We start from the raw sequence: 143,071 nt of genomic DNA on the forward strand, positions 1-143,071 counted from the left end.
CCGACAGGAACTTGAACAGAGTCTCATGGACGTATGGAACAGGGTTCCTGCTAATGACATTAGCCGATTGACGATGTCAATGAGTGAGTGAGTTAATATTTAACGTCACATCGTGTGGAAAACGACACACGTAAAAGCCAGGTTACCGAGACTATCTGTTTTGTCACGACATGTCACGGCATGTCTGTTTAATGTGGGAGAAAAACCCGCAGTACTGTTAGATCTTAGGCCAGAGATGTTTACCACTATGTCCACATACGATGCTGACAAACCACGTCTGGCATTGCTTCACTGCCAGGATTGTCAGTACAGTTTGGTTCTGAGAACGAATTATTGCATCACAACGTGACTGTTTGCGAAAGCATTGTTTATTATTGAACATTCTTAAGGGGAAATACTTCCGTTTAATGTTTTTATGGACAAGGTGTAAGGCATCAAAGAAAACACGTCATGCAAAATGCAGTTGTATTGATGCTATGGACGAAAACCAAACCTTTGCTAGCAGACTTCATCATCTCTCCATATTTGACGATTTGCTATCAGCGATCAGTTTCGTCTACATTTTAGGAATCCATAGATTCATGCGATAATACATATGCAAATTTAAGTTAAGTCTGCACTGAATAAGTAAATGTTGAACGTTTCGTATTACCTATATTGACCACTTTACATCATTAAGGACCATGCACCAAAGAGTAATGTCAACAATACCTTATCCAATTGACTATTTAGCACATTATTATCGTGCATTGTGCAGATCACAATCACTGAACGCATGCTGCGAGCCTGTATAGCTTGAACGCATAAATATGACAATGTAGGTTTACGTTACACATGGCCATGATTAGATATGTGTTTAGAGAAGGAAGTTGCTGAGGCGGCTAGTTAATGGAGTTTTGTAGGCATTCCTCCTGACTCGATGTTGTCTGATACTCGATGACCTGAGTTGATCGTTGTGTCTCCGTGACTTACAGTACTAATGACATCTATTATTGTCAGAAAGGGAGCCTGGTACTTGTAAGGGGCTTTATGATCACATCATTGATTCTATGACATGCTGCATCACTTCATCGCTACAGTGACAGACTGAAGTCAGAAGGGAGTTTTCAGTGATAGTTACAGGATAGTAGAGACATTCGTATTTTCTAAACACATGCAAATCACTCACCGATATGTATATTCTTCATACTCTAGGACTACTGACGTTATTGACACAGTCTGTCACGTCGGATATCTATGAAGACGCCCAAAGTTTACATGTCTCTCTTCTAGAAAAGTACAACCCACTGATCCTCCCCATCCGAAATCTCTCACAACCTGTGAATGTTGGAGTTAAATTAAACGTGGACAGGATCAAGTCGGTGGATGTCGTCCAGGGGCTTCTAACTATAGATCTGTATATAACATTCCAATGGTATGATGCAATTGTACAGTGGAATCGTGTCGAACATGGGAATATTACGTCCTTGAGAGGTTACACAACACCAAATGTTTTCCCATAGACTTCTATAGTAGCCTTATATTTTTTTAAAATAATCCAGGCTATCAACAGCCATTCCATGTGCACATGGGTACACTCTGGCCTTTAAACTACCATAAAAACACACTATCTGGCCAACTTGTCCGGCTCGTTTTGCGAGCACAGGAAGCGGAACACATCAACCCCAGATCCGCACCAAATGTCACCTACTGGAAAATATCTGTACACACAATAAGCATAAGTCATGGTGATGAAAATCACAGCACTGAATACTTAAAATTGTGGTCAGTTTTAATTACTGGTTGGATATGCTTTTAAAAAACATAAACATCTTACACTATTTCATCCAATCACAGCTGTCACATGTCTTTATCTCTTCATTTGTTTACATACGCATCTCGCTCAGTGAGCAAGCGATTCTCATTTAGTGTAGTATAACCTGTAGGAAAATTTAGAAACATTTGCCCTAGGCAAATCTGTGACTTATGTACTGTATATACATGCAACTTCTCAGAAAAATATAAAACTGCATGAAGCTTCAATACTTTTTCCTGTCCAACATATCTATATGGCACAAGAATATATGGATTTGCTGCACTGACAGAGCTGTAAGAGTTATATCATGTCTATTTCACCAAAGCTATACAAAATGCACTTCTGCATTAATAGAGAAAGTTTTTAAATCATACATATACCATGGGAGTTTACTCTTATTTCACAAAAAAGGGGGGCCATGGGTTAATTCCATGCATGACTGGGACTGCCTTGATCATATCAATCCAAACTATATTTTGAACGACAAAAATCATTGAATTCAGGCCAGAAATTGGACAGGTTTAACATTAAGCAGCTTTAACATCCTGACATATGTAAGGCTGGATGATGAACTTTGCCAGAATGTAATAAGTGAGGGGTTGGATTATGCCTAGCAGTCTGAAACACTGACCACAGTACCCTGCCGCCTGTTAGTCGATCAAGGCAAATGACCCTTTCAACAGATGAAATCACTTTTAGACCACAGCATGATAAGAACTTACACTTGAATCTATTGATTCATCAAGCTAAGACTTTGAAATACTTCCAGAAATTCAAAACTATTGACTGTGTATTGTTTTGAGGCTGTTACACTTGCCAACTTCATGTATAAGCCAGTTCAGAGGGAACAAAGTGAAAAAATCCACATAACTTTGGAAATTTATTGGTTACCCTGCCCTAAACTGAATATTTTTAATTACAATTAACAGTATTTGACAATATCAGCTAAAAACAGAGCTTCTCTGCAGTAATTTATGGGTTACTGGGTTAGAGAAAGACACAATGTATTTGGGTAAACAGGGGAGATAATTTTAAGATATCGAACACTCTCATGTCAATAAAATGTGAATTCAGACCCATAATATTACATTCCACAAGGGTCAGTTGTTATTATTTACATCTAAGCAGCTTCTGGGATTGATGCACAGCCCTTATTTCATGTCTGGGAAGCTGAAATACTACACACTGAGGCATTAAGGGGACACTGTCAGAAATTTCTAATGTATGAGGATGACCGAGTGATGGAATTTGGTAGTGAGACATTTTGGTGCCTTAACTGGACTGGGACACTTAAATGTACTATATGTACCTACATGTCCAAGTACTGCAACTTCTACAAGGCGGTGAAGCATATCGAAGCAAAGGGAGTATGCTTGATTAGACACTGCTAACAACAGACTTCGGCCGGCATGTCGAAATACCACATTGGATGTGAAGGCTTCTTTTTCTGCTGTATTTGTGAAGATACACCTCCCCATTCACCAACAGGCATTCTACAAGCTGAAAATAGTGTTGAGATTACATTAAATGTCAAATCATAAAATCTATAACAGCAATGAGACAGTTGTTAATAAAACAGAAATTCATTTTGAAAGTCCTATGGGTGAAAAAAGGGGTATATTTTTAAAAAAGGAAAAGAAAATTAGGTCGTTGCATATTCAAAAGGGGACAGGCAGAAAGAATTGATCATATGCTACACTGTTTGCATTTAAAACAAGGGTTTGTGACATGTTCTGCTGTCAGCAGTGAACAAATTTCATGATATTCTTATCATTTGACTTCAAATTGACCCTCAGGAGATTAACTTAGACACTCACATTGTTGTGGCAGTGGTGATTTTAACCTAATTTGTTGTCAAATTCATCAGTTCCAACAAATTTAGAAGCCAGGGAACCACTACTTGATGGTAAGACTCACCGTGAGGGTCTTTTCCCACTGTTCGACCACAAAACGAAGCAACGTTCATATTCTGGACACTAAAACAATCTATTCCACTCAAAACAGCCCTATCTTTACTCCCAGTACCTTTAAATTTGCCTCTACATTAATGCTAACATGTTTCCATGGTGAAATAAACACAGGAAATCATGTAAAGTATGAATTACTGAAAAGTGCTCGAACCCTACAGGTTACACAACACCAAATGTTTTCCCATAGACTTCTATAGTAGCCTTATATTTTTTTTTAAAATAATCCAGGCTATCAACAGCCATTCCATGTGCACATGGGTACACTCTGGCCTTTAAACTACCATAAAAACACACTATCTGGCCAACTTGTCCGGCTCGTTTTGCGAGCACAGGAAGCGGAACACATCAACCCCAGATCCGCACCAAATGTCACCTACTGGAAAATATCTGTACACACAATAAGCATAAGTCATGGTGATGAAAATCACAGCACTGAATACTTAAAATTGTGGTCAGTTTTAATTACTGGTTGGATATGCTTTTAAAAAACATAAACATCTTACACTATTTCATCCAATCACAGCTGTCACATGTCTTTATCTCTTCATTTGTTTACATACGCATCTCGCTCAGTGAGCAAGCGATTCTCATTTAGTGTAGTATAACCTGTAGGACAATTTAGAAACATTTGCCCTAGGCAAATCTGTGACTTATGTACTGTATATACATGCAACTTCTCAGAAAAATATAAAACTGCATGAAGCTTCAATACTTTTCCTGTCCAACATATCTATATGGCACAAGAATATATGGATTTGCTGCACTGACAGAGCTGTAAGAGTTATATCATGTCTATTTCACCAAAGCTATACAAAATGCACTTCTGCATTAATAGAGAAAGTTTTTAAATCATACATATACCATGGGAGTTTACTCTTATTTCACAAAAAGGGGGACATGGGTTAATTCCATGCATGACTGGGACTGCCTTGATCACATCAATCCAAACTATATTTTGAACGACAAAAATCATTGAATTCAGGCCAGAAATTGGACAGGTTTAACATTAAGCAGCTTTAACATCCTGACATATGTAAGGCTGGATGATGAACTTTGCCAGAATGTAATAAGTGAGGGGTTGGATTATGCCTAGCAGTCTGAAACACTGACCACAGTACCCTGCCGCCTGTTAGTCGATCAAGGCAAATGACCCTTTCAACAGATGAAATCACTTTTAGACCACAGCATGATAAGAACTTACACTTGAATCTATTGATTCATCAAGCTAAGACTTTGAAATACTTCCAGAAATTCAAAACTATTGACTGTGTATTGTTTTGAGGCTGTTACACTTGCCAACTTCATGTATAAGCCAGTTCAGAGGGAACAAAGTGAAAAAATCCACATAACTTTGGAAATTTATTGGTTACCCTGCCCTAAACTGAATATTTTTAATTACAATTAACAGTATTTGACAATATCAGCTAAAACAGAGCTTCTCTGCAGTAATTGATGGGTTACTGGGTTAGAGAAAGACACAATGTATTTGGGTAAACAGGGGAGATAATTTTAAGATATCGAACACTCTTATGTCAATAAAATGTGAATTCAGACCCATAATATTACATTCCACAAGGGTCAGTTGTTATTATTTACATCTAAGCAGCTTCTGGGATTGATGCACAGCCCTTATTTCATGTCTGGGAAGCTGAAATACTACACACTGAGGCATTAAGGGGACACTGTCAGAAATTTCTAATGTATGAGGATGACCGAGTGATGGAATTTGGTAGTGAGACATTTTGGTGCCTTAACTGGACTGGGACACTTAAATGTACTATATGTACCTACATGTCCAAGTACTGCAACTTCTACAAGGCGGTGAAGCATATCGAAGCAAAGGGAGTATGCTTGATTAGACACTGCCAACAACAGACTTCGGCCGGCATGTCGAAATACCACATTGGATGTGAAGGCTTCTTTTTCTGCTGTATTTGTGAAGATACACCTCCCCATTCACCAACAGGCATTCTACAAGCTGAAAATAGTGTTGAGATTACATTAAATGTCAAATCATAAAATCTATAACAGCAATGAGACAGTTGTTAATAAAACAGAAATTCATTTTGAAAGTCCTATGGGTGAAAAAAGGGGTATATTTTTAAAAAGGAAAGAGAAAATTAGGTCGTTGCATATTCAAAAGGGGACAGGCAGAAAGAATTGATCATATGCTACACTGTTTGCATTTAAAACAAGGGTTTGTGACATGTTCTGCTGTCAGCAGTGAACAAATTTCATGATATTCTTATCATTTGACTTCAAATTGACCCTCAGGAGATTAACTTAGACACTCACATTGTTGTGGCAGTGGTGATTTTAACCTAATTTGTTGTCAAATTCATCAGTTCCAACAAATTTAGAAGCCAGGGAACCACTACTTGATGGTAAGACTCACCGTGAGGGTCTTTTCCCACTGTTCGACCACAAAACGAAGCAACGTTCATATTCTGGACACTAAAACAATCTATTCCACTCAAAACAGCCCTATCTTTACTCCCAGTACCTTTAAATTTGCCTCTACATTAATGCTAACATGTTTCCATGGTGAAATAAACACAGGAAATCATGTAAAGTATGAATTACTGAAAAGTGCTCGAACCCTACAGGTTACACAACACCAAATGTTTTCCCATAGACTTCTATAGTAGCCTTATATTTTTTTTTAAAATAATCCAGGCTATCAACAGCCATTCCATGTGCACATGGGTACACTCTGGCCTTTAAACTACCATAAAAACACACTATCTGGCCAACTTGTCCGGCTCGTTTTGCGAGCACAGGAAGCGGAACACATCAACCCCAGATCCGCACCAAATGTCACCTACTGGAAAATATCTGTACACACAATAAGCATAAGTCATGGTGATGAAAATCACAGCACTGAATACTTAAAATTGTGGTCAGTTTTAATTACTGGTTGGATATGCTTTTAAAAAACATAAACATCTTACACTATTTCATCCAATCACAGCTGTCACATGTCTTTATCTCTTCATTTGTTTACATACGCATCTCGCTCAGTGAGCAAGCGATTCTCATTTAGTGTAGTATAACCACCAAGCGGAATATACACCAACACAAACAACTGTTTCCAGTGATATAGCCATAAGAAGCAAGTGTGAAATAGTCAGCTGTAATGTGTTTGGTAACTTTCGTGCCTGTAGGTCATAATATTTACACCACTGTTACGTTGTACTATTTGTATCGTTAATATACGAAAATCAACGTTGTTCTCCAGCATACTGAGAAAAACATTTTCAAGTAAGTAATCACTGAATTTCATTTTTATATGCTGGAGTTAAATGTAACTATTTGAATGATATTAAGTGTACGGACTATTGCTTCCTCTTCCCATGAAGATGCGGGGTAGAATTGGTCTTCAGCAATCCATGCCTTTTGCACAAGGCGACGAACGGGATCAGGTTTTTCAGGGTTACTGACTTGGCTGGTGCACTTTATCTTGTTTCAATTCAGTAGATCATGCTCATAATGTCACGCGTTTAATTACAGCTAGAACGTTGCTGAGCACGGCGTTAAACAAACAAACAAGCAAGCAAGCAAACAACGTGATTCCACATAGTATATATATTTTTCTCGGATCTACATTTTCCCATCTGTGAGAAATCATTCTTAGCGGCGTAAATGTTATATAATGGGTGTTTTGTCGGAAAATGCTAATAGGACATGAACGCTGTTGCCCACAACATTTAAGGTGATTCCTTGACAAAATGATATATGACTTGATGAAGCAAATATTTCGTTTGTTAGAACTATTCATGACTTCCTCTGTGTTGACTACAAAGATATGTCCACCTCTTGTCTCTCCTCTAGTGGCACTGCCAGACTTCTTGCAACTCGCCAGTGCTGTACTCTGCAAGCTTCTTATGTTCACAAACGTGTTATTCCACCTGCTGCTGCCATCAGCCGTCGATACTTTTGCAACATCTATGTTACACCAGTAATTACTCCACATTCATTTACAACTGTTTATATCTAATGCCTAATGCCACTCTGCTCTTCAAAATGGACAAAATCAATGTCACTTGCATTATATGTCATCTGAAATGTGTTAGCTACATTTGAGGTTTAATAGTCTGGAGAATAATTTGCACTACACAAAGCTGCCAGGCGGTGGTTATTCCAAACGTAATTGTCCTTTTAGCCAATAAGTTAGTGAAACCACTAAACCACAGACATTCATCTAATACTTGTTTCCTCTGATATGTATTTAAGCCATTGCGTTGCCTTTTATGATTGTAAACCTAATCGTCCGTTTCAGTATACTATCATTGCTAATTGATGTTCTGTGGATATTTACCGATTTCTCAGTTTAGTTTTGCACTTATTATTTCAAAGGAAACTAACATAAAAATTACATTCACAATGTTTACCTGTTTACCCATTTATGTCATGTTTGAAGTTACTTAATGGACTTTTGTAGACATTTCGATTGCCCGGTGATATCTGTATATCTGCTCATAATGTGCACAAATATGCCTCCACGACTTTGCATAAGATTAACATGCGCTGCTGTCAGTGAGACTAGCCTAATTATCATGTTATTGCTCGCGCCTCCTCCGACATCTTGTATTTAAATCACTGTGTGATACAGATTCAGGAACAAGACAAGGGGATTTTCGTTATACTGGGATTACATATTGAGTCCCAATGAAGATATTTGTTGACAAGTATAAATCCTTCAGCAGTATGTGTCTCCATAGGGCCATCTTACTGGCGTTCTTAATGCCATGGGTCTTGTCAAATATCTACAGGGATACTGGAAGGCTACACAGTTCACTTCTACAACAGTACAACCCAATGGTCTTACCTGTCCATAACATGTCAAGCCCAATAAATGTTTGGGTAACGTTTCGCCCGAACAGACTCAAGAAGGTGGATGTTGTCAATCAAATTTTAACTACAGACTGGTGGATAAAATTCCAATGGTATGATTCAGAAATGAAATGGAATCCTGTCGAACATGGGAACATTACGTCCTTGAGATTTGAAAGGAAGACGATTTGGACTCCGAATATTGTCATTCAGGACACTCTCGTTCATGTTCCCTATCTTGGCTCTAATGAACAGCATGTTATGATTACCAACAAAGGACTTGCAGAGATTTACGTTGAGGCCAGCCCACAAACACCTTGCAAGATGCGTGTTACAGCATTTCCCTTTGACCAACATGTATGCAAGGTGACTGTTGCCTCTGATACCTACAACATCCACGAACTACTAGTGCATTTTGTAAATAGTGAATACAATTTTGCACATGAAAATTGTGAATGGAATATCGAATCTATTCATTTACACAAGGAACCTGAGCTGACAGACACTCATAATAGGCATTTTCAAAGTTTGTCGATTTCATTGAGGAGACGACCTCTCTACTACGTGGTGACTCTTCTTCTGCCCATACTGGTCATTTCCACAATCAACCCCTTTGTGTTCCTGGTCAAGCCGGAAACAGGAGAGAAACTGTCCTTCTCGGTCACCATCTTCCTCTCGTTCACAGTTTTCATCACACTTCTTAGCGGTATGCTACCCCAGACCTCCAACAGCATCTCGGTTATCTCCCTTTACGTTTGTTGCCAACTCAACTACAGGTTACACAACACCAAATGTTTTCCCATAGACTTCTATAGTAGCCTTATATTTTTTTAAAAATAATCCAGGCTATCAACAGCCATTCCATGTGCACATGGGTACACTCTGGCCTTTAAACTACCATAAAAACACACTATCTGGCCAACTTGTCCGGCTCGTTTTGCGAGCACAGGAAGCGGAACACATCAACCCCAGATCCGCACCAAATGTCACCTACTGGAAAATATCTGTACACACAATAAGCATAAGTCATGGTGATGGAAATCACAGCACTGAATACTTAAAATTGTGGTCAGTTTTAATTACTGGTTGGATATGCTTTTGAAAAACATAAACATCTTACACTATTTCATCCAATCACAGCTGTCACATGTCTTTATCTCTTCATTTGTTTACATACGCATCTCGCTCAGTGAGCAAGCGATTCTCATTTAGTGTAGTATAACCCTGAGAGGCCTGTATGTTCTCCTCTGTATCGCGATTCAGCGCATCAATCTCATGACGGAACATAACAGATTAACGCGATCTGTGTTCAAAATGGGACGAAAGAAGTCTGTTAGTCCATATGACAACGCCTCCAACGATACTGATGCCGTAGATGTTCCTATCACTGTGGTGAGCAGTAAGTTAGACAAAATCTGCTTTGTGATGTCGGTGAGCTTGAGCCTCATTCTCACCCTTGTTACCATGTTTTACATTTCATGTCGTGATTAAGAACAAGGATGTATAACTGCTTGTTTTATTGTGGGATTAACCTCTCCTTCAATGGTTTCATATGACTGGATCATTTTCAAACAATGAAGAGGTCATCTCATCTCTGTGCTTGGAGAGTGTATATGATTGCATACACAAACTAAATCTTGGGATTTGTCCTCTGAAGCAAGCAGCTTCATAGGGAGAATCCTTTCAGTGAATCGTACTGACGGAAAGAAATAACTTCTATACTTATTTGGTGAAAAATGTCGCTTTTTCGCCCCGGGACGATTTGCTGTTTGTGTATTAGAGTTTTGCTTTGTTCTGTAAAGGTGAATATGCCCTATGAACAGGATCATACATAACCCTGTCCCTGAACATAACGCTTGACAGTGCTATATATCTACGAAAACAACCCCAGTCAAATTTTCTCCATTTTCCTCTTGCATGTCAACTCAACTTATAACGTTATGGTGTTCATTTTAAAGCATCGGTCACATGTCAAATACACCAAGCGGAATATACACCAACACAAACAACTGTTTCCAGTGATATAGCCATAAGAAGCAAGTGTGAAATAGTCAGCTGTAATGTGTTTGGTAACTTTCGTGCCTGTAGGTCATAATATTTACACCACTGTTACGTTGTACTATTTGTATCGTTAATATACGAAAATCAACGTTGTTCTCCAGCATACTGAGAAAAACATTTTCAAGTAAGTAATCACTGAATTTCATTTTTATATGCTGGAGTTAAATGTAACTATTTGAATGATATTAAGTGTACGGACTATTGCTTCCTCTTCCCATGAAGATGCGGGGTAGAATTGGTCTTCAGCAATCCATGCCTTTTGCACAAGGCGACGAACGGGATCAGGTTTTTCAGGGTTACTGACTTGGCTGGTGCACTTTATCTTGTTTCAATTCAGTAGATCATGCTCAAAATGTCACGCGTTTAATTACAGCTAGAACGTTGCTGAGCGCGGCGTTAAACAAGCAAGCAAGCAAGCAAACAAACAACGTGATTCCACATAGTATATATATTTTCTCGGATCTACATTTTCCCATATGTGAGAAATCATATTTAGCGGCGTTAATGTTATATAATGGGTATTTTGTCGGAAAATGCTAATAGGACATGAACGCTGTTGCCCACAACATTTAAGGTGATTCCTTGACAAAATGATATATGACTTGATGAAGCAAATATTTCGTTTGTTAGAACTATTCATGACTTCCTCTGTGTTGACTACAAAGATATGTCCACCTCTTGTCTCTCCTCTAGTGGCACTGCCAGCCTTCTTGCAACTCGCCAGTGCTGTACTCTGCAAGCCTCTTATGTTCATAAACGTTTTATTCCACCTGCTGCTGCCATCAGCCGTCGATACTTTTGCAACGTCTATGTTACACCAGTAATTACCCCACATTCATTTACAACTTTTTATATATAATGCCTAATGCCACTCTGCTCTTCAAAATGGACAAAATCAATGTCACTTGCATTATATGTCATCGCTACATTTGAGGTTTAATAGTCTGGAGAATAATTTGCACTACCCAAAGCTGCCAGGCGGTGGTTACTCCAAACGTAATTTGTCCTTTTAGCCAATAAGTTAGTGAAACCAGTAAACCACAGACATTCATCTATTACTTGTTTCCTCTGATATGTATTTAAGCCATTGCGTTGCCTGTTATGATTGTAGACCTAATCGTCCTTTTCAGTATACTATCATTGCTAATTGATGTTCTGTGGATATTTACTGATTTCTCAGTTTAGTTTTGCACTTACTGATTTCAAAGGAAACAAACATAAAAGTTACATTCACGATGTTTACCTGTTTATCGATTTAAGTCATGTTTGAAGTTACTTAATGGACTTTTGTAGACATTTCGATTGATACTGTGATATCTGTATATCTGCACAAATATGCCTCCACGACTTTGCGTAAGATTAACATGCGCTTCAGTCAGTGAGACTAGCCTATTTATCATGTTATTGCTCGCGCCTCCTCCGACATCTTGTATTTAAATCACTGTGTGATACAGATTCAGGAACGAGACAAGGGGATTTTCGTTATACTGGGATTACATATTAAGTCGCAATGAAAATTTTCAGCAGTATGTGTCTCCATAGGGCCATCTTACTGGCGTTCTTAATGCCGTTGGTCTTGTCAAATATCTACAGGGATACTGGAAGGCTACACAGTTCACTTCTACAACAGTACAACCCAATGGTCTTACCTGTCCATAACATGTCAAGCCCAATAAATGTTTGGGTAACGTTTCGCCCGAACAGACTCAAGAAGGTGGATGTTGTCAATCAAATTTTAACTACAGACTGGTGGATAAAATTCCAATGGTATGATTCAGAAATGAAATGGAATCCTGTCGAACATGGGAACATTACGTCCTTGAGATTTGAAAGGAAGACGATTTGGACTCTGAATATTGTCATTCAGGACACTCTCGTTCATGTTCCCTATCTTGGCTCTAATGAACAGCATGTTATGATTACCAACAAAGGACTTGCAGAGATTTACGTTGAGGCCAGCCCACAAACACCTTGCAAGATGCGTGTTACAGCATTTCCCTTTGACCAACATGTATGCAAGGTGACTGTTGCCTCTGATACCTACAACATCCACGAACTACTAGTGCATTTTGTAAATAGTGAATACAATTTTGCACATGAAAATTGTGAATGGAATATCGAATCTATTCATTTACTCGAGGAACCTGAGCTGACAGACACTCATAATAGGCATTTTCAAAGTTTGTCGATTTCATTGAGGAGACGACCTCTCTACTACGTGGTGACTCTTCTTCTACCCATACTGGTCATTTCCACAATCAACCCCTTTGTGTTCCTGGTCAAGTCGGAAACAGGAGAGAAACTGTCCTTCTCGGTCACCATCTTCCTCTCTTTCACAGTTTTCATCACACTTCTTAGCGGTATGCTACCCCAGACCTCCAGCAGCATCTCGGTTATCTCCCTTTACGTTTGTTGCCAACTCATGCTGAGCGGTCTGTATGTTCTCCTCTGTATCGCGATTCAGCACATCAGTCTCATGACGGAACATAACAGATTAACGCGATCCGTATTCAAAATGGGACGAAAGAAGGTTGCCAGTCTCTGTGAAAATGCCTCCAACGATACTGATGCCGTAGATGTTCCTCTCACTGAGGTGAGCAGTAAATTGGACAAAATTTGTTTTGTGACGTCACTCAGTCTCAGCCTCGTTCTCACCCTTGTTACATTGATTGATATTACTTCATGAATTTATTCAAATTATATATCACAGTTGATTGACCTATTGTACTACACTTATATCTGCGCAAAATCAAAAGTTCTTCTTTATATGAGTTCGATGATGTGATACTGTGAACCAGTTGTATTTTGTTAAGGTTCTGCTACACCAAACCAGAATCACTTGCTCTCTGAGCTTCAGGCCAGGGAAAGACATGTCACATCTGTGATTGGTTGAAATTGCGTTATATTTCCATGGGTTTTTTTAATGTGCATCCATCAAGTAATCAACACTGACCAAGTAATTTAATATATAGTGATGTTTTTTGAAACACTATGACATATGCTGAATGTGTGTACTTAATGACTACTTTCTTCTTTTTACTGTTTCCCTTGATTTTTTTGTATTTCTCTAGTCTCACAGTTAGTTTTATAATGTTTAGAAAATTGACAAAATGTTGTGTTTCTTTTATCGGAAACTTGTTACAACAGAATGCAAATAAGTCCCTACATGTACGTCTGTACCGCTTCTGGCATCCTCGTCTTTACCATTAGGTCAACGATGCTATATCCTGTCTGTTGACGGATGAAGTTCTAAACAAGCATTATCTTACATTCATGTAAAATACTTAAATTTCATTGGTCAATGACGCTTTAACAAGTTACCAAGTCACCCCTCCCAGGAGGGTGACAACTGGAAAAAAATATTACCCGCTGCCACGGTACCCGCCAAAGACTCCGCCGAGAAGCTGTATCGCTAACAATCATATGACGTCATAATGTGACGCATGCAATGCCCGGAGTTCGAAAGCCGTTCGATTAGTTTTTTTTAATTTAATACGTACAGATATATTTTACCGACTTTCACTGCTATATTTAAACTGTTTTAGACATTGAATCGTTTGCATACTCAACTTAAACATAAAAAAACCCATTTTTATTGCAGTTTTAAGCTTGTCGGAATATGTTTCACTGATTTTAAAATTCCAGTCGAGAGGCAGACGCCATTTTGTTTACAAGTCATATAGTAGGGGGATCTTCAAATTAAAATAAAATTATATTTTGGCGGTATTTTGGCGATATTTAACATGGCGGTAAGATAAACACCCCTCGCCTACCAGCTCGGGTAACACTGCTACAAAGAGGCGTACATCAAACCGTATTACCCTCGAGAGAAGCATACAACTTATAATATTCTCTTTTTACTTAGCAACCAGTCAAGCTTGGAATCCTTATCCTTAATGTACATAGGTCAATATCTGTATGTCATCTATGCCAATTGTCTATGTGCTACTTCATGTCCTGTCTGCCTGATATATTGCCTGAACATGTTGTTACTATTAATCTGCTGCTTAACGCAACATACTATGTAAACAGACCTCTCATCGCTTGATTGTAGTCACTCCACTTTGATAACTGTGCAGAATCTACATGGAAACGTTGCTGCAATAAACTATATAGTGGTATCCATATAGTTGTATGTTTTCTTATCTACTAATATGGGCACACGGGTGGCGCGATATTCAAAGGCACCAGTATTCGCTTTGCACAGTTGTGTCCCTTTAGAAGGTCAGTAACCTGTGATTGTAGGTGCCCGGTTTCCCAGATTTATGTTTCGAGGTTTGCCAGAGCCATACACGTGCTCGTGAGTTTCACCGAATTGGTAGGATATTCCTTCGGACTTCCCTCCCACAGAATGTTTGTTCTGACATGACGTGATTTAACTTAAGCCCATCTCACTCTTTCGCAACTTTTTACAATAAGCATATTGAAAACAATCAATAAAGTCCTTCTAAATCACACAAAGTAATAATAATTATTTCCACATGTACTGTGTGTTCTGTTTTGTCTATAAATACATTCTTAAATCCTAAAGACAATATAATGAGCTTCTGCAATCATCAAATGCAAGCATCTTAAAACATTTATCAGCATATATATAGATCACTGAGACGTCTTCATGATAACGTACTTTCTCACTCTATAATTCTCAATGTGTAACCTGGGCCTATGGCTTATATTACTTTTCTGAAATAAACCACCATTTCGTGTGCTTGTGCTTGGAATAGCTTGGGAACAGAGAGCAAGTAAAGCTGTCGCAGAACTGGTGTTATATGCTGCGTCTTTGGGCACTTTGTGATTATCCTGGCAGCTGTATTCTGGATCATCTAAATGCGTTGAAGCTGTGAAGATGTGATGCCGTACAGGTGGGAGTTAGCATAATCGATGTGGGAGATGACAAGGGCTTGAACAAGCATTTTAATGAAACGCCGTTATCTGCCAATTTGATGGAGCTGATGATGGGACGTCTGACATACATGGGTGATTTGGCATCTCATGTCCATGGCAGAATCAAGGTTGAATCCAAGAGTCTTCACTATGGCAAATAGAGTTACTTCCACATGTCCAATCTTCACTGAAAGGCCTGGTAGTGAAGTCTGCAAATGCTTGTTTCAGTACTATACTGTTTCCTATGTGTTGACTGAAATTCCTCCATAAGGCTGTTGCTCTCAAGATGGTTTCTAATTCGACATGTGACTGTCTTCTCCAGGACCTTTGACTAAAACGGGTTTGACAAAAAAAAAGTTTGAAACGGGTCTGTAGTTGCAAGTAATCTCAGGTTCCGAACAGGGCTTCTTAATGAGTGGTCGGGTTTGTGCTGTTTTAAACTCATTTGGTACCTGATGCGTGTGGAGCGAAGTATTGAAAAGAGTTACAAGCACAGGCAATAACTGTTCTAGAAATGTCTTGAGAATCCAAGAGGGCAAAAGGTCTAAATCACAGGACTTTGATGGACTCTTGGTAATAAATTGTCGGACCTCAGTCTCCGATGTTGGAGTGAAGTTTCAAGAGGAATACCAGCGAAATGTCTGCAGTAGTTAACAGTTACAGTTTTTTGTGACTCCTTCATTCAGCTCTGATGTTCTCACATTTCGCCGAGAAGAAATCTGAGAAACGTGTAGCTAGGCTGACATTATCAGTATGTGTATGGAAAATAACACATTCTTCCTTCTGAGGAGGCTGTTCACGTCTTTGAATAGTCCTTTAGCATCGTTGCTGCGTTCTTTAATACGTTCTTGGATGTGAGATATTCTCGCATTTACCAGCAAAACGTTGTGTCTGTCTCTTGCAGAGTTGCACCTGGCGATCTACCTCCAGCTTTGACTTGTGTCACCTTTCTCAGCTTTCCTTTTGGTTTCCTTTGGGAGACGTATTTCGTCAGTGTACCAGTTTGTACCAGGGCGGATGTTGATGACTCTTTTTAAAACAGGCGCATGTTTGTTGATCACATCAGAAAGGGTTGAGTTCAGAATATGAACCTGGTTATTGACGTTCACTGTGGCCTTGATTTTTCATCCAAATCATGTTCTTTGGGGTCCTTTTCAAAAACTCCGAAATTGATTTGTTTAGTTTTCCAATACTGGATAGGTTTCTGTGCAAGTGATGCTCTCTAAAGATTTAGCACAATGGTCTAAGATCATATTTTTTTCAACTGTCAAGGATTTTACAACTGATTCACTGACTCGTAAAATTACGAGATCAAGTGTATGTCCGCTTCTGTGAGTAGTTTCATGAACATGTTATTGCAAGTTAAGATTATCCAAAAGTTCACAAAACGATTTGGCTTCAGACGACTGTGTAGTATCAATATAGATATTGAAGTCACCAAGAAGTAAAAGGTCATGTGCAAAAGAAAGCATATTTTCAGCTAGTTGTGAAAATTCATTTTGAAAGATTGTGAAAGTTGCAGGTGTTCGAGGGTCAGGGTTTCAAGCCACTAGTTATAGTGTAAGTGATTGTTTTTCCATGGAACTGTATTTTGTCAAGTTATGAACACGAACGTTATGCATTCTGTTATGGCCAATGGCATCACCTCCGCCATTCCGGTAAGGTCTGTTGACATTTACAATGCCATAGTTAGATGGTACCATGTCTTTTATAACACTGTTATCCTTGTCAGGAGGTGGATAGTATTTAGGTCATGTAACATTTATGTATAATGTTGGAGAAAAACCCGCAGTAATGTTAGGTCAGAGATGTTTCCCACTAAGTCCACATACGATGCGACCGCCTCCTCGGTGTAGTGGTTAGAGCGTCCGCCCGGAGAGCGGAAGGTCGCGGGTTTGATCCCCGACCGCCTCATACCAAAAGACGTTAAAATATGGTACTTGTTGGTCCCTGCCTGGCGCTCGGCATTAATGGGTACAACAAGGACTGGTCGGCTCGGAGTCAGTATAATGTGTCTGAGTGGGGTATTCATGCTTCACTGAGACATGGTATCGCAGTGGGCTTGCACTATAAAACCAGCTTAAGTCTGGGCTAGTACAAGCAGCCGCACATACACATACACACGCATGCACGTCGTCATATGAGCGAAATATTCTCAAGCACGACGTTAAACACAATTTCACCTCACCTCACCACATACGATGCAGACAAACCATGTATTTTCATTTTCACTGCCAGGATTTCCAATACATCTCCTTTCTGAAAACGAATTATTGCATCACACTGTGGCTGTTTGTGAAAGCAATGATTATTTTTGATCGATTGATAAAGGGAAATGCTTCAGTTTAATCTTTTAATGTACAATGCTTACGGCATCTAGCAAAATACACCATACAGAAGACAGTTGTATTGATCTTATGGATGAAAAACAAAGCTTTGCCGGCAGATGTCATCATCTTTCCATATTTGATGATTTGCAATCAACGCTCAGATTCCTCTCCTTTATGGAATCCATCAAGGCTGTCGATAATGCATATGCAAATTAAAGTTAAGCCTGAACTGAATAAGTAAATATTGAATATATCGTATTGCTTGTATACCACTTTACGCCATTACGAGAAACATGCAGTAAAGAGTAATGCCAACAATATGTTGTCCAATGGACTATTTAACACATTAGTAACATGTATTGTGCAGACCAGTTCTTAATGCAGGGATACAAGAACATCTTAAAAGTATGGGAATATTACGACCTTGTGATTTGGGGTCAACTTCGATGCCCAATATTGCCATTCATGAACCTCGATCTTGTTTTTAAGATATTGACGGTTATGAAAAACATGATTGTTATCAAAGGAAGAAGATGGTTTGGTCTTAGGCAGAAGAAGTCCAACTTTCCAACTCTCGGTAGCAGGACCGAATATGTTGGAGCTTCATGGTAGTTACAGATGCTTTACAGACGTGAAACAAGTGATCGCTGTTTCTAAAACAAACTCATAAACATTATTGCATTATTGCTTCCAAGCTGGTGTGTCAGCAACTTTGACTTAATGAAGCCGTAATTATAATTGCTGATTTGGACTGAAGGTTCAAGAGTTTGGTAACGTCATCAGTGACGTTCTAGGTGGTTCTGAGTGCGTGACAACATATACGACAGAGACGTCATTCCTAATTCCATAATTAACTCATGGATTGGAACGAACACCGGAAAAGGAGGATCCATTCCTTCTTCTTGAAGACACTCACTCAAACCAAGATGACTGATAATGTTAATTTGCAAGACCAGGAACAGAAGTGGAAACCTACAACTATAAAGGAACTATCATGATTTCTGGGTATGGTTCGATTTTACAGAAAATGTGTCAGAATTTCTTATATGTGGTATGAAGCTTTCCATTTTCAAATTGAATTGTACTAATTTGTTTCCAATAACACAAAGCAATACCAGATGCGCTGGTGCATGTCTTTGCAGGAATTTGATTTATACATTAAACATATTAAAGGCAACTTCTTTATTTTAACAACAGCTACGTTTCGGTATAGGTTCTTATACCGTTTTCAAGCATATGGGGAAATGATGATGATGATGATTTAGGGTTTTACGTCGGCTTTGGCTGTAGCCAATGTCGCATATGGGGTAATGAAGGTGTACACCAGTTTATATACAAGATAAGATAATGTGATAACAATAACAAAGGTGGGGAAAACAAAGCATCAAAGAAAGTTACATGATGAGCTACAATGACATGATGAGCTGAAGATAACAAAATGAGATGAATGGGATTACCATGACAATTAGTGAATGTAAGTTAATTAGGCAGAAGCAAGGGTGGTGGGGGATTAATTAGTGAGAAACCAGTGGTGAGGAATGTGATTATGAAGGTTGATGAGAAGCCAGAGTGGGTTGAGTGGATAATTAGGTGGCTGTAAGCTGATGGGATGTAATAGCCTTGATCTCTATTAATAGAGGGATTAAAACGGCGTATTTGTAATGCTTCGGCCAATTATCGCTGAGTGTAATCATGTTTGTTGTTTGTAAGTGTTTTGACAGTGTCCCAGTTGATGTTGTATTGAGGAAATTTGGTGATGTGTTCCGAAATGGCTGATTTGGTGTCTGCTTTGTTTGTGGATGTCTTATGTTCTTTGGTGAAACATCCAGACCACTCAATATACGCATCAATGTAGTGACTGCCACAGTCGCAGCTGATGTTGTAGACCACACCTTTAGGCTGTTTTTGTTTTGTAGTGTGTTTCCTACCGTTTGCCTTAATGATAGTTTGGAGAGGTGTGGCCGTGGAGAAGTATGTGTCTATGTCTGCTTGCTGTCTAAGTAAGCGACTGATGTGATGTGAAGTTTTGCCGTTGTAGGGTAGTGAGATGCGAATGGGAGCGGAGTCGGGCTTGCTAGTGGTGGGTTTGGGTGCTGGGTTGAGGGTGGAGTTAATGACACGGTCAACAAGTTTAGTGGGATAGTTGTTAAGTTGGGTGAAGACATGCCGGAGGTGTTTAAGTTCAGGTTGAGGGGTGACAGAGGGTAGGTTGAGTGCTCGGCGGGTAAGAGTGGAGATAATGCCGGTTTTAGTTCTGACAGAGTGGTTAGAGTCAAAGTGGATGTACTGGTCAGTGTGCGTGGGTTTGCGGTAGACAGAGGTTTGGATAGTGTTGTCAGTGGTGCGAGTGACTAGGACATCCAGGAAGGGAAGTTGTGAGTTGGTTTCAGTTTCAATGGTGAATTGGATACGAGGGTGCTGTTGGTTAAGGTGCTGGAGGAGGGCAGTGGGGTCGTTATTTTTAGGGAGGATAACAAAGGTGTCATCAACCTTCCTGAACCAGCAGGTTGGTTTGATTAGTGAACTGCTGAGAGCATGCTGTTCAAAGGAGGTCATGTAGATTTCAGAGAGGATGGGGGAGAGAGGGGAGCCCATGGGTAAACCATGGCTTTGCTCATAGAGGTCATCACCCCAGGTAAAGTAGGTGGAGGTGATGGAGTTAGAAATGAGCTGAATGATGGAGTCAGTGGAGAGGTTAGTGTCAAGAGGGGTCTCTAGGTGGTCAATGCGGTGGCAGGGGATGTGCAGGGTTTCATCATTTTATTTTCTCTGACTTAAATACTTTTCTGTGAGTAAACAATGCATTAACACATCCTAGTAATGAGACCTTTTGAAAAATCTTTGACAACTGAACCAGCTCGTACGCGTTCTTTGCTTCCCTTCACCTCCTGATCTGCCACGCTGTTATTCAAGGTATATTGAACATGATGGTTAAAACCTGTTATAGAATCTGTAAAGAAACCATATTCCTTCATTAACATATTTCTGGAACGCATGATTCATGGTGTGAAAGCATGAATATTACATTGTAGGTTTGCTTTACACATGGACATGATTAGATAAGGTTATCTGTTCAGGTAAGTGAGTTTGTGTGAGGCTAGTTAATGGACTTTTGTGGACATTCTGCCTCACTTGATGTTTGTCTGACACTCCATGACCCAATGTTGATTGGTGTGTTCAGTGTGTCTCCGTGACTTACAGTACAATGCCATCCATTATTGTCAGAATGGGAAACTGGTACTTGTAAGGGGCTTTATGATCACATCATTGATTCTATGACATGCTGCATCACTTCATCGTTACAGTGACAGACTGAAGTCAGAAGGGAGTTTTCAGTGATAGTTACAGGATAGGAGAGACATTCGTATTTTCTCAACACATTCAAATCACCCAAGGATATGTATATTCCTCATACTGTCCTACTACTGGCATTATTGACACAGTCTGTGACGTCGGATATCTATGAAGACGCCCAAAGTTTACATATCTCTCTTCTAGAAAAGTACAACCCACTGATCCTCCCCATCCGAAATCTCTCACAACCTGTGAATGTTGGAGTTAAATTAAACGTGGACAGGGTCAAGTTGGTGGATGTCGTCCAGGAGCTTCTAACCATAGGTTTGTGGATATCATTCGAATGGAATGATGCAATTATACAATGGAATCCTGCCCAATATGGGAACATTACGTCCTTGAGATTTGAAAGGAAGACGATTTGGACTCCAAATATTGTCATTCAGGAAACTCTTGATCATGTTTCGTATCTTGGTTCTAACGAAGAGCATGTTGTGATAACACACCAGGGACGAGCAGCTATCTACCTTGCGACACTTGCACGAATACCTTGCAAAATGCGAGTTACTGCGTTTCCCTTTGACCAACACGAATGCAAACTGATATTTGCCTCTGATACCTACACAATGGATGAATTGTATATGTATTCTTTTAAAAAGACAACTTTTTTGTTCGACCTTACAATGGCGAATGGGATATCATATCTAGTGATTTGCACAACGAACCTGAAGAGGCAGGTGAACCACACTCTAAAAGTTTGTCCATTTCACTGAGGAGACGACCTCTCTATTATGTGGTGACTCTTCTTCTGCCCATACTGGTCATTTCCACAATCAACCCCTTTGTGTTCCTGGTCAAGTCGGAAACGGGAGAGAAACTGTCCTTCTCGGTCACCATCTTCCTCTCTTTCACAGTTTTCATCACGCTTCTTAGTGGTATGCTACCCCAGACCTCCAACAGCATCTCGGTTATCTCCCTTTACGTTTGTTGCCAACTCAACCTGAGCGGTCTGTATGTTCTCCTCTGTATCGCGATTCAGCACATCAGTCTCATGACGGAACATAACAGATTAACGCGATCCGTGATCAATATTGGTTGTGAAAAACATCTGAATCAACATGACAGCGATGGCAACGTCTCCAACGTTGCCGATGCCACAGATGCCCCTCTCAGTGTGGTGAGCAGTAAATTGGATAAAATCTGTTTTGTGATGTCTTTGAGCTTGAGCCTCATTATCACCATTGTTACAATGTTTTACATTTCATGTTTTGGTTGAAAACAATTCATATTAGCTTGACTTATTTATGGGATAATTTCCACACTACAATCTCTCCTTCAACGGTTTCATATGACTCTATCATTTTCCAACACAGGAAGTGGAACATCTCATGTATTAACTATGTTTATCGAGTGTGGTTTTCTTTTAGTCAGTTTGTTACAATAACGTTTTGTTCATTTCCCAATCGGACCAGTAGAGACTTGGAAATGATAACATCTTATTTTCTTGTTATATGCACAATGCTTGGTTCTTGTCTAACAATTCTCACCAGTGGTTGTTCTTGCTGCGAGCTCGTGTGTGCCCCAAGCACACTGTTATTGATGTTAGTTTTCAAAATATCTGTAATATCATTTCAACAAAAGTACTGGTTAATTCTATTGTTTCCAACTTATCATTGTCAAGCACACTGATATCACTGTTTGTTTACATAATATCAGTAATATCATTTTAACAAATCCTCACTGAAGTACACAAGTTAATTCTATTGTTTCTCAACTTATCATTGTCAAGCAGACTGATATTACTGTTAGTTTTCAAAATATCTGTAATATCATTTTAACAATACACAAGTTAATTCTATTGTTTCCAACTTATCGTTGTCAATACGTATACCGTGGATGATCGACAACGCTCTTGACGTTCAAAAGAACGCTCTTAACGTTCAAAAGAACGCTCTTAACGTCCAAAAACTCCATCAAAGGACAGGTCAGTCAGATCGATGACATTAAGAAAGTGTATGTATTGTAAAGGTACGGGACCGGTTGCATCCAGCAACTCGTGTACGAGTACATACCCATGCGTCTGCAGAGATGGCATTTGCACGCACAACGTCCACGTTAAATACACGTCATTTGAATGAGGGTCGTCAGTGATGACGGGAACGTCTAGATGAAATTCGATAAGTTGGAATTATGTCATGTTCCCTGACGAATGGACGATCCCTCTTAACTTATATGACCGAAGATCTGTCCATATATATTATATGTACTCAGTACAATTTTGACATGATTAAAATGTGAGTCTTGCAGATGAATGGCCGAGGGCTGGATGTCCTTGACCCCACTGAAACGCTGATCGCCGGTTCTAACGATGCATGAATTTACACTGACATACCCTGACAATACTGGTGTGGTTTGATGCGCAACCCGTTTCACCCACCGCATTTACTCTCGTTGATTTCGTAAAACAATAATATTAAGTGTACAATGTCAAAAAGCCTGTCGAATCCTGAATTAAGTTACATTTGTGACGTCATTCCACTGTCTGCTCGCTCCATTCTTTTTAAGAATTGAGCGATGTGTACCAGTTTCAAATTTGGAACTTCATTTTAGTTTTGATAACAGAAATATTACCAATACTTTGAATGTAATTTATGTAGGGTATTATATCCTCGTAACTCTCCATTTCTTAAAAATAATGGAGCCGAGGCCCCGGAGGAGCGTTACTCGGACATTACCCTCTACGTAAACGTTAAAATATATGTATGTCCATTCATATGATTGCATACACAGACTAAGTAGTGTTTTTTGTGATATGGTCTTGTAAAAGCACCACGTAGATAAGGGGAAAGTGTGTTTGAATTTTTATAAAAGTCAGATATTACAGACTCGCACTGTTGTCGTAACTGGGATTTGGGTGTCAGTAAACCCTATAACCAGTTACCTATTAAGATGGCCGTTGTCAGGGATGACGTAAGCTCAAGTTACACACTCGCTTGGTCCATGGGGATGTTAAGTCTAGGAGTGAGAGGTCAGACGACTGTAACTCCTCAGTAAACACATTTCATTCATGTGCTGGCACTCTGGCATACAATGAATAACTCAACACCAGGTTTTATACTCACATAGATTTACTCGATCCCTCTCCTCATTACCAGGTGCGTGATCTGGACAGGATGGGGCAAGCTCTTCACCAGATATGGATATTGATCGCGATGCGAACGTTCTGCTGACTTTGTAACCCGCACCTTGTATAACAGATGCCTTGTTTAACCTTATAACACTGTTTACACATCGAATCCACCGGAACAGTCTCTGTTGACATTACTCTTTGGTGTTCTGTTCTCTCCATCAAATACATCTGCTCATTAAGTCCACTCGAAAAGAGCTATATTTACTTGTTTAATATTTGGTTAATTTGCAGACATGCATAAGAATTATCGATTGTTATTGATTTCATAATGGATGATGAAGTGATGCAGATGTCAAGGCATCACAGTCGAAAACATGGATTCGACGTATAACACAAAGGTTAGAGAGCCAAGTATATAGTTGTGACATTTCCGTCCATTAGTTCAAGAAGACTTTATTTATCATTATGTCTGAAGCGTGTTCACAATATGATATCAGTTGACTAACGTTTACCATTAATGATGAAGACATTTGTATGGTTTTTTTCAAACAAAACAGTATGCAATAATGTGTCTTCTGAAGAGAAGTGTATCAGTAACTTCATTGTGTCCGATTGCCACATGAAGTCAAACTTTCAGTTACCAACTTGTACTGATTGTTTCCCACTTACTGTCAGTATTTCACAAATAGGAACTTCGTGCTGTTTGTTTCCCACATACTGTCAGTATTTCACAAATAGGAACTTCATGCTGTTTGTTTCCCACATACAGTCAGTATTTCACAAATAGGAACTTCATGCTGTTTGTTTGCCACATACTGTCAGTATTGCACAAATAGGAACTTCATGTCGTTTGTTTGCCACATACTGTCAGTATTTCACAAATAGGAACTTCATGCTGTTTGTTTCCCACATACTGTCAGTATTGCACAAATAGGAACTTCATGCTGTTTGTTTCCCACATACTGTCAGTATTGCACAAATAGGAACTTCATGTCGTTTGTTTCCCACATACAGTCAGTATTTCACAAATAGGAACTTCATGTCGTTTGTTTCCCACATACAGTCAGTATTTCACAAATAGGAACTTCATGCTGTTTGTTTCCCACATACTGTCAGTATTTCACAAATAGGAACTTCATGCTGTTTGTTTCCCACATACTGTCAGTATTTCACAAATAGGAACTTCATGCTGTTTGTTTCCCACATACTGTCAGTATTGCACAAATAGGAACTCATGTCGTTTGTTTGCCACAAATATTGCACAAATAGGAACTTCATGCTGTTTGTTTCCCACATACAGTCAGTATTTCACAAATAGGAACTTCATGTCGTTTGTTTGCCACATACTGTCAGTATTGCACAAATAGGAACTTCATGTCGTTTGTTTGCCACATACAGTCAGTATTTCACAAATAGGAACTTCATGCTGTTTGTTTGCCATGTCAGTATTGTTTGTTTGCCACATACTGTCAGTATTGCACAAATAGGAACTTCATGTCGTTTGTTTCCCACATACTGTCAGTATTGGAACAAATAGGAACTTCATGTCGTTTGTTTGCCACATACTGTCAGTATTGCACAAATAGGAACTTCATGCGTTTGTTTGCCACATACTGTATTGTTTCATGTCGTTTGTTTGCCACATACTGTCAGTATTGCACAGTATTCATGTCGTTTGTTTTTGCCACATACTGTCAGTATTGCACAAATAGGAACTTCATGCTGTTTGTTTCCCACATACTGTCAGTATTTCACAAATAGGAACTTCATGTCGTTTGTTTGCCACATACTGTCAGTATTGCACAAATAGGAACTTCATGTCGTTTGTTTGCCACATACTGTCAATATTTCACAAATAGGAACTTCATGTCGTTTGTTTGCCACATACTGTCAGTATTTCACAAATAGGAACTTCATGTCGTTTGTTTCCCACATACAGTCAGTATTTCACAAATAGGAACTTCATGCTGTTTGTTTCCCACATACTTTCAGTATTTCACAAATAGGAACTTCATGTCGTTTGTTTCCCACATACTGTCAGTATTTCACAAATAGGAACTTCATGCTGTTTGTTTCCCACATACTGTCAGTATTGCACAAATAGGAATTTCATGCTGTTTGTTTCCCACATACTGTCAGTATTTCACAAATAGGAACTTCATGCTGTTTGTTTCCCACATACAGTCAGTATTTCACAAATAGGAACTTCATGCTGTTTGTTTCCCACATACAGTCAGTATTTCACAAATAGGAACTTCATGCTGTTTGTTTCCCACATACTGTCAGTATTTCACAAATAGGAACTTCATGCTGTTTGTTTCCCACATACTGTCAGTATTTCACAAATAGGAACTTCATGTCGTTTGTTTGCCACATACTGTCAGTATTTCACAAATAGGAACTTCATGTCGTTTGTTTGCCACATACAGTCAGTATTTCACAAATAGGAACTTCATGTCGTTTGTTTGCCAACATACTGTCAGTATTTCACAAATAGGAACTTCATGTCGTTTGTTTGCCACATACAGTCAGTATTTCACAAATAGGAACTTCATGTTCATGTCGTTTGTTTGCCACATACTGTCAGTATTTCACAAATAGGAACTTCATGTCGTTTGTTTGCCACATACTGTCAGTATTGCACAAATAGGAACTTCATGTCGTTTGTTTGCCACATACTGTCAGTATTGCACAAATAGGAACTTCATGTCGTTTGTTTGCCACATACTGTCAGTATTTCACAAATAGGAACTTCATGTCGTTTGTTTGCCACATACTGTCAGTATTGCACAAATAGGAACTTCATGTCGTTTGTTTCCCACATACTGTCAATATTTCACAAATAGGAAGTTCATGTCGTTTGTTTGCCACATACTGTCAGTATTGCACAAATAGGAACTTCATGCTGTTTGTTTCCCACATACAGTCAGTATTGCACAAATAGGAACTTCATGCTGTTTGTTTCCCACATACTTTCAATATTTCACAAATAGGAACTTCATGCTGTTTGTTTCCCACATACTGTCAGTATTGCACAAATAGGAACTTCATGCTGTTTGTTTCCCACATACTGTCAGTATTTCACAAATAGGAACTTCATGCTGTTTGTTTCCCACATACTGTCAGTATTGCACAAATAGGAACTTCATGTCGTTTGTTTCCCACATACTGTCAGTATTGCACAAATAGGAACTTCATGCTGTTTGTTTGCCACATACTGTCAGTATTTCACAAATAGGAACTTCATGCTGTTTGTTTCCCACATACAGTCAGTATTTCACAAATAGGAACTTCATGCAGTTTGTTTCCCACATACTGTCAGTATTTCACAAAATAGGAACTTTATGCTCGTTTGTTTGCCACATACTGTCAGTATTTCACAAATAGGAACTTCATGTCGTTTGTTTGCCACATACTGTCAGTATTGCACAAATAGGAACTTCATGTCGTTTGTTTGCCACATACTGTCAGTATTTCACAAATAGGAACTTCATGTCGTTTGTTTCCCACATACTGTCAGTATTTCACAAATAGGAACTTCATGTCGTTTGTTTTTCCCCACATACTGTCAGTATTTCACAAATAGGAACTTCATGTCGTTTGTTTTCCACATACTGTCAGTATTGCACAAATAGGAAGTTCATGTCGTTTGTTTGCCACATACTGTCAGTATTGCACAAATAGGAACTTCATGTCGTTTGTTTGCCACATACTGTCAGTATTGCACAAATAGGAACTTCATGTCGTTTGTTTGCCACATACTGTCAGTATTGCACAAATAGGAACTTCATGCTGTTTGTTTGCCACATACTGTCAGTATTGCACAAATAGGAACTTCATGTCGTTTGTTTGCCACATACTGTCAGTATTGCACAAATAGGAAGTTCATGTCGTTTGTTTGCCACATACTGTCAGTATTTCACAAATAGGAACTTCATGTCGTTTGTTTCCACATACTGTCAGTATTTCACAAATAGGAACTTCATGCTGTTTGTTTCCCACATACTGTCAGTATTGCACAAATAGGAACTTCATGCTGTTTGTTTCCCACATACTGTCAGTATTGCACAAATAGGAACTTCATGTCGTTTGTTTGCCACATACTGTCAGTATTTCACAAATAGGAACTTCATGTCGTTTGTTTCCCACATACTGTCAGTATTTCACAAATAGGAACTTCATGTCGTTTGTTTCCCACATACTGTCAGTATTTCACAAATAGGAACTTCATGTCGTTTGTTTCCCACATACTGTCAATATTTCACAAATAGGAACTTCATAGCGTTTGTTTGCCACTTACTTACTGTCAGTATTTCACAATTAGCAACTTCATAGCATTTGATTGCCAAATGCAGTCAGACTTTCAATTAGCAACTTCATAGCGCTTGTTTGCCATATATAGTCAGTATTTCAGCTAGCAACTTCATAGCGACTGTTTGACACAGCTAACAGCTTCGTGGAAGCAACCCGACAAAGTTTCATGAAGTCATTGTTCCATAGTTTCAGTTTTCACAGAATCACAGCTTCTACATCTAACGACATGACAGCACACGGTCGGGCGTCTCAATGTAATCGTGTGAGCCTGGAGTTATGTCCCTTTGACTGTCCAGCACAAGAGGCAGTTCCTTAGCCTTCATCAGCTTGATCATGAATACTATGGCCAGAGCTGTTGCTTTTAAATGATCACCACCTGAAACAATATCAATTCAATTTTTGTAACAACACATCTATTTTTACAAGCTGTTATATGTTACAATAGTAGAGTAATCTTGCAATGTTCATGTCAAACCGCTTACGCATATTTCAATTTTTGTCTTGAAGTATATTCATCAGTGCCATACCTCAGTACGTGTATTACTTGGTTCAGGCGTTATCTTGTCAATGACAGATCTGTAATTGGTTACTGTGTTTATCGTTAAAACATCTTAAAAGCCAATTTTTAGCATGTTCTTGAACTATCAGCGCGGTGTTGGGGCGGTGGGGTAGTCTAGTGGTTAAAGTGGTCGCTCGTCACGCTGAAGACCCGGGTTCGATTCCCCACATGGGTACAATGTGTGAAGCACATTTCTGGTGTCCCCCGCCGTGATGTTGCTGAATTATTGCTGAAAGTAGCGTTAAACTAAATTCACTCACCCACTGCAGTGTTGAGAATATAGGCCTGTAGATATTCCATATCGGTTCCCCTTCTCTTGACAGAAGCTCATAGTGTACAGATAACATTACCAGATGACATCATCACATGTCACTTGATTGACGTACGTTCGTCATGGAGCACGAGGCGTTGGCAATGTCGCTATAGGGTACGATATTTGTTGGGTTTAGGCAGCACGTACACAAGGTTTGTGAAGTGTCAGTCACAATCAAAACTCAGTTCAAAATATTTGCATGTTTTAATGATCTCCAAACACCGGTGTACTTTCTTTTGTACGTCAGTATATAAATTCAGAAATGACCCGTCACATCATCGGTACTTCAGGGTTTTGTATACACACTAATCCTCCAATACATGAAGGAATGGACATAATATAAAGTTTATACATAACCAAGAAGTATTGACGATGCCCACTATATCACTTCAAACGTTACCTGGCTTTTCTTCTACAGGATGCCCTTGTCTTTCTCCCCGATTATCCAGCGTCTCTGAGGCAGCCAGGCGGTTAGCAAACAATATAGCAAGAGTGACAGCCTTGAAATGACAAGAACCTGAAACAACAGGGGAACAAGTGTATGCCAGCGCGTTGGCGTGTTGTGCATCTGTTGAAGCTTGAAAGGGTAGCGTGACCCAGGGCTCTGTTCAAGAAAGGGATCATATCGCTAGGATGATCATAAGTCTCACAATTCAAGACAGACCTGGCGCTACGATCGCTTTGTGGAACGGAACCCAGATCACTGGTTTTTACAACCTGATTACAAGCGTTCAGCTGATCCTAGCACGGCTAAGGGCTACATCTCTTCATTTCAGGTACCATTTGGGACATTATAATATACATTTTGCTCAACGCCGCATTCAGCAATTTCCCAAGTGAATGACGACGGTCTGCATAAAAACAATCGATGCAATTTGGATACGATGACAACTCACGGAGCCTGACCACGTCTTACGTTAAGCAAGTGCTGCTGAAGACCAGTTCTTTTTATTTACAAGTGGATTTAATGTAAAGTTGACAGCGATCGTGATGTCCAACAATGGATTTTAAGAAAGCAGGATCCCAGGCATATTTCATGTACTCACAACAATCATTTTAAGAACATCCAGTTAATTAATGTTCACCTTGGGGCAGTAACTATTCACCATTTTTCACTAGATTTAATTTCCAAAACAACACCACTGTTTTCCTGAAGGACCAGGTCGACCCCCTAATACAGGCTGTGTTGACTAAACCGCCAGGCAAAACAAATTCTACCATAACTACGTGAAATACTCGAATTTGATTGGACAATCAAGAAAATTAGACACCATCAATCCTGGTTTGAAAATGCGTCTGATTTCATGACCGCTTCACTGCGCACGTATACGACACTGTCGCACTACTTCAGTTTGGCCACCAACGCGTTCGGCTTCAAATGAAATTTAGAGACTATCAATTTGATCTATCATTCATCTAATTTCCAAACACAGTACGTTTATCTCCTAAATATTCACCATGGTGAATTGTGGATGAAATGAACGAACAAGAAATAGGTATGCGTTTTGGACCTTTACTTCGCAGTGTGTCGGTGATTGTTTTCAGCTCAGTAATTTGTCGATAACATCTGCAATGTTTAGGTCAAATCCAGTTTTAAGTGAATATTTTCTTTCCTATAGTTTCATACAGTACGATGTCAGGAGAAAGTGTGTTATCGGCTTGCTAAAATGCCCTGGTCTGTTAAGGAGTAAAGGTTGGCACCCTCTGAAGCAGCGACAGGCAGTCGAGCATGTCAGAGCGTGTGTTCTAAGCCCGTTTTCATGCAGTGCATGGAAGCACCGTTGTACCTCTTTCGGTAAAACTAAAAGGAAAATAATTAAAAATCATGTGTGTTTAACGCATGTCAGCTTCATGTTACAGCAGACCCACTACGAACATGAGCATCGATCGGTAATTTGGACATAATGACAAGCATCAACCATGTCAGACACCTGACCACCCGTTCCCACTGGTCGCTTCTTAGTTCAACCGGATCTTCACGGGGTTAACAAGAATGTATCTCTTCAAGGAGACAATTGAAAGCGAAAATAAACGCTTAACGCAGATACTGGGTCTTAGGTATTCTTTGAAGCAACAGCACAGCAAACAGACATAATGTATGTGTCAAGATCTGGTTCTTTGTGTGTGTTTCGGCGGGAGAACGGGGTGCGTGATCAGGGAGTTAAAAAGCGCGACGGTTTGGGTGAGAGGGAGATACCCAGCGAATGTCGTGGTGAAAGCTTCAGACGTGTATTTCAGTGATGTTGGTGGTGGAAATGCGTGAGTGTATTTTTGTATTGCATTTTGAATATTATTTCTTTGGAAGTGTGTGAATTAATTGAATATTGAGTGTTTTGTATTGCACTTCGAATGGCATTTTGTGAAAAATGTGAGTTTACTATTTGAATAAGAAATGTAGTATTGGGTGATAATTTGACGGGTTGTGTTATACATTTGAATATTTGTGGGATAGTTGTACGGGTATTAAATTATATTAAGAGGTAAAAATAATAGTGTTATTGATGGTATAATGGGCAATTGAACTGGTCGTGTTGAAATGGCATAATATAAAACCCTAGGACATATTAGTAAATACAAGTGGTTTGTATTTAAGCATCCAGGATATGGTGTTACTGAGAGCCTGTCCATGAAGACCTATGGTTTGTCAACGATGGACTGTTGAACTTGATATTCTCTAAGAGGGTGATGTGCTGTGACCAGAGGGCAAGCGTGAAGATCACCAGGAGAAATTGCCAATGTTGGAGTAGTAGCCATTGTAGGCTGACGAGTCGGACAGTGGAACTACGGAGGACGGCTAACAACGCCAGTGACCTGGGATGGTGTATGTGAACTGTGGGTTCGTACAGACAGAGGTCAGGAATGGATGCCAAACACGGACACTGCTATTCTGTTGCCATATTAACCATCAATTACTTGTTATCTTGTTGCCATAGTAACATACAGTTGTATCACTATAGATTGTACCCGATATCAGTTATGATCGTATGACTGTGCCGATGTGGCGGTGTTGTGATTAGTGATGGAGGGACTGTGTGCAGGTTAAGTGTGCATCATGGTTTGAGTATACTAGGATGAAGAAGGCAAAGCTGGGGTAACTGCGCGTGAGTTACATGTGAGACACACGTGGTACTGCATATGTCAATGTTTTGTATAGAATGAATGTGTATGATAGCGTGTTTTGTCATGTATAGTTGGGGGATTGGGTTAATACATTTGTGTAACCAAATCTTTTTGTTCTGTTTGTGACAGTATGTCAAGACGTGTGCAGTGAAATTATCACTGAAAAATACTGACGCAATTTGTTTACATCGACAAGCTACTTAGGTGGGTATGAAGCTACATTTTCATGGGTAAAAATCCACGATGATTCATGATGTGTCTGTAAACCTACCTTTTTGCTGATTCAAGAGTTCTGCGGGACTCTCCATCCTCTCAGGGGAATCTAGACTACACCAATTCGACAATGCTTCTGACAAATCTTCAGGAAGGGTTCCGTCAATGTGCTCCCCTACTTCCGTGTTCGTTTTCCGTGATTTCGTGTTCCAATCAGGTTGTGTTTGGCTGATTTCCAATGCGGCAACCCTCTGTTCTAGTCCATCTAAATGGCTCCTCAGCTCATCCAGATGATGATGCAGTTGCCGTTGACTGTCTTGCTGGTGACTTCTCCAGGCTTCCTGTTGTTCATCTGAAGCCATGACATTCGCCAGTATTGAAGAGATTCTGTTCACAAGGGCATCCATCATGGCCGCTATACGTTTCTGGTTTTGTAGAATATGTTTAACCAGCTCAGTAATGTCACCGTACTGTGCCTTGTCCATTGTATGTCAGTGTTTGAATCCCTTCTCGTAAGATATCTGAAAGAAAAAGCCATGTACAACTTTCGTAAATGTATATTATTTGTCCTGAATCCAGGATATATTTCATATGAAACGCCTCATGCCTGACTGTGCTACGTTCCGAGATCTGTGTGAAGGAAAACGAAGCCTAAAGACTCCTAGGACAATGCACCGGGTTGGGTTAGTTCTAGTGTAGAAATGATTAAATAAGATACACGGTTATAGTTTCGACAATGTAGTTTCGACATTATAATTGTGCAGACAATCACACGTTGTTGACAATATTACTTTGCAGACAATCATAAAGTTCTGTGTGGCTGTTTCCTAATACACTGAAATTCTGGACCAAACAAACTGAAAAACCTTTGTATCAGCGCCCAAAGTACAGTCCGAAATTTAACGTGTGGGGTTGCATATCTGTGTTATGGGCAGCCCATCTGTGTATTTGAAGGGAATATGAACAGTGAGCAGTGCACAGATATTCTCGAGGGACATTTACTTCCATCTGCTCACGTGTTCTATGGATTTTTTGGATTTTCCAGCAGGACGACCCAAAACATCGTTCAAAGCATTCACAGGCCTGGTTTCGGACCCAAAATATGACATTATTAGATTGGCCAAGCTATAGCCCTGACCTAAATCCAATAGAAAATGTTTGGGGACTTATGAAGGAAAGTGTCAATAAGAGAAATCTGACAAATATTGCTGAAATGAAAGAAGGTGGTCCGATATTGGGACGGCATGGACCACGACTTTCTAACTTCTTTGATTTGACAAAATACTAACTGTTCACCTGTCTTTGAATCTGGAGTAATGTTCTGCTAATATTCACATTTAATACGTGAGTAATGATTGAAAAAAATTAAAAAGTTACAATCTTTAAATTCTCAATTTCTGGTTGTACTGTATTGAACTATTAAATGGTAACCATATAGAAGTTTACACAATGTTTCAGAGTAGACAATATCAAAAGTAAGTATTGCAGTGACAACATATCGTGCCATCAATGTTACTTAATTATTGTTTTATTTTGGTTTGTTTCTGTGGGAATGATTACGATAGCTGACACTGTAGATGTAGACGGTGCTGATATGCATTAATAAAGTAGGTGTATGCACCTGTGACACGTCGATCAATTTGTGCGTGCATGATTCAGTGTTGACGTAACAGCATAATGGCGTCGAATATTGACTCGTCACATGATCGCTCTAGTTCAAATAGCGACGAAACACTACATTGTACATGTAAATCTTTTATCTCAAAGGTACGTGTCGGGAAGTATTTTGACACCACAAAATCTGCTTAACCGTGTGACACTTTATCGAAATAAACTCTCTCTCTTGCTAAAGGTGCATGCATTAAAACGTAACACCCAATCGACTGAAAATGATATTGCCCTATTAAATCCTTTCAGGTTTACATGGGATCGTGAGGCAACCTTGTTTGTTTACTCGAAATATTCAAGCTACAGCGCTGCTCTATAAATAACCGTTTGACATTGTGAGCCGCTATCTGCGCAATTGCAATACGAATTCATGCATGAAGCAGATCACCTACCTGACCACCCGACCCCATTAGTAGCACCTTACAAACGGGCAACTAAAGACCAATTCTATACCTTTTCACAGTGGATGATGTTCATAAATCCACTGCCATGGACTTTGGCAACTACCTGAATATGTCAGTAGGCGTCGAACAAGCAGAATGTTCAGGGGCATGGCAACATATGCATACTATACAGGTATCACACCTACAGTTATACAATGACCGGTCAACATACCTTTGTCTGGTATACTAGCGTGGAGTAGGACGTCACCCAGATCAGTTCAAAGTCAATAAATCGCATGGAGCTGCGGTCTGGTATCACAACGTGTTGCCTTGACCGACATTACTCTATTGCACCCAACCGTGAAGTGAGTTAATAACCACGTATCATTTCTAACAATAAATATGCGTGCAGGCCTAGCTATATATAACTACCATGCCATATGTAGAAGACTTTGTGAACAAAGTGCATGATAATGTTGTGTAGGTTTGATAGTGTTCACTGGTGTTTATATTTAGGCAGTGTTATGAGTGCGTGAGTATGGTTTTACGCCGCAATTAGCAATATTCCAGCAATATCACGGCGGGGAGCACCAGAAATGGGATTCACAAATTGTATGCATGTAGGGTATCGAACCCGGGTCTTCGGCGTGACGAGCGAACGCTTTAACCATCAGACTACCCCACCGCCCACGGCGGTGTTATGAGAACAGTGCGCTGCATGTGCAAATTAGCAATGTTTTTCATGGGTTTTTTTATGAGGAATTATATCACCCGTATGAGTGTGGGTTGAGCCTGGAACAGAACGAGACTTTCATCTCGATTAAAAACGTTTCATGTTGTGACATTTAAATCGCCTTTTTACCTCACAAACATGCCACAACCCGTGGTTCACTATCGACAGCTGAACGGCTGAAGCGGTGTGGCAACAAGCACAGGTCGTTTGACAAATATGATATTAAGAAGGCCTCACGTAGTTCGTGTTGCAGGGTCGCACAGACGGCTGTTGCCCACATGCTGGATCTCAAAGATAACGCATTGTAATTCTGTGTATCTCTCTCTCTGTACATCTCTCTCTGTGTCTCTCTCTCTCTCTCTCTCTCTCTCTCTCTCTGCGTGTCTCTCTCTCTGTGTATCTCTCTCTCTCTCTCTTTCTGTGTCTCCTCTCTCTCTCATCTCTCTCTCTCTCTCTCTCTCTGTATCTCTCTCTGTATCTCTCTCTCTCTGTGCATCTCTCTCTCTGTATCTCTCTCTGTGTATCTCTCTCTGCATCTCTCTCTGCATCTCTCTGTATCTCTGTCTCTGTGTATCTCTCTGTGTATCTCTCTGTATCTCTCTCTGTATATCTCTCTCTCTGTGTATCTCTCTCTGTGTATCTCTCTCTGTGTATCTCTCTCTCTATCTCTCTCTGTGTATCTCTCTGTGTATCTCTCTCTGTGTATCTCTCTCTCTCTGTATCTCTCTCTCTGTGTATCTCTCTGTATCCTCTGTATCCTCTCTGTGTATCTCCTCTCTGTATCTCTCCTCCCGCATCTCTGTGCATCTCTCCTGTGTATCTCTCTGTGTATCCTCCTCCCTCTGTGTATCTCTCTCTGTGCATCTCCCCTGTGTATCTCTCTGTGTATCTCCTCTGTGTATCTCTCCCTCCTCTGTATCTCCCTCTGTGTATCTCCTGTGCTGTGCATCGCCGATCCCCAGATCCTCCTCCTCCAGACCTCCCTCCCCATCCCCTCCAGATCCCCCAGATCCCTCCAGACCCCCCCCAGATCCTCCCCAGACCCCCTGACCCTCCTCGATCCCTCCAGACCCCTCCCATCCTCCAGGATCCTCCTCCTGATCCCCACCCAGGACCCAGGATCCCTCCCATCCTCTCCTCCAGACCTCATCCTCTCCCCTGATCCCTCCCTCCCCTCCAGATCCCCCTCCCCCAGGCATCCTCCAGACATCCTCCCCAGATCCCTTCCCTCTCCAGATCCTCCAGGATCCTCCCCAGAGACCCTCCAGACCCCTCCCCAGATCCCCCAGATCCCCTCCAGGTGATCCCCTCCAGATCCTCCAGGATCCTCCCCAGATCCCCTCCCCTCCCCCAGATCCCCCCTCCCTGTGATCCCTCCAGGGGATCCTCTCCAGGATCCTCCCCCCAGACCCTCCCCAGGCATCCCCCCCAGGATCCCCCTCCATCCTCCAGCATCCTCCAGATCCCCTCCCTCCAGGATCCTCCAGATCCTCCCTCCCCCAGGATCCTCCAGGATCCCTCCTCCTCCCCAGATGACCCCACCCCAGGAATCCCCTCCCAGATCCCCAGATCCTCCCGGATCCCCAGTCCATCCCCAGATCCCTCCAGATCCTCCCTCCCAGATCCCCTCCACCAGATCCCCTGATCCTCCCAGATCCTCCAGACCCTCCTCCCCAGATCCTCCAGATCCTCTCCCCTCCCCAGATCCTCTCCAGGGGATCCCCTCCTCCTCCCCAGACCTCCAGGATCCTCCTCCAGATCCTCCATCCTCCCTCCAGATCTCTGCGGATCCTCTCCAGATCCTCCAGATCCTCCAGATCCTCCAGGATCCTCCATGATCCTCCCAGATCCTCCAGATCCTCTCCAGGATCCTCCCCAGATCCTCCCAGATCCTCCTCCAGATCCTCCTCCAGATCCTCCTCGGATCCTCCCAGATCCCGATCCCAGATCCTCCAGGATCCTCACCCTCCAGGATCCTCCCTCCTCCAGCATCCTCACAGATCCTCCAGATCCTCCTCCCGTGATCCTCCAGACCCTCCAGATCCTCCCTCCCAGATCCTCCAGGATCCCCAGATCCTCCCCAGATCCCCTGACCCTCCCCGATCCATCCAGATCCTCCCCCTCCAGATCCCCGATCCTCCCCAGATCCTCCTCCAGATCCAGACCTCTCCTCCAGGATCCCCAGATCCTCCAGATCCTCCAGATCCTCTCCAGATCCTCCGGATCCTCCAGATCCTCCCCTCAGACTCCGTCCGATCCTCTGATCCTCCAGATCCTCCTGACTCCTCTCGATCCTGAAATCCTGCCTTTATCCAGACCTTCTCTTGATCTCTTCTCTGATCTCTTCTGAATCACCTAACGTGATCAAAATTAAATTTTATGTCCTGACGGACGGGAACTTCAACGTTAATCCGACGGAACTCAACGTTTGATTGATGATTTCGACGGAACTCGACGTTTAACTTTAAGTTCCTAACTCTTTCTTGAAATTTGCTTCGGATGCATTCCCATCTCATTCCCATGAGATAGGACACATTCTGAAATTTTATATTTAAATACATGAATAATTTTATATGGAAGATATATTGTTTTAAATGATTCAAGTATTTGTTTAATCAATCACTTGAAAGGTTCATTTCACTGCTGTAACTTGCCATGTGAACATATGAACAGCATCAATACAAAATGTGACGAAAAATGTAAACAATTTATATTTTCAACTAAAGGAATGGAAGTTTTCTTAAACATTTTCAAAGAAAATCCTCAATTGCAAGTTGATTATTCAATTAGACAATGAATTAGGATGAATTAGACGATGCTTTACTGTCATATATTATTTGCTATGGTCATGATGAAAATGCTGCATTTGGTAATTAAATTACCAGAGATGATTGAATACAACCTTGTATTCTTAAAAGAAAACTTGCGGTTTTGCCCATCAACATTCATTCTTGACATCAAATTGTTTGACATTGTCCTGCAAAACAATGGAAGATTGTTGTTATTCTGTCAGATTTAGTTTTCTTTAGAGATTCTCGGAAACGATTATTTCAAATTAAATAGGAGTTGTACTGATGTAGCAATTTTGCTAACAGGAGTCATAAATTGTAACAAAAGCCATTTACATTAAAAGATAAGAAAACAAAATAGTTATGACCTATAATATCTGTGACGTCATAACTATGCTTCTCTGAACCATGAACAATAAAATAATGAGATTAAACTCTTCACTGCCAGAAATAATCTATCATACCCTGAATAATAAGACACTGAATAACATCTCTTACAACTCCAATCTACACTCAAAAAGACTTAAATGTACTCGTAAACAAACATCGCTGGCACACGCAAATTCTTGGAAACAGTGTATCTCTGACTCTCAATTCCAAGAAATGGAAGTCCTACTCTATTTGACCAAAGGGGTGACAGGTGGCCAAAACATATTGAAATGTGAAATGTTAGAAACTTGTTACCTTAGCATTGCTCCTTTTATGTGATCCACAAAATTGATGCCACCCAGTCTTCGAAGATGAGATTTCTGCAAATTCCATTAAAATTAAATCTTATTTCATAATTAAATGTTCCTTACTTAATTACTTCTTTTGTATGTAACATTTTAACCTTTAAGAGACATGAATCATCACATCCCTTCCAAACAAGTGTAAGAATGAAAGTCTGTGAGTGCAGTTTTGTTAATTGTCCCATCAAAGAATCATTAGTGAAGTTACACATTTTGTAAATAAATAAAAGTTCAAATAAATTATATGCAATTTCATCCTTAACAAAGACTTGCACAAGACATTTTGATGTGCATTTTCGTTGCATGATCTGAGAAAGATTTCCTTTCGCCATTCTCCACCCCCCACCCCCCAAATAATATGCATATGTTGACAGGGTTCAGAGCGTGCTCAATGCATAATTTACTGATAGACTTATTCAAACGAACAAATGTTCATAATAATGTGATGCAATATAAAATGTTGATAAATTCTATTTGATTTTGTATAGCTGCCCTTAGGGACCGTTCATAATGTATTGCTTGAGGGTGATGATGATTTTTATGAAGAAGCATGTACAATGTGAATTACCCTTTCCCTCCCCCCCTCCCCCCGTAAAGTGTATGTACGAAATAAGTGACGCCCCACCCTGCATGTCATGTACAATATCTATGACGCCCTCTCCCTTCCCATACTTTCTAAGCATCATATTAAACATAGTGCGTGTGTACAAAATGCTGACCCCTTAGCTCCCTGAACAAAATGGGTGACAACCCTCCCCCTTACAATCATCACCCCACCCGCAGCCATATAATTATGAATTGTCCCTTATATTGATGTACTTCATTGATTATTTGAAAATGTATATTTGCAAAATTCAAATCAGGTGATGGGTACGAAAGGAAATCTTATTCGATTATATAATAAAATGCCAAATATATGCATGCAAATATATCGAAAAATAACAAAACAAGTTCATGGAAAACACGGGCTTCCACTAAATTTTGAGAAACATGTACGTGACAAACCGGTACCCTTGTGAGATAAAACATGACCCCTAATTCGGAGTTTCTTGCTACATTGACCTGCTAGATTTAAACAACATTCCTACGTTTTCATTATACACTAGGACATACTTACCAAATAAACACCAGCATGCCGTGAAGATGTTGAAAATAGAACGATATTGCGTTGAACTTCGCCAAAGAAAACTGACAACGATCAGCTGCCTTTGCGCGCGCGATAATTGTGCGCATGTCCGGATATGGCCAAACGAGGCGATCTGGCATGTGTTTGAAAGCAAATTGTCGGGAATTATACAATTTTGACAGTTTTGTGGAAAAATATCAAATGTAATGCAATTCGGGTAACTGATGACTTTATACCTAAAATCATTGATGTTTTCATTTTCAATTGCGATTTACGTAATATTTCCGTCCGTTGATCGATGCACAATCAAACAATATATAAGATGATATGTGTCACTAGCTCGATCTTGATCTTTTATGAAATTAATGTTCCGAAATGATAGTTGCTAAGTTGGATACCTATTACCAATATGAATTATGTATCAAATTTGCCAAGGAAACAATTAGTTGACATTTTGTTGGTTCCTTACGTTGAAACAACGTTGACAACTAAACGAATCTCGACTAACTTTCTTTGGTCGCATGATAAACGTTGAATCAACGTTTATGAAAGGTTGATCAACCAAACAACCAAAATTCAACGTTGATTCAACGTTGATTCAACGTTGTGTGCCCGCTGGGCTCTCTCTGTGTATCTCTCTCTCTCTGTATCTCTCTCTCTCTCTGTATCTCTCTGTGTGTATCTCTCTCTCTGTGTATCTCTCTCTCTGTGTATCTCTCTCTCTCTGTATCTCTCTCTCTCTGTATCTCTCTCTCTCTCTATCTCTCTCTCTCTGTATCTCTCTCTCTGTGTATCTCTCTCTCTGTATCTCTCAATCTATCTTCTAAATACTTATTTTAAACTCATCATTGCCCATCAAAAATTTAAATTTTAAATTACTTATGAATGCCATTATATATGGAAGTTATCATCTATCTCAACCATGGTCTAGGTGGTTGTACCACCTGACTAACTTGGACACTTATCTGCGAGTCCATGATCCTAGGTGATTGTACCACCTGACTAACTTGGACACTTATCTGCGAGTCCATGACCCTCCTTACCCGCATGGTTTCACATTTACAGCATTTTCCCAAGACAAATGAATTTTATGAATAATTAAAATTTACCAGGCGTGGAAAGTCATCTTCCCACATTTGTATATTTCACAAATAAGATATATTATCACAAATAAGATATATTATCACAAATAAGATATATTATATAAAGAGACCATCGGAAAATAATCTGGATGTTTTATTTTTGTATTTTTAAGTGTTCATAAATGTGGGGTTTTTTTAAGTGTTAATAAATGTGGTATCGGGAATTGTCGTTCAGAATAAATTTTCCTGACAGGATCAACACTTTGCTGTTTTCTTTTGTTTTATTGTGTAGTCTATGTATTATCAATTATTTTCGATATCTTTAAAACACAGTTCTGATGACAGAAAGGTCAGTTATTGGCCTTGACCTTGGTATTGATTGAGTAATGAGTGAGTTTAGTTTTACACCGCACTCAACAATATTCCTGCTATGTGGCGGCGGTCTGTAAATAATCAAGTTTGGACCAGACAATCCAGTGATCAACAGCATGAGCATCGATCTGCGCAATTGGGAACCGCTGACATGTGTGAACAAAGGGCGAGCTTGACCACCCGATCTCGTTAGTCGCCTCTTGCGATAAGCATGGGTTACTGAAGGTTCATTCTAACCCGGACCTTCACGGGTACAGTGGTATTGTGCTGACTGAGATGAGAACTAACGACTCGTGCACAGTGAGCAAATACAAATGAGTCACATGCCTTACAAATGGGACATTGTCAGAATGTTGTCCTGACAGTACTGTCCTGTGACCTTTCCTTGAACAATAAGAGTTGGATTCGCTCGATCATAGTGATGGCAAGTATCACCAACAGTACTGTCCTGTGACCCTTTCTTGAACAATATGGAATGGGATTCGCTAAGTCGTAGTGATGGCACCTATCACCAACAGTACTGTCCTGTGACCCTTTCTTGAACAATATGGAATGGGATTCGCTAAGTCGTAGTGATGGCAAGTATCACCAACAGTACTGTCCTGTGATCCTTTCTTGAACAATAGGAATGGGATTCGCTCAGTCGCAGTGATACCAACTAGCACCAAAACCAAACCACCTCTAAATTAGGAATGACGGTCCCTGCAACGTTGTCAGACACGGCAACGCCAATTAAAAAAGTGCAAAGATAATCTGGAATCACCTGAAAACATGACAAGTGGCCAGCGAAGATTCACCCAGTTTCGACTTGTGTACACCAATGATATCTGTGCCGAACATGTTGATTTGAAAACTTCGGCACAACACGTGTCTGCCCAGGATCGAGATAAGCAGCATGTCGACGATTTCTAATAGCCCTGACCCGTAACCCGTACTCTGTTAACCTGAGAAAAGTAGGCCAGCAAACTGATTCGCTGTTTGAGTTCGATTTCTTAAAAGACTGCTTTCAGATCGATCAAACCTGTAGGCTGTACTCTTGTGGAAATGGTACGACTCAAAGGAGTTCGATCAATACCGAAGAGGAACTACTAAAAGCACCAATGAATGCCTGACATAACCTTTAAAGAAACAGAAACATTTTCATTAACACTTTGTTTTCTTCAGTTGGCACATTGATCTAAAGGAATTGGTTGGTGGATGTGTAGGTAAAAACTTCAGTGCATAACTGACATAACAATACCTACATAAGTGCAAAGTGAATGAAAAATGTTTCTCTTACGGATCAATAATATCATAAGAGCTTTAAGTGTCCCAATGCAGATACATGCATGTTTAATTGATTAATTACTGGTACATTCGTCAAAAGTGAGTGAGTGAGTTTAGTTTTATGCCGCTATATCCCAGCAATAGCACGTCGGAGAACACCAGAAATAGGTTTTACATGTTGTACCCATGTGGGGAATCGAACCCAGGTCTTCGTCGTGATGAGCGAACGCTACCATTAGGCTACAAACAAACAAATGGTGGAAGTGGAATGTTGTTCAAAGGGTATTGAATGTTGTTTGTTTAGGTAGAATACCCCATCGTTACAAATTCACAGAAAACAGTTGGTCCCGATAAGCACAGTGAAAGTTCGGTGTACAGATCACATTTAAAATATACAGAAAATTGTCTGGTTATAACCAGACGTAATTGATATAATAAAAATACTTCTTAACTACGTTCACATAACAAGAAGACATTAACAAATTGCCATTAAACAGTTTGGGATGAATAACACATTTCTTTGGTATATATCGCGTAAGGTGTCAATGTAGAAATGGTACTCTTCCTCAAAAACATTAGCTAATTACAGTTCAGGCAAATATTTCCATGCCATGTGTCACGCAACTCGCCTGACAGTGTTATATGTCATATGCATTCATTCTTAGCGGGAAATGAGCTTTAATAAATTGTTGTGTCAACCATCGCGTTGTGTATTTGCATTTTATCTGGATCACGGTAGTTGGCCCCGTGACACATGAAATAGTTTAACACCGTCCCGTGTCCATTTTGCCAGATTGTGCCAAATGGGAATCTGAGACGAATCTGTGCAAATATGTCGCTATGATAATGTCTTCCAAAGCAATTTAACAATTAGAAGTAATCTAAAAGAGAAACATATTTGTGTTTTATTTTGTGATGACGAGAAGTGCCACGTCTTTCAAAAGCACATTCAAGTGTCATAACAAATTTGAAATATACTTTCTAAGATCCTTTACATACTTAAAAGAAAGACGACATAATAGCCTTTTGTTTGGAGGCCCAGTAAATATTACCTTGACTTGCACTTTGAATCAATTATATATTGTGACACTTGAGGCTGTCTGTTATCTGGCATTGCCAATAAATCAAACCAGCTACAGCTGCTAATATCTAAAGGAGGAAGCGACCACATTTGCTTATGGCAACATAATTTCGTGTGGATTTCTTCTGCTAACTGATTAAAAAGCATGGAAAATAAATAGGAGCTGATTACACAACCTTGGCTAACACCATTGCTACATTGAACCAAGTCAAACAATAGTAAGGTGTTGCGAACAACATGATTCTTGTGTAATGTACTTATCACTTTATTCAATGTCCATCTGTTCAACACGTCCATTCCATTTCCAATTCTAATTCTTATTCATATTTAATTCCAGTTGCCTTTTACAGTAGATTAACTGAAAATAGTAGAACAAAATAAGTTTTAGAAAATGACAAAGCCATAAACATTGAGCAAATAGCTGTACTGCCACTTGCCAAACTCATTCAAGAGGCAAAATCACATGGCCTACAAAACATTGTTATATGCTCCTAAGCACATTTGAAATACAATAAAACATTAAAAGCATAAACCCTTCTACAAAAGCACTGGGAAAATGCTAACCAATGCCAAGAAAACATGTATTCAAATAATTTTGACCAACGTACAACTTGCCATTAAAATTACAAAATAAACCAAAATTCCTGGACATAAATTACCATGACTTACATGGAAAGATAGATGAAAAACTTACTTTCACAAATTACAATTCATGAAATATGAAAAATACAATAATTATGCTCACCACTACTTTTGACATTCTCGTGGTTGTTGTTGACAGTGCTACCACATGGCCTCAAGTGGCATGCCCTGGGGCAGTTAACTCTCTTTTTTAGGATTATTGAAAATGTGGCAAAGGTATTAAGAGTAACATTGCACTTGGTTAAATAAAAAAAACTAGACATTTAACAGAAATTGATTTTGAAAAATACAGTTTTAGGAAAATAAGTGTTTTGACAGTAACATAAGGATTACATACTATATTTTACTCGAGAACGGAAATATATAGGCTGCACACATTTCCACATTTTGGATGAAACACCCTGTCTCTATATTCCACAATTGTGTTCTATCTTACTAATAATGTTCTGGATAAAATCCATATAGTTGTCCTTGTTGCTCAAAATTCTTCTAAATAGCAAATTGCAGTATAAACATATTATCACTGGTTGTGTATTCACTGCGAAAGCCTGTCTGCAAGTCTTACTTTTTCGGTATGGACCTGACAAAGACGTTAGATGATTATTCAGAATTGGAAGATACATCGCGCTGAACATACAATAGTATTCCCTAAAATTATGATGAAAATTCCCATCCCATTTCTTAAGGAGTGGTAGAATAATGCCCTCTGCTCACTTATCTGGAAACTATCCTCAAATATTATGAAAGAGAAGCACAACAGAGGTATCGAAAGTTCAGATGCAGTTTTACAGAATTGGTTTGTTGCGTTTTATTGTGTATTTTACAAAATGCCGCTGACAGCAATAATTTCAGCCCTATCAAACGAAAAATGTGTCTAAAAGTCAACTTTGAAAAAAATATCATATTTTGAAAAGTCTCTCAAGCATCTAAATGGGCGATCTTTTTTAATTTATCTTCTCTTCACTAATCCGCTTGGAGCGCTGATCCGGACGGTCCAACCTTAAACTGACAGCGCATGTCTTATGCGCGATGAGAGCTGTTCTGATTACTAAACACTTAGAGACAGTTAACCAGTACAGCCTTCACCATCACCGTTAACGTTCACGCTGGTGCATATGGACAGTGTATCTTTTTCCTTGACCGATAATATATCAAGTGTTATGTCCTGAAATATTTGTTCCGTGATTTCATGATACACCGGGGATAGCCATGACTGCTTATATTGCATTAATGAATCGCAAAATGGCCATTCGAAGCTAGGCGATAGCGGTGGAATCAGCTGATCGTTTTCAGGTCATATTTTGTCATTTTGTTGACGTTTTGCAATCGGTAATTCAAATCTGGCACTAGATGTCTGGATATCACAGTTTTAAGCCTGCAGTGTATTTTTGCATGTGTACTCAAATCTATATCGTATTACGCGATAAGGCCACATTCATATAATTCAGTACGGTCGGAGCTGATATTGTGCGCGAAATGTGAAAACATTGTTGTCCAACATGTGAATTTCGTCGTGAATTTTATCTGATATTTTTGTATGATGGTGCGTGTGTACTTTAATATTACATTACACATGACTTGATTCAGTCATTGTACATAAGTATTATCTATCAGTTTTTTTCAGACCGTTGAATGAAAATCAGAATATAAAGCTACAGCTAGATAGTATATAGTCTGTCACGTGAAATATGTTATCAACATAATGTTACTAAAACAAGAAGATACATAGGTCATTCTATACACACATAATTCTGTCATACACATCCTCTTGGGTGGTTAGAATGATCCGTTGTTTGTTGAGACAAACCTCTGTATATGAGTACTTATGTTTAGAGGTTGAATGGTGTTAAAGTTTTGTAAGAAATTAACATATATAATGACTCACAGCACTGACTGATGGGCACATTTTATAAGGGCTAAATCTTTTATTTCAAACTATGATGACTGGTACTTATGCTGCAACCGACTAATTGGATAATAGGTGTATGGTACATTAAGTATGCGTCAGAAACAGTGTCAGAATTTAAAAACAAAATGAAATATGTGAAGAACTGCTGATGAAAACTTACTATTCATATTTATAATTAAAGGTTACATTCTACACAGAATTTCTTCAAATGTCAGGGATGTGTAATAATCACAAACTTGCGATAAAGGTCTTCCAGGGGATACAAGTCCGTTGGTTGGAGGTGTATCTCTGATTCTTTTTACATTGAGTTCGGTGGTAGTATGAGAACTATTTGCTAAATTTGAATGCGGCAATAGTTGAAGAATTGCCGTTGGAAATAACATAAGGGCTGATATATAAAGTGAGTTTACATTATTTCATTGATGCTATGACACCCGAGACTTACACTGTCTCGTGTTCTGTTGTAGGAAATGCCGTAACAATATACCGATTTTTCATGGCGTGACATTTAAAGAGGCTCTATTAAAAGTTTGTAGCATAATTATTTCACATAGTTCCCTGATGTTTAATGATATATCAACTGTCTAAAATTGAGAAAAAAGGATTCTCACAATAAGAAAAAAATTTTATGGTCTGGGTACTGTAGGAGGGTCATTTTCTGTCATTCTGTCACCAGCTTGAAAAGAAAATGGCAAACTGCTTCGTTTTTGGTTTTTTCATCAGCACCAACATTAAAAAAATGTGGATGGCCTAAAGTTGATGGCTCGTATCACATCCACGTGTTTTATTGTATTGTTTTAGGTGTGGTGAGATGTACAGGGTTTACGTTCAAGATTATTGCACGTCGGTGTTTGTGTATTTGTTGTTGTAAGTGTTTGTGACTAATTAATGCCGGCTTGCAATGCCAACCCACAAATATGCCAGTTAGATTCCCCGTTGAAACACAGTCTACTTTCTCCGATCCGTCCTACCCGTCTCATTTATACCCAACCCCAGACAAGTAGTGAGTGAGTGAGTATGGTTTTACGCCGCTGTTAGCAATATTCCAGCAACATCACGGCGGGGGACACCAGAAATGGACTTCACACATTGACTCATGTGGGGATTCGAACCCGCCAGACAAATAACAACTTTTCACGTATGACGTTTTAACTTTTGTATGGCGCGGCCTTTGAAACGAATCCCTGACCTTTCCACGAAACGTGTCGGTCTGTGGTCGTGGATTCACCCAGTGTGTGTAGAAACAGGGTTATTCGTTTTTAATTGTTCTCGGCGCGGGCTCTATAAAGTTTTTAGTATGTGCAGTTGAACAACCATCTGAAATATATAGAAGAACATCGCAATGCAGCAAGCTACGGATGTAACAGAAATAACCCAAATCTAAAAATCTGGTACCAATTCATCAGGTGATGAAATGGACATAGCATATATTCAGTAGTAAACCGATATAATGGAATTATATACATTGCATTACTTGGGTTGAAAGCTGTGTTGAAATAGATTGAAATGAAGCGGTGGATCAATAATCTGTTCACTGATCTGGTCTTCTTGCAGCCGGAGAGTGATGCTTGCGTGCGTGCGTGCGTGTGTGTGAGAGATAGGGCTGGGACGGGTAGGAATAAATGGAATCGAGTACCCGCATGTGCTTACCCGAATCGGAATCGAGTACCCGGAAATGTAAGGAATACAGCTCTTCTGTCAACTGTCTGAATAATCAATCACGGGTTGACAGAGATTATTATAGAAACTTGAAAGGATGGCAATAAGACATTAAAACAGATCTTAGGCTATTTAATTTACGTCTATTTAACCAATATAAAGAGTATCAGCATTACGTACATTCCTCGTTTAAACACAGAACTTTTCGTTCCCGCCGCTCATGCGTAGATAAATTACAGTCATTAATAATAACCTTCATTAATCGGACAATACCAATGATGTAACTGTGTGTTACGTCAATTATGAAAAAGACAAGATATTATCTGCCCTTGTCATTACAGAGTTCTCTCCTTTTCCGGGTACTCGATTCCTAGAAATAGGACTCGATTCCAGGTGTACCCGACCCGGATTCGAGTACCCGAGTACCCGTCCCAGCCCTAGTGAGAAAGGATGTAACCGATAATATAGGAAACAAATCATAAATTCATGAGCTAAAGAAAGTATACACTCGTGCATGATTGTGGCTGGAACTAAACCAAGTCTGGCGACTTTCTTCAGCCATAACGGTTTGATAACAGTTACTGTCATAACATGTCAAGTCTCAACAGGAAACTGGCAGAATGACAAAACAGAATGACGCAGGTGATTAACATTTGTCCGCATGGGGGTTGATGTTCCAAGGACTTCAATGGGTGCGAATTTGCCCTTTGAACGAACGCTAGTCCAGACCGCAAAAAAAAAACCCAGATCGGCACAGGCTCACCTTTTTTCAACCGAAGGCTTTCTGTATCACTGCATCGAGTTCATGAGCAGTGCATCATTCGCTTGGATGAAGTCGGTTGGCCTGAAAAGTGAAACAGGAGGCTCCCTGCTTGCTGCTCAGGACAGGTCGTCCAAGTGTGATGTAAATTAGTATAATGTAAATATAAATGTAGATTATGTAATGAACACTGTCCCACACCCCAGCGCCCGGCCTGTGTTGGCACAAACGTGGTTTCTTAAGCGATATGATCAACCTGCGTGTTTTGCCTGAGATGTCTAGTGAGGGTACTGCCCTGATGATATAAAGGGCGTTCTGGAAAATGGGTCTTACAATTCAATAATAAATAAAATAGTTTGAAGTTTACCGCTTCATGCGTATCAGGGCCATCGTTTTTAATAATCCATTTATCATTTATATATCATTCCTTTTCATTCCGGGTGATTTACTTGATTATGGAAAAACATAACAAGTGTGCGGTCCTGGACTACGCTTGCATCTCAAGGACAAGGCTGTTCGACTTCCCATATCTCCTCGGTGCGTTCGGTTTGGTACCTCCCAATCTGTTGACACTCAGAATACAGAAAGCTACCGAGTTAGAAAGTCTTCACATTGACATTGGGGATGGATCCAATAGGCAGAGCTTCCTTGTAGAACACCCTCTCTCGCATCGTAGCCTAGCAACCCTGACTGTGCCAGGATCACCCGAGCCCGCTTTGCTGTTTATATTTCCATCTGTAAATTATATTGCTAACATTGATGATGATGATGATGATGATGGTGATGATGATGATGATGGTGGCGATGATGATGATGATGATGTTGGTGGTAGTGGTGGTGGTGATGATGATGATGATCGTGATGATGATGATGATGATGATGATGATGATGATGATGATGATGATGATGATGATGTACACCAGATCATGCATCAGCTTTAACACAAGTATTAATCCTGTCAGTACATCAGTATTCACTCTCAAATCCCAGATGAGTATTTGATTTCGCTTCCTCTTGTGGATTACTGAAACACACCACTGGGTATCGTCAGTGTATCCGATAAAGACTCTCTTCATTGGTACTTTCAACTGACTGACTGACTGAGTTTGGTTTTACGCCGCTTTTAGCAATATTCCAGCAATATCACGGCGGGGGACACCACAAATGGGCTTCACTCATTGTACCCATGTGGGGATTCGAACCCGGGTCTTCGGCGTGACGAGCCAACGCTTTAACTACTAGACTACCCCACCGCCTCCTGGTACTTTCAAGCCAAAATACCGAGATGTTAGTGTTTCAAATTGTTTATTCAAAAATACATATCAAAGGGACAACAACGCTTCACCATGTGGATATCGTGTCATAACTGGCTAACACTCAACCAACCCGTGATGTCTATAAAGCGAGGTTCTATGCTATCCATGTTGTAGTACAGAAATACCGACTGCCTTCGTTGTAAAGGTGAGTGAGTGAGATGGGTTTTACTCCGCTTTCAGCAATATTCCAGCAATAACAACGCGGGGTACACCAGAAATGGGTTTCAAACATTGTACACATGTGGGAATCGAACCCGGACCTTATGCCCGATGAACGAACGCTTTAACCACTATGCTTCCCACCGCCCCTGTCAACATGCATGTTGGTTCACTTATATAGGTTTCACGTTTAACGTGAGTGAGTATGTGTTTACGCCGATTTTAGCAATATTCCAGCAATATCACCAGAAATGGGCTTCACACATACATTGTACCCATTTGGGGAATCGAACCCGAGACTTCGGCGTGACGAACCAACGCTTTAAAAAATCAGGCTACCCCACCGCCCCACATCATGTTAAAAGTACAATCAGAAGCCGATATTCTCGACGGAGCCAACAACCACCCAATCTTGAAGTGAATATATATTAATTCAGGTGGGACCAAAGCTCATTTCATAGATGTCACTGATTCCTGTATATCTCGGCTAGAATATGACTGTCATCATTAATATCAGGTCTAACATATACTCATGCCAATAATGGTTAACATATACCATCCCAATAATGGTTGTCACCCCCTCCCAACCCCAACCCCCTCACCTCACAGCCCCACCCCACATCCCCTCTCCAATTAAAAACATTGAAGGGGGTGACAACCATTATTGGCATGAGTATATATAAGGTCCCTGTTCCACACACTGGCCGTGGTAAAGCCCTATAGTTATTGTGTTCACTTTTTCTGTCGGAAGTCTGGGTTTGAATCCCATTTCTGATGACTCATGTTTCAAGAGTAACTCCCATAGTAAACTCAGATTTATGACAGCCATACCTCTAAGATCACTTTCTGAACTGGAACCTTAGCTTCATTCGTAAAAACATTACAACCTTTCAATAATGTTTTTTTAAATCACAGTATAAAAATGTGTTTTGCCGCTGTAGCAGGATACGCTGACCTTTCCGAGAACAATTGGTGTCATCATAATTTCAAAAACATCCATCGTATGGCATGATGTCAGTCACTGGATTGTGTGGCCCAGAATTGATTATTTACAAACAAATACATATCCATGATATAGTGAGAATTGTACAATTGACACTGCTTTCAGCAGAGATTTCTTGTTTGCACTCCGGATCTTAGATTTACACCTTCATAAAAGGAAAATATATAGAAGTTCTTCATCTGAGCGACACATTCTGAATATAAGTGCTTTCACTCACGCATTAACACAGTTTTCGAAAGGATAGTGGACCTTGACACAATTGAAACAAATATCACAATTTCTGTAAAACACACTGAGTCAGCATATCAAGCATGGTTTCCAAAGTTGTAACTATATAAAAATATAATTTACATATCGACTATGATATGTACCAGTATTCAAGTAATGCACATTACACAGTGTGTGATGCAATTAAGTGGGATGCAGCTAAGAAAGATATACTGGATTCAACATGGAAACACTAACAATGTAGATGTACTGGAATCAAGACGGATGCAGCAAACAAGGTAGATGTATTGGAATCAAGAATGATGCAGCTAACAAGGCAGATATATTGGAATCAAGACGAATGCAGCTAACTAAGGTAGATGTATTGGAATCAAGACGGATGCAGCTAACAATGTAGACGTATTGGAATCAAGACGGATGCAGCTAACAAGGTAGATATATTGGAATCAAGACGGATGCAGCTAACATGGTAGATATATTGGAATCAAGACGAATGCAGCTAACAATGTAGATGTACTGGAATCAAGACGGATGCAGCAAACAAGGTAGATGTATTGGAATCAAGAATGATGCAGCTAACAAGGCAGATATATTGGAATCAAGACGAATGCAGCTAACAAGGTAGATGTATTGGAATCAAGACGGATGCAGCTAACAATGTAGACGTATTGGAATCAAGACGGATGCAGCTAACAAGGTAGATGTATTGGAATCAAGACGGATGCAGTTAACAATGTTGATGTATTGGAATCAAGAATGATGGAGCTAACAATGTTGATGTATTGGAATCAAGACGGATGCAGCTAACAATGTTGATGTACTGGAATCAAGACGGATGCAGCTAACAAGGTAGATATATTGGAATCAAGACGGATGCCGCTAACAAGGTAGATATATTGGAATCAAGACGGATGCAGCAAACAATGTAGATATATTGAAATCAAGACGGATGCAGCTAACAAGGTAGATATGAATTGGAATCAATATGAATCTAACTAAGACAGAATATATACTCCCCAACAAAGGTTTAGACTCACTACTGTAAATGTAGCGACTTACTTCAGTCAACTGTTCTGAACTAGATTTTGTACAATAATCCTTACAATTTACAGGTACTGTTTATACATGAGCTGATGTATTGTAAAACAAATTAGTGACGTTGAAATGTTAATTGTCATGATGAAACTCGGTGAAAAATGGCGATTTTTTATCAAACTTTACACCAAATGCAGCTGTTCACATGCACGATATCTACACAATGCTTTTCAGCAATGTGGTGCATGATCCTCGTGCAATTAATCTGCACAAGGTTTGCAGATGTTTCCCCCAAGTTAGTGGAGAAATTCATCTTCGTTGTAACCATATGTACATACATAACTTATAGTGATTGATTTAAGCGAGTCTAAACTCTTGATGGGTAGTATATGTTGGTTTCACGACAAATGAGCTGACAAAGTTGACATATTGGATTGACGAAAAAAGCGCTGTCAAGGTGAACATGTGAGAATGAAGACAAACGCAGCGAACGAAAGAAGATATACTGTCGTTCTGTACGAACAGATAAATGCCGTTAAAAACGCAAATGTCATGAAGTCAAGAACACATATCTCATATTTTATATGGGAACATGTTTTACGCTAAAGTGACTACACAGATAAGGGCTTGCATGCCAGTGGTCAGTGATATTTATCACAGGAGAATGGGGATCTGTATTCTTGGTTCGTGGTTTTACAGACTAATATCATGGCAAAACTGTTAAGCATTTCCCATTAGTCAAGTGAATCTCACAATATTGTATTGATTTCTTTTGTAGTTTTTTTCTTTGTCGTGTAGCTGTTTTTAACCATGTCAACTGCATATTGTGGTAAGAAATGTTTGTATATTGATCACGGCGTATGTCAAGCAAGTAGGAAATTATTCAGTTGTCTGCAAATAGCGCTATTGTGGCACCGCATTGTCTGAATTATGCATAATCGTGTAGTCTGATCGATAGGCCTTACAAAATCATTGAAACATAAAAGCTGCATACGAATTCAACAAGACTGCGACAGAGACACAAAGTAACGGATGTCAAGAGTAAACTGGAGATTTCAGTTTCTCTAGGATAAGTACATATTGTCCACGGGACAGATTACACTCGATGCGAGCAGGATTTGTTTGGTGTTACGGCAACGAAAGTACACAACCTATACACAGTCACCATTTTTTGTCACAAATCTCTACAAGCCTTTGTCTAAAATACATCATAAAACGTTCAAAAAATATCAAGGTGTTAACAAATAAATATCACTTCAATGTTTCAGCGGCAAGAGTAAGTGAGGCCTACTCCGCTATCAGCAACAGCCTTACAATATCACAGCGGGGAAATGGACATAAGCATCAATGTTTGCAGAAATTCTCCCTCAGACAACCACTTGTCAGAATGGTCATATTTACACATTATCAGGTTTCTATCTTATGCATGACAGCAGATGAACAGCTGTTTCTTCTGTCGACGTCCCATGTATACTGAAAAATGTTGTACCATGTCATGATAAATCGTTCGTCTGCCATCCAGTTTCGTTGTACATGCTAAGGGCGAATAGAGTCGCCGGATGAAGTTTTTACTTGAGGAGTACATAAAGAGCCGTATTAGGCAAATCATTGCGCAGGTTTGCCCAGTCGCTTCTGAAACGGTTGTCTTGGAAACAGTTGCCGTCGGGTATTCCACGGCAAGCTTTATTCCCCTGTATCCAAAGGATGAACGATAGGAAAGACCATGTCAGCCAGTTGTCACAGAAAACGTACCAGGGCTTTTGTCCACTTGCCGTCCACTGCAGGATGTACAGAAATGTTAGACATCATCAGCATTGTAGTAAAACGTAATTCAGAAAATTTGAAAGGCAACTACATCATCTATTCAAATCCATACCGACTATATGGCTGGATTATCAAAAGACAGTTTAACAGATATGTCTATGTGCATATTTTGTTTATCGGCATTTCCATAACCGTTAAAAATCTTTTCGAATATATTGTTCCGGATATGTCAAATGCGAATGGGCTATAAGCGACATATTCATTGTCCGTTTTGCGATACTGAATATGTTGTTGGTTGGTTGGTGTGTTATTTAACGCCGCCCTCAGCAGTATTCCAGCAATATGCGTCGGTCTGTAAATGATCGAGTTTGGACCAGACAATCCAGTGATCAACATCGTGAGCATCGATCTACGCAATCGGGATACGATGACGTGTGTCAACCAAGTCAGCGAGCCTGACCAACCGATCCCGTTAGTCGCCTCTTACGACAAGCATGACTTACAGTCCGTTTGAGTCAGAAACGGACCGATGAATTGCAAATTTTATCATTGTACAAAATTGCCACATAAATATAAATAGTACACATGTTGATCATTTACTAATACCCAACAGCTTTCTTATATTTGAAAATTTTCCGGACTCCACCAAAAAAGTTGTTTAAGAAACTATCATCATTGAAAACGCAAAAGCTGTTATCTGTCGCGGCGGGGTGAAACCGCAGAAACGGAACAGCCACTATCTCGTCGTGCACGGGATACACATGCCTGATGAAAAATGAAGTTGAATGCTGACGTGAAACAGTTGATGATTAAAGTATACGATTTTGGTGGAGTCCGGAATATTTTCAAACATAAGAAAGCTGTTGGGTATTAGTAAATGATAAACATGTGTACTATTTATATTTATGTGGCAATTTTGTACAATGATAAAATTTGCAATTGCAATCCCTGAATATGTCACGTAAGCATGTGTTTATGAATCGCGGTCAAACATGGTGCTTGTGAAATGGCTGGCGTGTTCTGAGCCACTGGAGGAGGCGACGAAACGGATTGGGTGGTCAAGCTTACTGACTAGGTTGACACGTGTCATCGTATCGCAGTAGCGTAGATCGATGCTCATGCTGTTGATCACTGGGTTGTTGATTATCTGTAGACCGTCGCGCCGACATATATCTGGAATATGGCTAAGTGCAGCGTTTAACAATGTTAAAGTTGTTAATCCGTTCAGAACTGTTCTCATGTAAATATTAACTGATAACGAATTTACAGATTTTCGAAAAATGGGTGTAGACGTCCTCAAAAGTACTTGTTCGGAAAATGGGATTTCAGGATTTACTCGTTCCATAAAAACAAGGTTTTACACTCAAAACGTATCGTTAATGCAAATTCCATCTTCTAAACGGAGAGCAGAAGGTTGGTGGTTAGATCCACAAGACATCAAATCGGCTCCAAGGGGATAGAACAAGGACTAGCCCATCCATGTGTCTGAATGGCATATTGGGATAAAGTCAATAGATGTGTACATTAACGTCAACACTCGCCACTTCTACAACTTTCCGACCCGCGATCGTCCGGGTTAGAATACTGATCTTCAGTAACCCATGCTTGTCGTAAGAGGCGACTAACGGGATCGGGTGGTCAGGCTCGCTGGCTTGGTTGACACATGTCATCGGTTCCAAATTGCACAGATCGATGCTCATGCTGTTGATCACTGGATTGTCTGGTCCAGACTCGATTATTTACAGACCGCCGCCATATAGCTAGAATATTGCTGATTGCGGCGTCAACTAAACTCACTCACTCACTCCACATCTTTCCAACGCGCTGCAGTAACAACTGCGAAATAGTCCACAGAACATGACGTATTCAGTCTGTGTCAAGGTGAGGTGAGGTGAATTGGGGTTAACTTAAGAATATTTCGCTCATATGACAACGTGCATGCGTGTGTATGTGTGGCTACCTGTACTAGCCAAGACTTTAGCTGGTTTTATAGAGCCAGCTCATGACACATTATACTGACTCAGAGCCCACCAGTCCTTGTTGTACCCATTAATGCCGAGCGTCAGGCAGGGGCCAACAAGTACCATATTTTAACATCTTTTGGTATGAACCGTCCGGAGATCGAACCCGCACCGCGGAGTCTGTGTCAAGACGATGCAGAGTAGAGATAACAGCAAATGGTGGTCAAATCAGCTTCTGATCAGAACGCTCCTCTCTTGACTGTACTGTTTTTTGATAGGACAGTCACTAAAGTCTTAATGTATACAGAACATATCCTAGTAGCAATCAAATTAAATGAAGTTTGCACATTAAACTGAACACAGTAATGTTTAAATTGTTAGTCTATTTGTTTGGTATATATTATGTCTTTTTTTAGAACGTTCCTCCAAACGAATCGAGATTCGAGTCAATGCTATTTCTCCAATGTAACTTAGCCTTTCATATCTATATTTGATACAGGTCATTTGAATTCTACACATAGATCTTCAATGAATCCTAAAAACTATCAAGAAGATATTGATTTTTTTAAATAATATATTGGTGACATTAAAACCAAAATAAGATATGAAAGTACAGGTAGGGAAATAATTCAGGTTTAATGCAAAAAGTACACTGAGATTCATGCTGAACTACAATCCCCTACACTGTACGATGTGAAGATTATATGTATATGATTCATTGATTGATTGATTGAGTTTAGCTTTACGCCGCACTCAGCAATCTACAGCTATATGGCGACGGTCTGTAAATAATCGAGTCTGGACCAGACAATCCAGGGATCAACAGCATGAACATCGATTACGCAATTGGGATATGATGATATGTGTCAACGAGCCTGACCACCCGATCCCGTTAGTCGCCTCTTACAAGCATGGGTTACTGAAGATCAATTCTAACCCGGATCTTCACGGGTTCGTCGTACGAGAAGACCAGAAACATCCAATAGAGAAGCTTGTAATCTTATAAGGATGTAGGTAAGATAAAATGGAACGGTTGTCAGTTCTTGTGCATGGAATAGTGAAGCTTGTAATCTCATGGGGATTCCGGGCCAAACCAAATGAACTGGATGGTCAGTTTATGTGCATCGGTTGATTGCGTGTCATCCCGACAGCATAGATCGTTGCTCATAATATGAGAACATGAACCCCCGTCACCCAACCCTGCACATGCTATTTTAGAAGGCATTTAAGTGATGTCTGTCCACACGAGGACGTAGATGAAAGCAGCATAAACCTTTACATAATCAGAAGATATCTAGTAACTAGCATGGCTGTGTTTATGAATCATAATCAAACGGTGATGGTAGCAGGTGTTCGCAAATAGGTGAGCATGTCCTGTCCCGCAGTGAGCACGCGTCACAAACACATGCAAAGGCTGATCAATTATTCAACTGAAAACATACGTGAAACACCGCGAAACACATGCAAAGACTGATCCAGTGTTCACCTGAAAACATGCGTGAACACTTCACGAACACATGCAAAGGCTGATCAATTATTCAACTGAAAACATACGGGAACACCGCGAAAGACGTGCAAAGACAGATCCAGTGTTCATCTGAAACCATGCGTGAACACTTCACTAACACATGCAAAGGTAGATGCATTGTTCTCCTGAAAACATACGTGAACATACGGTAAAAGTTGAAATAGAGAATTGGATCAGACTTCAAAGTATCGGTTTGTATACGACCCCTCAAAACTTACTCAATAGTTCCGATTCTGCGGTTTCGTTGTAATCATTTTTATCTTAGCCTTTGTTGACAAAGAGTTGGGATCCATTGGATTGGACGTATACTGGTGTATCACAGGGACGTTTGCCATCCACCCTATCTTCTTTAGAGGAGTGTTTTGAATCCCCCTCTGCCGTTGCTGTCGTTCCTCGTTTCGAGACTGAAAATTGTTGAAATTGGCTGCAATGATAGCAATAGGCATTGACAACACTACCAAACCGCATATAGCACAGAAAGTCCCTATAGTGCGTCCGATAGCTGACAACGGGTAAAAGTCACCGTATCCAACTGTTGTCATGGTAACGATAGCCCACCATATTGAAACGGGGATGTCGTGGAAGGAGTTGCTGTGAATCTCCACGACGTAGATGACGCAGCCGTAGATGGTGGCAGTCAAGAAGAACGACATCACCATCAGAACCAGTTCGTTAAGACTTGCCTTGATTGCAAGCACGATAACGTTCAGAGACGAATAACGCTGTGACAGGCGAAAGAACCGGAGTATTCTGAGAACAAGAAGAAGTTTCAGTGTCCCGTACGTCCAGTAAGTGTAACCCTCCCCATCCAAAAGTTCATCCCCCATCGTCATCTCCATAACAAAAGCAGCCCATGCTACCAGAACAAGGATGAAATTGATGACGTTCGTGAAGCTCTTGTAGAACCTTCCTTTGTCGGGGACACAGATGAGATATAGGAGAATCTCAATAGTGAAGACTACCACACAGGCCACGTCCAACCAGTACAGCTCGGGGCGCATGTTTGTCTCGTGGTACATGCGGATCTTGGGGTTGGTGATGTTGCGCATGTTGGGGCTGATGTCGGTCCTGGCGACACGGAATGTTGGATGTGACTGGGCGCAGAACAGGCTTACTGAGATGAACACCAGGAACATGTAGAAGGTGCTCCAGATCTGGAACAGACAAAAAATGAGTGTACATAAGCAGCAATCTGTTTAGACAGAAAGATCTCGTCATGTTTTGTTTGTTTATTGTTTGACGCCACACACAGCAATACCCCACCTACATAACAGGTGTGTAAATAAGTGTTGATGATCATCGAAAAAAATTGGTTAGCGTCATTAATGAAATCTGTTAATGCACAAAAAAATAAGGGAACACATGTAGTTCTTTTGGGGTGTTTTGGGCAAATTTTCACTTCTTTAAAGAATGACTAGTATGTCAGGAACATAAATTTCTTGGAGTCTTTAAGATAAATTCAATCATGACTTGAAACGAGCTTGTAATGCTTATGAAATGTAACAGACAAAACCAACCTTGTGAAAAATATTGTTAATGAAAACAAGTGTTCCAGAATTGTTTGTGTTCGATTATGAGAAAACATGATCGATTGCTTGTTCGTTTAGTCACTGCGACCAATCTTCGATTATTTCAATCAATCGGACCACCACTAGTGTAAATAATCGAGTCTAGACGATCCGGGGATCAACATCATAAGCATCTCTCTACGTAATTGAAATGCAATGACATGTGTCATGTTGAGGAATATTCCAACAGCTTTACATTTCACAACATTTGAGGTACATTCGAGTGTGCTCTTTTGATCAGGAGCGTCATGCTAGTCTTGCTCAGAGGTTGTTTGACCAAGGTCACAACATCCAATACCTCAGTGACGCTTTCAAGTCGTTTTATTGTAGACACGTGGTGGAAATTTCAAACTTTGATGCATCAGTGACAAAAATGATGTCCGATGCAATTCCCTATTTTGACTTTTGGTGAGCACATGCGTTTATGACAGATGTCAGCGGTGGGGAAGGATACGCTCACCTTTTCGCGAACACCTGGTATCATCACTATTTCATAGTGATTCATTAACACATGCTCTGTTATCGTATCGCATGGTGACAATCACCCGATTTGTTTACAAACAACATCATTCAGCTGAAATACTGCTGAAACAAATATCTGCTCATGATATAGTCACAATTGTACAATCAACTCTGCTTTTGTCAGATATTTCTTATGAATGTGGGAAGTGTTTTGTCGCTTCTATTTCTATCAACCAAGTCAGCGAGTCTGGCCACACGATCCTGTAGGTTGCCTCTTACGACAAGCATGGGTTGCTGAAAACCAATTCTAACCCTGGTCTTCGTGGGTTCATAACGTGTAAAAGGTTTCTTTTGGAAAATATCTAATGAACTCCAAGGAACTGCGGATTTTGTGCCAATCGTGAATGCATGTCGTTAAAACCGAGAGTTGTAACAGTGACCAACTGAATCCCCTTCCAGAAAGTCGTCCAATAATTTTGTCAAAATCAGTCATGTAGTCATCGTTAAAGGAGTACATAATTTAGTGTTCATCAAATTGGATGTTTTGTCACATATAAATTTTAAATAGTTTGGATAGATATTCAATGTCTGGTAGCTTTGACCTATACCTATATGTCATTCAAAAGCATAAAACATGTAACGAACGAGAAAACCTTTTAAAAAATCGACAGACCTATATTCCCACACAAGCCCAAGTCGTCGTCGTGCATCCATACACTACTTGTACATGCATTATACATCTCCTCCCTCTGCCCCACCTAATACAACACATACATATCCATCTGAATATATCTACGCCAAACCTCGTGTGCGATATTGATACCTATATTTATGGCTTTCATATGATTTAACCCCATTTATTACATGAAAATATCTAGGACCGGATCGACAAACAAGGTAGCACCTCTATATTGTCATTACTGACTGGGACCGCCTCCGTGGTGTAGTGGTAAGAGCGTCCGCTCGGAGAGCGGAAGGTCGCGGGTTCGATCCCCGACCACGTCATACCAAAAGACGTTAAAATATGGTACTTGTTGGTCCCTGCCTGGCGCTAGGCATTACTGGATACAACAAGGACTGGTCGGCTCGGAGTCAGTATAATGTGTCTGAGACGGGTATTCATGCTTCACTGCGGCATGGTATCTCAGTGGGCTAGCACTATAAAACCAGCTTCAGTCTGGGCTAGTACAAGCAGCCGCACATACACATACACACGCATGCACGTCGTCATATGAACGAAATATTCTCAAGTACGACGTAAAACCCAATTTCACCTCACCTCACCTCATTACTGACTGAGAATAACGTCGGGGACAACACGCAGCCCTGCTATACACCACCATGAACATAAAGTTCATTATTGAAATGGCCGTTTACAGAAACTCTTGACTGTTTGGCTTATTGATGTACCATGGCACAAAGATGAGTGTTTGATCAAAAGTTCCGTTTCGCCAATGTAGCAAACAGGTTTGGATAGCTTAGCCTATCAATCGCATACATTTGTTGATCATGGAGTACACTTTATAAACATATTCCTCTTTTTCTAGAAGCCCTTGTGAAAGGCGAGGGCTAGTGGAACCCTAGTGGAACAAATCTATTTCCCAGGCGATCTGCTTGTACTTAGAAACATCGTAATCTCTGTACATGTGTCAGTAATCGTAATTCAAAATTGAACTGGGTTATCTTTCCATCGATCACTTGATTGTCTAGCTTGCTGACAGGACAACGTCGCATGGCAGGAATACTACGTACTTTCCCGTTTATGCCTACCCGTTTCGCAAATACCTGGTGTCATCACTGATACTGAGTGATCTATTCTTATAATACACACAGCTGCTTATCTATTTACACCAAACAGAATTGCTTTTGGGAATAGTTTAGACTGGGCATTCTTTTAAATTTAAATCGTTCGATGGGCGCTCTAGAAGTTGCTGAATCAATACCAACATGTCGCGCTATACGATAAACACAAAAATGCAATATCCATATACTTGTAACCTGTGTTATGCGCACGTTTTGGTATTAAACTTCTGTTAAGTAATGTGTGTAAATGTCTGCTTTTGTTGTATAGCTAAGATGCTGTACTTTGCCTAAATATTTAATCATAATAACCCCAGCTAAAAGGTTCAATACTGACGGCTATGAAAACAAATCGTCGGTGTTGATGGGTGTCCTTTTAAAGCAATAGTTTTTTATATCATTAATGTGCCTGTGTATGTCCCTTGGGTGTCTCATAAGAAATGTCATGTATTACATTATATATAATTTAGTTACCCAGTTGACTGATAAAATGTGTCTCTTCTTCTGATGACTATGGAATAACATTTAATCTTACTTAAAATACACAGTTGGGTGGTTTGGGACAAAATGAATACCTCAGCAATTTATTAACGGTATATGACCTTTTAACATCAGCGCCTTCGTGTTTGTTCCTTCTTCCCGTTCACTCATGCAGCACCAGAACGTTGCAAGCTACTGGTGCGGAATTGCGTTTGGAGTCATGGAAAAACGCAGATCAGAATTATAAACACTGACTGATGTCAATGTGGAAATGGCCTCTGAAACCAGTAGGGCAAGACATCCTTGCTCTTTTCGAGAACACCTGGCGTCATCATTGTTTTTCAGTGATCTATTCAAACATTTTTCACTGACAATTTTGTCGTTAGACGGAAAGAAATCTGTTTCTTAGCATAGTATTTGTTATTACAAACTTGCCGACATGCTAGGTACAACTAAATATATTTATATGCATAAACAGAATGTCAGCGCAGAAGGAATTATGTGACACGGCAGATTTATAATTATAATATAATATAATATAATATAATATAAGATAATATAATATAAGATAAGATAAGACAAGACAACACAACACAACACAACACAACAGATAACATAACATAACATAACATAACACAACAGATAAGATAACATAACATATAAGATAAGATACGATAAGATAAGATAAGACAACACAACACAACACAACAGATAAGATAAGATAACATAACATAACATAACACAACAGATAAGATAACATAACATATAAGATAAGATACGATAAGATAAGATAAGACAACACAACACAACAGATAAGATAACATAACATCATGTCATATATCATATTAGTTCATTTATATAGCGCATATTTACATGCATAATGCTACTCAAAGCGCAAAGTGTACTGCAGTGAGCCAGTTAGCTCTGTAATGACTGATAATCAGAACCAGAAGATCAGTACATATCACCCCAATCCTGAAAGATCTCCACTGGCTCAAAATTGAGGACAGAATCAAGTTTAAAGTGCTGACCCTGACATTCCGTGCTATCCACCGCGATGCTCCTCCGTACATTTCTGAACTCATCCAAGAATATAAACCTGAGAGAACTCTACGTTCTTGTAACCAGTGTCTCTTGAAGCTTCCGTCAGCTCGTACATCACTTGGCGAGAGAAGTTTCGAAATCTCAGCCCCCCAGTTATGGAACTCCCTCCCACTTGAAATAAGAAGTGCCCCTGAGTTTGAATCATTCAAATCACTACTGAAAACACATTTGTTTAAAGTCTGCTGCTGTTAGACTGTGTATTCCCAGGACAGTTCATTGCTCACAAGCGCTTTTGAGCAATTGATTATACTGGAAACAAGCGCTATACAAGTGTATATTTATTATATTATTATTATTATTAATAATGTTAATATGTATATGGGGACGGTTGTAATTGAAATGATGGTATTTCAGGTTTTCTTGCTCTCAGAGGAAACTTCCCGGTGTACTTAGTTCATTACCAGTTGAGCGTTTTGTGGAAGAAACAAACAAGCCATTTTTATGTGTTTTCTAGAAGAGCCTTGACGACATTGTCGTTGATGTCAATGAGTCAAGACTGACTGATTGAGTTTGGTTTTACGCCGCTTTTAGCAATATTCCAGCAACATCACGGCGGGGAACACCAGAAATGGGCTTCCCACATTGTACCCATGTGGGGATTCGAACCCGGGTCTTCGGCGTGACCAGCCAACGCTTTAACCACTAGGCTACCCCACCGCCCAATGAGTCAAGAAGTGCCTTAGTCCCCTGCATACTGACGTATAATCAGCTGGTACTTCATGCATGCCCTGTAGTTGTAAACCCAATGATTGCTGTTTGCACAGTCTATGAATATTGTACACTGTATTTGATTTGTGCGTGCTCTGGAGGAATCCACGGATGTCCCTAGAAACTTGTAGCTTGCAATGTTCCCTATTCCGCTACTGAACATCATTGAAAACGCACCAGTCTAAAATTGTCCATATTTTCATCAAGATGGATTTCAGCATGACAATGATCAATGAATATAACTAACATGAAGTCGAAGGGCATGTCCAGTTGAAAAAATGCTTTAGAAACAAATTCCTGTCCACAGTATGACTCTTAATTCAGACAGACCTTTGGGTGGTGGGAGTGTCATGGTCTGGGGTGAATAAATTACATTCACAGGACTGCCTTCATGTCTGTCAAGGGAGAGTTAATGCCCTTTATTACCGTAAGCAGATTCTTCAGAATCACATCGTATCTGTCTTCAATCACCACCGAGAGGTCCATACTTTTCAACAAGACACGCACGGGCACACACAACAAGACTCTCATGCAGTATCTGGCCCAGCAACACATCCAGGTTATTCATTGGCCAGCACAGTCGCCAGATGTATCCCCCATGGACCACTTGTGGGACGAAATTGGTCAAAGTCTTTCGCGGAAGGACTGAAGTCCTAGAAATACTCAGGAGTCAAACTACAAACACGGTCACCCATCCGAGGACTCCCGCACCCAACGTTGCTTAACTTCACCTGATTTGTGACCTGCACTCTATGCACAGGACCACATACCACTATATAGATTTATAGATATATATATATATATAGACTTCTGGGAAGAATCAACGTTAAGGCGTCACATTATCAAGAAAAGCGAAGCTTGTCATTCATAAACGTGGTGTGTTATAATTTAGCCGGATTTGTTGTAATTGTACAGTGTTGTGTCTCAGGATTGCACGTTTGCAAAAAGGTATAACCCATTTCTCTCTTTTATATTTTCCTAGACGGTAGCTTGGATCTGTTGCTGAGTTCTATACATAAGCGAAATTTCATTAAATGTCCCCTTTCGCAATGAACTTTGGTATGTTATTTTACTGTTCTTTTCGGAGGATTACAGTTTTGCAGAAAACTGTGAACAAGTTAATAGGTTTGGATATTCGCATTGTAGATTCTGTGAATTATGTTTTACTGTGTTTTGTCGGAGGATTACAATTTTGCTCAAAGTTAATAGGTTTAGATATTCGCATTGTAGATTCTGTGAATTATGTTTTACTGTGCTTTGTCGGAGGATTACAATTTTGCACAAAACTGTGAACAAGTTATAGGTTTAGATATTCGCATTGTAGATTATGTGAATTATGTTTTACTGTGTTTTGTCGGAGGATTACAATTTTGCACAAAACTATGAACAAGTTATAGGTTTAGATATTCGCACTGTACATTCTGTGAATGCTCTCTATCATCTGGATCTGTAATCTGTGCCATACGATGGAGTATATATCTTTGAACAGCAGCAGCATGATGAACTGTCAGGGCAAATACAGTATACCCTTGCCAAATGGTTAAGGCGGAAACTTACAATTGTCAGTAGTCTGAAAACAGTAGCCGAACTTCTTCAAACGTAAGGTTCAACACATGACAATGATACCCGTAAATACACCACTACTGAGTAATCTTCCCGTGAAGATACGGGTCAGAACTGATCTTCAATAACCCATGCTTGTCGTGAGAGGCGACTAACGGTATTGGGTGGTCAGACTCATGTGGTCATCGTGTCATCGTGTCACAACTGCTTAGATCGATGCTCATGATGTTGATCACTATTGTCTGGTCCAAACTCGATTATTTACAGATTGCCTCCCATTTGCTGGAATATTGCAGAGTGCGGCGTTAAACAACAAACAAACACTTAGTAACCATTCATGGTTTGTTTCATTATCAACCATCAAACATGAGTTTTTGCCGACAAAGTTTACCGAAAAACATCTTACACTGAAATTACAGGCAATTCATTGCATTTCATTTAGCGCATAACTGAAGGCGGTTGTTACAGGAATTCAACTTTGTTCGCATTCAGTTCCAAGTTTATTTCAGGTGTATAACAAGAGCACGAACAAGCAAATGGTAAATCCATTTTCGTGGATAGAAAACATATTGTCAAAGATGTAAATTATTAAACATCAAAATGTGATCAAAGTTACAAAGTAACCAGGTTTACGTAGAATTGCTGATATGTTTGGTATGCATACAAACCGTTAACACAAAATGACTTTGTGTGTATTTGAATGAACAAAAGACCAGATTTGTTACGCAGGAATCCATAATTGTTCAAAAGGAATTGGATGCCATGCCACATCATGCCGTGCGTACATTAGCATAAAGAACATCGACATCTAATCGCTTTTCTCTTTTTCTCTTTTGAATGTTTATTCAAATTATGTTTATTGTTCGTATCGCCCTATTGTACATTTATTGTACATGATGGGTTTATATGGTTCTAAAGATGCTCATTGGAACGGGAACGCAGCATTTATTATCTTTTACTTTCCAACATGGTGGTACCCGTGAAGATTAAGGTCAGAACTGGTAAGATAACTTGTCGTAACGGGGTCGGTGGTCAGGCTTGCTGACTTGGTTGACAGCTATATGGCGGCGGTCTGTAAATAATCGAGTCTGGACCAGACAATCCAGTGATCAACAGCATGAGCATCGATCTGCGCAATCGGGAACCGATGACATGTGTCAACCAAGTCAGCGAGCCTGACCACCCGATCCCGTTAGTCGCCTCTTCTGACAAGCATAGTCGCCTTTTGTGGCAAGCATGGGTTGCTGAAGACCTATTCTACCCCGGATCTTCACGGGTACAGTTCCAATATGAACTGTTCACATTGCTTGCCGAATATTCCTCTTTGTACTTAAGTACAATAAGTAATTTTGGTATAACGGCTCTGATTAATATTCCAGTTATAACATAGGGTAAATGAACAAAGTTTCAGCAATAGTTTTCACCTTACATGCGATTGGAAATTGTTAATATCACAGACTAACCGACCGCGTTCCTCTGTATTAAACCAGTCAGTGGCCATAAGTGATAACTCCGCTGAGTGCAGCGTTAAATGAAAACAACCACAAGTGATAACCAGTAGGGGTGACTATTTAGGGGGAAACAACTATTGCGACAGCGATAATCTATTGCAGCATACTATTGCGACCAACCATCGAAATACTATTGCAATAGGGCTTTTTGTCTCCTTGAATTGTCTCATTTGAAGTCATTTCAACATGAATGTATAGTTTATATGAACTATAAACAAGTTGAAGGAGTTTCAGTCTCTTTTGATAATTGTCAAGAAACCTGAAACCCGGATCAAGTAAACAGTCATGGTTGTTTAAAAGGTAACAGGGGCGGATAACTCAACATCAAAGTGAACGAGTCTGGTACTTCCTGTATTTTGCGCTGCGCTTTTATCACTGGAAGTCAATTACTAAACGATGCATCGATAGTTTTTCATTTCTACCATCCATTAATTGCTATTGGAGACTCAACAATTGCAAACCATCGACAGTTCGATGCATCGTTACAGACCATTAGACATAATCCAAGACCAGTATCTCTTGGGTCAGAAAGAGTTCATCTAACAGATCCAAAGTGTGATACATTTATCTGCATTTATGGCTATGTTTATATTAGTGTATAATGTTCACTATATAACGTCAATTACTTTCTGGCACTGCCTTCATTTTCCAATGTTAATACAGGTACACGTACATCTTTACGTCTCAGTTTCGCCGGGAAGGTGCCCAAAGTGAGGTACGTCGTAGATGTTTCACCACTTTAGTGAGTGAGTGAGTTTAGTTTTACACCGCTTTTAGTAATGTTCCAGCAATATCACGGCGGGGACACCAGAAATGGGCTTCACACATTGCACCCATGTGGGAACCGAACCCGGGTCTTCGGCGTGATGAGTGAACGCTTTCACCACTTGACTACAACACCGCCCCACCACTTTAGCGAACACCGAGCACTGGTATGGCGCTCAGAAAGAAAAATTGATCGGAACTCCCGATGACATGATTCGGACATGCCCAAGGGACACAACTCTGCACAGAGACCAACATGAACATGAAGCTCCTGACTGTTTGTCATGGTAACTTTTGAGAACACGTAACTAAACACCGTGTCAATGACGTCACTAAAACTAAGAGTACCATGGGTGAAGTTTACCACTGATGGCGGATTATAATGCTCTTGACAACTAAAATCTTGTCAGTCCACAATCTACAAATCTGAAATCCAAGCAAATTCTAAAATGTGTAATGTTATGAGAGTGTGGGTTGGGTGGTGTGTGTGTGTGTGTGTGTGTGTGTGTGTTTGTGGGGGGAGGGAAGGGGTTTGTAAGTTGTAATATCACATTGATTAACTGATAGTTATTATCTTTTGAAGATATCGCTTTGGAGTTACCTGCTCTTGGCTGGCTTGTTAATTTGTTTGACTTCCGGCTCATTTAGTTTGCTTTTCGTGGTGTCTTGTGTTTTCGATGGCATTCTATAACGTTCTGATAGGATAATGATGTAGCCTAGCTTTGCTAGAGTGCTCGAGAACTTTGTACGAGCTATATAAAGAATGATTGTTGAGTTGTGTGACGAGACTAGCGCGTTTGAGGACTTTAAAAGACCGTTTCAAGACCGATCGTGCTTGTCTCTTCAACTGTTGTCATTGTCAACGACCTTCAATCAGTATATCTGTTCTCAGTGTGAATGTCAAAACTCTGGTGAGTTAATATTTTAGATTTATTACCCAGTATTTCAGATTTGTGACTCAAATGCACTGTACTAGAAATCTGTACTGCCATTCATTGTAACCTTGTTCATGGTTTATTCATTATACAGTCGAGTCTTGTCTGTGTTCTGTTTTGCTGGTTCAAAGGGGACTCTCAAACCTTTTGTCACGGCAAATTATCAGCCGTAACAATATATACGTGCATACGAAATTTCAAAGTTGAATCAGTGGTACGTGATACTGCCATTATTTGTCAAATATTTTTCCACACGAAACCTGTCTAAGGGACCAGGCTATAGTGATTTAGCGAGCCGGGATTGAGTCCACCTGTGACCGAGTGTAAAAGCCTTGGAGTCACCTTTGTGTGCAGACTCTTTCAGTGTTGTCACAACCCCTAGTGTACAGTTCTCAACCCTGTGCACGTAAAAGAACCCACGAATCCGTCTGTATATGACCAGATGGTGGCCACATGAATATGTGCAAACACCTAGTTGTATGTACAGCAAGGTGCAGTAAACTTGGACAAAGTACTGTGACTATGGGTCCCAGTCCACCCAGCGGTGAGTGGGTACCTCGTAAGGATGGGAAAGCCGCAATAACTCGGTGCGCCTTGTGGTTGCAAGAGTTGTAAGTTCCCCAGGGAGTTGAGATTGATAATAAGATGTGCCGTCAGATTGACATCCAATGATCGAGGGAAAGTATACCAGCACCTTGAGCATGTCCTAGTGCGTGGATAAGTGCGCTATATAAATATCCTATAACAATAGCAAATACTGCGTGAGTCTGCCAATGGCGATTTGATGGGCTGTGTCCTGATCCTCGTGCAGGGCCTGCCCAAGTTCCGCTGGTCAGTGACCTATGACGTTGACTATGACAGAATCCCTGTCATGTCCCAAACATTTTATAGACACATTCTTTAAATAGGAAAGACCTGGGGTTTGTGGACAATGCATTCTATGGGTCTCTGCTTTAATTTGTGCTCGGGCCTTATCTTTCTGAAACACAAAACATGGGCGCGAACACCTTGCAAACGGGACCACAAATGGTGTGACCCTTTCTTGCACAATATGGAGACGGGTTTGCCTAGTCATACTGCAACTTAATAATACACAGTTCCTACACAGACAATGAAATAAGATAAGTATATCTCAACATCAGTATCAAAACAAAGGGCCGGTATTAGTCATCGTCGAACCACGTCCAAACTCCTTTAGTAGTGCTGTTTTAGGTTTTGTAGACAGTAACGTTGTTGCATATATGTTTGTGGTTAACACTTATCTTTGTTCTACTATTTGATAGTAACATATATATTTCATGATCACCTACTTCTCCAGAAGATCATTATTATGATATTAAAATATTGATGCCCTTATAAGTAGACATCATATGCAAATTACTCACTCTAAATGTCACAAGTCCCTTTAATGTTTTTAGACCTGAAGGTCTGCCAAAAGAAGACAAACAAATCGGTAGTGATAATTTCTAAGAAATATACATTTACATTTTTTATAAACGTCACCTCGGACATAAACTCATCACAAAGGGATTTGGTCATAGTACGTCTGTGGGTATCATCAATGGCGTCACCTACATCTAGTTGCCATGGTAATAGAAGCGACAAAATCATTTCCATAGTCAAATGATCTGAAAATATAACCCAACATTGTCATGAAGATAATTGTAATTGTCTGTGTACAGCGAAACGTTTCTTCTCATTGATATAGGTGAGTGGGTGAGTATGGTTTTACGCCGCTTTTAGCATTATATTTCAGCATTATCACGTCGGAGGGTACCAGAAAATGGCTTCACACATTGTACCCACGTGGGGAATCGAACCCGGGTCTTCGGAGTGACGAGAGAACGCTTTAACCACTAGGCCACCCAACCGCCCATTGATATAGGTAACTCGTATTTTTATTACTGTATGTTTTGCACCCGCTGCTCAGCCTTGTATTCGTTGTACTGTACATGTAACCCCAGAGTACAAAAGTCATTTTGATTTTAGTCAATCACTTCTTTACTTAAGGACAATGAGTAAAATTTCATCGTAATTCCCAGTACACATATTTCGATCGAAACCTCAAACTGACATCACGGTACAAAATCGATTTACATTGAATACAATTCCTTTTTGATAACGCTACCGAAGTCAACGTCTTGTATGATGAGTGCAAGTACCAAATAATATACTTTCTCAAAGGGCATTTTCCATTTCTTGATTAGCTTGCATCTTTAATTAGCTGCACGTAAAGTTAGAGGTTAGAAAAATGGAAAACACTCACCTAGCCTTCAAGAATTTATATCCCACGATAATTAACTCGATATGGTTGAGTTGCGATTTGAGAAACATTGTGTTATCGGCACAAATGAATTTTCGATCTTCTTTAAAATAAATATCCATGCAGTCAACTGGAAACCTCCCAAGTGTTGGACAAGTACTAATGCTTTTAGGTCTTCACAAGAGACTACTTACAGCAGGGGCGGATACAGCTTTTTGAGAAAGGGGGGGTGCACACTATTGAGAAAAGGGAGGGTGCACACTTAATTTTCACCAGAGTTTCAATGGTCATTTAATAAACTTTCAGGACAAAAGGAGGGGTGCGTACCCCTGCACCCCCCCCCCCTCTCTGGATCCGCCTATGTACAGTAGATACTCTCTGCATCTTTGCTGATCTATCGGACATCACGATAAATGTCTACTCCTTGTCCTTCCCTATAGAAATGATTTATCAAAGACAAAGTCTACTTCCATTAATGTTTCGTACACTGGGACTTGATTTATCGGTCATTCATAGCTAATCTTAAAGAGTGTTACTTTGGAACGAAGAGGAAGTGTTTATCCCAATTAAAGATAAATTGCAAAGGTGAAGCATTGTCTTGATTTATCGGTCATTCATAGCTAAGCTTAAAGAGTGTTACTTTGTAAAGAAAAGGAAGTGTTTATCCCAATTAAAGATAAATTGCAAAGGTGAAGCATAGACTTGATTTATCGGTCATTCATAGCTAAGCTAAAAGAGCGTTACTTTGGAACGAAGAGGAAGTGTTTATCCCAAATAAAGCTAAATTGCAAAGGTGAAGCATAGTCTTGATTTATCGGTTATTCATAGCTAAGCTTAAAGAGTGTTACTTTGGAAAGAAGAGGAAGTGTTTATTCCAATTGAAGCTAAATTGCAAAGGTGAAGCATAGTCTTGATTTATCGGTCATTCATAGCTAAGCTTAAAGAGTGTTACTTTGTAAAGAAAAGGAAGTGTTTATTCCAATTAAAGCTAAATTGCAAAGGTGAAGCATAGTCTTGATTTATCGGTCATTCATAGCTAAGCTTAAAGAGTGTTACTTTGTAAAGAAAAGGAAGTGTTTATTCCAATTAAAGCTCAATTGCAAAGGTGAAGCATAGTCTTGATTTATCGGTCATTGCAAAGGTGAAGCATATGTGACCGTTTCGCCGACGCTTGCGTTCCCCAGGTGGACAGATTCGGCCGGGGAAGTGTTATCATGTGGGGAGCGATCACCTGTCGTAGGAGAAGTGATTTGGTGATGATCCAGGGCAACCTGACAGCTCAACGGTACTGTGACGAAATCCTACGCCCACACCTCCTTCCAATCATTGATCGCCAGATGTTTCAATAGGACAATGCCAGGCCCCACACAGCACGTCACACTAGAGACTTCCTCCAGAACCACAACATCAATGTGCTGCCCTGACCCTCAAGATCACCGGACTTAAACCCGATCGAACATCTGTGGGATGCCCTGGACAGACGGGTGCGACGCTGTAACCCTCAGCCCCAGACACTTCAGCAGCTCGCACAGGCACTACAGGCAGAGTGGGCTGCGATTTGGCAACACGAGATTCTGAGACTTATTCGTTCGATGCCGAGGCGATGCCGTGCAGTTCTGGATGCCCACGGTGGTCACACGAGGTATTGACTTCAGCGCCACCACACGTCTCCATGTGACACTCAAACTGACTTTCCTCGAGTTGGTGCCAAAAACGGATAAGTCTGCATTCCCAGTGTGCAACTTCGCTACATTTCATTGACTCATTAAGCCTACAAGATGTTTCAAAATAAACATAAAAATACAGTTGAAATTCCTATATGCGTTTCTTTTTGGCGAGAGTATACATTTTTCACAAATATCGCAATTAGTGAAAAAAACATTTCTTCTAATCTTCTGATTTTACAACTCCATGTGTCACGATCCGGTGATCGGGCTCACAGATACGGTCATCATAAACCTGTTATAGATCGATGCTCATGATGTCGATCACTACCAACGGATCGCCGAGAGTGACGTCAAACAACATAGTTTGTTTGGGGCGCGGAATCAAAATGTCTGACATAGAGCAGCGGGAATGTGACCTACTAATACAATTTTATGAGATGGTGCTCTACTTTGTGTGGATTATTTATTTCTTTTACCAGGTAACAGGGACAAACCTTTTAATCACTTCAAGAAATCTTTCTGCAAGTATTGTTCTACGTTTTATAACACAACGGATGCAGTAAATATTCTTTATCTAACGACTTCCTGTCACCTGGTCACATTGTATTGTCCAAAGGCGACCCAGTTATCGACCAACTCCATCTTCATTTGAAGATTAAACAATCAATGCGCAAATATGTGGCTATGTCACGTTTACGACAATCAGGTCTTTACGATAACCATAGCATTAATCGCTATACAGAAAGAACAACATCGAAACAATTATGCCAGATAACACACAGGATAACACAAATTCGAAAACGGAGTGAGTGAGTGAGTTTAGCTTCACGCCGCACTCAGCAATATTCCTGCTATATGGCGGCGGTCTGTAAATAATCCAGTCTGGACAAGACAATCCAGTGATCAACAGCATGAGCTTCGATCTGCGCAATTGGGAACCGATGACATGTGTCAACCAAGCCAGCGAGCCTGACCACCGGATCCCGTTAGTCGCCTCTTACGTTAGGTTAGGTTCATTCTAACCAGGACCTTCACGAGTTAATTCGAAAACGGGCCTTCAAATGCGCCGTTTCCATAAAGACAGACTTTCATTTTTAAATTATTACGCCATAAATAAGTAACAAATAATCAATTGGAGTCGTTCTCACAACAAACAAGATACGCTGTGTGTGTTGAATCCCATGAGAAACTACCGTTACAATGTACACATATATTTTAACAGAAAACACAGCGTGCAAAGAGTACACTTGTTGTACCGTTATGCCATACCACGCAATGCGCAAAATTCCTCTGAGGAAATTCCTTGTATACCGTGGAACGGCAATTTGAGTTCTCGGGATACTTTAACTCTCATGAGCTTCTGACGTTACATGAATTCTTGCCAAACAGCATTACAATCATTCGGTACTGGTACATGTATTTATCTATTATGCATGGAATTCGAGTAGTCACATTGTCGTGTGAACGTAAACAGGCAAAAAGTATCATAACTCACCAAGCGTGGCACTGCGATAATACCTAGAAATAGTTATACACATTTTCAAACACCAATAATTATCTAACCTAAGAAGCAATAACGATGAGGCTGCTTTTCTGGAAATTTAAAGAAATCTTTTATTGTTGCTTTGGGAATTAGTCCTATGTTTTATGATTAGTCAGTTGCGTCTCCTGGCTTTACTCAAATATCAAGCTGACAGGCTGTTCAAAAGTCATTGTTCAAGGCAGCCTTAACATTAAAAACACATACCAGGGAAAGTGATGCAACGTTAGTCGCGGAGAGTGTTTGTTGATTCATTTGTTTGGTTGTTGCACTAAACAATATTCCAGCTATATGGCGGCGGTCTGAAAATACTCGAGCCTGGACCAGACAATCCAATGATTAACAGCATGAACATCGATATACTTAATTGGTATACGATGACATGTGTCAACCAAGTCAGGGAGTCTTACCACCCGACCCCATTAGTCGGCTCTTACGACAAGCACGGGTTACTGAAGACCATTTCCAACCCGGTTCTTCACGGGTGCGCCTGAGAGTTTCTAGGCAAACATCATTTTCGGTTCCGTATCACGGATCAGTTTTCTGCATTATAAACAAAAGCAGGGAAGCACTTAACTCTATTGACTATCGATTGATTCTTATTATATACAAACAGTATTTGTTAATAATAGACAAGAACGCTTCAAATTTACAGCTACACCACAGAGTAATCGCAAAACACGTGTTCAGTTCCGCGTGAAGCGGGAAACTCACCTCGCTCTTATCAAGCCTGTTCATGATAAACGTGTTTAATACTGTTTGGCATTGAATGGTTCAGTACAGAGAACTCACAAAATTACAATGGCGAGTTAGAAGTTTAAAATGTCCTAATTCAAGTTCAACTGGCAGCTTGGCAAATTGGCCATAGCAATAATCAATCATTTTAAAATACTGGCACTTCACTAACAAATCGGTTTAATTGAAACAGACAAAACAATAATGGAACATAATCGCCCATTTAGAAAATAAAAACATGACGTTATGTTCAGATTACCAAGATTAAAATAACAGGCTGTAGATTCATCAATGACATGCAATTATGATATAACACAAGGGACAACATTTTCGATCGTATGTGGAGGGTGATTAATTCATTTCGAATCATGGTGTGAATAGAGTAATGTTTCTGTGGTTCGTTTTTGTTTCAGTAACACCACATAGCTTAATAATAACACAGTGTTGGATCTTGCAATAACACTGGGTTGGATCTTGTAATAACACTGGGTTGGATCTTGTAATAACACTGGGTTGGATCTTGTAATAACACAGGGTTGGATCTTGTAATAACACAGAGTTGGATCTTGTAATGGATCTTGTAATAACACAGGGTTGGATCTTGTAATAACACAGGGTTGGATCTTGTAATAACACAGGGTTGGATCTTGTAATAACACAGGGTTGGATCTTGTAATAACACAGTTGGAATCTTGTAATAACACTGGGTTGAATCTTGTAATAACACAGGGTTGGATCTTGTAATAACACTGGGTTGGATCTTGTAATAACACTGGGTTGGATCTTGTAATAACACAGGGTTGGATCTTGTAATAACACTATTTGAGCCCAAGAGCACAGCTTTGAAAACATGGAAATATGATCTGGGCAAATCTGGCATTGCACGAAATTCGTGAAATTGCATGTTAAACATAAGTATCTTTGAAAGAATAGTGAATTTTGCAATTCTATATCATGAAACTGTTTTCATGAATCACTATCAAACAGACATTCTCTTCCCACATAGGTTACTTGTCAAATCTTCCTACGAACATATGGCAAGTAACCTCTGTGGGAAGAGAATGTCAAACAGATGACACTATGTATTTGAGAAAAGGTAACCGTATCCTGCTCAACCAGTGGTACAAACACATGCATAGGCAAGTCAATTTTAAGATTGTCGCACCGAGAGAGAATTATAACTTATAAAACTCAACTTACATGTATATTTAGGAAAGTGAAGCGACAATACAGTTCTATTTTATACCATCGATTGGTTATGACATTTTCAATTGAAAATCAAATAAATTATATAACAAACGTAAAGTTTAAGTCTTTTTAACGCCAGGGTTTATAATCCACTACTATATATTCTCTATTCCAGTCCCATTTGTACAATCGTTATCTAATAGTAAACACGCATGCGCATTGTGCAACTATGTATAACTGTTCGCGAAGAGAGTGTCTAGAAAGATTATTGCATCTGTTTCTATCAACATCAGGCATGTTTGAACCTGATTAAATTTGCCTGAAAACAAACACTCGCGGAATCGTAAAATAACAACATTCTTGACAACGTCAATAATCCCAGACACATAAACTGAGTTGCAAGCTTTACAAGTAGAGACAATTCAAAGTAATTCAAACATGGCAGCAAGCTGTTATATATTCGAGTGCTGCATGATGGTGACTATCTATATGAAGATATATGTATAAAAGGCAAGTTTCAACAACAAACAAACAAGATGAAGGAGGACGTTGACAAAAGTCTACTAGTACATAGATTGCGTGTATTGGCTCACGCAGGTATACGTTCAACCCACGAACCTCGTCAAGCAAATGAGGCGGACGCGAATATTGACATATTAAAAAGCAATTATCGATCTCTGTCCCACAGCAGCTGTGACAATGTAACATTAACGCTGCACCCTGTATTAGTGTTACTTCAAGATGTCGAACGTAAGTATTTGAAAACTGGAAATCGGAAGAAGTTATCGAGTGGTATGTTTTGACGCCATTCATACACAATACTTTAGCTCCATGACAATCTAACATCATCACTTTTTTATTGTGACTCATAAACACATGGCCACGATACATTAAGAATCGTACAATAAGCTGCTTTTAACAGACATGTCTGTTGATTATGGACAGGCTTTTGTCATTTTACGTAGACAATGATGGCCTTTACTTGAGTGCCTACGACATAATATTTCACTATTTCAGTAGGAGAGTGACACTTTATCTTCGTACATCTTGACATCCTTGATACTGAATACGAGTTCTCAAACAACGGTGACCTTTCTCAGAGTGGCTTATGAATAATGGTTCACTGCATGCCCACGGAACTGACAAGACATCTGTGTGTGTTGTGCTAATGTTATCACCCTTGACATCTACTACCACCTTTCAGACACAAATGGCATTTACGTGACGGATAGTAGTATTGGGTCATTAATTCGCTACCAGGCTGCTATTGTAGAACTTGGCATCAACTGTGGTAACTTGAAAACCATTGTGGCAACTTTACGACCTTTGCTAGATCTTCACATGTATTCTAGCATATTGACATCCATTGCTTTCGAGGTAATTGTGGCAACTTGAAGACCACCTGGCAACCATTGTGGTAATCATATATCTTCGCAGCCACCGTGCCAACTTGACAACCATTGTTGCAGCTTCACATTTATCATGGCAACATGGTTATCATGCTTCGTCTTCACGGCTATTGTGGCAACTTGACAACCATCGCTACATTTGTATGGTTACTGTAGCAACTTAACAACCATCCCTACATCTTCACATCATTGGCAACATGCATGGTTACTGTGGCAACTTCAACCATCCTACATCTTCACGGCTATTGTGGCAACTTGACAACCATCGCTACATTTGCATGGTTACTGTGGCAACTTAACAACCATTCCTACATCTTCACATCTGTTGTGGTAACTTTGCAATCATCGCTACAGTTGCTTGGTTACTCTGGCAACTTGACAACTATTGCTACATTTTTACAACCATAATGGCAACTTGACAACCATTTACATTTTTACGGCTATTTTGGGACTTGACAACCACTGCAACATCTTCCCAACCACCATGACAACTACGTGGTCATCGATGAAGTTATTAAACCAACTGCTGCTATTTGGCAATTTGTAGTGTATATTGGAGTAAGTTGAGTTTTACACCGCTCTTAGCACTATTCCAGCAATATCACCAGAAATGGACATTGTACCAAAATGCGAAATCAAAGCTGGTTCTTCGGTGTGACGAGCGAACCCTTTAACCATCAGACTAACCCACCGATTAACATGTTCCTGGTAATCACAGACACATGTTTGTGTAATTCCAAGAAAAACATGGCCGTGGGTGTTGGAAGAATGCAGTATGTGAGACACCAAAACACATTTGAATAATGGTATCATAACTATACATGTAAACAAAAATCACATATTGCACAGCACGGTAATTTTTCAGACTGAATAACAGAGATCTAACGGTAAAATATAACGGGTCCCATATTTCATTGATGTTTAAATACCACATATATGGGTATATTTCAGAAGTACATTCATTCTACGGGTATTCAAAAAGCGAATAACTGATTACTCTACTTATCTGTTCAGAAGAATAAATAATCAAACACATTTTTCTCGAATTCGATACTGAGAGTAATGCATTAATACAACAACACTGACTCACTTTAAAATGTCAAATACCATGAGTTCAAACCACAGTTGAGAACGTTTTATAGATCAATCATATGCTTACTGTTACATCTCAATTCAAAGCGTACTCCAGTTCAATATAGGACGATGGAGCAATCAGTGGTGAAAGGGTTCTCCCGTCACGCCTAAGGTCCAGGTTCGATTCCATATCTGGTGTCCCCCGCCGTGATATTGCTGGATTATTGCTAAAAGCGGCGTAAAGTCATACTCACTCTCCCCAGCTAAATGCAATCTACGTTTATCAATTTTAATCCAGACAATACAATATTTTCGCAGACTTACAAATGTACGTAATCATCTCACTAATCCAATTCTACGGATGTATCTTGCTATTTTGTACAGTGTACATATACTGAAAGAAACAAATAAAGCAACGTAGGAAATTTCAAGCGTTCCTTTCCTATGTTCCAGTTTTCATCACCAGCTTTGAATTTCGCTGTGGGAGGAAATCTGAGAATAACTAAAGGAACACAACAATGAAGTGGTGTTCTCTTATTTGTTTCCCTCAGTATATATCTACCAACTGACTATGTATACAGTGATATGGCAGTAGCGATAGGACTCTGCTTATATTATTTGTGGTACCAGTTTTTGTTTGAAAGCGTATTCCGGTCATACTATTAATATAAAACAAAGATAACAGACTGTGCAGTAAATGTCATCGTCGCCTGTTTACTGAAATATATCTCTATTCTCTTGTGATAAGTACACATGGCCTTTCCATACAATAGCTTTATTCAGATCTAATGTATCTCTCGATCTCTTACCACTAACTCAACACACATTTGATAGTATCTCAGAAAGCTGGTAGAGGATAGCGTTTCATAAATAGATGAAAACCGCAATCGTACAATCTACCCTGTTTTTAGCAGAGAATTGTAATGGTAATGGGAAAGATTTGTCGCTTTTAGTATGACAACGATAGCCTTTACTTGAGTGGTTTGTATATAATTCATTAATACTGTTCTTATACTTTCTAGTACGTCATGATACGCTTGATGACCAATAGATATCTCTATCGATAACGGTGACGACCTTTAAACGAGCGGTTTCTGTAGTGCCCAAGGGACGCAACTCTTCACAGCGAATTGATGCGCCCTTGACTCGTGGACACCTGTGCCACAGGGATGATCGAAGATGACTTACGTGTTTTGTTACATTCCAGGGCCTAGATTTTCGAAGCTCTCTTAGAACTAAGATAGTCGTAAGTTAATGTTAATGTATGGCACTTACGCCTATCTTAGCGCTAAGAGAGCTTCGAAAATCTAGGCCCAGGTCTTTGCTTTGAAGGTATATGCACGCTTAGATTCCATAGATACATGTGAGTGAGCGAGTTTGGTTTTACGCAGCTTTTAGCAATATTCAAGCAATATCACGGCATGGGACACCAGAAATGAAAATGACACATTGTACACATTGAAGTTAATGTTTTGCATTGGCAGAGCTAAGGGGTGGTTCATGGGGTTCGACCATTCTGAAAATTCCTAGGAACCCCGCACCAGGCACCACACACACACACTACACCAAGCACCAGGAACCCAGCACTAGGCACCACACATACACTACACCAATCACCAAGAACTCCGCACCAGGCACCACAAACACACTACACCAAGCACCAGGAACCCTGCAACAGGCACCACACATACACTACACCAAGCACCAGGAACCCCGCACTAGGCACCACACACACTACACCAAGCAACACGAACCCCGCACTAGGCACCACACACACTACACAAAGCACCAGGAACCCAGCACTAGGCACCACACATACACTACACCAAGCACAAGGAACCACGAACCAGGCACCACACACACACACACACTACACCAATCACCAAGACCTCCGCACCAGGCACCACAAACACACTACACCAAACACCAGGAACCCTGCAACAGGCACCACACATACACTACACCAAGCACCAGGAACCCCGCACTAGGCACCACACACACTACACCAAGCAACACGAACCCCGCACTAGGCACCACACACACTACACCAAGAACAACGAACCCCGCAACAGGCACCACACATACACTACACCAAGCACCAGGAACCCCGCAACAGGCACCACACATACACTACACCAAGCACCAGGAACCAGGAACCAGGCATCACACACACTACTCCAAGCACCAGGAACCCTGCAACAGGCACCACACATACACTACACCAAGCACCACAGAACCCCGCACCAGGCACCACACACACACTACACCAACAGCAACCACGAACCGGGCACCACACACACCTAGGCACCACAGAACACAACAGGCACCACACACACTACACCAGAACCAGGAACCCTGCACCAGGCACCACACACACACTACACCAAGAACCAGGAACCCTGCACCAGGCACCACACACACTACACCAGCACCAACCAGGAACCCGCACCAGGCACCACACACACTACACCAAGAACCAGGAACCCCGCACCAGGCACCACACACACACTACACCAAGAACCAGGAACCCCGCACCAGGGCACCACACACACACTACACCAAGAACCAGGAACCCCGCACCCGGCACCACACACACACTACACCAAGAACAACAGGAACCCCGCACCAGGCACCACACACACACTACACCAAGAACCAGGAACCCCGCACCAGGCACCACACACACACACTACACCAAGCACCAGGAACCCCGCACCAGGCACCACACACACTACACCAAGCACCAGGAACCCCGCACCAGGCACCACACACACACTACACCAAGAACCAGGAACCCCGCACCAGGCACCACACACACACTACACCAAGCACCACAGACCCCGCAACAGGCACCACACACACACACACTACACCAAGAACCAGGAACCCCGCACCAGGCACCACACACACTACACCAAGAACCAGGAACCACGCAACGAGGCACCACACACACACTACACCAAGCACCACAGAACCCGCACCAGACACCACACCACACACACACACTACACCAAGAACAACGAACCCCGCAACAGGCACCACACACACTACAGCAAGAACCAATCAACACCGCACCAGGCACCAGGCACAGTTCACACACAACACACACCAAGAACCAGGCAACACACCACACACCACCAAGAACACAGACCCCGCACCACCACACACACTACACCAAGAACCAGGAACCCCGCACCAGGCACCACACACACACACTACACCAAGAACCAGGAACCCCGCACCAGGCACCACACACACTACACCAAGAACCAGGAACCCCGCACCAGGCACCACACACACACACTACACCAAGAACCAGGAACCCCGCACCAGGCACCACACACACACTACACCAAGAACCAGGAACCCCGCACCAGGCACCACACACACTACACCAAGAACCAGGAACCCCGCACCAGGCACCACGCACACTACACCAAGAACCAATCAACACGAACCAAGCACCAGGCACCACACACACTACACCAAGAACCAATCAACACGAACCCGGCACCAGGCACCACACACACACTACAAGCAAGGCAACCAACTACACCAAACACGAACCCGCACCAGGCACACTACACCAGGCACACTACACCAAGAACCAATCAACACGAACCAAGCACCAGGCACCACACCACACACTACACCCAACAAATCAACACAGACCAAGCACCAGGCACCACACACACACTACACCAAGAACCAATCAACACGAACCAAGCACCAGGCACCACACACACTACACCAAGAACCAATCAACACGAACCAAGCACCAGGCACCACACACACTACACCAAGAACCAATCAACACGAACCCAGCACCAGGCACCACACACACTACACCAAGAACCAATCAACACAGAACCAAGCACCAGGCACCACACACACTGCACTAAGTACCAAGAACCACGCACCAAGCGTGAAAGCATAAACCTGACGTATAGCTTCTATGTATATTATATACGTAAATACATTTCCAAATTATACATTCCACAATAAGACTTCATTAGCACGGTACTCGTTTTTAACTGATATACTATCAATAATTCATAAATGCTGAATTTCCAAATAAGTGCATGCATGATCACATTAACATGGTCCAGGGTAAAATCGATTTACCGCAGACATTATGTGAAATGAATGAGGTTATATTTGGGTAGCAATTTACAATAAGACAATAAAATATGCATATTGCAGACATGGTTTCCTTGTCCCAGTGAGCGAAGTGCCTGATATAGTGAGCAACGAGTCTGTCTGTCGGGCACGACACGCAGCGAACCAAGTCATGAATTATACCACATTTTGTCTTCTGTCAAGGCTAAAGGTGACAACAAGGATTGGGTGGTCAGGCTCGCTGACTTGGTTGACACATGTCATCGTATCCCAATTGCGTAGCTCGATGCTGATGCTGCCTAATACTGGATTGTCTGGTCCAGATTCATTTTTTACACAACAAAACATACATACTGATACCGTACCGACGTAACATTATTACTGATGATTCATGCATGTTTATAAATGTCATATACACGTAATGGGGCGGAGTGTTGCCTTTTCTATTACGAAACACGAACACACTGTTTAAGGCATTTTTTAATTCGCGTCCCCAAAACGTATTGTAGTGTACTGGAATGTTGCTGTTCAAAAACTATACTCACTCGTGATACAAGGAGGGGCGGTGGGGAAGCCTAGTGGTTAAAGCGTTCGCTCGTCACGCCGAAGACCCGGGTTCGATTCCCCACATGGGCACAGCGTGTGAAGCCAATTTATGGTGTCCCCCACCGTGATATTGCTGGAAATATTGCAAAAGGCGGCGTAAAACCAAACTCCCTCACTCACTCACTCACTGATACAAGGAAATGGTAGATATGCATGAAACCCGTGAGGATCTTGGTTAGAACTGGGCTTCAGCAGCACATGTTTACTCTAACGGAATTGAGACAGCCTCCGTGGTGTAGTGGTTAGAGCGTCCGCCCGGAGAGCGGAAGGTCGCGGGTTCGATCCCCGACCGTGTCATACCAAAAGATGACGTTAAAATATGGTACTTGTTGGCCCCTGCCTGGCGCTCGGCATTAATGGGTACATCAAGGACTGGTCGGCTCGGAGTCAGTATAATGTGTCTGAGTAGGGTATTCATGCTTCACTGCGGCATGGTATCTCAGTGGGCTGGCACTATAAAACCAGCTTCAGTCTGGGCTAGTACAAGCAGCCGCACATACACATACACACGCATGCACGTCGTCATATGAGCGAAATATTCTCAAGTACGACGTAAAACCCAATTTCACCTCACCTTACCTAACGGGATTGGGTGGTCAGGCTAGTTGACTTGGTTCATACATGTCATCGTATCCCAATTACGTAGATCGATGTCCATGATGTCAGTCACTGGATTGTCTGGTCCAGACTCGATTATTTACAATCTGCCGTTACATGACCGGTTTGTAGCATCAAATAGCAAAAGAAGAAAAGATATTCCTGAAACATCTTATGAAAACGCATTTCTGTTTATGGAGTATTCCAGTCGTCTTGATTCATGTTTCCATCAGCTTCAAACAGCATGGCTATGTACTGACGTCATACACACATTGGGGAGTTCCTAGTATGGTGATCTACCTTCAGTTGTTGGCGATCTATAGCCCATTTTTTACATTGTATTGTCCAAAACTAGTTTTGTACTTTTAAAGATATATGCTAGCTAGTTTTAACTCAATCTGTGATAATCTAGTGGTTTTACTGTCCTTTGCTGACAGGGTTTTATATATTATATGTATGTATTATGAATTTAGAACTAGTTTTAGTCACGATATGGCTGAAATATTGCCGATGTGACTTTAAATCTTAACTCACTCACACATTGGGGAACACATGGTTGGCCAACATCATCATCAATCTTGACAACCGTGATGCGTTGTCCAATATTTGAGTGAAAACATTGTGTGACCAAACATATTTTCTTCATCAACATCGACAGTAATGTCAGCAAACAATCTAAAAGTGACAAATCCAAGCGACAGGGATGAAACAGATGAAGCAATTCAGACGTTTCAGCACCCAAGAAAATGCTTCAGGAACTTGAATTCCTATGATGAAAAACTGCTTCTCTTGACCTAGGTCTCCAATTGACTGACTGACTGAGTTTGGTTTTACGCCGCTTTTAGCAATATTCCAGCAATATCATGGCGGGGGACACCAGAAATGGGCTTCACTCATTGTACCCATGTGGGGATTCGAACCCGGGTCTTCGGCGCGACGAGCCAACGCTTTAACCACTGGACTACCCCACCGCCCCTCTCCAATTGAAGAACACAACCACAACAACTTCTTTGATAATAAAGACGGTAATAAAGACCTTTGAAAGTGAACATAAATGAATATTAAATCATTTTCAAATGTGCTGTCAGTTTTCTACTGTCAGTTGATTCTAATTTTCCATGTTCCGTAAGAAATAAGATTTGAATTTTTAGTTTGTTTTCACTTGATACCACTGAAGCATGACACTGTGGATGAGGTGCGGGATACTGCAGGCTGACCACACATCTGTTGTAAATGCGTCACGTGACTGTCTGATTAGGATTCGACCCTTAGGGATATAATTTAAAATGCTTTGGGTGAGTGGGGCTTGATCCTCGGACAGCGGCTAGGCAGGCTGGTTGACCATCTCCTCCCAAATGCCGCCTAATCATTGTTATAACACCATGTAGTTATATACATATTGATTCACGAATAAAGTGTTGTGGACCCAATGATGGATTCCTGTATTTAAAGAGATAGTTATCCCTTTCTAAAAAGCCCGGGATACAGGTGATAAACGTATCCGGACAATAACTGAGAAGACGCTTGACCGGATACACGCTTTTCGATTGTACATGTTAATTATTTATTTGTTATCAACATACAAGATTATACTGATTGGTATCTGATCTTTTAATCAGCTCAGCACTGAAAAAATTGAAAAATGGCAAAAGTCCAGGAACACACGGTTTTACAACAGAATTTTGTAAATTGTAAAAGACTGGAATTTTTTTGTTAAATTCTTAAATTATGCATATGAAATCTATAAGATACACATAAACAAGGATTACTTACATGCCTACCAAACGAAAATAAACCAGAACTATTTTTTTTTAAATTGGCAGCCAATTTCTCTTCTTAACATATCATAAAAGGTAGCATCAGCTGTTATAGCCAATAGAATGAAAAAGATACTACCGCTGATAGTAAATAAAGACCAAAAAGGTTTTGTAAAAGGAAGATATAATGACGTTTACAGAATCCTATCAAATACAAGAACTATTAGTTCTAATCGATTTTTAAAAGGCTTTTGACTCAGTTAATAGAAATTTTATACTAAATGTGTTATGATTCTTTGATTTCGGGCCTAGTTTTTAGAAATGGATACGAAGTTTTTTAACGATATGAAATCAAGTTAATGCTGACAAGACTGATTTGGATAGGTTCGAAAAAAGATGCAGACATAAACTCTGAAAAGACTGGAATTGAAATTGAAATTTAAGCTGCAGCTACTGTGCATTTTATTTGATGTTGACTTTGTCGAAATGGTCAAACTTGTTTCAAATTTGTTTGGAAAGACAAACCAAATAAAATCAAAAGAGATGTAATCGCTATTAGTGTCCCACTAATTAAAAATATCATTTATGCACATAAAATATCACGGATAAAGACAATGTATTCCAGTAGCTGTAAATGCCAAGCTTTAATTGAAATCTGTATGCCTAACTACAGAAGACTTTGGTTAGCTGATCCTGAATACATAGAAAAACACATAAAACCTTATATAAGAAATCATTTTTGGAGAGATCTAGTCTCTGCATGGGGATCATATTTACAAAGGCAATATATAGAGAATCTCACCCAAGTGTCTACTGATATCAATTATATCAACACGAGTTGATAAAGTTACAAATATCCGAGGCTTGCCTGGGATATTTTTACCTTTATCAACGAGTTTATCAACAGTGAACACGAGGGGTGAGATTCTATTATCATCAAAAATCATTCTTCATTAGTTTTCAATGAAAAATGAGCATCTCTCAACACTGTACTACAATTAGACTTGCAGTGCAGCGATGTCATAGCATTGTGACGCCATCAAGTTGATGACGTCATAGAATTGTCAGGACATTGTACAAAATCTACTGTCAAAACGATATCTCCTAGGAGATATCGTATATGATCTCACACAAGCGATATCTCCTGTGGAACACAGTTTTGGATGATAAAAGATATTAAACACAAATGACATGTTAAACCAATGTATTTGCTTTAATTATATGTTTAACATAGGTAACGAGACAATTTTCATAAATAATTGGTACAATGCAGGTATACATGTTATTTATGATCTAATTAATCCTACCACTGGGGAATTCTATTCTGATGAAAAACTACAAGAAATATATCAAGTCAAAACAAATATCTTAAGATGTCATATTATTAAATCTTCCATAATTGCCTTCTTAATGGGGGACAAATTATTCTTTCCCAAACTCTACCATGTTCTCCAATATTACCCTTCAATATATCAAAACTTAATCTAAGTGTAAAATGTTCCAAAACCTTTATATACTATCCAAAAAAAGAAAGGCATAGGCGTTTTGTATTTTAAAAAATCTATTAATTACCTATTGTGTTCAAACAATCGTCAAAATATGTAACAAAAGTGTTGATGACATGATTTTACACAAGTGCACAAGTAAAACAATCGACTTTACCTGAAAATGTTGATTTTGATGAGATTTCTTACAAGGATTGAAAAGGCATCTCTACAACGCAACGGAAATCACCTTCAAGTTGAAATTGAGCGGCAAAGAGCATGCACTGTCTGGCTATAAAAATCAAGATTACTTTCGGAAATCGGCATTTGTTTTGAAGAAGTTTCAAGATCAAATCACTACGCCACGTCTTGACGATGTGACACCAAACATCGCCATTGAAAGAATGCACGCTGGAGATTACGAATCTTCTGTAACCAGGCATCTGAATGTTAGTCTGAGCACGATATCACGGCTTACAGCTCGTCACAACCAAACAAGCATAACAAATGACCGTCCCCGTACAGGCAGACCTCAAGTCACCACTATAGCCCAAGATCGGTACATCCGGGTACTACATTTGCGTGATGGTACTGCCACGGGTGGAGCACAGCAGCCAGGGTGCCTGGACTTCGGAGGATATCCGATCAAACTGTATTCTGTACGGAACAGGTTGAGAGAGATGAGAGCCAGGAGATCCGACATCGGGACCGTGCTCCGTCGTCACCATGGCGCTCAACGTCTCCATTATATAAAATTATCCACTTGGTTGTATGGATATTTCCTTTTTCTAAACTGATGCAAAAATTCACGTACTAAAGTCTATTTGTGGACGAGTTATACAGGTTTGAAAATACACCATTTTCGCAACAGATTTCTGGGTTATGCGTTTCTTTTTTTGAATAGTATATTTCCTTATTTAACCCCAATTATTATAAATCATATGCACATAAAATGTCGGAAAGAGACTTTGAAACACAGTATGATAACACAATGTTAAGAAACTTATATATGATGACAAATCGATGTACAAAAAGTAGTAATTTGAAATGATTACAGATGAAGATATTATATGATATTATACTGACAAAAATTTCTTAAATAAAATCGGTCTCAAAGACAATCCTATATTTACATTTTGTTCAAAAGAATTAGAAACAATTGTCCATCTATTCTGTAATGGTTGTCATGTTTAAAGATTTGGGAGAGTTAGACCAGATGGCTAATGACTGTAACTGAAGGCAACATTGGTTTTACACCAGAAAACATCCTACCTGGATTCAAAGGGAAACATAATAATTCTTTAAATGTGATATGTCTTGTGAAACAAGTATTATATACACAGAAGATAAGAGAACAAGTTCCAAATTTCAAGCATGTAGTAAGGGAGATATTAAAATACTATGAAACTACAAAATATGTTGCTTACACTACATGCAGCAACATCGATTTCTGTATCTTCTGATCATCTCTTCATAACCTATTTACTGAAGAAAGTAAGTCAGATAAACGTATTTTACAGTTTATTTAATCGCTGTTATCACTACTGGATATACACAGATAAGTTATTCAGAATATATTCAAAGATAAGTATCCATTGTATACATGGAGATTTGTGAAAGTGTTTTGTTGTGAAATGTATTAGATATATATTATTCTGACGAAATAGCGATGGGAAAAAAAGAAGAAAGATAATGCTTCTGATTAATTACACACGCATTCACGTCGTCATATGAGCGAAATATTCTCAAGCACGACGTAAAACCCAATTTAACCTCACCTCACCTGATTAATCTTTTAATCAGTTGCATACAAAATGGGTGTGTGAAACTGACAGGACGAATTATGAATAGTGATCGGAGAAAATACGTGCCCCTGTATTGATCTGTAGTGCGGACACACAGCTGACAGATTGGGTGTCACTTGATTGACTTTGGTTTTACGCCGCTTTTGGTAATATCTCAGCAATATCACGGCGGGGGACGGCAGAAATTTGCTTCACACATTGTACCGATGTGAGGAATCAAATCTGGGTCTTTGATGAAACGGGCGAACACTTTAACCACTAGGCTACCCAACCTCACAGCGTGACCAAGAAGAACAAACTGGTCTTTGAGTGAAGTTTAGTTTTACGCCGCACTCAGCAATATTCTAGCTATACGGCCGCGGTCTGTAAATAATCGAGTCTGGACTAGACAATCCAGTGATCAACAGCATGAGCATCGATCTGCACAATCGGGATACGATGGCATGTGTCAACCAAGTCAGCGAGCACCCGATCCCGTTAGTCGCCTCTTACGACAAGCATAGTCGCCTTTTGTGACAAGCATGGGTTGCTGAAGACCTATTCTACCCCGGATCTTCACGGGTCCCAAGCTAAACGATAATTCTGGACTAGCAAACGGACCTCAAGACTCGAGAAGATCCAGCTTGGATTTGGTGGGAGAGGCGACTGACCGTATTGGGTGGTCCGACTCTCTGACTTTGTTGATGCATATCATCGTAGGCTCAATTGTGGAGGTGGATGCTCACGGTGTCAGTCATTGGATTGTCTGCTCCAGATTCGATTACTTACAAATATGGAATATGGCTGAGTTGTACAAACCCACATCACAAGTGTTCTAACTCCATAAACATATATGACACATGTACACGTAATATAAAAATAACGGGAAAAGGGGACATATTGCATTGTAAGTCATTGAGCGACTTGTGAGTCACATGCTTTTCCATGTGATCTAGAAAAACCACGGAATGCCAAAAAGATGGAGATATTGGACCTTATACAATGGGGCACATTCATTCATCCATTCATTCATTCATTCATTCGTTCGTTCATTCGTTCATTCATTCATTCGTTCGTTCGTTCGTTCGTTCGTTCGTTCGTTCGTTCGTTCGTTCGTTCGTTCATTCATTCGTTCGTTCGTTCGTTCGTTCGTTCGTTCGTTCATTCATTCATTTATTCATTCTGCTGACAAACCTAGAGATTGACATTGAGCAGGAATAAGCTATACAATCGTTAGCGGCACAGAACGTAACACTAATTTTCATAATCTTGATTTTCCCCTAAGGGTTAGAACTGATCCCCCAGATACCGATGCTCACCGGAATGAGGCGGCCATGGGGATTGGTTGGTCGGGTTCAGTTACTTGGTTCATTGGGTGCCATCGTTACCTGTGGAAGTGGATCGCTGTTCACAATATCTATCACTGGACAACATGGACTCAACTATTTACAGGTCGCCACCATTTGGTTGGAATGTGGTGGGCGCACAATTTGACAAACAAACAGATAAGCAATAGTTTCAATATATACTGAGGTAAACAAATAAGGGAACGCCACTTTATAGAAGTGTTCCTTTATTTCTTCTCAGATTTTACCCCGCAGTGATATTCAAAGCGGGTGATAAAAATTGTAAAACATTAAAGGAAGACTTGAATGTTCCTGTGTTCCTTTAGTTGTTTCTCTCAGTATATGTACACTTAACAAGATTAGCAAGGTACATCCGTAGAATTGGATGAGCGAGATGAATCCGTACATTTGTAAGTCTAAGGCAATATTGTATTGTCTAGATAAATATTGTTAAACGCCCAAAGAACACATATCTACCGACCGACTGTGTATCCTTTGGTAAAATATTAAAGGAACACTTGAATGTTCCTGTGTTACTTTATTTGTTTCTCTCAGTATATTTGAAATACACTAAACTACGGTTATCATGAACTCAAAGAGACTACAGTCCGTTTGAGTCAGAAACGGACCGATGAATTGCAAATTTTATCATTGTACAAAATTGCCACATAAATATAAATAGTACACATGTTTATCATTTACTAATACCCAACAGCTTTCTGATATTTGAAAATTTTCCGGAGTCCACCAAAAAGGTTTTTTAAGAAACTATTTAAGAAACTATCATTAAAATGCAGGAGAAAGGGACAGCCAGGTGTGCGAGAAAGGATGGAGACAGCACAGCACAGGCTAATGAATCAATAACTTGGTGGGCACTTGTGCACGTGCTTCTCTAACACCTGGCTGTCCCTTTCTCTGCACTCCTCCCTCGTAACAAATAGTGAACTGTGTCAAAATTTTAATGATAGTTTCTTAAAGAACTTTTTTGGTGGAGTCCGGAAAATTTTCAAATATAAGAAAGCTGTTGGGTATTAGTAAATGATAAACATGTGTACTATTTATATTTATGTGGCAATTTTGTACAATGATGAAATGTGCAATTCATCGGTCCGTTTCTGACTCAAACGGACTGTAAGTGAGCTAGCATGATTGTTTCAGCTATACATTTGCACGCAGACTTTGCTAAGCGGGTTTTAGTCCCCAAGTGAATTAGTCTTTTCTTGAAACTGAAACCAGTCAACTCAAAATGTCTACACATGAATATACATGGACACACACATAGAAACTAGATACCTGTTATCATATCCGGATAACCAAACCGCCAAGAGGAGCCTTGTCTTCTCAATAAATATTAATGTGAATATTGATATTACTTTGGGAACGGACTGAAAGCACATACACAGTGATTTGTAATGGAAACCAGTTGTAATATACTTATTGCCACCTAGTTGGTTTGTGTTGTCTGTTTGCAGTTTCACGCCGCACTCAATAGTCCGTTTGCATAGAAAATCCCTAAAGTTTTTTGGTTTGGGTTTTTGTGATCATGCCTGTTTGTTTCTTGTTACCGCCGCACTATTTCCAGCCAAATGATATCGGTCTGTAAATCATCGAATCTGGACTAATGAACCAAGTGGTTGGTTGGTTGGTTGGTTGGTTGGTTGTTTAACGCCGCACTCAGCAATATTACAGCTATATCGCGGTAGTCTGTAAATACTGGAGTCTGCACCAGACAATCCAGTGATCAACAGCATGAGCATCGATCCACGCAATTGGGATACGATGGCATGTGTCAACCAAGTCAGCGAGCCTGACCACCCGATCCCGTTAGTCGCCTCTTACGACAAGCATAGTCGCCTTTTGTGACAAGCATGGGTTGCTGAAGACCTATTCTACCCCGGATCTTCACGGGTCCCTTGGATGGTACGAATGGGATCGGATGAAACGGGCGAACACTTTAACCATTAGGCTACCTCACCCCCCCCTGAAAATGGACAGAGTGACCAAGCTAAACGAGTGAGTGAGTTTAGTTTTACGCCGCTAAACGAGTGAGTGAGTTTAGTTTTACGCCGCACTCAGCAATATTCCAGCTATATGGCGGCGGTCTGTAAATAATCGAGTCTGGACCAGACAATCCAGTGATCAACAGCATGAGCATCGATCCACGCAATTGGGATACGATGGCATGTGTCAACCAAGTCAGCGAGCCTGACCACCCGACCCCATTAGTCGCCTCTTACGACAAGCTTGGGTCGCTGAAGACCCATTCTGAAGAACCAAGTGATTGACATCATGAGCACATATCGAAAACGATAACGTGAATCAACCGAATCACTGGCCCTGACCACCCGATCCCGTTGGTCGCCCCCGCATGGGTTGTTGAACATCACGTCTAACGGGTGTCATGGGTGCACTCGGTTCTGTTAGGTCGAGTATTGATCACGTATTGTTTCTTATTGTGTGTGAAAGTGTGTTTACGTAGAAATGTGTGGATACGTTTGACTGATCACTTCCTTTGAAACAGACAATATGTCATGAAATAGTAAACATATACGATCTGCATTTGGCTTGAAGTGCTATTTCACATAGCCAGTTTCAATACACTCTGCCATGCATGTCGTTTGTATTACTTAATTGACAATACGCAAATTCGTTTTAACGTTTAACATTTTTTCATATACTCGTCTTATCTACCCTACACTTGTGTTTTCAAACGCTGTTTCGAAATCTGCCAAGTCGGGTTCCCCCACATTGAAACAGAATTCAGCCACACATCTCTGCAGGTAAAATGGATTTTGATATCATATCACCTTACTTCTGTCTTCCGCCCTCAGTGATAGATTGTGAAAACAGAAGCAGATTTCACCCCTACCAAACTGGAATACTCTGAAACAGATCCGGTGAAACGGATCAGATGAGTAATTACGAACCAAAGATATTACTCATAGATCCATGTTACCTCTTAAACAACCATGACTGTTTACTTGATCCGGGTTTCTGGTTTCTTGATTGTTATCAAAAGAGACTGAAACTTCTTCAATTTGTTTTTATTTCATATAAACTATACAGTCATTTAACGCTGCACTCAGCGGAGTTATCACTTATGGCCACTGACAGGTTTAATACAGAGGAACGTGGTCGTTAAGTCTGTGATATTTACAATTTCCAATCGCATGTAAGGTGAAAACTATTGCTGAAACTTTGTTCATTTACCCTATGTTATAACTGGAATATTAATCAGAGCTGTTATACCAAAATTACTTATTGTACTTAAGGTACAAAGGGGAATATTCGGCAAGCAATGTGAACAGTTCATATTGGAACTGTACCCGTGAAGGTCCGGGGTGGAATAGGTCTTCAGCAACCCATGCTTGTCACAAAAGGCGACTATGCTTGTCGTAAGAGGCTACTAACGGGATCGGGCGGTCAGGCTCGCTGACTTGGTTGACATATGTCATCGGTTCCCGACTGCGCAGATCGATGCTCATGCTGTTGATCACTCGGATTGTCTGGTCCAGACTCGAGTATTTACAGACCACCGCCATATAGCTGTCAACCAAGTCAGCAAGCCTGACCACCGACCCCGTTAGTCGCCTCTCACGACAAGTTCTCTTACCAGTTCTGACTTTAATCTTCACGGGTACCACCATGTTAGAAAGTACAAGTTAAAAAATGCTGCCTTCCCGTTCCAATAAGCATCTTTAGAACCATGTAAACCCATAATGTACAATAAATGTACAATAGGGCGATACGAACAATAAACAGAATTTGAATAAACATTCAAAAGAGAAAAAGAGAAAAGCGATTAGATGTCGATGTTCTTTATGCTAATGTACACATGGCATGATGTCGTTTGAATAATTAAGGATTCCTGCGTAGCAAATGTGGTCTTTTGTTCATTCAAATACACACAAAGTCATTTTGTGTTAACAGTTTGTATGCATACCAAACATATCAGCAATTCTACGAAAACCTGGTAACTTTGTAACTTTGATCACATTTTGATGTTTAATAATTTAGATCTTTGACAATATGATTTCTATCCACGAAAATGGATTTACCATTTGCTTGTTCGTGCTCTTGTTATACACCTGAAATAAACTTCGAACGGAATACGAAGAAAGTTGAATTCCTGTAACAACCGACTTCAGTTATGCGCTAAATGAAATGCAATGAATTTCCTGTAATTTCAGTGTAAGGTTTTTTTTCGGTAACCTTTGTCGGCAAAAACTCATGTTTGATGGTTGATAATGAAACAAACCATGAATGGTTACTGAGTGTTTGTTTGTTGTTTAACGCCGCACTCTGCAATATTCCAGCTAATGGGAGGCAGTCTGTAAATAATCGAGTTTTGATCGAGTGATCAACATCATGAGCATCGATCTAAGCAGTTGTGACATGATGACACGGGTTGACCACATGAGCCTGACCACCCGATCCCGTTAGTGTAGTCTGGGCGTTAACCAATACAGTCTTGCTGAGGGTACAGTGTGGGTGCTTGGCATGCGCTTTCTATTGAAATCAACAGTTGAACCCGGGTCTTCAGCGTGACGAGAGAACGCTTTAACCACTAGGCTACCCCACCGCCCTTTCTTCACTGAAGCACTGCGTAAATGGGAGTGCAAAAGGACACACAGTGTAACCACGTCACAGAGTCTAATGGAATGATCCCTTTACATCTATCGCATTTTATTTCAAGCCGAACCGTGAAGATCCGGGTTACATCTGGTCTTCAGAAACCCATGCTTGTCGTAAGAGGCTACTAACGGGATCGGGGGATCAGGCTCGCTGACTTGGTCGACACATGTACGTCATCGTATCTTAACTGCGTAGATCGATGCTCATGATGTTGATCACTGGAGTGTCTGGCCTATATTATTTACAGACCACCACCATATATATTGGTGAGTGCAGGGTTAAACAAAGATGTGCTGACCAGGGTGTCGTTGTACAAAACAACCTTAGCGCTAGTCTACCGTACGTCTATGTTGATTGGCGCAGCGCTAAAGGTGTTTTGTCCTTTGTACGACAAACTCTGAAAACGGTCTCCAGCTTAAAATTAAACATTAATTAGCAATAAAACATTAAAAGTTTGAATAAAACTCCTCTAGCCAACAATGCAAAATATCTTTTTAGATGAGCAATGACATCATGGCGGCAAGCGGATTATCGACAGTGGTAAGATGATGCTCCCCCCGGCCCATTGCTTCGTTATACCGGTTAGGGTGAACCCATGGGTAGCTTTGAATATTATCCGTGTGTTTTGGTTGGTTGATGTTTTACAGACTTGGTATTGCTGAGTTAAAACAGCAAACATTTGTGATTATGACCTCTAAAATGCCAACGCTGACTACCTGCACTCACATGAGCTTGTTTGTGATGTTTATTACCTGTTTGATTTCATTTGAGACCGATGAATTGCGAAAATAATAATTGGCAGTCTGTTCTGACGAATTGTCTTCACCGCGTTTAACAAACGATCATTATTATGTTGTCACTTATCTCTCTAGGAGCCAGTATGTTCTTTGTGAGCATTTACATACATGCATCTCCATTAATTTTCAATCGATATTTAATGTTGTGTGTAGGCGACAACATTGCTCCATGAATATAGAATACTTGACATGCTTGCGGATAATCAATTTCGACCAGGCAGCAAACTTCAGCAGGCAAGTAGCAAGATATGAATAGTTGATTGGAACCGACAAACTCTGAAAACGGTCTCCAGCTGAAACTCCTCTAGCCAACAATGCAGACATGGCGGCAAGCGGATGACAGACTCCCTTTGCTTCGTTATAAGGTGACAGGGAGCTTTGAATATTATCCGTGTGTTTGGTTGGTTGGTTGATTGGTTGTTTATCAATATTCCAGCATGAATAACGATATACGCAGTGGGGATACGATGACATGTGTCAACAAAGTCAGCAATCCTGACCACCCGATCCCGTTAGTCGTCTCTTACCACAAGCATGGGTTACTGAAGATCAATTCTAACCCTGATCTTCACGGGTCCGCGTTGTATGGACATAAACATGATGCACGCATAAGGGCAAATGAACCCTCGGCCCTTCAGTTAGACGAGAAAACACTTTAGACGTTTAAGGCCTCTCCGGTTGAAAGATAATCACGAAATGTCGCCATTGCTAATTGTAGAAGATAATAGCATGTGTTCTGAAACTTATAAATAGGAAACGAGCCATTGCGGCGATTAGGAATAATAAAATATGAAATTGCGATGTGAGGTTTTCAAGAAATAGCCATTTTGTTAGCAATGAATATGATCATTGAATTTTAATAATACAGGTAAAGATTGGCAGTCAGTTGTCTGCGAATAGCTTTGCATGAAGATAGCGGGTCTAGCAACATTGATTCTTTACGCCAACTGCTAGGATACAATGTGCACATGGTGCTATATATACTCGGCGTCATTAATGAAGGGTCAAGCTATTGGTAACACTATTTCTTAAAAGTTGTAAAATCTTCGTTTTTGTTTGAAATATACAATGTTTTACAAACTTTCTTAACAGTATGGAAAAAGCACATTAGGCCATTGAAATGTCATTATTTATCCATGGAAAGTGGAGGACAAAACATATGCATTGATGCTTTTTCCCTGTCGTTCACTGTTCAGGTACCTGTTTGAAATCACAGCTTAAAATGAGACGGTTTTTTGAGACTTGCTGACAAAGGTCAGGCTATAAGCCTGTGAAATCTGGTCGAACGCAGCGGCAGGATGCTTTCAGGTTTAATGTGAGTCAGAGTGCTATTGGTAGACTGTGGCAGAGATTTCAAGCCAATGGGTACGTCAAATATGCACCTCGACCAGGTCGCCCCAGAGTCACAACAGTCCGAGATGATAAGCACATGATTAACACTGCGTTACGTAACATATTCCTTAACGCAGCAGATCTTCAGACAGAACACTTCAATGTTAACAATGTAAGGATATCCAGGAGCACCGTTCGTTGACGTTTAAGGGCAGCCGGACTCCGCTGTAGGCGACTTGCAGTCGTCCATCACTAACACTACGTCACAGGCAGGCGCGTTTGAGATGAAGTAGACATCATGGCCGTTTGAAACAACGTCAATGGTCTCGTGTGCTCTTCACAGATGAAAGCAGATTTTAATTTGTCCTTCCATGATGGTCGGCAGAGGATTTATCTTCGCAATGGAGCGCGAATCACAGATGCAACTGTGGCCACACATAACCGATTTGGCGAGGGTCGGTCATGATTTGGACAGGGATAACTCCTACTGGACGGTACTCTCACGAGATTCTGGCTCCTATACCAGTACCATTCCGGCAAATTATGCATGTCTTATATGGTCGACCCTTTTTTACTGCAAGACGACAACGCTAGGCCTCGTTGGGTCAGGATTGTCACGGAAATCCTTAGGCAGCAGGATGTAGAGCGGATGGAGTGACCAGCATGCTCGCCAGACCTCAACCCAATTGATCAAGTCACCCAGCACCAGTGGATCTCCCAGGACTCCGCAGAGCTCTAGTAGAGGAATAGAATGCGATTCCACAAGCTTTTTTTATGAACTTGATAAGGAGCATGAGAACAAGGTTCACCTGTGTCTTGGACGCGCGAGAAGGATACACAATATATTGAATGACCGAGTGCTTCATGTTTGTCATTTTCATTTTGGGGGGTTGGTCTATACAACTGCTGTTTGCTAGTGCTGTTTGAACTGTGTGTCTGTATGTCACAATGTGTTCCGTTTGTCAACACATTAAATATTATGATGACACTCTTAGTTCTATTATTTCTGAGAAACTTTTATTTATATGTGTTATATATCATTTGACCCTTTATTAACGACGCCTAGCATATTAAAGTGCTATTGACCTTTTTCTGCACACATGGCCAGATATACCTCCCTCGAAAGTGTTATTGTTGCGTAATTTGTTGTGATAAGTAAACTTCAAATGAGAGAGCTCAAGAGACGCTCTCCAATGTCGATAAGGTTTTAAACAAGATTATATATATTTTCTATTGAACATAAGGCATGCGGGAGATCACATTGTTTCAATATTTCCCCCAAGCAAACAAGTGCTGAGCACACATTGGTCTCGACCTTTCAGTAATATGTCGGTTGTCAACCATCGTATCTTATAAATAACAGAATACGCTTTTTAAAACAAGAGATATTTTCAAAACGATTTTGAGAATTCCCAGGCTACATCAATGAGGTTGTCACAAAGCACAGTCCATCCACATCTCTAAGAACTACTGATAAATGTTTATTGACAATTCCACGTCGAAAACTGAAATCCTTTGGTCTTCGATCATTCAGCTATGGAGGAGCTCCAAAGCTCTGGAACCAACTGCCACTGAGCGAAGACTTTCCCCCTCTACTGAAGCTTCAAAAAGTTTTATCAATACCGTTTTTTTTAGAAAATATTACTAAGTCTAATGCAAATATTCGGGTACTTTATTCTTTTATGCACTGAAAACTTTTTTAATCATGTGTATGTCCTAGATATTGAAACACTACACATATTAAAGGACCATTCAGCCTATAGAGTGGGTGAGTGAGTTTAGTTTTACGCGGCACTCAGCAATATTTCAGGTGTATGGCGGCGGTCTGTAAATAATCGAGTCTGGAACGGACAATCCAGTGATCAACATAATGAGCATCGATCGTGGCAATTGGAAACCGATGACACGTATCAACCAAGTCAGCGAGCCTGACCACCCGATCCCGTAAGTCGCCTCTTACGACAAGCATGGGTTACTGGAGATCATTTCTAAGACCGGACTTTCACGGGTTTCAGCCTATAGAGTGCACCGGAGTTGCATTCCGTTAACGTGATACGCCAAGGGATGACACGGTACTTAAGTTCCATCAAGTCTTGTAATCTAAAGAATATACGTCAACTGCTTGTGTACTGACGATCACGGAGCACGACCGCTCGATGAAGGCCTGGAGGTTGTTGTCGCTCACCTCATGCATGTCTGTTCTGGAAACTCCGCTCATCGTGATAATGATGTCAGTGCAGTTTTCTGCTTTTTTGTTCCATTGTAGTTTTGTTTTGTATTCAATAATGCGGAAGAATGATGCTGAAACTCCCCTTAGAACTAATCAAGCCCCGAGAGATGTCAATACATGCCACACGACAGTTACTAACCACGTCTTGGAGTGGGTGTACGTGTATGTAATATACTACTCAAAGTTAGCTAAGGCTCACGCTTAAATTGTAATGGTCAAGCAGTGTGCATCTGCTGAAACATTACGTGGAGACATCTTCAGTGAACAAATATCAGCGTTCCATGGGTCATTTCTGAGTGTGGGGAACCTTGAAATACCTATTTTCCCGTTGTGTGTTGGAACGCTGTCGACCATCAGCATGTCGCTTAAGACATGTTCAGTAAACAAAGGTTTGTTGTAATCTGCAATACAGTACCAACAAACTACATGGGACTAATAATCAGTCGGATCATCCACCAAAATAATAGTATCTGACTAAACGCTCTTGCTTTTGTTGCCCGGGCATTAGGATGCCGGTTAACCGATAGATCAACCTCACTGAGTGGAAACGCTAACGGCAATGGCGTTCCTCAGGTCGTTATCACGTGTGGTGAATATAACGAGGTGATGACGTCTTCCAGAACCTTTAACAATCACTGTCTCGTTGTGTGTTAGAACGCTGTCGACCACCAGCATGTTGCCGAAGACCAAACGTCCGTTGTAATATGGCACACAATGCACACAAACTATATGTGACCAGGTAAAGATCACATGTCATAATGACCATATCTGACCAAATGTTCCCATCCTGTATATCGGGTCATTGGGATGACCGGAAACCGACGAAAAATAGCTTCACGGAGACGATTTCGAAACGTCTGGTTCACACCAAAGACGTTGTAAACGTGACTTTTAGCTAATCATGTTAAAAGCGTCCCTGTGTATCTGCATCATCCTTACGCCGAAACGAGAGTTTTTACGGTGAGAGGGCTTTCATGTTAGGCCATTGCTGCGAGCCTCATGTCGTGGTTCTCCCTGCTAATGATGTGGCGAGACGGGGTTTCCAACCCGTGAAGGTCCGGGTTAGAATTGATCTTCAGTAACCCATGCTTGCTATAACAGGCGACTAACGGGATTGGGTGGTCAGACTCACTGACTTGGTTGACACATGTCATCGGTTCCTAGTTGCGCAGATCGATGCTCATGATGTTGATCACTTGATTGTCTGGTCCAGACTCGATTGTTTATATTGCTGAGTGCGGCGTAAAACTTAAGTCACTCACTCACTTTATGGGTTTCCAAACTCTTTTTTCAGACTACTTTATGCACATCATTTCCATCGCTGCATGCCTCTGTCCGTTCGTCATGACGTTGTTGTGCCATTTGGGTTACCGGGATATATTTGTTGGAATCTATTTTTCAAAAGTTCAAAACTGTATCCATACAAACATTTAAGTAGTATATGACCGATACGATCGGATGACCTTACTTTCTCTGTCATATATTCATCTATTCATATGTTCTTACTTTAGTATTCATACAAAATGATGTCTTCTCCAAACATTGCCGTGTATTAAATCCCGCGAGACCACAAAACCTTTTCGCTGATGCTGATAATATCAAATAGCACATAAATAAAATTGCGTTTTAAGACTATAGCATTTTACCTCAACGACAAGCAGTGCTTCATATAAATGGGTATAAATATCAAATAGCTAGCAACAGCATAAGATTTGTAACAAAGTCCAGGACAAAATGTTTGAAATAGGCGAGGCGGCGACCGAGTATCGAAAATACCAGAAGATGAATTTGTTCCGAACGTCAACCAGTGATCGGACAAATAGAGTGAGTGAACGAATGAGAATGGTTTCACGCCGCTTTTAGCAATATTCCAGCAACATCACAGCGGGGGACACCAGTAATGGGCTTCACACAATGTACCCATGTGGGGAATCGATCCCAGGTCTTCGGCGTGATGAGCGAACGCTTTAACCACTAGGCAACGCAAAGATAAACGTTCGCCTCGACTTTGGTAGAACCTTGCAATATCATCAGAGGTGTCCAGATGATTGGTTGGTTGGTTGGTTGGCTGGTTGGTTGTTTAACGCCACACTCAGCAATATTCCAGCTATATGGCGGCAGTCCCTAAATAATAGAGTCTGGACCAGACAATCCAGTGATCAACAGCATGAGCATCGATCTACGCATTTGGGATATTATGACATGTGTCAACCAAGTCAGCGAGCCTGACCACCCGATCCCGTTAGTCGCCTCTTACGACTAGCATGGGTCGCTGAAGATCAATTCTAACCCGGATCTTCACGGGTCCTGCCCAGATTAAACTTGGACTAATGTGTTAAAAGAATGATGAACCAGTCTAATCTTCGTAACCTAAAATGCTGTCTAAACCAATCTAGGTATGACGGTCACGTGGAATCAGAACTAGACGTATCGATGAACGGATGTTGTTCGATCTCCCTTAAAAGTTCATACACGGTTCAGCAACGATTGGTCTCAATCCAGCAATTGTCCGAGCTTTTAATATGGCAGTTTGGTGTTGATTCCGTAGAAGATCCATGTGTTGCTGACATGACGTCTCACGTGGATCACCGGCCCGTGTCGAGTCAACACTCAGACCCTGCTGTAGATAACGCCTCTAAAGTAAGGATATTGTGGTCCGATGAACATTAAATGGCTGCGGCATACCCACGGTGCGTCCATCTTGATTCCATCAAACCCTGGCCTCATATAAGGTTAAACAAAAGCGATTTTAAGAGCTGACCAAATACCACAGGGGCGGTGGGGTAGCCTAATAATCTTTGTTTGCTGCCGACAGACCAAATACCACATGTACCAGTAATAAACCTCTAAAAGCGTTCAAAACCATCCCCAGTTTACTGACATCCACTCATGCAACCCCGTGTGAATCCCCATGCATGAGACCTTAACTTCGACTAGACGATTGCATGAATATGTACTGAAAAAAGTATTTCAGAATATATGCATTTGTATTGGCCATAGTGCGCAGAACACGAATTTATTTACGTATAGATGTAACAGTCCTCCTGAAAGGCATGTATGTGTGAATCTTATATATTTACGGAACCGATTTCAAAACAGTGTAAACGCCACTTCTTTGCAAAACTAATGACCTTTCGACATATGATAATAATAATAATCTTCGTCTTGCCTGTGGCTTTGACTCTGAGGTCCATCCATGGTACGACCCCGAACATGTCCAGGGCGTCATGGAAAATGACAGCTTTAAACTTCTCTGGAATAGGCCCATATACAGCCTGAGGGGAATTCCAGCCAACAAACCTGATCTTGCCCTTTTTGATAAAGCCAATGAATTTATTTATATCATTGAATTTTCTGTCCCTTTTGATAGCAATGTGATTGGCAAGATTCAGGAAAAGCATGATAAGTATGCGGACCTCGCCTTTGAAATGTCTCGCTTGCTTGCACTGTCGCCAGGCTCCCCATTGTTCTCGATGCCCTTGGTTTGGTGCCTCCTGACCTCTTGGCGCAGATCAGGAGAGTGCTCGGGTTCTCCACCGGGAGCACAGCCCTTCTGACACTCTGGGTAATGCAGAAGGCTGCAGTGTTGGGGAATCTTCATATTCTCCGGAAAGTTCGTGGTGGGCTCGACTAGGCAGTGTTTCCTGGGAGAAGTCCCATTCGCTGTCTGGGCTGCGTGTAGAGGGGACAAGGGCCCTGAGCTGATGATGAACCTTACCAGCCTGACTGTGCCAGGATCACCCGAACCCTCTCTGCTGCATTTTCATCTTTAATCTCTAAAACTTAATAGTCCATTTATCACACGCATTTCTCCATGCACGACGCGCCCAAAGAATCTGATTATTATTACCCCGGATAACCCAAGCTGCCTGTGAAGCACTAGAAGGTAAATGAATAATAGGTAATCGATCTCTTTTCTGTGGTATTTTAAAGGAAACCTGATCACGAATGCTTTATGTACCGTTACCAGTGTATTAATAGGGCCCAGTTGAAATCCACGTTTGACTTTGTCTGCACGTAGACAACAGCGTATATCGATGCTCATGACATCAATCCCTGGATTGTCTGGCTCAAACAAGATAACTGACATATCCCGTTTCAAATCTCAATTATTGTTAAGTGTGCTTTTATACAATAAACAAAACACCCAAAACATCACATTCATTTTCACGTACCTACATGCTGGGAAATGAGGAGCATAAAACAACCTCACTCACTGATAACGTTAAAAACTGGTATGAACTGTTTGTTTTGTTTGTTGTTCAACGCCGCACTTACAGCAGTTTCCCAGCTATATGACAGCAGTATGAACCAACCAATCCAGTGATGGACATCGTGATCATCGATCTACGCAAATGGAATACAAAATCATGCACCGCCCATATCTGCGAGTCTCACACCTGATCCCGTTAGTCGCCTCTTACGACAAGCGTGGCTTGCGCTGGTTGCTGAAAACAAGTTCTAACCCAGTTGTGAAAACTGATGAGAATACATATGGGAAACCAATATATATTAACAAAATCGATATTTGAGATATACCATAATAGAATTCACTTAAGAAAGTTATCACTAAGAAGGGAATACAAATTTGTTATAACCTTAAATTGAAACTTTCCTCTATGTCTCTTTTCAGACGATGTCTAACAACGTCTTAGAGTGGCATTTTAGAAGTTGTGAAGTACAATATTGACAAACTTTATGTATAACATCTTTTATTTCGTAAGTGCCACTCAAGACATAAAAGAAATTGTTATCCATAAAGTTTGTCAATATATTGTCTAATAGTCTTACTTTGCTGTGTGAAAATGAGCTAGTTCTCGGTGCATCTAGGGATATTATTCACTGAAATAGTGTTTTAAATAATACAACATTTAAACGTTTAATGGTAGTAGAAGACATGTGGAGGATATATCTAAATTCGATGCATCAGTGACATAAATTATACGTTTCTTCTTTTACCAGGGACCCGTGAAGGTCCGGGTTAGAACTGATCTTCAATAACCCATGCTTGTCGTAAGAGGCGACATACGGGATCGGGTGGTCAGGCAGGTTGACCTGGTTGACACATGTCATCGTCTCCAAATTGCGAAGATTGATGCTCATGCTGTTGATCCCTGGATTGTCTGGTCCAGACTCGATTATTTACAGACCGCCGCCATATAGCTGGAATATTGCTGAGTACGAGGTAAAACTAAACTCACTCACTTTTCCCAGGTCAACGATTGCCTTGAATTTGCATGTGTTTGTTAAGGGTACCAACAGTAGGGCAGGATACCCCCAACTTTTCATCCATGTATTTGAAAATGATTCATAAACACATGGTCGTGATTTACTTGGAATTTAACTATCGACCCTTTTATTAGAGATTTTGTCGCTATTAATTCATGAAACAAACTTGCACTGACAATTTCAATTGCCTATTGCCCTTCTGTATTTATTTGAATGAATGAGTTTAGTTTTACACCGCTTTAGCAATATTTCAGCAATATCACGACGGGGGACCCCCGAAATGGGCTTCACGCACTGTGCCTATGTAGGGAATCGAATCCGTATTTTCAGGCGTGACGATTGAAGGCTTTAATAATCCACGAGTCTACCCCACTGCCCCTTATTTATTTGAAACAATACTGTCATTATATGAGTCCTTCCGTCGGTCACGATAGTCTCAGCTATTTCAGAGAATGTTTGTTTTCTTTACATTTGTTAAAAGGAGACCAAGGAGGGTTTTGTCGATGCACACAAGGTAACAACGTTCCCTCTTTCTACAAACACCAGAAACAAACGTTGGAAGAGTTTTGAATCACACATACCTCAGCGCCAAGTCAAGGAAATACATACAAGCGTTAGTCCAACCTATCCTTGAAACGCATTAATGGTAAGAAACGGTGAGACTGACACAGATGGTATCATGCAAATGGAACCGGTTGCCATGCCATCGCATTCCAATTTGGTTACCTTCCCCAGGTGTGTCAAAGAGGCTGTGAAAACTAACGGGATCACCATTACTTCTTGACCTCTAAGAGCTGCACCACGTAGGGCCTTTCCCCAACGTTAAGCTTACATGACTGTTCAAAGTATTAAAGCCTTTAACCAAAACTGTGATCGACAATCTGGCTACAAATGCAACGAAGGTACTAAATATAACCTTTTCAAAAAGACCCGGTAAGGTTCTGTTTCATTGGGATCTTTCTTGTGCTTTTGGTCAGTAACGATGAATTATTAAACACAGTGCATGAACATATGTTCAAATGTCTTGCAAACATATTTGTGGTGATATATTATTCGTGGTGAATCCGGCGTCTCTGAATACGAGCTCATGATATTTTTTCAGTGAAGATAAAATAGCTTATTAATGAACCATAAGTTGAGATAAGAATATCTAAGGTTATAAGTAAGTAATAGCTCTGCAGAAGATCTGGTGGGTAAACGTTCAAAAGGTTAACCATAGTACGGCATTCCTATAAACCTCCATATGGAATTCATGATGGATTGAAGCGGAACTAGTGCCCCTCATATTTGTTGTCTTGGATATTCCAAAGAAATAACCCAATTAAATCGTTATAAAGCTAGAACCTACCTTCGCTGCACGAGAAGAGTTAGGCTTGTCCAAGAGGAGCCATATTCGGTGCATCCAAAGCTCCATGCCATTCTTTCCCGATTCATTCAGTTGCGGGTCCTTGTCAAGGAAGGAAAAGGTCTTCTTGAGGTTTCGGAATATCTGATTGTCCTGTTCGGCGTTGAAAAAAACTGTCCAGCAGCATTCGCTAACCAGACTCTCTGGGATTCGCCAAAAGTTGAGTTCCTCGCGAAGGTAGTTGCCACAGAGATGGTCAGGAAAGTGGAGAGACGATGTGCGGTATAGATTTAGGATACACCCAAACGCCACTGGATCCCTGTCAAAAAGTACTCCCCTGTCTCCCCGTTATACTCGTCAGCCTGGGGGTGAAGTGACGCCAAACGGGTCCCAGGAAACTTCTTGAGAGTCAACGACAATGTTTCAAACTTCTTTCCCCCAATATTGAGTTTAACAATAGACGGTGCAGCATTCGACTTGGCGCCTGCCTTGCCACTCTTACTGGATTCTGTCATTTTCCTGGATTGGTTCTAGTTACACCGTAGTGATGTGACAACATTCATCCCAGGCTTCCAGTGGTCATATAGGCACCACGATATATTTAACCACTCATGCACTCTAGAACTGAAAGTCCATCTTCAACATTGTCTGTTAAAAACACCATTACACCAACAGAATCCTATCAGTGAATTGCTCCTGTCGACTTGTACAGCAGACTAACACGAATCTAAAACACTTATCCACCCTGGACATCAAGCTCTGACTTGCCACGGGGACTCTCTGTTTCTCGACACCAACTAAACATGAGCCTCCGTCTATATTAATAGACTGTATGTGCCCAAGAGATACAGCACTCAGACAGACAGCTACCCAGTCATTCCACCCTCAATCAAATGCCTTTACTCTTAAGACGCTGTGAGACTCACAAGAAGGGAATCAATACTGATCGCCGGTATATGCCGGATGCAGCGACGACTGTAGGGTATATGTACAGTATAACCCCTGGGATAATGAAAATGTCAACACATTGATTCTTCTCATTACTTTAGGTTATGTTTGAAAGAAGACATACTTTACTGCGGGTGCCTTCTTACAACATCATCGTATGCATATGCTCGAGATATGCTCCTTGTCTATGAATAACTAACAACCTGATAAATGTATTGTGTTATACCCTGGTTACATGTACAAACCATTGCTTTGCTGGCTACAAGCAGGGCAATTTACATCGCAGTTACTTTTGCAATGAATTAATGCTCCGCTTCATGTACAAACCATTAACGCCAATGTTATATACAAACCTCCCGGTTGCGAGCTGAATCTTTTAATACATTGGTTTCAAGCACAAACACTTGACATCCTGGTTGATGTCTAATCAATTAACACCCTGGTCGCTCCTTCAATCAGTTAACACCCTGGCTGCGGTTCCAATCAATTGACACTCTGGCTGCTCTTCCAGACACTTGACATCCTAGTTGTTGTTCTAATCAATTGACACCATGGCTACTGTTCCAATCAACTGACACCATGGCTGCTGTTCCAATCAATTGACACCTTTGCTGCTGTTCCAATCAATTGACGCCCTGGTTGCTGTTCCAATCAATTGACACACTGGTTGCTGTTCCAATCAACTGACACCCTCGCTGCTGTTTCAACCAATTGACACCCTCGCTGCTGTTCTAATCAACTGACATCCTGGTTACTGTTCCAATCAGTTGACACCCTGGCTGCTACTCAAATCAATCAACGCCATGGTTGTTCTTCCAATCAATTGACACCCTGGTTGCTGTTACAATCAACTGACACCCTGGTCGCTGCTCTAGACAATTGACAACCCGGTTGTTCTTCCAATCAAGTGACACCCTTATTGCTGTTCCAATCAATTGACATCTTGGCTGCTGTTCCAATCAATTTACGCCTTGGCTGATTGATTGATTGATTTATTGATTTGGTTGGATTGATTGGTTGGTTGGTTGGTTGGTTGGTTGGTTGATTGATCTTGTTGCTGTTCCAATCAATTGACATCTTGGTTGCTGTTCCAATCAATTGACATCCCACTTTGGCTGCTGTTCTTTCCAATTTCCGAGCAGCCGTGAATCCAATGTCAATCGTTTCATATAATGGAAAATAAACTAAACAAGTGTGCTTACAAGTATCATGATGATAAATGCCAAATAACACAACAGAAATACTTAGGAAATTGTCACATTACGAAAACTTGAGAAAATTGAGTGGTACGACAAACAGCTAACTAAAGGTAAATGAGAGCTGTTCCAATCCATTTACGCCTTGGTTGATTGATTGGTTGGTTGATGTGGATATCCATGGATATGATGTGTATACCAAGTACAGGAAAAACGCCAGTAGAGGGCAAAGGGCGCTTATTTTCATCTTCTATTTCTCATGGTGTTAAAGCAACTACAAAGTGAATGTATGAGGACATGCTCATCAACTATATATTTTTTCTTGAGAGATTCGCGTATGATAGATTTATTATTGTCAGGCTTCCAACGTTTCTATTCAAAACGTGGGATGCAGTGTTAGCGAGTTAAAGTTGCCGTTTTCACTGTTTCAGTAGCGAGGTATTATGTTTATGTTGCTATTTCCACGATTAATGTGGGCTTTTCTGCGTTTTTCTGCACAGTGGTGAAAGCTTTGGTAGGCCTGTTAAGGCAAATTTGGAACCAAGAACTAGGCAATGAATAGAGGATATTATGAGTGTTTATAGATAAATTAGCACTTGTACCAGTTAAAATTATTAATGGCCAGTTGGTGATAGAAATTACTATGTTTACGACACGAGTGCCTAAATGTTGGTATTTCCCGAGCAGAGCGAGGGATATACCGAGAGAGCACACTTCTCTCTTGTGAGTGTCGTAAACATAGTATGATATGGGCACGAATATAATATTCTATTTATTATTGAAGTCGTCAAATTGAGGAAAATATACCCAAATCTACTTTCAAACCTTGAAGGCAAATGAGGTATTTATGAGCTAATACACACGCGTGGTGTACAAGATATTGCGACAAGTGGGCCAGACAGAAGGGGTACACTGTATTGGTGGGTATGTATTTATGAGCTCCCTATGCCCCTGCGCAGCACAAGACCCAGTCTATATTTTCTACTGTATTGGTGAAGGCAAAGCAGGTATTGATGAGCTTAATGCACACACGTGTGTACAAGACCCAGACTATATTTTCTACTGTATTGGTGAAGGCAAATATAATATTCTATGGGGAGAATATTGATGGAGCTAATGCACACGAGTGTATACAAGACCCAGACTATATATTCTACTGTATTGGTGAAGGCAAGGGGTATTGATGAGCTAATGCACACACGTGTGTACAAGAACCAGTCTACATATTCTACTGTATTGGTGAAGGCAAAGGGGTATTGATGGGCTAATTCACACGTGTGTACAAGAACCAGTCTACATATTCTACTGTATTGGTAAAGGCAAGGGGTATTGATGAGCTAATGCACACACGTGTGTACAAGACCCAGTCTATATTTTGGTGAAGGCTACTGTATTGGTGAAGGCAAAGGGGGTATTGATGAGCTAATGCACACGCGTGTGTACAAGAACCAGACTATATACTCTACTGTATTGGTGAAGGCAAGGGTATTGATGGGCTAATGCACACACGTGTACAAGACCCAGTCTACATTTTCTACTGTATTGGTGAAGGCGATGGGTATTGATGGGCTAATGCACACGCGTGTATACAAGACCAAGACTTTATTTTCTACTGTATTGGTGAAGGCGATGGGTATTGATGAGCTAATACACACCCGTGTGTACAACAACCAGTCTATATATTTTCCTGTATGGTTGAAATACCAACTGTCTCTGATGAGCGTTTATTTAGAGCGACCCTAAGTCACTTGGAAAAAACAAACTTTCATTAGAAAATTTCATTTGATAAATGTCTTGTCTTTCTCTTCATTCTAGGTCCCGCCAACCACGCCCTGTTGACGTTAATACAGTGTCTCCGTTCTACTCAAGTTATTAACTACAAGATTAGACAAGTGTAACCGCAGACGGTACTTGTGAATAGCAAGGCAGTGTCTCCGTTCTACTCAAGGTATTAACTACAAGATTAGACAAGTGTAACCGCAGCCAGTACTAGTGAATAGCAAGGCATGTAGGACTCTGCGAGTCATCTGATACCGGATGTTTATCTATATGTATCGTCTACCAAAGTTGTTGTTAATATCAATGTCCTTAATCAAATATTAATGATTCCGTGGCAAAGTGTCGAAAGTACAATGCTCCCACGTATATACATTAATGTTTCATCAAAAGCAGTTACCCTGTCAAAACTGCTTTAAGGAGATGAATAAGGAATCAAACACTTTCTGATATCTCCTGAATGAGTATTAAAATACTCTCGCCCTTTAAGGCGTAAAGATCTTAAGTTGTATATATATTTAATGATATTAAACCCGCTGTCTGCTTATTGAAAGTCAACTTGACGGTATTCAATTGCTTACAAGACTGCTTCAGTTGCACTCAATCCTGAAGGATACAACATGATAATCAACCTATTTGATACTAACTGATATTCAACCTGCTTGATACTGTTGACATTCAACATTGAGACAGGATGACATTCAACCTAATCGAAACCTGATAACATTCATCCATGGACTACTTTGTGAGTGAGTGAGTGAGTGAGTTTAGTTTTACGCCGCACTCAGCAATATTCCAGCTATATGGCGGCGGTCTGTAAATAATCGAGTCTGGACCAGACAATCCAGTGATCAACAGCATGAGCATCGATCTGCGCAATTGGGAACCGATGACATGTGTCAACCAAGTCAGCGAGCCTGACCACCCGATCCCGTCAGTCGCCTCTTCCGACAAGCATAGTCGCCTTTTGGCAAGCATGGGTTGCTGAAGACCTATTCTACCCCGGATCTTCACGGGTTGACTACTTTGTGCAACTGTGGGATAACAAATGTCATTCAACCTAATTTGATACTAACTGATATTCAACCTGCTTGGTATTGAACAGAATTCAACATGGAGACGATGACAGTCATTTCACCACTCAGCCACCGCATCTTCCAAGGAAGGCTGAGTGGGTTAGATGGCTGACTTTGTGTGCTGATTAGGTGCCTGACTTCAAGAGTGTGGGTTCGAAGCCCGCATGGAACTCAATCTAACAAAAAAGTACTAGAATCGGCACATTACTGAGAAAGTATAATACCACAAAGAACATATGTTACATTCACACTTTCTGAAATGACAGTGTGTATTCACAATACGAATCAATTGACATCCAGTCACAAAGAAGGGTGGCATACAGACAGAAAAAGCGCCAAAGCCCATCCATACTTAGTGGTGTTCCGATTAATTGAAATAATCGAAGATTGGTCGCAGTGGCCAAACGACCAAGCAATCGATCACATTTTCTCATAATCGAAAACAAACGGTTTTGGAACCGCTGTAATAGAGTTTGAAATACTTGATGATAGAACATATCTAGGACGTTGTCGGGGCCTGAAAACGTGTTTATTTCTAAGAAAACTCACTTCACTTTCTGAAAAGTCATGACTAAATATTTCTTGAAGAATCTGGGAAGTTTATGTTACACTGGAACTGAATCATTTTACACTGGATGTGAAATTTGAAAATGTAATTTGTGCAGTTTCAAAAAACAACATCAGAGAACCAAATGTTTTTTCTTTATACTTATCTGTAACTACAACCTGAATAGGAAAATCTAAAAAATGACACGAACTAATTTTTTTCGATGATTGGTCGTTGGTATTGAACCAGTCATTAATTGTGAGATTTCAACCAATTCCCAACACTAATCCATACCAATAAGGACTGAATGATATCGTAAAAAATGTGTTTGTGACATCACTCACAACATAGTGATGATACCAGGTGCTCCCGAAAATATGATTGCATCCTGTCCCTGCAGTCGTCACTTCATTGAGATCCTGGACAAATTAGATCTTTAGCAACCCATGCTTGTCGCAGCTTTGGGATCGGATGTTGAGACTTGGTTGACGCATGCCATCGTGTCCCAATTGCGTAGATCGATGCTCATGATCTTAATCACGTGATTGTCTGATCTTGCCTCGATTACTTACATAACGCCGTCATACTGTTGAGAGCGGCGTTACACAACAAAGAAAGAAAACAAACAAGGAAAGTAAATCACGTAACCAAACATTCTGCACTTTCTCGACTGATCAATAAAGAAGACCAATTTGCATGAAGGACGTTGTCATGCGAACACGTTGCCTTGGTGCCGTTGTACAAAGCAGCCTTACGGCTACGACTGTTGTAAGTCTATGTTAAGGTATGGGAATTACGATCACATAACATCGCTTTGTACAACAGCACCAAGATGTCTAAGCGTCTATGTCTGAGGGACATTTACTTTGAAATTGTAATTTGAAGAAAAAAACTGAAGGATCAAATGGCCCTAAAAGGCTTCCGTATAATTGTCTCTCCTACGTCATACTGGAGACTGTCATCTCTTTTTCCGTGTCAAACAGGAAATGTAATATTTGATGTTATAGTTTCCATTTTGGGTTTGATCGTGGGAGACTGAAACATCAGCACGAATGCTCATTTATCTTTCTACTTTTGTCCTTTAATGTGCATGATGAAAGGTTTCTATAAAATATTGGAAGTAGTCATGCATCTGTGAGATGATGATTCAGACAGCAATAAGAAGTTTATTGGTGCTTTGAATGTTTTTGAAGGCTGTGATATTTTTCTGTGTTTTTTATCTCCCGCCCACCCTGAATTTGTATTCTGCCGTGAAATAATAAATAGTTTTCTTATCGCAGTTTTCCCCTTCGTTATGGACATTTTCGCCCTGATGTGCAAAATGAACATTCTTACCATTGCAGTCCCTGCTTCATCCTTCTGAACTGAACTGAACTGAACTTTTATTTCAACTCAGGCCGCAGACAGCGGCATATAAGGTTACATATGTGTTGAATAAAATATAAATATCTATATAGTTATGTACAATATATACAGATGAATAAATAATACATGATATATAAATGCAAATAGATTAATATGCAAAATATCACTTAGCCGATCGAATATTTTATTTATGTTCCACCAAAGAAGGCAAATGTTATGGGATTTTTATTTATGCATATGACTTACAAAGTGAGTTTAGTTTTACACGGCCTTGAGTAATATTTCAACAATATCATGGCGGGGGACACCAGACATGGTATTCACACATTGCACCGTGGTGGGGAATCGAACCCAGATCTGCGGCGTGAAGAGCTAACGTTTTAACCACTAGTCTACCCCACCACCCCTCTCTGCTTGTAGGAGAATTATCGTACAAATATGCATTCACTTGCGTTTTCTCATATCTTGTCTAACCATGAAGGGGCAGTGGGGTAGCCGAGTGGTTAAAGCGTTCGCTCGTCACGCCGAAGACCCGGGTTCAATTCCCCACATGGTTACAATGTGTGAAGCCCATTTCTGGTGTTCTCCGGCCGTGATATTGCTGGAATATTGCTAAAGGTGGCGTAAAACTAAACTCACTCACTCCACCCATGAAATGGTGATAATAGGTGTTGCATTATTATACTAAGGTATTTATGTAGCGCACATATCCATGCAACTAGTATACATGCTCAAGAAGCTGATATTTTTTTTTTTCGAAAAGATGAGACTATCCAGGAACACAGATGGTACCCGTCAGGACTGTGAAGCTTCGACAATCAATGTTTTACTAGTGATATCTTAGATCGTTTAGTCAGGCTCACTGGTTTTTCGGTAATCCTATCCTTAATTTCTATCATAATATCAATCACTGGTTTGTCAGGCAGGGATCTGAGTGACCACCACAAGCAACATTGGACCGTATACTTCGAGATACCCGTGCATTCGAGATAACGAAACATTCGAAACACGGGGTTCAAGATAGCATTATACGACTATATGTTTGAAAATGGTGTTTGTGAACTAACCATGCCCCTAACATCACTTCAATTTAATAAATTAAATAAACTAAATTTTATTAAATTCTATCAACAATAATAACTTCACAAACTGTATAGTTCATAATAACAAACTGAGCTGTCGACAATTCAGAGATGTCGTTAAGGTTAATAATGTAACGAAAGTAGACGACCAGAAGGCGTGACTATTACTTAGCTTTAAGCATGGAAATATGCTCCAAAAAATATCACTTAGCCATTCGAATGCTACGGAATCATATGTTATCCATGTGTCTCCAAAGAAGGCAAATGTCATGGGCTTTTTGTTTGAGCATATGACTTATAAAACGACTCCCCATAAGATACAATTTTATTATAACGATGGGTATTTAAAAGGTAATTATAACAATAACAGTAATAATTCATGTATTATTCGCTCAAACTTTTGCGCATCATCGAAGTTGAACTTCAAGTATCGTGCCATTATAAAGTTTAATAGCGTCAAAATATTGAGAGCTGAAGTATTCTGTCGAACCGCCAGCACCGCATTCAGAACTACGTCCGTCTACTCGCGGCCTTGAACTTCTTGTTGCAGTAGCGCCCCCTGGTCGCCGTTAGAGTGACTGGGGGAATGAGTTGTGTTTGAAGGTGATTTGAGGTGAGGTGAGGTAAGGTGAAATTGGGTTTAACGTCGTGCTTGAGAATATTTCGCTCATATGACGACGTGCATGCGTGTTTATGTGTATGTGCAGCTGCTTGTACTAGCCCAGATTTAAGCTGTTTTTATAGTGCTAGCCCACTGAGATACCAATGCCGCAGTGAAGCATTACCCCACTCAGACACATTATACTGACTCCGAGCCGACCAGTTCTTGTTGTACCCATTAATGCCGAGCGCCAGGCAGGGACCAACAACTACTATATTTTAACGTCTTTTGGTATGACGCGGTCGGGGATCGAACCCGCGACCTTCCGTTCTCCGGGCGGACGCTCTAACCACTACACCACGGAGGCGGTGAAGGTGATTTGAACGGCCTTCTACTTATACCACGTTATCGACTTTAATCGCCTTCATGCTGGAAGGCGGGTAAGACCGGGTTCGATTCCCCACATGGGTACTCTGCGTGCAGCCCAATTGTGATATCCACCGCCGTGATATTTATATAGTATTCTATAAGAAGCTGTAAACCCAGCTCACGCACTGAATTCACTCAATCAACAGCAAACCTCCGAGTGAAATCAACTATTTTATCAAATATCCAGATAACTGAATCACTTATATGGAAGGCTGGCTGGCTGAGTATGGTTTTACGCCGTTTTTAGCAATATTCCAGCAATATCACGGCGGGGGACACCAGAAATGGGCTTCACAAGTTGTACCCATGTGGGGAATCGAATCCGGGCCTTCGGCGTGACGAGCAAAGGCTTTAGCCACTAGGCTACCCCACCGCCCCTTTATATGGAAGGAGGGTGTTAAAGCGTTCGCTCGTCACGCCGAAGACCCGGGTTCGATTCCTAGATTCCATCAAACCATCGCCTCATATAAGGTTAAACAAAAGATTCCCTACATGGTTACAATGTGTGCTCGTCAAGCCCATTTCTAGTGTCTCCCGCCGTGATACTGCTGGAATATTGCTAAAATCGGCATAAAGCTAAACTCACTCAATCATTAACTCACTATCAGTATAACAATACTTCGACCATAAAATGACACAAAATGCCTTCCAATTCAATATTGAGATAAAAGTCATTTTTGCCTGCCATCATCATAACGGATTAATAAATTTTAATATATAATGCCTGACATGTATTTAAGTGAATAAATTTTCCATCGATTTCCATCGAAGACCTGCATCTAGTATATCTCGTGGAGACGAAACCGTATTATTGTCGACGTTGCAGAGAAACTTCAGCTATCTCTCCTAAGCGATTGTACATTGGAAGTTTAACGGTGACATATATGATTTTATCCTTGAAATAGAACCACACAAACTATGATGATTAATTAAAGATGAAAGCTGAGTTTAAATACGTATGAAATGACAACAAGTGTTTCCGATACGAGATAAAACTTACATCAACGACAAACAGCTATAAAAATCTGTTGTTTTAAGAAATATATATTTCGAACTGCAGAATATTGGACCTTTCTCCACGGGTAACAAAGGGGACACCATTTACTCTTACTGTTTACGTGCTTGACTGGTGCCGAGTATGTGAGAAGACCTAATAAAAGGTCGCAGTTACATACCTGGGTCCCGTTCCACAAAGAGGTCGTAAAGCTGAGGTGATCGTAACTCCCATACTTTAACATAGACTTACGACAGTCGTAGCGCTAAGATGATCGTAACTCCCATACTTTAACATAGATCTACGACAGTCGTAGCGCTAAGATCGCTTTGTGGAGCAGGCCCCGAGAATATTGCCACACAAACAATCTGTTAGCATACAGAGTTTCTACACCTGAGTAACGTTGCTTGATTGCTTGCAATATCCAGTCTTGGGATGTACAATGTTGATACATTTTTACAAAATGTCTAGAGACAAATTTGTTCTTATATGCAATAGTGGTGGTCCGATTAATTGAAATAATCGAAGATTGGTCGCAGTTACTAAACGACCAAGGAATCGATCATGTTTTCTCATAATCGAACACAAACAATTCTGGAACACTTGTTTGCGTTAACGATATTTTTCACAAGGTTGGTTTTGTCTGTTACATTTCATGAGCACTACAAGCTCGTTTCAAGTCATGATTGAATTTATCATAAAGACTCCAAGAAATTAATGTTCCTAACATACTAGTCATCGTTTAAAGATGTGAAATTTGCAAATGCATTTTGTGCAATTTGCAAAACCCCAAAGAACTACATGTTTTTATCTTTATTTTTTGTGCATGAACAAACATAATCAGGAAAATTTCATAAATGACGCTAATAAATTATTTTCGATGATTGATCGGTTGTAATGAACCAATCATCAATTATGAGATATTAACCAATTCCCAGCACTAATATGCAATACAAAATACAATTCATTGAAAGACCCAGGTTTGATTTTATTACTTTGTTTGGTTGTTTGTTGTTTAACGACGCTCTCAATAATATTCCATCTATATGGCGGTCTGGCTTCAAAGAAATCGACACGAAATGTTGGCTGGAAAAAGTACAGACATTGACAAAACTGAGAACATGCATGACTTTTAAGACTACCTTACAAACCGAATCCTATCTCAGTCTCCCACGTTTCAAGCGTTCCATACTTGCCTCGTTACGATGTGGATCTATAAAACTGGAATTGGAAACGGGCCGATTCAGCACACACACCCCAACACCACTTGATCAGAGTCTTTGTAATACTGCTCCCCGCTTGATCAGAGGCTTTGTAAATACTGCTCCCCACTTGATCAGAGACTTGGTAAATACTGCTCCCCACTTGATCACAGACTTAAATTCTGCTCCCCACTTGATCAGAGACTGTAAATACTGCTCCCACTTGATGAGAGACTTGGTAAATACTGCTCCCCACTTGATCAGAGACTTGGTAAATACTGCTCCCCACTTGATCAGAGACTTGGTAAATACTGCTCCCCACTTGATCAGAGACTGTAAATACTGCTCCCCACTTGATGAAAGACTGTAAATACTGCTCCCCACTTGATCAGAGACTTTGTAAATACTGCACCCCAGTTGATCAGAGAATTGGTAAATACTGCTCCCCACTTGATCAGAGGCTTTGTAAATACTGCTCCCCATTTGATCAGAGGCTTTGTAAACACTACCCTGATCACAACCGAGTGGCAAAAGACGGGAGTATGGGAGTATCTTCCTAATTCAGTCTCTGTGCTTAACACAAAGCTGCACTGACGAAGCCCAACAAAATAGGCAAGACTTCCGGACCATATCCAACGCGTAAAGTTAAACTATCATTTAAAAAAAGAAAAACTCATTAAAACAACAAAACACCCAATATTTGCTATTTCAGATCTTTTATGACGGCTTCTGTTATCAGTAAATGCACCTTTCTGCAATTAGTCGATGACGATATATATTTCAGCCTTGTCAGAAGATTACATGAACGAGATACCTGTAACGCGGTTCATTGAGTATTCAAAGGGATGAGCTTAACTATTGATAACAGCAACTTAAATGCTTACTTATGTAATAATAAATTACTTTAAATGTACTGGAAAGTGGCTAAAAACGTGATATAAATCACATTTGACTGCCAAAGCATAAATGTCGACAATGAGTGTCTATCAATTTTACAATATCTATTTTCTTGTATCACTTTTGTTGGTTTATGGAGAAATTAAATTGATTGGTTCCTCGTTTGTTTTCATGGTTGGTTGTGGGTTGGTTGGTGGGTGGGTTGGATATTTGGTTGGTTAGTAAGTCGGATGGTTGGTTGGTAGGCTGGTTGCAATTGGTTGATTGGTTGGCTGGTAGGCTGGTTGAATAGTTTGGTCGGTTGGTTAGATATTTTGGTTAGTGTTGTTGCTTGAATACAGTGTTTTGTCCTTCCTTACATCGCCAAACTGAGATTCCAGGAAAGTCCTGTTTTTGAAAATTCCGACAGCTGTGGCCAGAGTTTACACCTGTTTGTAAAGCTGTTTAATGTTTTTGTTACAGTTTGTACATAGTGTTACGGTTAATAAATTGCCGTGACAAAAGGTTTAAGAGTCCCCTTTGAACCAGCAAAACAGAACACAGAAAAGTCTAAATTATTCAATATATTGAGCAAACAGTGAGCAAGCTACAATGAATCACAATACAGATTTCTAGTACAATGCATTTGAGTCACAAATCTAAAGTACTGGGTCACAAATATAAAATATTAACTTACCAGTGTCTTGACATTTACAATGAGAGCAGATATACTGAATGAGGTTGTTTACAGTAATATATGTTGAATATAGACGAGCAGGGTCAGTCTTGAAATGTAGGTCAGACGATGACGATGGCAGACAGGTGGACACAAATCCAGTCATATGAAAAGCCCGTGCGTTAGTCCCGCCGCACAACGCAACAACCAGCCTTTATATAGCTCTTACACAGCTCTCGAGCATTCTAGTAACGGTGGGCAGCATCACTATCCACTCAGAACATTAGGTTATTTTCTCGAACATACAACCGGGAGTCAAAACGAAAAAAAGCCAAGGGAGGCAACTCTGGAGCGCTATCAAAAAGGCGTACCGAAAGCCACACTCAAAACTTGAAACATTGTGAACTATAACCTAATCAACGATTTTACAAATTACGAAAAACCCACTCTCATAACAATATGTTTAGGATATGTTTTGTTTTTGTCGTTTGTTTAACACCGCACCCAGAAATATTACAGCTGTACAGCAGCGGTGTGTAAATAATCGAGTCTGAACCAGACAATCCAGTGATCAACATCATGAGCATCGATCTACGCAATTGGATACGACGACATGTGTCAGCCAAGTTAGCGAAATGAAACACCCGGGCACGTTAGTTGCCTCTTAATCATGGGCTGCTGAAGACCAGATCTAACCTCTTAAGGATATGTCAAGCATTATCTATTTCATGGCATTGTCAGGACATCGAGTGGCGCTTGTCGGTATCAGTAACCTCAATGGACTTTACCCCATACAAATTACATTCAATATTTCACATCCAGTAATTGTGTATGTAGACGACCCGCACCTCGAACCTATCATGTTTGGAAACCTCTCCTAATTATATTTCACTTAAAAGAAGGATAAAAAAAAAATTAAAAAATAAAAATTCAGCATACTAATGTCAACAGAAAATGTACAGCTACTTCAGAATATTGCTACGTTTATACACCATGCACTGTTAAAACGCAAACGCGCTTGTACCACACACCCGATGTAACTGGTTTTTACCTGTACTACGGGCCTCGGGCCTACTGTTCAGAAATAAAGAACTCTCTCACAATAAAAGAAGGATTATAACTGTTCTCCATCATGGCTGTGTGCGTTAAGAAATAATGTGAACCTTTAATTCATTTAGAAAAACATTATGCCAAAACACTAAATATAACCAGCCCCAATTATCCATCAAGACGAATCATATCGGGGTCAAAAAGCAAACTAGTTCTCAAAAATATATTTATGTATTACGAAAATTCAGTGTTTTCTAAAAGGTGTAGGCTATTATGAACTATACACAAACGAATAGTAGGTGATATTCGAAAACAGATGTTTACACAATTTACAAAGCAGTTTTGAGAGATGGTAACAGACGAAGTAGAAAAGGGAAGGGCGATGTGTAACGAGCCAATCAAGTTAACATATTTGCTCTCTATTGTAAAGTTTAAACAACCGTTTGGTCCAAAATTATATTTGTAGATGACTTGATACAAAATAGGTTATGTACGACTAAGCATTGTTCGCATCCTTCCTCCAATTTGAGGGAGTTTTGCAATAAAGAAGTTGGCTATTCATTGAACTTGGCTTTCCTTCATCTTTACAGCTTCTAAAATGCCTCTCAAGATGTTAAAAGAAGTATTTGATCTTGTCAATAGGTCCAGATTATGGTGCATGCCCTATTCATAAATGCAGATGAGTTAATTCCACAATTTTTAACTGCGAAACTTCTATTGATAAGTGTGTTTACGGGTCAGCGAGAGCTTACCATCTGTTTGATTGCCCACAAGGTCCGCGTCAAGGAAGTGTGTTGAGCCCTTTGCTGTTCGAATTCTATTTCTCTGTTAATGATTTAGCGTTAGAAGTTGCGCCAAGCTGTTACCCTAGAGTATAATTACTTGTACTTGTTGTACGATTATTCCTTTTGCCACTTGCTAATTACAGAGTATGATTTGCTGAAACTGTATGTGATCTAAAAAAACGCATCAATGTTTTAGAAGCTTTTGTGAAATTCATCAGCTACCTGTGAAGAAAAAAATACTAAACTTGTTCTTTTAAAAATGAGAAATTGGTTTTAGTGAGAATCGTCCTGAGATTGTAACATCTTGCAAGTGTAATCCCAAATATAACATATGTTACATCTTACAAACTGTCGGGCTTTTTGTTTTCTAAATTCTTGTCATGGAACTCACATGTGAGCAATGAAACTTTACAGGCGAAAAGGACACGCACTATTGTTTTAGTTTTTCTACACTAAAATTAGTTCTATTCCTCTCTATGATACATAATCGTGGTGTATGGATAATTGTATAGAAGTTGAAACTACAAAAAGTTTGGGTGTTTAGATATTATTGGTGTGAAATCCTCAACATCGAATAGGGGCGGTGGGATAGCCTAGTGGTGAAAGCGTTCGCTCGTCACGTCAGGTCACAAATCAGTTGAAGTTAAGTAACTTTGGACACGGAGAGTCCTTGGATGGGTGACCGTGTTTGGGGAAGCAAGGTTTGGGGCGGAGAGGTCTTGGATGGGTGACAGCAGCTTGACTCCTGAGAGTTTCTAGGACTACTGTCCTGCCCCACAACGAAGCACTGGTGATACATGTGGTCTCACCTCAGGCAAGTGAGTTTATTCAAAACTGCCTCTGTTCGCTCAGCAGAAAATGGGTACCCGGTGGGATAAGTCATGTGAATATTAACCTTTTAGCGCTTCACAGCCGCTTGGGTTAACCGGGGTAATAATGTGCAGCGAAATACAGATGGAATAGAAAAATGTGCAAGTTGAGTCGGCAACTAAATATAATGCAACATGCGTTCATTAACTCCTCCGTTCCCTTTTCAAATTTATGAGTGTGTATTGTGTATCAAAATTAGATCTTGTCAGAACAATTAACATCCTACTTTACATAAATTTAACATGTTAATGTCGGGTGAAAATTCAAAAACATAAAAAGATCATTAAAAGATCTAGCGATTTCTGTATGTAATGCGATGCGACTTACATTGCCATTTGTACGTATCTCGTAGTCAATTGTAGATGTACAATGGGCCTGTGGCCACCACTACAACGAATACAAATAGAATAGAAAATGTGTAAGTTGAGTCGGCGACCCCAATGTAATGAATCATTTGTTCATATAAGAAAGATATACACAAATTAATATACATTTTCAATCTGCAACTTGATATGCCCACTTCTTTAATATCTACACTGCCGTGAATTACCACAGATCATATGCCCTAAGGATGAGTGAGTGAGTTTAGTTTAACGCCGCACTCAGCAATATTCCAGCTAATCGGCGCCAGTCTGTAAATAATCGAGTTTGGTCCAGACAATCCGGTGTTCAACAGCATGGGCATCGATCTACACAACTGGGATACGATGACATGTGTCAACCAAGGCAGCGAACCAGACCACGCGATCCCGTTAGTCACCTCTTACGACAAGCGGGCGGTGGGGTAGCCTAGTGGTTAAAGCGTTGGCTCGTCACGCCGAAGACCCGGGTTCGAATCCCCACATGGGTACAATGTGTGAAGCCCATTCCTGGTGTCCCCCGCCGTGATGTTGCTGGAATATTGCTAAAAGCGGCGTAAAACCAAACTCAGTTAGTCATCTCTTACGACAAGCATGGGTTACTGAAGACCAGTTATTGAATGGGTACAGGGTATACATTAATACCTTAACAAAACTCAGAACTACAATATATGAACAACTGACTAAAACAACAAGTGCTACATGCACTCACTGGTGTAGCGTGTACAGTATAGTTACCTAGTTTAATAACTAAATTGTTTAAACATTGACTTCGTCACGGTTAGTTTGAATCATTTGAACTGAACACACACATTATTTACTTACACATTGTTTTAACATTGATTCCGTCATGGGTAGTTTGAATCATATTAATTGAACACACATTAATTATTTACACACCGTTTAAACAGTGATTTCGTCAAGGGTAGTTTAAATAATTTTAATTAACACACGCATTAATTATTTTAAAATGCATTCATTGACATACACTTGAATCACAATCATGCAATAGCATGCAGATTTGACAACACGAGCGCAAGAATTACTATACTTCCACGTAGCAGATCATGCTGAACACCTCTAAATTATTGTCTGAACGTTGTGCTATATACTATTTTGATATTTAATAATACATTGTTAAATGACTGCAACATTGTCTTACCTTATTATATATAATGATAAAATCACGGGTGTACTTAATTAATAATGTGTGATTTATAATTATGATCATACTGAAATAAACTAACAACACAGAATGCATTAGAAATCAGGAAAACATAATTCAAAAACATACATCATATGATTTGTTTGTTTGTTGTTTATTGCCGCAGTAAGCAATATTCCAGCTACATGGCGGAGGTCTGTAAAATAATCGAGTCTGTAAACAATCCAGTGATCAACAGCAAGAGCATCGATCTACATAACTGGAGTACGATGGCATGTGTCAACCAAGTCAGCGAGCCCGACCACCCGAAACCGTTAGTCGCCTCTTACGACAAGCATGGGTTACTGAAGATCAATTCTAACCCAGATCAGGGTATACGAGTGAGTGAGTATGGTTTTACAACCTGGAACAATAGCACGGACTATAATAAATAATGCAGCAGGCAAATGCACTGATTACCGAACAACTTTCAGAAGTTTCGAAATGTTTCATCGATTGACAAAGCTACAATTTCCAATCTGTTATTTAATGCATGTAAAACGACAAGAAAGTTTAAAATTAACGCTTAGAACATTGAACAGAGATGCAAAATCATCATTCGGAAGTATTCGTATAAATTATTGAACGTTATTACCTGACTCATATCAGAAGACATTAAATTTTATTCATGATTGAATCAATAAAAGAAACGCTCTAGCTTTAACGGTTACTTCACTTGGATGTTTCCAATCAGAATGAGTGAGTGAGTGACTTTAGATTCACGCCGTGTTTAGCAATATTCCAGCAATATCACGGCTGGGGACAACAGAAATGGGCTTCACACATTGTACCCATGTCGCAACAAAGAGATTCAGTATGTATAATACATCTGGATAATGTTTTGCTCAACTACGTCCACCTGGGACGTCCAATGTCTTCTAATCGAAAGCAACCTATGTTTGTGCGTTGTATTGTAATTCCCGTATGTGCAAGACTGACCCAGTTTGGCTTTACACCACGAACAGGATTCTCACATTGTACCCATGTGGAGAATCGAACACGGGTCGTCAGCGTGACGAGCGACGCTTTAACCATCAGGCTGCTCCACCGTATATGCAAGAAAATTAGATAAAGAATCAGACCGCTTTTGAAAGGGTCCCTGTTGGTTGCGTGAGTGAAACTGGGAAACTGTGTTCCGGTTTGAGTACAGGCGGAACGACGACACGCAACCTGTTTACTTGCTTACATATACCGCTGCCTGCAGTCCAGGAAACACTTTCAAACCAACATGACTTAATATCCTCTTGATCCTTTTCGGGATCAGGCGATCTCTTTAGATGCTCGCCATCTTTTTTATACAGTCATTCAAAATTTAAGCTCATGCAGGGAGCGGACTTAGCTTTATATTTTAAAAATTTACATAGGTAACAAACAAACATGGATTGACGAATGAAATACGATGTATTCTGACGATTTGCGCCTCACTTGAGTGAGTGTGATTTCGAATTCCGAATACGACATAACCTCAAAAAATACCAGAATCTGTACGTTACAGAAAAAGTGTAGTCTGAAATATAACGTCTTGCCATGGCAACTGTTGGCTATCTGTAATCTTCTGTCCTTTGAAGGGAAATCGTTTTGAAAATTACTTTATATTTCGTGGACTAAAATACATCACGTGTTCATTTCTTTAAATAAGACATATCGTCATAATTCATGTAAACTGATAAATCGGGGACTCCGAATGAATAAAGTGCAGACAGCGCAGGATACATGGGTGTTCATTACATCAACCACTAGTTTGTTTGTGGCAGGTTCGAATACTTACAGGCCGCAGGAATATTTCAATTTGATACAACCGCTTACAGTCTAGACATGAACAGAACTCAGTGGAGCTATATTTCAGATGTAAAATATTCATTAACGAGCCGAAGATTATGTAGTTTCACGAGCGAGCTCTGGTGTAGTTTTACGACTCAGTTTAATTCAATTAGCGCACACCTGAGATATCTAAGAATGACCAACGATGGCTTTACCTAAAGACTTACGTTCTGTTTGACAACTGAATGGCGCAAGAAAAAGGTTACGTTTTTGTCCATACAATCTTTTAACATTGTCACATTTGCAAACTGTACGATAAAGCATTGTTTTTTTAGGGTTATATATTTAGGGTTATAATCGACTTTTATCATCTCTTGCGTTAATATCGTTTTTTGACATTTTTTGGGTTATAATCGACTTTTACCATCTTTTGAGTTACAATCGGCTTTTATCATCTTTTGGGTTATAATCTACTTTATCATCTTTAGGGTTATAAGCGGCTTTTATTATATTTGGGTTAAAATCGACTTTTATCATCTTTTGAGTTATAATCGGTTTTTATCATATTCTGGGTTATAGTCGACTTTTATCATCTTTTGGGTTATAATCGACTTTTATCACCTTTCGAGTTATAATCGACTTTTATCATCTTTTGAGTTATAATCGACTTTTATCATATTTTGAGTTATAATCGACTTTTATCATCTTTTGAGTTATAATTGGCTTTTATCTTCTTTTGGTTATAATCGACTTTTATCATCTTTTGAGTTACAATCGGCTTTTATCATCTTTTTGGCTATAATCAACTTTTATCATCTTGTGAGTTATAATTGGCCTTTATCATCTTTTGGGTTATAATCGGCTTTTATCATATTTAGGGTTATAAGCGGCTTTTATCATCTTTTGGGTTAAAATCGAATTTCATCATCTTTTGGGTTATAATCGACTTGTATAATCTTTGGAGTATAATCGACTTTTATCACATTTTGAGTTATAATTGGCCTTTATGATCTTTTAGGGTTAGAATCGGCTTTTATCAACTTTTGGGTTATAATTGGTCGTTATAATCTTCTTGGTTTTAATCGGCTTTTATGATCTTTTGGCTTTTAATCGGCTTTAATCTTTTGGGTTATAATCGGTTTTGATCATCTTTAGGCAAAGCATGACTTTTCTCTTTAAGTGTGTACGGCCAACAATAAGTCAGTGGTTTACAAAAACCTAATTATTGACCAATACTGATGCCTTATTTTGAACAAAGCATTTAAAAGGAGAGACACAAAAGTCCCCCTTACCCTGAGACAGTCAGTGAATTGCGCGAATCAGATTTATTGCAAATTTCTTAACATTTCAAACTTGAGGCCAAACCTGCTAAGAGGAAATTTCAGATTTTGAAATTTGTGTTGAATCACTATATTGATGGGGGAGTTTTTTTCACATGACGTTTAGAAAATGGTTGAAGAGGAATGTTCGGACCAATTGGAAACGAAAAATCTTGAAATTCAGTTACGAATTCAAAAAGAAGAAAATAGAAAACAGGTGGAACTAAAACGGCAAGAAATAGAAAATAGAAGAGAAATAGAATTAAGAAAACTGGAAATTGACAGAGAAATTGAACTGAAAAGGATAGGAAATTCTTCTCCTCTCACAAATTCGTCCTCTTTTGACATTGCAAGGCACGCAAGATTGGTACCCCCTTTTATTGAGAAAGAAGTAGATAAATATTTTCTACATTTTGAAAAGGTTGCTGAAAATCTCAAGTGACCTAAGGAGTCATTGACTATGCTACTGCAAAATGTTTTGAAGGGTAAAGTTCAGGATGCTTTATTAGGCCTCGTCTATACAGCAAAGCTCAGACTATGATCTTGTCAAAAGGACACTTTTAAAAGCTTGTGAGTTAGTGCCTGAAGCTTATCGTCAGAAATTCAGAAATGGTCATAAAAGGGACAATGAGACGTTTGTACAATTTGCTAGAGAAAAGGAAACTTTGTTTGACAGGTGGTGTGGGTCTAAGGAAGTCACAGATTTTGATGGTTTGAGGCAGTTAGTTTTGATGGAGGATTTGAAGCAGACTGTTGATTCTGATCTGAAGACTTATTTGGATGAACAAAAGGTTGATGATTTACATGAGGCAGCAATGTTGGCAGATGATTATGTTTTGACTCAAAAGAGTTCTTTTCAGTCTCCGGGTAATACCAAGCTTTCTGGACAAAAGGGCTTTCCCCCAGGTAAGACTTCAGGACATGCAGGTTACAGTGGTGTTAGAACAGGTTCAAATTCTTCTGACAAGCAGTCACATTCTTTTCAGTCTAAGCCTATGACTTCGAGTGGTTCTGATCCTGTTTGTGCATATTGTAAGAAGCCAGCTCATTTGATTTCTGCATGTTACAAACTCCAGTTTAAAAAGCAGGCTGCAGGTTCCACAAATACTTTTGTGTCTATCGTACCTAAGCCTTTCTTTCCAGGTGGTTCTGAGGAGAGTTTTCTTTGTGAGAGTAAGTCCCTAGATTCTGTAGTTAGGAAGGAGTATTTGCCCTTTGTTTCTAAAGATTCTGTGTCACTTATGGGAGATAAATCTACCCAACGGCCCATTATTATCTTGAGGGATTCTTGAGCTCTTCAATGTCTGATTTTGATGGATATTTTGCCTTTTTCTGATGAGTACCTCAGTCTAAGAGAGAACTCATGAAATTCTTGGGTATGGCAGGCTATTATAGAAAGATTTGTCAAAATGTCTCAGTTGTCACCACTTTCCAACCTTTTGGTGAAAAAGGTAAAATTCCAGTGGGATAACAGTTGTCAGACTGCATTTTAAAAAGTCAAGGCCATAGTCATAAATTCTCAAGTATTGCAGGCACCAGATCTTGAGAAAGCATTTAAGTTACAAATTGATGCAAGTGATGTAGGTGCAGATGCTGTTCTGATTCAAGAGGATGATTCAGGAATTGATCTCCCAGTTTGTTATTTTTCCAAGAAGTTTGACAAGCATCAAAGAAATTATTCTACAATGGAGAAAGAGACATTAGGTCTTTTGCTAGCTTTGCAACATTTTGAAATGTACCTAGGTGTCACTACTTTTCCAATTGAGGTGTTTACTGATCACAAACCCTTGACTTTTCTTCACAAAATGAAGAACCAGAATCAAAGACTTATGAGGTGGATTTTGACCTTGCAAGGGTTCAATCTTGTGATTAGACACATTAAAGGCAAAGACAATGTTTGTGCTTATGCACTTTCCAGGCTGTAAATGCATAATGACTTGGTGATGCTGTATGTTTGTATCAGCATTATATCATAGTTATTCTGCAAGATTTTTCGCATGTTTTTCATGTTATTACATGTCATCTTATTATGTTAGTTTTCTTGCTATGATTGTAAAAGAAAGTTTCTGTGAAACTTTCTTTTCTTTAAGGGGGAGAGTGAGAGAGCGTTTTTTGTAATTTGTAATTTGTAATTGTAATATCACATTGATTAGGTGATAGTTAACGGTTACAATGTTTAAAGTTTTGAGTGTGGGTTGTGGCTCGCATCTCGCATCATATATGTTCAATGACAATAGTATTTGTAGCGGCACGCATTCTTGATAGCGCTTCAGAGTTGCCTCCCTTGGCAGGCTTGACTTCCCACTCTCGTCATGCCGTGGAGTTTTCCATAATTCTTTGAGAGAGGATAATGATGCAGCCTAGCTTTGCTAGAATGCTCGAGAACTGTGTAAGAGCTATATAAAGGCTGGTTGTTGCGGCGCGTAATTACCACATGACTGGAATTATACACATCTGTCTGCCATCATCTCAAGAGCGATCGTGCTTGCCTAATCTTCTGCTGTCATTGCAAACAACCTTCCGTCGGTGTATCTGTTCTCACTGTAAATGTCAAGACTCTGGTGAGTCAATATTGTATATCTGTGACCCAGTATTTTATATTTGTGACCCAATATTTTATATTTGTGACCCAATATTTTATATTTGTGACTCAATTGCATTGTACTAGAAATCTGTATTGTCATTCATTGCAGCTTGCCCATTTTTGTTCAATATATTATTGAATACTTTAGACTTTCTATTTTGCTTATTTAAAGGGAACTCTTAAACGTTTTGTCACGGCAAATTATTAACCGTAACACCGTTAAGGTGAGATTTGACGTGACCTTGACCTTTAACATTGTGCCAAAAAATTTCATATTTCTGTAAAACTGAGTCCATTGTATTAAATAATAATTTGTACTAAGTATATTTTACACATGGTTAATGAATTTCGAGAGAACTTTGAGATTTTTAGACTGTATGGAATGTTTCATTAACAGAAATAGATTTGGAAACTTGCGATATTTTATTTAAGATATCATATTGTAGTCGGAGAAAAGCCACAATTCTAAATGAATAATATAACTCCTCTCCTACAGCAGTAGCAATAATCAGCCATCATCTAATGTTAACGAGTAATTTATGATTTATAGTTCTGAATTTAAAAATAGGAAAAGATAGTGAAAGAGCATGAGTTACTTCAGAAATGAAAGCTGATTCACGTCCTTGTAATACAATTCTTCGGAGCTTAAATCTGCGGTTGATTTTCAGATTTTGAAATATATATTATCTACCATAATGGTCAGCACAGACGTGGAACGAACCAATAAGCTTGAAAGGTGAGGTGAGGTGAAATTGGGTGTAACGTCGTGCTTGAGCATATTTCGCTGATATGACGACGTGCATGCATGTGTGTGTGTATGTGCGGCTGCTTGTACTAGCCCAGACTGAAGCTGGTTTTATAGTGCTAGCCCACGGAGATACCATGCCACAGTAAAGCATGAATACCCTACTCAGACACATTATACTGACTCCGAGCCAACCAGTCCTTGATGTACCCATTAATGCCGAGCGCCAGGCAGGGACCAACAAGTACCATATAGTAGTATACACAATGGGGCTATGGGACCAGGTCCCCCCAAGGGCTCAATTATTTTTAATAATTGAGCCCTTGGGAAGTCTCTCATCTCGTAGCCCCATTGTGTATACTACTACTGAGGTGCATGCAACGTTTGATGAAAATCGGTCGAATAGTTTCTGAAATATTGTCTTTTAAGTGAGCATGGGGTCGGTAGGGAAAAGGCAAAATGTCCAACATTTTGTCGTTATTAAGTCTTAATTAATCTAATGAAGTCATCGAGAGCGTTCCCAATGCCGTTCTGCTATAGCGTAACCATCTGCCGAGATGCATGCAAAATTTCACGACAATCGGTCAAATAGTTTAGGAAATAATCACTTTTTAGTGAGCATGGGGCCTGTGTGGCGAAAGGCTAACAATCCAACGCATTGTCGTACTTGTTATATATTATCGAGGCGAGAGGAGTTTTTAGCCGAATGAAACGCAGGTCTCGGAAGTAATCACCTCGCTACCGTCTAGGGGGTTGCTTTGAGCGAGCGCCGTGGACGAGTATAAGTGTGTGTGTCTCTCGGCTCGGCTATGATGATGCACAGCAGGCTGACTAGCGAGGCTACAGATGTCTGAAAGTGAGTGAAACGCATCTCTCGGTAGTTTCCTCCCTGGGTCGTCGTCTCGGTATCGCCGAGTGAGCGCTGTGGGCGAGTCGCAGTGTGTGGCTCGGCTCGGCTTGTACAGCTGACTGGCTGGCTGGCTGGCAACGTTATGTTGATTTCTACTAAATCATACCGCATCCCAGCAGTTCCCCGGGTCGACTCGCTGCCGTCTCAGTAGCATTGAGCGAGCGCTGTGGGCGAGTCGCAGTGTGTATGTCTCGGCTCGACTATTTACTTACAGCTCGCTGAGATGGCTGGCTACATTATGTTGATGTCCGTGAAACAGTTTATTGTGAATCTCCTATGATTTGTTTGGTTGTCGTAATGAAGGCTTGTCGGGCCTGTTGCTTCACTTGTTCTATGATTTTTCTTTTCTCGTCTTTGCTGATGACGCCGTTTTTTTACAAGACTTGGTCTGAATCTCTTGTTTCATACTGTGATATTTTGCAATTTCTGATAGCACCAAACCAAACTCTTCCTCGGAGTCGGTGAGCACAGTGTAAATATTATCGTCTATCGTGTTTAACTTCGCTTCGGCTAGAATCCAGATCAGACGTATCCTGAAAGAAATCAGCGCCCTGATTCCGCAGGACAAGGCAAGGAATGCGGTAAACAATTCATACGATCGACGTGCGTACGAACGCGTTTCCAGTGAATTCGAACTAGATCCAAAGACGGTCAATTGGCGTTTGCCGAGTCTGAACCACGGTTTGGGCATTCCAATCGTTCACAACATGTCTCTCGTGGAAGCCAGCAAACAGCTGGTGAAAGATTGGGGTTGCAAGTCATATCATTACGTCAAGACGAATGAGTGGAACAACGATAACATGGCTTTCAACGACAGCAAGGATTACCGCGTTTGGAAGTTTGAGCAGGGACCCGTGGACGATTGGAAAATGTTCATGCTGGACACATCAAAAGGGTTTACTCGTGCCGTTGTCATCAGATTAAACGATTTGATTCGAACGTACGTGTGGTCCGTGCTGGGCGTGCAGATGCAAACACGTTCCAACATCGTGGGTCGCGAAGGGATGGCTTACGACTTGCAGAAACAGTTCAAGGCTAACATCGAGTATGCAATTGCTAGACCGGTCAATCTACCGAGTGCCATCGAATGCTATCAAAATGCACTAGAATATGCCCGGTCGAAAGTCGACTACGTTTTCGATGCGCGAGACTGTACATTGCTCCAAGCGACATGCGACTGAGGGTGAACAGAGTGGTGGGCTACAACAACGAAATCGTCATCGCGACCGCTGATCAAAAGTTGGGCTTGAACCAGGACGTCAATAACGCAAGTCAAGTCGTGTCGCAGTACGAAACGGGCATCGTGGCACCGACACTAGAAGTAGAAGTAGCACCACCACGCCAACAACAACAGCAGCAGCTGCCCCCGCAGGTGCAGGCAAACAATCAGCAGCACGTCGGTCGCAAAACGGCGCTGGTGGTCGACGGGATCGCGGTTGGACTGTGCCTCATTTGGTTAAAAATTCCTTAGCCGCGACGTACACCAGACCCGCCACAGCGATGACAAAAGCCAACAGGTTTTGACCGAGCCACGTGACAGTTTTTGACAAGAAGCCTAACAACCAGGAAACGATGCTGCCCAAGATGCCAGGCAGCGCTTTGGCGGCTTTGCCGGCCAGTTTAGCCAGGGCTTCGCCGAGAGATTTCAAACGTTTTTTTATCCAGTCTCTGACATCGTCGCCTGATGATGATGGGCTTGGTGGTGTTGGGCTTGGTGGTGTACCACCATCACCGCGTCAGCGACACAACCACTGTCGATATGATGAAGCCCAAAGCCGTGAGAACGCTGGCAATGGTGATTCCTTGTTCCCGGAACAGAATTCGGATCCTGTCGGCCAAAGCGATGGTTTCGCGCACGCGACTGATTTGTGATCGGAGGGCTTCCCAGTTGGAGGAAGCGTCTTCCAATCTGGTCCGTCTCTCATCTTCCAGGTCACGCAATCTTTTCTCGATGATGTTTTTCATGACTTTGTCGTCATCCACGACCCTGAGTTTTCTTTTCTCGCGAGCGATGTGCTCGTTGATTTCGTTCAGTTTACCCATGTTGTTCACGAGTTCTCTGTGCACGTTTTTCAAGGCTTCGTCTAGACCCCGAAGTTCCCTAAGAGGAAACTCAAAACCGGGCAAGGGTTCGTTTGAGTACGTGACCAATATGTTTTCGATTTCGTCCGACGCTACTTTGGTGCACTCGGGCATTTCTCTCGGATTGTCAGCGGCAGCACCACCGAGTTCGGTCCTTACGTTTTGCAGATCTCGGACAACCTTCAACGGAAGTTGTTTTGGTCGTGCGCCGCCGTAATCTCGCAGGTTTAGTTCATCGCGGATCAGTTGGGCAGTTTTCTCGGATTTGTTCGTGAGATCGACCTCCGGATAAGCTTTCAATTGAGGCATCCCTTTGTTGTCGATTTTGAACTTGGGATAGTCACGACCCAATGGTTCCACGTAATTTTTATCGCGCTTTAAAGCATCGTCCCCAGCCTGTTTCAAAAGCTCTTTGCCAACGGTGTCCCCCATGAACGAGGTGTCCATGGTGGCTGCTGCATCATCGTCGTCGTTCAGCTGGTGTACGTCGAAATCGTCCATGGGAATATTGTCAGCCATTTTTATATTAAACTTATAATATACATAGTTTCAATATAAACAATGTCGCAATACAGACGGAGCTGCTCGAGGGACACATGCCCTTTACCAGGGCGCAGCAGGGCGACAGGCTGGAATCTGAACTCACGTTCAACGACTACTTCATCTTCACGCCGGACTTTATGGGTGAAGAAGACGTACACAGAGAGACCGTGGGTGATGACGGACCTTGTAGAAACTGCAAGCCGCGCAAGCCGAGTACGCCAAACAACATGTGCAGAGAATACAGTTCATCAACGACCAACTCTCGCGCGAAAACCTTGCCGTTCAAACGTTCAAGAACGTCGATGACACCATGCGAGAATACTACCTGACCGGGAACTGATTTTCGTGGCGTTGGGTCTAGCGGCGACCGTGTTGATCACCAAACAATTATATTAAATATATTTATGTGTATATATAAAGATGGGAAGATGCGCACTGTATAACTGCAAGTGCGTGCTGCTCAGAAAAAACGAAACCTGTGGCAAGAAGAGCACCACCGAAAATTGCGGCATACACATGATGTCCATACGAAATGGTTTCGTGAATTACACGTCTTGGTGTGTAATGCGCGTCGGCATGAAATGCCATTATCATCGTTACCCGAAGCCCATGGAAGCCGGGCGTGTACGAGGCCTTCTCATCTACTCGACGAAAAGAGACTATCTCAACGAACGCAACCGACTGCTCACAATAAAAATCTAACATGCATCACGAAAATCGCTTCTTCTTTTTTTTTAGAGTCGGTTGAAAGTTTAACTATCCAACGTATTGATGGGGTTGCTAACATTTAACAGCGAGACATACTTCGCACACCAACAAACTACTACAGATTTTGACTTCACAGCCGAACATAGCGATGAAAATCCTATTAGAGATTTGACTTTACACCAGACTATAGCGAACAACCTATTTGATTTCGCATATGAATATAATTATTTTTTCATTTAGAAAAAAGTTTTTCACACATTGATATAGCAACGATGATTACCGTTAGAGAACTGAAAAGGATTGCCAAAAAACGCGGAGTGATCGGTTACTCCCGTTGAGGAAACCTCTGCTGCTGAGATTGCTCGGCATCGTTGACGAACCTCCTCAACCCAGGGTGAAACAGCGAAGGAACGTGAGCTCAGAGGAATTCACGCATGAGGAAACCTGTCGAACTACGGTTCGTGCGGACGAAGCACCCCGTAGGTAAGTATTTGAGAGGCTTCAGGATGGACGTCAACAAAAACATGGACGTTGCTGACATCAAACAGCTGGTCGAACTGGGAAGCCTCAAATTTCAACTCACAGTGAAAATGTCGCTGGACAAACAGCAGACGGACGGCCCCATCGAGCATGTCCAGCCTTTCTTCAGAGGCAAGCAATAAGTCGCACCTCAACCAGAATCCATCGACGAGTTCATCAACACCTCGTTTGCACAAATACGAGAATCACTGGAACGCTACAAGCACATGGGCTCGGGTTGGGTCATGGACAGGATACACGGTCTATCTGGACGTAGCGAACTACGTACCATTCAAAGGAGGGTCGTACCTAGACTTGCCACCATGCTACAAGAAAAAGCAAGCCATGGTCAACGGCAAAAACAAAGGCGATGATCAGATCCGATCAGTTTTCGGCCAAATCACATTCAGACAGACTTTCGAGCTATCCCAAAAACGATGGGATCCACTGGGACGGCATAGACGAACCCACCCCCATCTCCCAGGTCACCAAAATCGATAAACAGAACGACGACATATCCATCAATATCTTCAGACACGAAGGGAATAAAACGATCATGTACAGGATCAGCTCCCTCACAAACAAACACCGCAAGACGATCAATATATTCATGTTAGAGCAAGGCGACAAGTATCACTACACGTGGATAAAATATTTCAATCGAAGCATAAGGAAAAGAAACACTTCTGTGAAAGGAGCCTTCAAGGCTTCATGTGAGCCGACCTGCTGGAATCCCACAAGGAGGATTGCTGGGGCGTGGGAGAGACGGTCATCCTAATAGACATGCCCGACGAAAAGCAAAGCAAGCTAAAACTCTTCAACCACAAACATCAAATGCCGGTGCCGTACGTCATCTACACCGACTTCGAACCCCTCATCAAAATCGTCGACACTGTCGCGCCATTGTCCCCGGAAAAACGTTTAACACATAAAACGCAAGAACACAAAGCCTGCGGGTTCGATTACGTGGTCGTTCAATCAGATAATAATAATAATAATGGATAGCATTTATATAGCGCAAATATCCGCAAAGGACTCTTTGCGCTTGCTTTGTTTTTCCCTCGTTCACTGGATGTCAATCTCAGCTCCCTGGGGAGCATACAACTCTTGCAGCAACTAGGCGCACCAAGTTCTTGTGGCATTCCCATCCTTACGAGGTACCCATTCATAGCTGGGTGGACTGGGACACATAGTCACAGTACTTTGTCCAAGTTCACTGCACGTTGCTGTACCCGCAACTGGGTGTTTGCACGTATTCATGTGGTCACCATCTGGTCATATACCAACGGATTCGTGGGCGACGACTTGGCAGCGCTGCACATGAACAAAAGCCACATCAATTTCAACCGGCCCGTTTACATGGGGATGAGCATCCTCGACTTATCCAAACACTTGATGTACGTTTTCTACTACAACGAGCTGAAAAGGCAGTACGTCGACAGGTGCGAAGTATTGTACACTTACACAAATTCACACCGAGGACGTGTACGTTGATATGAAGAAACACATGCACCTGTACGACATCAGCGACTACCCTAAAGATCACCCTATGCACAGCCAAGTCAACAAAAAAGTGCTCGGCAAGATGAAGGACGAATTCGAGGGCACGCCGATCGCCGAATACGTTGGCTTGTGACCCAAGATGTATTCCATCAAGAAAGCCGATGACGTTGAAATCCAAAAGGCGAAAGGTGTGAAAAAACATGTGGTGAAACACACATCAAACACGCCAGATTCAAGGAAGCCCTGTTCAAGAATATAACGTTCAAACACCAAATTAACATGCTGAGAAGTGATGGACACAGAATATACCGATTGAGAATCAACAAGACCTCACTGTCTCCCATGGACACGAAACAATGGATCGCCATCGACGGACTCACCACTTACGCCTACGGGCACAAACGCGTATCGAATAATTGAACGCTTATGCACACATGCATACATATATCATGGAGAAAATTTATTACAGCCCACGAGGGTACTGGAAAGGCGCGGACGCCATCCCGAAACTCTCCATAACCACTCGAGTCTCGGAAGAGAAAGCCAAAAAAAACCAAGCCATCTGGCAAGTCTACCTGCAGGCGCCTCGATACATCCCGAGAAGAAAATTCGACATTTCAATGCCAAAATCGCTTCCACCCAGCTGACCTCCTGTTTCTCCCTCACGACAGGGTGAGGTGCAAAACCTACAAGTAAGCCCTGACCGTCGTAGGCGTCGCCAGTCGCTACAAGGAAGCCGAACCATTGACAACGAAAGATTCAAACGAAATCGTCAAAGCCTTTGAACGCATATACAAACGCAGTCGCTTGACATGGCCTACTGAATAGCAAGTCGATCCCGGACGCGAGTTCATGGGAGCCATGTCACAGCTGCTGGCCAAGCACATAGTCCAAGTGAGACGAGGTATAGCAGGAGCTCACCGTAGCCAAGCCATCGTTGAGAGATTCAATTGCACCCTAGCCAAACGCCTGTTCTCGCACCAATACTCGCAGGATATAATGGATCCCGGAAACAGAAACACGGAATGGGTCGTACACTTACCGTGAGTGGTGGATGTCATCAACAACGAAGTCACCAGACTCGTGGGCAAGAGACCCATCGAAGCCATCAAAATGAAATCTGTCGAATCGTCATAGTCAGCAGCACGTCGCGATAAAACAGAGAAAACGTTACCGGACTGGGTCAGCGTTAGGTACTTGTACCAGCGGGGAGAATACGAGGGAGACAGCAGAAAACGCACCACCGATCCGATATGGTCCATGAAAACGTTCAACGTAGACCTTGTCGACATCAAAGATGGCGAACCGAACTTGTACTACTTGAAAGACGGACTGCCGAGAGCATTCGTCAGAGAGGAGTTGATGATCGTACCTCACGACACAGTCCCTTACACATCACCCACCGTGTGATGATAGTTTCTCGTCATGATTTGTTATCAGTCTTGCATGCCTATTTTTCTGCTTAATGTAGCCAGCCAGCCAGTCACCCGTACACCAAGCCGAGAGAGACACACGCACACGCGCTGCGACTCGTCCGCCCACAGTGCTCGGAGGAACAACAACCTCCGAGGCGACCTGAGCCTTTTTCCCGACCGTCCCCATGCTCATTTAAAAGTCAATATTTCAGAAATTATTTGACCAATTTTCAACAAATTTTGCATGCACCTCAATAGTAGTATACACAATGGGGCTACGGAATTAGGGACTTCCCAAGGGCTCAAATATTTTTTTAAATTGAGCCCTTTGGGGGACCTGGTCCCGTAGCCCCATTGTGTATACTACTCATATTTTAACGTCTTTTGGTATGACGTGGTCGGGGATCGAACCCGCGACCTTCCGCTCTCCGAGCGGACGCTCTAACCACTACAACACGGAAGCGGTTTAAGCTTGAAAGAACTATGATAGAGCGCAATCATTAAATACATGGTTCATAAACTGTAAGACTGCGACATTCACACACATCTTCATGGAAAGGGGGCGGTGGGGTAGCCTTGTGGTTAAAGCGTTCGCTCGTCACGCCGAAGAACCGGGTTCGATTGCAAACATGGGTACAATGTGTGAATGTCATTTTTGGTATCCCCCGCCCTGATATTGCTGGAAAATTGCTAAAAGCGGCGAAAAATTAAACCCACTCACTCTTTTTAATATATACTCTTCAAAAAAAAGAAACCTGACATGGGAAAAATTTGAATTTTAGAAAAATATCTGACACAAACCAATCCATGCTGAATCCCAGCATGTGGGGGGATGGTTGCCGACGATAAAGCGTTTGAAAAAATAAACGTTGAACAAAAACGGAACGTTACACTCATATCTGTTCAGAATCACTAAACGCACCCTACATGAAGTGCACGAGCATCATGAAATTGTGTATCACCCTGAGCTGAAGCCTATGACTGTAGGCCTTAACAAAGCCACATCAATGGTACTCCACTTGCATTGCTTTAAGCCACTATAGACGATTAAGAGAATGAAAAGACTAACAGAAGCTCAGCGATACAACGCCATCGACCGTTTACAAGGACGGACATCGCAGCATGTTGTGGCAAGGCACTTCAGCGTGTCCAGACAGACCATCTCAAACCTGTGGACCCGATACAAAAATACTGGGAGTGTTAATGACAGACGGAGTTACCACCGTCGTCCAGGATCGCTACATCCGGCTGAGACATTTTCGTTCAAACACCACGGCCGCATCATCCACAACAATCCAAATCCCTGGACTGCTCCGAATCTCCGACCAGACTGTGCGCAATTGGATATGGAAAGCCAGACTTTTTGCCAGAAGATCAGTTCAACGTCCCGTCGTTCCCTATATCAACGTGATCTTTGGAGCATGACAACGCTCGATCTCACGTTGCACGTGTTTGACATGTCTTCCTCCAGCAATGTTCAAGATTTGTCCCCCATTGAACATCTATGGGATACTTTTGATCGACGCTCGCGCCAGCGTAATCCGCCACCTCAGACACAAGAACTGTACACAGCAATTCAGCAAGAGTATCAAAACATTCTTCAAGACAGCATTCGGCATCTCCTTTCTTCTATGGATCACCTCTGCCAAGCTGTTATCGATGCTCATGGTGGTCACATCAGAAACTGACATTTTACTCTGACCAAGTGGCTTTAATAGCCCTCTGTGATTTCACCAAACACTTTCTGGATAATCATGTTTGGGAAATTTGTAAAGTGATGATTTTACTGTAACTAAGCAATGATGTCATGTTTGAATCAGTTATATGCACTCACTTAGTAAACTCCAAAACAGCATGTCAAGTTTCTTTTTTTTAAGAGTATATATTACTAACATAACCTAATAAATGTTTCTTCTCTTTATTTCAGAGACTGGGTATTTATCTACCGAGAGCGGGTTGTCGAAATGAAATGTAGTTGTGTAACCAATTTTATGAAATAGTAAACTGTAGGTAACTTTTACTTTCTTGGATCAGAAATAGTATTTTAATTATTTATGATGCAGTTCAAGTCGATTGCTTCTAACAATATAATACATGTAGATGAAAATAGATCAAGCTGACCTTTGTCAGTATGTTTATGAGTGTGCAAATGTAAAAGGGTATTGATGTCGACAGCGGAGGGGAAAATCGAGAAATAAAAACGTCGTGCTTGTTCCCGTCAGAATCAAACTTCAGGGTAGGCGGGAGATAAGAAACCGAGAAACAAATGCCGGCAGCATTAGCCTTGAAGCTCAGTTCCGATACCTTCGGGGTTTGGTTATCAGAATTCAGGAAGTCGATAAAAGAATGTGTGAGTGGGGTTGATGCCGCTTTTAGCAATATTCCAGCAATATCACGGCGGGGTACACCACATATTTGCTTCACACTTTGTATCCATGTGGGGAATTGAACCCGTGTCTTCGGCGTGACGAGCAAACGCTTTAACCACAAGGCTGCCTCACATAACAACAGTCATACTGTGAAATCAGTCTCGACAAGTGTGACTGATAAAGACCCATATCATAATTTGCATCTATAAGTATAAATTTACTTCATTTTACTTTATTTTAAATCTGTAACTTCATCTAAGAAACTGAATTAAACACAAAAATGAGGCTTATCAAGCTGATGGCTCTTTTATAAAGAGACAGGTCCGCATGCTCACAAAACTGACTCCAGCCTGAAAGTTTCTCAAACTGACAAGTTCGTTAGACTATTGTATCTACAAAGGTAAAACTGACTGTGGCATTTCCATCCAGTATCACAGCCAGACCATTTGTTGTGTATTCATCAATAGATCCTTCGAGGCTGAAGGCTAACTGCCGTGTTCACAGCGCGTAAAGAATGTAGTTTCCCTTCAGATCACTGTCATATGGTTGCTTTGTTCAGGAGTCAAATGCATGCCAATTCTTTTTGCAGAGTTAACCCTTAAAGATCCGGGTTAGAATTGGTCTTCAGCAAACCTTGTTTGTCGTAAGAGACGACTGACGGGATCGAATGGTCAGGCTCGCTGACTTGGTTGACACATGTCAACGTATCCCATTCCCGAATCGATGTTCATGGTGTTGATCACTGGATTGTCTGGTCCAGACTCGATTATTTACAGACCACAGCCAAATAGCTGGAATATTGCTGAGTGCGGCGTAAAACAACAACCAACCAACCAACCTTAAGGGATCGTTCCTAATATATGGCTTTTGGGGGTGGGGTGGGGTGTGTGTGTAATGATTTGGGGGGCCTGGTAGTGGTGGAGGGGTGTCACCATTTTGTTCTGAGGAGGCAGGGGGTCCGCAATTTTGCAATTTTCAACACATGTACTGGAGGGGGAGGAATTTTGTACATACAAAATATTTTTAAAACTGCTTAAAATTATGGGTTAGAGGGGGTGGGGTCATTGAGTTTGTACATGACATGCGGGGGTGGGGGTCACTTGCTTTGTGCTTACATTTTAGAGGGGGTCATTCACATTGTACATGCTTCTCCATAACAATCATCATCATCCCCCCTAGCTATAAATTATGAACGGTCCCTAATGCCATTATTTTACTGATGTTTTCTGCTCAATCGCCTGATAGAAGATGGATGACAACAAACATTTCTTGCAATAGCCCTCCATCACACGCCAGCATCCCGCATAACAATAACTTCCCATCTGTGAACATTTTCCATTTGAGGAGGACCAATGTTTGCTTATCAACATCAAAATCAATTGATTGTCCAAAGTTGTCGAGCTGTAGAAACAGTTTGCTCGAAAACTTGGCGTCTCAAAAAAGACGGATGCGATGTTGCCATTTCCATGTATATATTTTAGAAACAACACTAGTTGTACTGTTTATCTATATATGAATTATGTATCACTAGTGAGCGGCAAATACGTGTTAGTTTTGGAACAGTGATATTTAATTCATATACTCATGACAACGATGAGCCTCTTACCTTCAGGCACCTAGTTGTGACAACTGACTGCTTGTACAAGATAAAACTAGAATAGAATCAAGAAATATCACCATTATTAATGAACGAGATACACGCACTACTACTTATAACTGCTCATTTTCACTTGCAATATACAACAGATAAAAACACAGTGACTATGTTTATCGCATTTAATATAGATTTTTCTTTGAAAAAGCATTTTAAATTTATAATGTATGCCATTAATGTAAATAATAGTTGGTGCTTGCATTTTATTTTAAAGGTCACATGCAACGCAAAACACAACTTTGCAGATTCTGATACCTTTCGGTATGGACTTACCGAAACAAATCATCAAAAATGCAAATTCAACTTGTAAAGTTGAAAAATAAATCGATGAAAAGACACCCGCGAAATCGGAGTTCAAACGATTCACTAATTTCACCCCAGCGCTGGAGTGAAAAGTGGTTTCAACAGCTGTGCTGCGCTGCGCCCATAGCGCATGCGCAGTGATTAGGTTCGCGCGGCTTGAACCGGGAAGGCGACTTGTAAAAACACAGCAAGTGATGCGTGCAAGGATTATCGCTGTTGTCGAAGCTTGAGAACAAAAGACGTTCTTGTGATTACAAGCATCTTTGGTCTGCAGTAATAAAAATACACTGGTCCCATACTTTTTTTATATGTTTTCACATCTTGCTTTTGGAGGGTTGGCAGATTTGCAAACCAAGTTTTCAAGAAAATGTAGCATTAGAAATACTAATTTTTTTTGTTAAAAATTGCTCAGCTTGAAAACTTAAATATTTGTTTTAATACATGTCTATGGAAACATAGAAAAATATGTTGATTGTGATAAGCAGTCTCTGTCACAGACAAAACTCAATGTCTGTTTTATTGACACCTATGTGTCTGCCTGCCTGTCGGCTAATGACAATATGCAATACACAACTTCAATCATTGACCACAGTCATGCAATTTGAACTTGAAACGTGTCAGGCTATACACCATAAACAAAATACATTGATTTGTGCCTCGTGCACCTGAGTTCTGTTTCTGTCACATTATGTAATGACACAGACAGGCAGGTATGATACTTGTACACATGACATGTTATTATATCTGTGGAAACGACAGTTTCCAGCCACGCAGTAGTTCACCATCTCAGTATTTGTTGATTGGATCGAACGCAAAAATGCAGAAAAAATGAGCATGTATTTACAAAAACCCAACCCAACCCTCTATATACACACACACAATGAGCCCTCAGCATATCGGCAATGAACCAGCCAATGAAAGACTTCGTTACACTTGAGTGCACACCCACCCGCTCTGACTGGGTTCGGTCTTCCGGGTGCTTCGTTTCGAGGGAAGTAAACCCAAGTAAAAAATATTGCACTTTTGATTTGCGATTTTTTGTACGCTTATAATTTTGTTTAAATGTCTTCCATCATGGCTGTAATACAAGTCAGGAGCTTGTCTTTCTACATCAGTCTCATTGTCAGAGTTGGAAGTAGCGTCATCCTCTAGGTCACAGTCGGATTCTGTGATTTCAGATCCTTCAGATGGTTGATAATCTTCATCAGATCCACCATCACTTTCACCACAGTGATCACCACCAAGCTCCCGTTGCATAAGTTCAAATAAGTTTTGTTAATCCATTTAAAATGTGCTCTAGGCACACAAGTCAGAAGACCCGAAAAAAGGTTAATGAATCTGATTGCCTTGAGCAATTCTAAATGCTGGTCAAAGATTTGTCAGTGGGGTCTGCACTGACCCCATCAGTCCCCAGTAGGGCATGTGCAATAACACATCAACTACTTTATAATGGAAATTCTTTCACAATCTTAAACCTGATTTTTAAAAAGACAAATGGTCAGTTGAAGATTACCCGACGTCCCATTACGATTGTTTACCACTGAGCGATTCTATCACAATATTTTGGCCTTGGGGT

At 40.6% G+C, this 143,071-nt stretch overlaps 4 protein-coding genes across 4 annotated transcripts; all 4 read right to left on the minus strand.

Annotated features, from left to right (window-relative positions):
• Positions 1 to 17,995: 17,995 nt before the first annotated feature.
• Positions 17,996 to 20,468, minus strand: LOC124278477. The gene is made up of 2 exons (XM_046714178.1): positions 19,802 to 20,468; positions 17,996 to 18,063 (listed from the first exon to the last, which is right to left on the minus strand). The coding sequence occupies exons 1-2, from the start codon at positions 20,466 to 20,468 to the stop codon at positions 17,996 to 17,998; spliced, it is 735 nt and encodes a 244-aa protein (XP_046570134.1).
• An 8,099-nt stretch (positions 20,469 to 28,567) lies between these two features.
• Positions 28,568 to 35,228, minus strand: LOC124278484. Its single transcript, XM_046714188.1, has 4 exons — positions 35,100 to 35,228; positions 32,879 to 33,337; positions 29,884 to 30,001; positions 28,568 to 28,987 (listed from the first exon to the last, which is right to left on the minus strand). Exons 2-4 carry the CDS (start codon positions 33,299 to 33,301, stop codon positions 28,830 to 28,832), a joined length of 699 nt encoding a protein of 232 aa, XP_046570144.1. The 5' UTR covers positions 33,302 to 33,337; positions 35,100 to 35,228; the 3' UTR covers positions 28,568 to 28,829.
• On the minus strand, positions 34,932 to 41,295 carry LOC124278478 (glycine-rich cell wall structural protein-like). Its single transcript, XM_046714179.1, has 3 exons — positions 41,290 to 41,295; positions 36,580 to 37,902; positions 34,932 to 34,991 (listed from the first exon to the last, which is right to left on the minus strand). Exons 1-3 carry the CDS (start codon positions 41,293 to 41,295, stop codon positions 34,932 to 34,934), a joined length of 1,389 nt encoding a protein of 462 aa, XP_046570135.1.
• An 11,992-nt stretch (positions 41,296 to 53,287) lies between these two features.
• LOC124278485 (potassium voltage-gated channel subfamily A member 10-like) lies at positions 53,288 to 106,339 on the minus strand. Its single transcript, XM_046714189.1, has 3 exons — positions 106,048 to 106,339; positions 58,230 to 59,165; positions 53,288 to 54,536 (listed from the first exon to the last, which is right to left on the minus strand). Exons 1-2 carry the CDS (start codon positions 106,111 to 106,113, stop codon positions 58,230 to 58,232), a joined length of 1,002 nt encoding a protein of 333 aa, XP_046570145.1. The 5' UTR covers positions 106,114 to 106,339; the 3' UTR covers positions 53,288 to 54,536.
• Positions 106,340 to 143,071: the final 36,732 nt, after the last annotated feature.

The sequence above is a fragment of the Haliotis rubra genome, unplaced genomic scaffold (genome assembly GCF_003918875.1).
Source record: "Haliotis rubra isolate DU_JTF1 unplaced genomic scaffold, ASM391887v1 Scf238, whole genome shotgun sequence".
NCBI classification, from domain to species: domain Eukaryota; kingdom Metazoa; phylum Mollusca; class Gastropoda; order Lepetellida; family Haliotidae; genus Haliotis; species Haliotis rubra.

Excerpts from the sequence above, each read along its gene's own strand:
- LOC124278477 (XM_046714178.1), bottom strand. The coding sequence starts at position 20,468 with ATGGGCTCCCCTCTCTCCCCCATCCTCTCTGAAATCTACATGACCTCC. Across the intron at positions 18,064-19,801 it reads AACTATCATTAAGGCAAACG|CCTTGATGGATTCCATAAAG; the intron begins GTAGGAAACACA and ends CATTATCGACAG.
- LOC124278484 (XM_046714188.1), bottom strand. The coding sequence starts at position 33,301 with ATGGACAAGGCACAGTACGGTGACATTACTGAGCTGGTTAAACATATT. Across the intron at positions 30,002-32,878 it reads CAGAACTCTTGAATCAGCAA|GGTTCTTGTCATTTCAAGGC; the intron begins AAAGGTAGGTTT and ends CCTGTTGTTTCA. Across the intron at positions 28,988-29,883 it reads TCCTGTAGAAGAAAAGCCAG|GTGGTGATCATTTAAAAGCA; the intron begins GTAACGTTTGAA and ends ATATTGTTTCAG.
- LOC124278478 (XM_046714179.1), bottom strand. Across the intron at positions 34,992-36,579 it reads TGGAGGGGATGGGGAGGGAG|GTAGTTGCCAAAGTCCATGG; the intron begins GTCTGGAGGAGG and ends TGACATATTCAG.
- LOC124278485 (XM_046714189.1), bottom strand. The coding sequence starts at position 106,113 with ATGGAGCTTTGGATGCACCGAATATGGCTCCTCTTGGACAAGCCTAAC. Across the intron at positions 59,166-106,047 it reads ACTCTTCTCGTGCAGCGAAG|ATCTGGAGCACCTTCTACAT; the intron begins GTAGGTTCTAGC and ends TGTCTGTTCCAG.